The sequence below is a fragment of the Cyclospora cayetanensis genome, unplaced genomic scaffold (genome assembly GCF_002999335.1).
Source record: "Cyclospora cayetanensis isolate NF1_C8 unplaced genomic scaffold, CcayRef3 CcayRef3_contig_76, whole genome shotgun sequence".
Lineage (NCBI taxonomy): Eukaryota > Apicomplexa > Conoidasida > Eucoccidiorida > Eimeriidae > Cyclospora > Cyclospora cayetanensis.
The window spans coordinates 82122-189259 of record NW_020312748.1 but is presented as its reverse complement, the minus strand read 5'-3'; the positions used below and the strand labels follow the sequence as shown (position 1 = coordinate 189259).

At 52.1% G+C, this 107138-nt stretch overlaps 11 protein-coding genes across 11 annotated transcripts; 4 read left to right on the top strand and 7 right to left on the bottom strand.

Annotated features, from left to right (window-relative positions):
• The first annotated feature begins 4030 nt into the window (after positions 1-4030).
• LOC34623740 lies at positions 4031-6894 on the top strand. The gene is made up of 7 exons (XM_026335672.1): positions 4031-4114; positions 4298-4666; positions 4775-4849; positions 5022-5117; positions 5276-5458; positions 5630-5827; positions 6016-6894. Exons 1-7 carry the CDS (start codon positions 4031-4033, stop codon positions 6892-6894), a joined length of 1884 nt encoding a protein of 627 aa, XP_026191457.1.
• Positions 6895-7270: 376 nt separating this feature from the next.
• On the bottom strand, positions 7271-22126 carry LOC34624385. Its single transcript, XM_026335671.1, is given in 23 exon segments — positions 7271-7573; positions 7755-9284; positions 9600-9998; positions 10396-10621; positions 10734-10961; positions 11318-11647; positions 11837-12120; positions 12351-12692; positions 12695-12795; positions 12979-13507; positions 13933-14266; positions 14563-14738; positions 15030-15221; positions 15511-15678; positions 16108-16606; positions 17214-17390; positions 17719-18037; positions 18141-18412; positions 18654-18763; positions 19007-19321; positions 19684-19955; positions 20427-21351; positions 21845-22126. Coding segments are annotated over 23 exon segments (8313 nt in total).
• Positions 22127-28459: 6333 nt separating this feature from the next.
• On the bottom strand, positions 28460-30740 carry LOC34624170. The gene is made up of 4 exons (XM_026335670.1): positions 30459-30740; positions 30227-30293; positions 29772-29996; positions 28460-29451 (listed from the first exon to the last, which is right to left on the bottom strand). The coding sequence occupies exons 1-4, from the start codon at positions 30738-30740 to the stop codon at positions 28460-28462; spliced, it is 1566 nt and encodes a 521-aa protein (XP_026191455.1).
• Positions 30741-35416: 4676 nt separating this feature from the next.
• Positions 35417-39213, bottom strand: LOC34624171 (cysteine desulfurase IscS). The gene is made up of 11 exons (XM_026335667.1): positions 39058-39213; positions 38502-38652; positions 38179-38313; positions 37801-37928; positions 37457-37562; positions 37188-37267; positions 36868-36982; positions 36532-36644; positions 36111-36378; positions 35852-35982; positions 35417-35683 (listed from the first exon to the last, which is right to left on the bottom strand). Exons 1-11 carry the CDS (start codon positions 39211-39213, stop codon positions 35417-35419), a joined length of 1650 nt encoding a protein of 549 aa, XP_026191452.1.
• An 899-nt stretch (positions 39214-40112) lies between these two features.
• On the top strand, positions 40113-42616 carry LOC34621371. The gene is made up of 2 exons (XM_022734588.1): positions 40113-40520; positions 40670-42616. The coding sequence occupies exons 1-2, from the start codon at positions 40113-40115 to the stop codon at positions 42614-42616; spliced, it is 2355 nt and encodes a 784-aa protein (XP_022591096.1).
• A 26406-nt stretch (positions 42617-69022) lies between these two features.
• LOC34621374 lies at positions 69023-79808 on the bottom strand. The gene is made up of 17 exons (XM_026335666.1): positions 79649-79808; positions 79354-79538; positions 78878-79043; positions 78529-78698; positions 78081-78189; positions 77309-77436; positions 76827-76898; positions 76447-76680; positions 75340-75990; positions 73413-75201; positions 72370-73331; positions 72167-72306; positions 71755-71979; positions 71384-71505; positions 70854-70935; positions 70212-70597; positions 69023-69921 (listed from the first exon to the last, which is right to left on the bottom strand). Exons 1-17 carry the CDS (start codon positions 79806-79808, stop codon positions 69023-69025), a joined length of 6480 nt encoding a protein of 2159 aa, XP_026191451.1.
• A 1652-nt stretch (positions 79809-81460) lies between these two features.
• LOC34621375 lies at positions 81461-85697 on the bottom strand. Its single transcript, XM_026335665.1, has 7 exons — positions 84980-85697; positions 84234-84309; positions 83570-83678; positions 83015-83488; positions 82736-82801; positions 82359-82504; positions 81461-81791 (listed from the first exon to the last, which is right to left on the bottom strand). Exons 1-7 carry the CDS (start codon positions 85695-85697, stop codon positions 81461-81463), a joined length of 1920 nt encoding a protein of 639 aa, XP_026191450.1.
• Positions 85698-89395: 3698 nt separating this feature from the next.
• Positions 89396-90937, bottom strand: LOC34621376. Its single transcript, XM_022734593.2, has one exon. It carries the CDS (start codon positions 90935-90937, stop codon positions 89396-89398), a length of 1542 nt encoding a protein of 513 aa, XP_022591101.2.
• Positions 90938-91958: 1021 nt separating this feature from the next.
• Positions 91959-94719, top strand: LOC34621377. The gene is made up of 6 exons (XM_026335664.1): positions 91959-92397; positions 92650-92829; positions 93625-93731; positions 93951-94097; positions 94344-94388; positions 94510-94719. Exons 1-6 carry the CDS (start codon positions 91959-91961, stop codon positions 94717-94719), a joined length of 1128 nt encoding a protein of 375 aa, XP_026191449.1.
• A 548-nt stretch (positions 94720-95267) lies between these two features.
• LOC34621378 (putative cytochrome c1 heme lyase) lies at positions 95268-96660 on the bottom strand. Its single transcript, XM_022734594.2, has 5 exons — positions 96573-96660; positions 96319-96472; positions 96042-96128; positions 95741-95849; positions 95268-95369 (listed from the first exon to the last, which is right to left on the bottom strand). Exons 1-5 carry the CDS (start codon positions 96658-96660, stop codon positions 95268-95270), a joined length of 540 nt encoding a protein of 179 aa, XP_022591102.2.
• A 5591-nt stretch (positions 96661-102251) lies between these two features.
• LOC113146910 lies at positions 102252-103831 on the top strand. Its single transcript, XM_026335663.1, has 5 exons — positions 102252-102478; positions 102656-102756; positions 102961-103122; positions 103227-103284; positions 103411-103831. Exons 1-5 carry the CDS (start codon positions 102252-102254, stop codon positions 103829-103831), a joined length of 969 nt encoding a protein of 322 aa, XP_026191448.1.
• Positions 103832-107138: the final 3307 nt, after the last annotated feature.

The window sequence follows — 107138 nt, the reverse complement described above, 5'->3', positions numbered from 1 at the left end:
GAGTTATCTTGTTGTGTTATTCTCGCATCACATGCTATTTGTGTGCTATTTGATCTCCTTCTGATCTTGTCTTCCTACTCCTCCTCTCCCTCCCTCTCTCTCTCCCTCCTCTTCCTCCCTCCCTCTCCCTCCTCTTCCCCCCTCCCTCTCTCTCTCTCTCTCTCTCTCTCTCTCTCTCTCTCTCTCTCTCTCTCTCTCTCCATTCGTGGCTATCCCTGTTCGTCTCTCTGTTTTTACCAAGGCCACTCCTTTGTGTGAGCGTCTCGAGTCGTAAGGCTGCAAGTGCGCTGCTCACACACACACACACGCACGCCCTTCCTACAGCGTCCCCCCCCGCCTTCCCCCTCCCCTATATGCATGTGCTCCACGCTTCCGGACGACATCTTCGTTTGCCGTTTTCGATGCTTTTAGGCTCCATCTTTTGGGATGTTAAGTCGAAGGGGACCACGGAAGTCGCAGGGCGAAACATGCTAGGTTGCCTTTTCTTCCTCGCAACGCAGATCGTCTTTAGCCCCCTGGACTGCCTCTCACTCTTTGTAGATGACAGGGAGCTCTTCAATAGGTGCGTGAGGCTTATACGCCGCAAGCGGGAGTTCGAAACGGCAACACTTGCCTCCTAAAAGGGACAGTAGCGGGAAGGGCGCACAGCTGCAGCGTCGGTGGCAGTGGTGGCATCTGGACCACTGCTTTTCACCCTGCTGCTTCCACACAGAAAATCGATTAAGGGGCTTTAATTAGATTCTTCTTCCCGCGAGAGGCAAGCTTGAAATGCGACATCCCCCTGCTTGCTGCTGCGACACTGTAGGGACACTGCGAACGGAACATACACTCCATTCGCCTACTTCATGGCAAAGTCTATAGCGTCGCTGCCCTTTCAGCATCTGCCTCTTACCACCGTTCTCGTGTTGTCGTATTGGATGGTTGGTAAGAGTCAAGGGTTCCCCCCTTCTACACTACTGATGAGCCCCGTAACCTCTCTATGAAACCTCAAGGCCTTGCTATCGTGTGTAGCACCCTACAAGCGTTCGGCTGCACGCACCCGACGCTTACTGAACCAGCCAGATACTCTGTTTTCTTTGTCTGATGCTTGGCCAAGTTCCTACCCATCCACCCGCTTCCCTGATATTCGACGAGTCCTCCTTTGGCCCTCCTCAATGCGAATTCTCCACTCGCATGCACACACACACAGAGAGAGAGAGAGACTTACATACATACATACATATATAGATACATACATACATACATACATACATAAACACTATACCTGTGTTCCTCACTTTGAAGGAGCTTGGCCCTCGAGATCTCGCGAGCTAGCTCGCAGGATTCCCCTAAAATTGTTCTCCCTGTTACACAGCTAGCTACCGCCTTCTTCCACGTGCACACTTGCTGCTGCTTTTGTGCAATGCTCGTCTCAGGGATGGCGGCGGATGTGGGCCGCTTTCTGATTTTTTTGGTGATTGCGCAATTCGCTATCCACGCCTCCACTTCCTTTCTTATTTTAGCAGCTGCCATTTGTAAGACTCCCCTATCTTGGTGGTAGCCCTCAGTCGCTGTCACGCCGTATCCTGTTGGACGAAGCTCTTACTATCTTATAGGGGACTTTGCCATGACGTATTCTGAAGTCTCTGCGGTGCTAGTGCTCCTGCTGCTGGTGTGGCCTCTTATCAGCCCCCCGCCTGTCGGTTGCTCAGAGCGTTGCGCCGGTGGTTCTTGTCATCATTCTCCTCGTCTGCGGCTTTTATATCCGTGACCAAGACATGCCTGTAAGTCCGGCAAGGACCTGCGTGCGTGCTGCGCATGTGTCGACGCAATCGTGGGATGAACGGCTGAAAATTTTTGTCTCTGTTAAAGTCCTTCAAGCCTCTTTTTAGTCTTTTCTTCCCCCTGTGGTGCCTCCTAGAGGCCTTGCGTGCCCCCACCCCACATCGTAGCACCACCCCAACTTAAGTGCATCTGGCTGTATCATTGGCTTTAGGTGTGGATCCGCTGGCTGAAGTACATCTCCTTCATTCACTATCCCTACCTCTGCTTTGCGGCAAACGAGTTTATCGACAACCCCACCTGGGCAGGACTGCCTTCAGACTTCCTTGAAGTATACGGTGGCCTCAGCGACACCCGCCTGGGCTTCAATCTTGGCATTCTGGTGGCTGTTGCCCTCATTCTACGCTGTATGGCATTCTTCGCTATCAAATACTGCAACAGGAGAATCGGACTCGAATCCTGAGCTCGTCTGCTCGCAGCCAGAGGCAGGCGTATCTAAACGATTTGCAGGCGGCATCAAAATATGAGGCCCCAAAGGCGGCGCACTACCCGAGTGCGTGTTGTCTCTCTGACACTGCCTAACCGCATACTTCCTGGAACCCTAGCGGCAATCAAAGAAAGGGGGCCTAAGGCCTTTGAGCGACCTTGAAAGCGAGCACTTTCGCACACGGAGCACCTCGATATCGAGAGACAGATACCTCTCGAGCTGCTGGAGCTTTCTTTTTTTTGGCCCTCTGTGCCCCCCCATGGCCTCCGCTCCTTCCTCTTCTAAATAGCCAGTGGCTAATTGGGCGCGCTAGTTCTTTGTATACGTCTCTATGTACGGTATGAGGTCTTGTTTAATTGGTCGCATTGTAGTTTATCAAACGACGCCTAAATTTCTTTGCGTGAGCGCTGCAGCCTAGGGGAAAGAAACTTCGCCCCGTGCAGCCCACGAACCCGTAAATCGATTTGACTGCAGAGTAGGCGCGCGGCGTAGCGCCGTGCCGAGTGCTTAGACAGTACCAGTCAGCGGCTTTCCTCTTCGAGGACTTTTAGTGAGAACAAAAAAGCTCAGGAGACGGTTGGCATACGCCTGCCTAAGTATCTGCGTGTGCTTGTGCACAACAAAGGTTGCTTTCTGTCGAAGCAGAGCAACCGTGTCACAAGGTAAAGTCGGTGCGCTAGTTCGGTGTGAAGATATGGATTACAACTAGAAGATAATTAATAGTTTTTTTCGTAATGCGCGCGTTTTGCCCCCCCAGTGTCGTGGCCTTCACACTTGCGGGGGGGCTCCACATCTCTGGTTTTGAGGGTTGCTGCTGCCGCAGCAGAAGTTTCTTATTCGACTGCCAGAGAAGTGCGTGCACATCAGTTGATCGACGGGAGCCATGTGTTTGCGCCTATAGCGCTTTTACACACCAATTCAAAGACTTCTTGCATCCCGCTTCCTGGATGTTCACCCTGTGCACAGTTCGTTGGAGTGTTGTGCCTTCTTTGCCCTTTGCGGTCACCCACGTGGGTTAGAAGAGCTCAAATACAAGATGAATCTGTGGCGATGAGCGTTTTTCGGTAGTTTGCCACCCCGACGCAGCGCGCTTCGAGTTCGCCTCCGGGGTTTGTGCCGTGTGGCAGAAAGAGCCAGCAGAAAAACCTCGAGCATGTATCAATCATGTTCTGGCTCATAAAAATAACAGTCTTCGAAGGCGCAGAGGAAGAATAGCGCAAAGTTTGCAGGAGAGTGAGGCCAAAACGAAGACAGGGTGCTCTCTCTCCTGAGGCGAATGTCGGTCGGCTGTGCACTACGAGGGCCCTTGGCGTGAAGCGTCCCCCGCTTGTCTGTGTTTTTGTATTTGCATCCTTCCTTTCTGCTCTTTTCTGGCGTAGAAAAAGCCTTTTTCCTTTCTGGCGTGTCAAAGCCATCCAGAAGACCCCTTGAGCAAGGCCGCTCCCGCAAGGGCACAGCGTCCTAGCCAGCTCTGGACCATTGAACTGGCGTCGACAAAAGAGAGGCCCCCCCCCCCTTATCCGTTCTCTGACCTTTGAAGACTTCACTTGTTCCTTGTTTCTTCTCAATCCTCGAGTCTTGGGGTTGTTGGGAGCCCGCGTGTTTTCCAGATTTTGCAGCCCTTGCTGTGCGCCTTTGAACTTTTCTCAGCGCGTGGCAGCGGAATATGCCCTATTCCAAGGCGAGCCTCCAGAAATAAGTATGTACAGCCAATAAGCGACGTGGGATCGTGTAGCTTGTCCAAAGGGGAAGCCCCCGTTACAGGCCTTTTTGAAGTATGAGATGACTGCGTCTTCAGCAGAAGATGACGCTCCCCCCGTGGGGGAGAAATTCCGTGGTGGGCTCTTCCCTGCAGCCACGCAGGAAGCGCAGCCTCACAGCCTCCGCAGGAGGGGCCTCGGCAGGGTCTTTCCTCGTCGCCATGGGGCCTCGAATGGTCTCAACGGCGCAGCAGGTGGGGGGCCCTCCACCATGGATGAGGACGTTTCCGAGGAACGCAGAGAGGGAGCAGCATCGCGGGAAAACTCCCCAGGGTGGCTCCCTTCAGAGGACAGCTCTGGGGTAGAAAGCGAAACGCTTCAAACATCAGAGGACAAATGCTCTGGGCGGCAATCTCCGAAGAATAGTGCGCCTTCGGCTGCCTCCGATTCTGAATGCAACGCGAGTCGTGAGACCTCCACAGCTGACATGCTAACAGCCAAACTGAGGAGACTAGCGCTACGCACTCGCAGCTTGGTGGGGAATGCTCCGCTTGCAGAGGATCTAAAGGCTCGATGGTGCTCACCCCCTGCGTCCCCGCGAAGCCTCAGGCACGAGGGCGCAGGGGGGGCCCCCGGCCTGCAGACTCACAGGGTGCTACAACGCCTCTCGGAGTCTCTCGATGCTATTACAGAGACAGCCGCGCTAGCCGCCACTGAGGTAAGTAAGTTGCGAGGCGAGATTTTGCGTCCTTCTAAGGGCACCCAAAGATGGGATGCATCGAGATGCAAACTGGGTGTTGCGGAGAAATTCGTGTGCTGCGCACAGTGCCGCAGATGGCGATTCACAGCCACGCGACAGAAGAAACAGCTGCATTGCGCCTTGGAAGAAAACGACCGACTGGTCAGGAGGGCTTCCTTGCCTGTCAGCAGCAGTCGGCACTCCAAAAGAAAGCGCCCTCAGAGGCGTTCCTTTTGGTGCTGCAGTGGGGTCTAAGCCTCGAACTTGTTCTGCGCATGAGCTTCAATAGAGGGGGTGTGTGCTTGTCAATGTGGGTGGTTGAGGCTATGCGCAGTTGGCAGAAAGCCAAGGGTTATCAGAGGAGCTGAATGCCGCGAAACAGAAGTGTTTCAACAGTGAGGCACAGCTTCAGCAACTTGCAAAGTACAAGGTCAGCAGCAAGGATGCTTTTTCTTCCCGCGGGGGAATTCGAACGGGAGACAGTGGAGGGGGGTGACCCTGCCTCCTCACAGCTTTTCGCCTTTTTGAAACGAGAAGTGGCAGTTCAGCGTGAACGCCTCCCTTCTTGTGTGATGCGTGGTGTCGCAGAACTATCAGACAAAGTTTTTTGCATGCCAGGGGCAGGTGGCTCGCCTGCAATTCGACATGGATACTCTCCGTCGTGGGTTCGACTCCCTAGAGGCCCTCCATAAGAGTCAGGAGGCGCAATTGCAACAGAGTACAGAGACAGTCGCCGCTCTCAAGCAAAGGCTTCGTGCGACAGCAGACGAGGTGGGCTATATATTTATGGGTGCCTATTTTTAGAGCTCTTCACGGACACCTCAGAGAGAAGCAGCGCACACATCGCCGCATAGGGAAGGGTAAGAAGCCAAGAAATCAAGAGCTAAAAGACGATACCCTCGAGAAGCAGCGATACATGGTGGATGTGCGTTCGTGCCACAGCTTGCCCAGACGAAGAGGACCCTTGCGCTCGAGCGTGCTTCTCCCCGGGGAGTACGTCGGTGTCGTCGATACTCATGCGCTACCCCAGTCAGAGCGCGAGAACCTGAGGAGGCAGAAGGGCATCCCATCAAGTTCGCGCGCGATAGAAATGTGTCTCCTTGCGAGTTCTGTGCTCTGTGCGACTGCGGCTGCGCAACTGTACGCTGCAGGCGCATCCATTGGAGCCAAGTCGCTCTTCGCCGGAGCCAGGACGCCTGTTGCGGCACACAATGCTTTCTCAAGACAACCTGAGCCGTGTGAGTTCCTTTAGTTCTTCAAGCACAGCTGACTTCAGTTTTCGGGGCAGCCCGTGTGTGGCCCTCGCTTCCTGTGACGCTCTTCGTAAGGCGAACAGCGAGGCATTGCGCGCTACTAAGGGCCCTCCTACCTCTCACCATAGCTTCAACAGCATGAGGCCGTCCGCTCTAAGGCATAGCCTGAGAGCCTCGCTCTCGCAAAGGCAGCAGAGACCCCTGCCTGCCTTGCGTAGCTTCTGCTCGGGAGAGACCCCATCGGCTGCCTCGGAGTGGCACAGCATTCGCATCCTTCGCTCAGCAGCCAGCAAACCGAGTGAGACTACCCTCTCCCGTACATCTAGCCTTGTGAATCCTGAACGTGGCGGAGACCTCCCCAGAGACGAGTGTCAGCAGAGCGCACTTTCTCTCTTCGAGGAGCTGGCGGCAACTGCGGAAGTATCACCGCAGTCGCCGTCACCCTCCAAGCCTCCAGATAAAGACGCGCCGTCTAAGGAGGCCCTCTCAGCAGGGGCCCTCCAGCATGTGCTGCAGATCGTGGCGATGTCTCCCGTCTCGTTGGAAGAGCTCGAAGCTCACGGCGTTGGGCACGCAAGCCTCTTGCAAGTAACAAGACTGCGCAAGAACATGGCGCTGCAAGGAGAGAAATCCACTCCCACCAGCCCCCTCGCTGCGGCTCCTCAATGCCACTCTCCGGCAGCCGCAACAACAGCCCGTGGACGCTGGCTACCTTCTTTCTCGATTTCCTTTAGGGATACCGTAGGAGCTTTGTGGCGTTTAGTGGCTCGGGGGTTGCCGCAAAGAAGCCTTACTAGCCCTCCTGAGAGTACCTCTGTCCAGTGCCCCTCTTTTTCCCCATATCTGCTCCTTGGAGCCTCGCTGGAAAGCACGTGCTCCCTCATATTCTTTGTCGCAGTAGCCACTTCAGCCCTCTGGCTGCGCCTGCCTGACTCGAGTGTAAAGGTACTGTAATCCTCGTTTGCGATTCAAGTGTGCACGAAGCTCCCCATTCAGCCTCCTAGCGTATCTTAGGACCCCAGAGAGAAGCTTCCCACCCCCTCAAACCACCCAACCCTGCGAAAAAAATGCGTCTTCTTTCGTAGAAGCCGTGTGCTGCTCCCCAAGACACAAGCACCCTATGACCGACGGCTGCAGCGCACCCGATTAGCTTCGTGGTTCAGCGCCTCAAGCGCAGAGTCGTAGAGATGTGCAACGTTAAGAAAACAGGGGCGTATACACTTTACGACACATACTCTTCTCTCACACGCAACGCAACACAGTTCTGACCGCAAGACATGGATGGCCCTATCGATCGCCTTGCCCAAGGCACCCAAAAGTACCAACAGCACTAACTCCTGCCATGTCTCTGCTCGCCATGCTGAGCAAACAGAGCGTTGCGCGGCTGCGGGGCACTGCTGCTATCTACAGCTGCAGAAAGACCTCCTGAAGGTGGAGGAGGCGGAGGCGGAGGTGGAGTGACAGTACTAGGCCTTCTGGCCTTACTACGAGAACCCGATAGTCGACTGCTGTGCGCGTCTGCAGTAACGGTGCGCGGCCTTTTTCTTTCATCTTCACCCTCTTGAGGATCTCCTTCTCTCTTGGTATGCCAGCCACTCGAACTGCTGCTCCCCGAAGACCCCTCGACGGCCCCCTGCACGCAGGCAGAGAGACAACAAGGCAGGCAAGACCGCACATCCCCCTTCGCACAAAGAAACACCTGCCGGAGCAGCAACACGACAAACACCCTCTAGTAAAATATATATCCCTCTGCACTCAAGGCTGCCGATCGAACGATGTGTGCAAAAGCGACTCCCAACGGAGAAACGTCCTACAAGGGAGCGACTCGTCGAGGCAGGGCCAGAGGCATTGAAGGCGGGAAGGCCTCCACTGCTGCTGCTGTTGCTGCTGCTGCTTCCATGAGTCGCCGCTGATGGAGCGTGAGAATGCGCATGCGACGGCACTAAAGCGGCCTCTGCAGTGCCGGCAAGCGGCTTGCTGCTGCTGATGCCACGAGGAGCTATGATCGGAGGAGGCGCCTTGGGAGCAACGCGCGTCTTAGACACACCGCTAGTACTCCTGGAAGCTGACGACGTATGCATGCGTGGCCTGTTGGTGTCTTTGCTGCTGCTGCTGCTGCTACTGCTACTGCTGCTGCTGCTGCCACTGCTACTGCTGCTGCTGCTGCCACTGCTACTGCTGCTGCTGCTGCCACTGCTACTGCTGCTACCACTAGCATTGGTTCCACTGCCACGCGAGCTCCCGCTGCTATGGCTGCTTCGGGTTGCTGATTGTTTGCTGCTGCTGCTGCTGCTGCTAGACGAGCGTCCATCCCCGTCTCGGCTGCTGCCCCCGCTGCCGTGCTGCTGCTGCTGCCTGCTGCTGCTGCTGCTGGAGCCTTCTCGGACGCTGCCACTACTGCTAGGCATTCCACTTCGCACCCTTGAGGAGTGACTCCCGTCATTCGCATGAGCCCTTGCGCTGCTGCTGCTGCTGCCGCAAGTCACGGACGGCACTGCATTGTTCGAACTGGTAATCCCTACGCCAGCAGCAGTGCTCCTGCTGCTGCTGCTATAGCTGCTGCTGCTGCCGTCCAGTTGACGCGTAGACACGTGGTGCTCAGCAACCTTAAGGCTGCTACCACCTTCATGGCGGCCCCGTGCGACAGCACCATCAGCCTTTGTGCTGCTGCTGCTGCTGCTGCTGCTGCTGCTAGCGGCTGCTGCGGCATGGCCCCCCACAAAGCCACCCCCACGCCCTTCCCCAGTTGAGCTCTCTGATGCTCGCAGCTGCCTCGGAGAGGCACCGCTGCCGCTGAGTCTGCTGCCTGTGCTGCTGCTACTCAGCCCTCCTGGTGCTGCATCCGCCTTGCTCGGTGCAGACGTCGGTACGGTGCTGCGGACACCCTTGCTGCTGCTGCTGCTGCTGCTGCTGCTGCTGCTGCTGCTGCTGCTGCTACTGTGGGGCCTCACGTCCCCCTGAGGTGTCTGGGGAAGTAATACGGGGGTGGGGAGGCCAGCCATCCGCGCCTTCATTATGGAAACCGCCTCAGGCCCCAGAGGACTTCGCCGTACAGGCAGTGTCGTGGAAGCAGCAGATGCTGCTGCTGCAGCAGGTGCAGCAGCAGCAGCGGAGGGTGCAGCCGCAGCAGCGGAGGGTGCAGCAGCAGCAGCGGAGGGTGCTGCAGCAGCAGGACGCGCCATTGGCTTCGTACTGCTGCCACCAGTCACCCCCGTCCCCGATGCTGCTGCCGCTACTGCCGCTGCAGGCGTAGCTGCCGCTGCTGCTGCTGCTGCTGCTGTTGCTGCAGCGGAGGGCGCTGAGGCTGTAGGACGACTCCCCCCTTCCGCAGCCTCCGTCTTGGACTAAGACAAACAACACCCCCAGAGAGACAGACACACAAACAAGACGTCCCAAGACACACGACTCTCAATCGACGCAGGCAACCCCCCCCTTTCTTCGACGATCCCTTATCGAGACACCTCTGTGGGCAGTCCTCCCAAAACACCTCGCCACGCAACTCCGGAAGGCTGCATGGCTTCACCCCTTTCTCTCCACAGGTCTTTCTCCCGCTGTCTGTGGAGCGGCGCGCAGTTGCCCCCTCATCCCCCCCTGTCTACAAAACTGCCTTGTAACCGTGTAAGAACTCTCTTTTAACCAACCCCCCCCCCCCCGCCCACCCCTCCCATTTTACTCACACGCTTCGTCTGGGGCCCTCCCTCGCTAGCGACGCTCGCAAGCGCATTCTTCGCCCTTGAAGGCTTCGTGCTGAAGGGCGAAGATGCACTTGCGGCGGTTTGCTGTAGATTTGGCATCTCAGATGTCTTGCTGCCGCTGCTACTGCTGTTACTGCTGCTGGCGTGCTGCTGTTGCGGGGTTGGGGATGCATCTTTTGACGGCGTTGCTGCCCTTTGCTGCATGCCAACAGGACTCTTTGCTTTTTCATCCGCTTGCCCTCCTGCGGAAGTTGCGATTGCGGCAGCAGGCAGAGGGTCTAGCCAGCAGCCCTCCCTCTGGTGCTTAGCCAGCACCTTCATGATGCTACCCGCTGACAAAGAGACATCCTTCCAGTTCCAGGCCTGCAGCATCCCCCCACGCAGACAACAGACAGCAGCAGCAGCTCCGCCTTTTGCCCGCTTCTCGCTTCGAAAGAATGCCATCCACAATACAGACCCACGAGGCAAAGGCCATCAGGAAGAGCACTAGGCATCAACGCGTACGCCTTCCCACCCCAACCATCCCCCCGCCCTCCCTACGGTTCCAGCGAATAGCACATCAAAGCACCAACTGCCAAAAACGCATCTCTCGAATTTCAGAGCACGCCACTGACCAACAGCCAACCGAACGATCCCACCCCCCACGCATGCAGAGCCATCTCTCCTGAGGGCAAGAGCAAAATCAATACAAAGAACACCGACCCGACAGCAGGAGGAAGAAGAGAAATCAACCTGTCCCTCGAGAAAAGGACGAACGCACTTGGGCTGCAGTGAGAGCATCACTCAGACGACGCATCAATTCGACACCCCGCTTGTACGTGAGCGGGAAGCTGTCGTGACACCGCGAAAGGAAAACAACAGCCGCTTTCGCTGCCAACCAGCTTGAAGGGTCTGGCGCTGACGTCGCTGCGGAGGCATGTGGTAGGCCTGCAAGGCAAGCAGACTCGGAAAAGCAGCAGGTGCCCTCAAAAACAGAAACTCCCAGTCTGCCCCTTCCTCCGAAGACGTAAATAATCGCTCCGATTTATTCACACCGCGCACCGCGCAAGCCTCCGCTGCTTCCCAGTGCCCCAAGGCAACATCGACCAAAGCAGCCACGCACTCTGCACCAAGCCGTCAAAAATGCGAGATTCCCACTTCTTCGCGCCCTTCGTAAGGTGGCAGTGCTTCGCCTTGTTGTCGGAGAACCTGTACGTCAGTGCGAAGCAACAGTTTCCCGCCGTCTCCTTCTCAAAAGCCTGTTCGTCCTGCAGCCAGCGGCGAAGAGGGGACAGAATCTCCGCAACAAACAACCCCAACATCTGCGCCTCTCGCTCCGTGCTGCTCCTGAAGAGAGTCCACACGCGCAGAACCAATTAAAAAGCATGCAAACTATGTGTGCTCGAAGGGGTGCAAGGCAAACTTTGCGAGAGCAGGATGTGTGTGTGTGTGTGTGTGTGTGTGCATGTGTGTGTGCATGTGTCGCACTCCGAGAATTCTTTCCCCCTCCCCCCGATCCCCCTTCTCGCTAAGCCTCAAGAATTAAGTCCCTAATAGCTGCTGCCGGCTAAACGCGTCGCGCTCACACAACACCGCCTGCGCTCTGCAAAAATCCGCTGCAACAAGGGATCTCGATTCGATCGCATCTCCCTCCCCAGTTTTCCACCCCGCAATTTTCCCCTCCCTTCTATTTCAGGATGCACCTGATAATCGGAACCAGCATCCGCGTCCAGATATTCATAAAGTCAAGGAAGTTGAAGAGGGGCAGCCGCAACCCGACGAGCAGCCAGACGAAATGCGCGCAGAAAAGAGCATCCGCTTCAGAGTTCACCACGCGAGGCGCCAGCATGTACTTGATGATGGCTCGCAATGCGAATGGTCCCCTCTTTGAGCTTGCGAATTTGCCATCGCCTGTAGCTGCGGCAGCGGCTGCCGCAGCTGCAGGAGGTATCGATCCGTCTAGTGTTGTTGCCTCACAGGACGAGACACCTGCTTCATGCCCTCCATCAGTCCCCGCCATAGCCGCAGTATCGCTTTTTCCGATCAAGGGAATTTTCACCAGCTGGGATGTTTCCCGAAGCGACTGCGTCACACTATCCTCCGTTGTGCTGCTGCTGCCGCCGCTGCTGCAGCGGCCTGAAGGCAGCACCGAGGAGGCTCCGTCAGACTCGCCGCAAGCCTCTCCCTGCAAAGTAGCAGAAGGCTGCTGCTGCTGCTCCTGCTTTCCTGTCTGCTGCAGTAACAGCCACGAGCGACTCTCGTCCTGCAAAGCTGACCGCACGGCTGCCTGGCGGGCTTTGTGTTCTTCCCACTCCTGCAGGAGTGCGCGGCGCTGAAGTTTCAGCTTGCCTCGTTTCTTGCGAAGGCCGTCTTCTTCTTTTCTGCTAAAGTCAGCAGCCCCCGCAGCCACCATGGCTGCAGTAGGCTGACTCCCGCCACTGCTGCTGCTGCTGCTGCTGCCGAGATTCCGACGGTAGCGCTCGATGTCTTCGAGCGCGCGCTGCGTCTGTCCGCATCGAGCCACATGCGCAACACAACGCTTGCCTGCTGCTGCCACCCACCCCCCTCAGGAGCACAACGCTAGGCCCTGCTGCTGCAACGTGTGTGTTTGAGCGAACAAGTTACGATGCGTCTATGTGCGTCACCAACTGCCAGAAGGCAGCCCGTGCAGGCAGCCGGCCCCTATTTCCCCGCAGCAGCAGCTCACAAGACCTCTCCTCCACCGATCACACGTACCTCATGAATTGCATTTTCCAGCTTGTTGAGCGATGTCTCATATTGGATATTCGGCACAATGATGTCTTCTAGAGACAGACGCCAGAAGAGCAGCAAGAAATCCAAGGAGAGGCCGTCCAGATGCCGCGAGTCAACCCCGGACGGCTTCAGCAGCGGCACCATTTGACTTTTCCACTGATCTGCAGAAACGGAAGGCGTGACACACGCGTAGGAGGGAAATGAGAGGGGGGGAAATAGGAGGGGGAAAAGGGCTCTCTATCTCTCAATGCGTATCGAAAAATCTGCTGCAGCTGCTGCCTCGCGTTAGAGGCGCCCTCGAGGGAGGAAGCGGCAAAACACGACACACCTGTAAAAGAGGCCTCTACCACTAGCGCTGTCGATACACTGCCGCTAGACGGGCTTGAACATCCATCATCTGCAGCAACACCCGAAGCTCCGGCTGCTGCTGCTGCAGGTTTGACTGTAAGGCCAGCAGACAATCCTTTACCAACCTGAGGAGACGCATCCTCGCTGGCGAGCAAGGGTGGCTTCTGAGTAGCAGTATTTCCGCCGCTGCTGCTGCTGCTGTTAGTGTTAGTATTTCCGCCGCTGCTGCTGCTATTGTTGTTAGTGTTAGTGTTTCCGCTGCTGCTGCCGCTGCTATTGTTGTTAGTGTTAGTGTTTCCGCTGCTGCTGCCGCTGCTATTGTTGTTAGTGTTTCCGCTGCTGCTGCCGCTGCTGCTGCCGCTGCTATTGTTGTTAGTGTTTCCGCTGCCGCTGCTGCCGCTTCCTTGAGCGCCTCCAATCGTAAGAAAGTCTTCGAGCGCAGGCCTTAAGAAGCTCCACGCCATAGCCGGGCTAAGGAAGGCAAAGAGAACCTCATGAGGGGGCAGAAGCGTCTTGTACGTCTCCCGACTGAAGGAGCGACTGAGGTACTCGAGCAACTGCAGGTGATACTTCTGCAGGTCGTCTACGGCGGCAGCGAATGCCTGCATAGAGGTCCTGCACTCCGCGTCATAGAGAAGTTCAGCTCGCACTTTCGCGGGAATTAGCAGCAAAGGCAGCAGCAACCGAGGATCCCTTAAGGCATCCGACAAGGCACGCTGAGCACGGACGTCAACGGCTAAGTCTTCATCTCCTACCAGCATCACCTCCGCCTTCAGCAGAGGACCACCTGCCTGCGGAGCGATCAAACGCCACAAGAGAAGCACGTCGAGCAGCGGGCATGAGAGAGCTCAGCGGCGGCGGCGCTCCCCGCTAGTGCCTTCCCTTCGCCAAGGCAGATCCTGTTTCCAGATGTCTAGGTGCTTCGTATAAAGCTCGTTCGCTGCTCTACGTGTGCGTACGCGAAGGCCGCTTTGAGCAAAGGTGAAGATCAGTCAGCCAGTCAGGGCAGTACATGGATGAACTACGATCCGGATCGCGCCGCTAGCTACGGACTGTGCGCGTCTTGTTTGAAGTTCTACGGCACCTCATGAAAGCCCCTTTGTACTGCTTGCGTTTCGACTGTCTGGCGCTCTCAGGGAGCGAATGCCAGTGGAGCAGCGAGCACCCTAGGGGCATACGCGAGCTGCGAAAAGACGGCAACGAAGACAATTCTTACCTGCGCGTAAATCTGATCAACGGTCAGCGCTCCCGCCTCCGGCAGCCGAGGACAGCCTCCAACCAGCTCCAAGAGTCTCTCGATGTATTCCTTGTCTCGGATGTACCCTGCGAGCTCATTAGGGTAATTGCGGTTCTTGCCTGCAATGCTGACAAGCAAGCCTCCCGCGACAAGATCCTCCGGCACCTCCCCGTCCACTGCCATCGCATCTCCGTCTGAGGGGAGCTCCTCCACTCGTCTCTTCCTAAACTGCTGCACATCCTTCGTGTGCAGTTCACACCACATCCGGGTGACAGTAGAAAGCAGCAGGGGACGCAGATCGGTCTCCTTGTGGCTGCGCCGCATGCACACAAGAGCACACGCGGAAGAGGCCCCTAAACCTCCTCGACACTGCATCCTGAAGAACTGGATGGAAGGCGCATACATAGCAGCAGAAGCAGCAGCGAGAGAGAAAGACGCGTGAGAACAATCCGTGCAATCTCAAGGAGAAGCGCTTGATGCAAAAATGCCAAAAGAAGAGAGAGACAGAGAGAGACAGAGAGAGAGACAGAGACAGAGAGTTTCAACACAGCACGGACGGAAGGGGCGGTGTATCGACACCGGATACGCGAACAGGCCGAAATGCCTTACATCCTGAAGAACTGCCCTGCCATTGCAGCTCGATTTAAGAGCTTTCGGGAGACAGTAATTCCGTCTGCTTCGCCTCCACTGTCTCTCCTTTGCAACTGGCGTTGAATGAAGCGCGAAGCCAACACGTCTGCCGCCACACTGGATACCCTTCGCGTAGCCTCGGTGAGAGTCTGCACCTGCAGGCAGCAGCAAACAACAGAGGCACTTTCCCCGAGCTGAAAGAAGCTCTGCGTGCCACTGCAGCAGTAGTACACCAGGTGTCTACTATGCACTAACTGTGCTGCATGCAGCCGCCAACAGAACCAAATAGCAGCAAAGCTTGCCGCTGTCTATGCAGCACCCAACAGCAGCAAACCTTGCCGCTGTCTCTGCAGCACCCATCAGCAGCAAACCTTGCCCCTGTCTCTGCAGCACCCATCAGCAGCAAACCTTGCCCCTGTCTCTGCATTGCTCCGCGTGCGGCATACCATGTTGCCGTCGAAGAAGTCTCCTTGAGTAATAGCGGCTTCGGCGAGAGGGAGCGGCGCCGTGAGCGACAACGCCGCAATCTCCGCAAGAATGCCTCTGTCGCTGTTTTTCGCCTTTTTAGAGAAGATAGTCGAGGTCAAGCGCTTCAGCAGCTTCCGTAGCTTTATGCGGGCGATCTCATAATTCAAAGCCTGCATAGACGCATGGAGAAAAAAATAAGGAGTCCATGCTCTTTCTCGGAACGCGCATACTGGCACACACACAAAGAGAGGGAGAGAGAAAGCTAACGCACTAGATTGCCGGCAACCACGCTATCTTTGCGGATACTTTTCAAAAAAAAATTGTCTTTAGTGCCGCGTGTCTCCCGCCTCCCTCAAGGCCCTTAAAGGCCTCTCTCTCTCTAAAGCGTCTCATATGATGCGATAACGGGCTTTCACTCGCGAATATGCGTGGCAAAAACAACGGCTTTCTCCCTCTCACCAGGGGGCAGTGCTCCTCTCTCCACAGTTGCATGACTCTGTCGTACATGCGATACCGCCTGTGAGGTGGCAGCTCCTTTAGCACCGACCACAAGAGCGCATTCACCAAGGGTGCCCCGTGTAGCACCTGTGACACTGCTGGGAAGATCGCTTCCGCCATACAGGAGACCTACACACATCGAGCATCACCCCCCCCCCCAACGCGCAAGAGGAACACAACATACACACCTCATATCAGACGCACTCCCCACGCCGCCGCTGCTGCTGCTGCTGCCCCTGTTCGCGCCTCCCCTTTACGCGGCAAGGCAGCAGCACGAACTCCCACTGCTCCTCGTGAGGACGTGTCTCCCAATGTGCTTCTGAGGATTCTCAGCGAAAACCTGTGCCAGGCCTCTACAGGGGACTGCCCATTAAGAAGAAGAAAAAAACAAGCACCCTCACACAACAAAGGCGCACAGAATCCTCCCCCCTGCACCCTCCCCCTCTGCTTCTTCTTGTTCTTCTACCCCCATCATCTTCCCCTTCCCGCCTTCTCCTTCCTAGCCTCTCCCTCTTCTCCCCGCAACCCCCGCCCTCCCTCCACGAAGCAGCATCCGACCATCTCTTCGTAGCGCCAGTCCCGCGGCTCGCAGCCAGCCTTTACAGCCGCTGCAAACTCCTTGCAGATGCTCAACACGCCTAACAGCAGCCGCGGAGAGAACGCCAAGGAAGCGTGAAGCAGCCGAAGCAGCGGAACGGCCTTCAGGAAAAAATCGTCAAACGAATGGCACTGCATGAGCCCCTGAGCTCTAAACTCCTCTCGCGCTTCTGTACCAGAGGCTGCTTCTGCAGACGGCCTCAGGGAAGGCAGCAGAACGCCCAACCACAGCCGAGGGATTCTGCAAGGATTGAAAGTCGACTCGTTTTCCGCGGCTTTGCGCAAAGCCTCCAACGCGTCTCCCGAAGGCACTGGCTGGTCTATAGGGTCGTCGTTCACGCTGCCAGAAATACGACCCCCCTCCGACTGCCGCGCGGAGAGATTCTGCGTCTTCGCGGCTGCCTCCAGCATCTCCCGCAGAGAGGCCTCTGGACCCCTCAGAATGGGGTGTATCAGCCAACTGCGACGCAGCAAAGACACCCGTAACGCATACACAGTCAGCTGCAGCCAGAGAAACTGCATGCGCATATGGGGGGCTCACGATGAGAACCTAGGCGTCTCTGTACGAACCACTGCCTAGATGGATCTCATCAGTTTGAAAACACGACCACAAAGCGAGCTTTTTGCTTTTTTAAAAAGAGGCCAGTAACGCGCAGCACCCCTGCATGCGCAAGCTACAAAGGCACGGGCACCGCCTACACCCTCCACGCCGACACGAACGACCTCGCCTTCGCATGCATGCATGCTTATATATAAGGATATTTGAGAACGGAGGCGCCGGATCGAAGATTTACAAGGTTCGACACCTGCATGTGGAATGCATTGCAGCTCTGGAAGAGTGCAGCTGCTGCTCGATACACCATCATTCGAAAAATGGGGAGGAGGCGAGGGAGACACCGTAACACGCCGCATGCGGCGGCAGTCGCGAAAGGCAAGCAAGACGTGAGCTACACAAGGACCACGTAGCGACAGGGAAGTTCGCCACGAAGGGAGAAGGTGCCTCTGCCACAAGGAGTACGCTCCACATGCACGACCAACCCATACGGCGAACTACATTTCTGAAGCACCTGATGTATCGGACGAGACTCTTGTAGACGCGGGAGTTCCCCGAGACAAGAAGCCGCAGTTTGCCTGCGAAATGGAGCAGCAGCTGCTCTGCGCTTTCGAACGCGTTGAAATCCAGGAGCGATGCCAGAAGCTCGAGCTTAGGGAGCTGCAGCCGAAAGAAGCAATCCCTTGAGGCCCTGTGCAGGAAGAGGCAGCAGCAGCAGCAGCAGCAGCAGCAGCAGCAGCAGCAGCAGCAGCATGCACTACACGCAATGCAGGTGCCAAGACACGGTTCGACATCGTTCCCCTGGGAAGAAGAAGACATATGTGGTGGTCTGTATATCTGTACCCCCGGTGTGCATGGGCTAGCGGTCTCACTCATGAAAGGACGGAAAAGATGCGAGCAGAAGGCGAGCGCCCACACGCAAAGACCATTGAAACGCGGCAGCAGAGCACGCAGTGTCACGGGGAGACTGAAGGGGCCTCGAATTGTGATTTGTGACGTTATTTGCGCCGCAGCCTCACCGGTATGTCTTCTCCGCCCCTTGCAACAGATGCTCCACATGCGGTGGCAGTGCAGCAGACACTGCGGCCTCTTCAGTTGCCACATTCCCTGAGGCGGCAGTGGAATCAGCTAGGGAGGATGCAGAAGGACTCTCTCTCCCCTGCTGCTGCTCCTGCTGCTGCTGCTGCTGTTTCTGCTGATGCTGATGCCTCCAGTCCTCACGAGCTCCCCGTGCGGGAGTGCCTCCCCAGGCGAGAGGGGAGTTTCCGTAGGACCCTCCGAAATGCTGGACCCCTCCGACGTTTCCGGAGGCATACGTCCCAGCAGACGAAGCATAGCCTGCACACCCGCAGCAGCCACTCCCACCACGACGCTTCAAGACTTCCAGCAACTCGCGGTGAGGAGGTCAAGAGGGCCTCGCATCGAGAGAAGCTCCTATTACCTTGCGCGCTTGGAGGCAGCTGCTGCTGCTGCTGCGGCTGCTGCTGCGGCTGCGGAGACATCGCAGCTCCGCCTGGAAGGCCTCCATTTTGTTGGTGTGCTGTTGGTGTTGCCGCTAGAGCTGCTCCTGAACACTTGGGGGGGGACTGGAGAGTGCCCGTCTTGGCAAGCGCTAAAGCCTCGCGGAAGCGGACAGCCAGGCAATCGGCGAGCAGCGCTAGAGAGGCGTCGGTTGGCATCAAGTAGGGGTAGAGCTCCTCGAGGGAGAGAACCCTGCAACGGGCAGGCGAGACAGCACAAAAGTGCCGGCTCACAGTTCGCATGCCCCCGCGACGCGCAGGGAAAGGGAGGGACGTGCAGGAGGAGGCGGGGAGGAGGAGGCGTCGATGCCGAGAAAAAATGACAAGCCTCAACGCAGCCCTCCACAGCACTGCTATCCGTCGGAAAAGCGGAGCGGGGAAGGCACGCGCAGAGCAGAACAGAAGCAGCAAAACGACATCGTGCCCGCTCTTACCCTCGCATAATCAGGAGAGCCAAAAGGTCGTAGAATTCCTTCGAGGGCCCCATGGCGGTGCTGCACGTCACAGACGTCTTGAGAGCACCCATGGCCTCCTCCACCATCCGCTGCGACAAAGAAACACACAAGATGAAAGAGGCGCGTGAGAGGAAGAGGGCGAAAAGGGTGGACGTGGCAGGAGGCGTCTGCAGCAGATGCCTTGTCAGAGCGGCTGCATCCTCAGTTCCTCGCGAGAGGCGACATGCAAACGAGCAAACGCCCCCTCTCGCTGTGGTCGAGGGGATGATGCGGGGAGTAGGGGGGCTAGAAGCGCATGTGTGTGGCGACTGACTGCATGCATGGCTGCTTACGACTGTGGACGCATCCTGTCTCTTGCTGGGACTGCTGCCGACGCCGCTGCCCCACGGCAGCTGTGGCTGCGGCATAGCCGCTGGCTGTAGCCTGTGTTGTCTATAGGCGTCGGCGTACAGGTGAAGCGTGAACCCCACTACCTCCCTCACTTTGGAGTTCGCGTAAAGGCGCACCAGAGGCAGCAGCTGATTCGGAGCCCATAGATAGTCCTCGTAGACTCCCAGCAGCAGCGACAAAGAGCGAGAAGGACAGAGATTGCCGTTGCTTACCACCGCACGAAATGCGTGCGCCGCTACCTCGACTGGCAGCTTCTCCTGCAGATACAACAACAAGACACCCCCCGCGAACCAATCAACTTGCCTCCTCACAACGGAGACGAACAGGCATCTCTATCTTGACGAGGCTATCCCCGTGTCTCCGGCGCGTCATAGGGGAGAAGGGGGGCCCCCTTCAGCGCCTGCCTGCCTGTCTGTCCTGCAGACACCATAGACTTTACGCATTCTTTTCCCCGCTACAAACCCCCATTCTCCCTGAGCTACCGCCTCTTCCCCATGCGTCTCTAGCTCTGGGTGCCTATCTCTGCTTTTCCGCTGCTGCCCCCCTCCGTCCCCAACTGCCTCCTCCCTTCAACCCAGCCCTTTCTGAGAAGGCGATCCCGAACCTCCCCTCATCGCACCGGGTGTGCTGCAAACTCAATAAGCAGCGCATGCATCCTCGCGTAGAGGGCTATATGCTCCCTCGCCGCATTGTGCACCGTAAGTGTAAACTTCCGCTTAGTTCGCTCCTTCACCAGCAGCTCGTTCACCCTACGGGCTCCTCTCACGCCTCCTGAGGGGACGCCTGCAGGCAGCCTAGACCACTGCATCTCATCAAGTCTGGAGCTCGAGACAATTCCGCAGATGTCTTGAGACGTTGCTAGGCCCTGGAGCTCCAGCAGCCGCAGAAAGGCTGCGAGAGGAATACACCAGTGAAAGAACGGTTCGTCCGTGTGAGAGGAACAGCTCTCTTGATAAAAACAGGCAGCACTCGGGGATGGCGATACATACAGGGATTCACTTCGTAACACGACGACGACAGTCCCTCCACGAGTGCACGATTTTGTGGGTCTAGGCACGGGAGGTGTCTAGACAGTCGCGCGCACCCAACATGCGGGTAGCAGCTACGCAGCCGAAGTACGTGGAAAAACGTGCAATGGGTGGGCGGTCAAACCGGCAGGCAACAGTACGAGCAACAGTACGAGCGACAGAACAAGCAGGAGCTGCCATACACCCCTTTAGGAGAAAGTGTACTGCCACAAGGGCGGCCAAGAGACATGAAAGTGTCGCTCTGTTCGTCGCAAAACGCCAAAGTCAGCATAGCAGCTGCCGATGGCATGACAGGGATAACAGTCTCAAGACTCAGGAAGGGGAGTCCTCTCACCAGCCAGCGTGCTCCTCGCCTTCCGTGCATTCGCACTGCTTGCACTGCCCGCAATGAGATCCGCGCACTCTGTGACGCCATCCAGCAGCATCGCCAAGAATGGCTGCGGCAGCTGCTTTCCAATGCTTCTGCTGCCGATCTCGGAGGCCCCCTGGGGGCCCCCCAGTCTGGCGGTTCCCCCTCCCAGGGGGCCCAAAACATGGGCTAAGAAGGCTGCCGCCTTGACGAAATTGAGCGTGGTGTGAGAAGGCGCTCCATTGAAGCAAGAAGCAAAGGAAATGCAGCCGTCCATCAAGGCTGCATCCTTCGGGAACGCCACCGATGCTGGAGCCTTGCCAGCCTCCTCCGTGGCTCCTGAGACTGCCGCTGAGACGTCTGCAGTCAAAGTCTGAAATTGAGAATCCTCCGCCAGACGCTTCTCCGCAACCACTCGAGGCGAATTTGCTGCTCCCTCGGAGGCCAGGGTGTTGCTGCGTTCAGCTGTTGGCGCTTCTGCTGGGCACGTTTCTGTGAATCCCGTCGCGGGGGTGTCAGTTGCCTGTCGGCTGCTGCTCTCCTGGAGTGCCTTTTCGCCAGCAGCGGCAGCGGCTGCTGCTGCATGCTGCTCGTTTGCGCGCTCCGCCTTGGCTAAGTCATGGACAGCCTGCAGCAGCTGCAGCAGGTGCAGCACCGTGCGGGGTAGCACGTGCTGCTGGAGGAAGGCGACGGCCCCTTGTGGATGGAGGAGCCCCCAGGAGACACAATATACGAATTCTAGAAAGAAAGCAACGAGTTCGACCTCAGTTTCGGGAGCTTTCACAGACTGCAAGACACTAAGATCCACCAGCCGCACGCACACGCCGCACGAGCCAGTGACGCTACTGGGGTTCTGACAGACTTCCTGCAGCACGAGAGGCACCGCGGGCAGGCAGCGGCTCTTCCAGGCCTGCATGCAAACAGAATTCGCCCTTATACTGCGGCTGTACTACACTAGGGACCGCGGCACACACACATACACACATACGCCGACTGTACATACGTACATGCATATCGTAGGAGAGAAACGTGAGGCAAACCCCAGACCCCCAAAATCATTACTGCACACGCCACCTAAATCCATCACCCCTAAACAGCTTTGTGGCTACGCAGCACGCGCACCCTCGCAACAACACGCCGTCCTGCTGCTAGATTTTTATTTGCAACAAACATGATCCTCATGAGGGCAGTTTCAACAACGACTGTGCCCTCCTCATGAACTAACTCAAGGCAAACGCGGGACACCCACTCAGACGAACAAGCCTGGAAAAGCTGGAGTGTCCATACACCTGGGCAGAGACTCGGGGAAGACACGTTCATGCAGAGCTGTGGTGGTCAACAAGGCGAACTCAGATGTACAAGCTTCCTAGTGTCACTATATGTAAATGTAGCTTCCTCCGCACCTCCAAACGACGCTCTAAAAGCTCCGCAAAACGCTTCTCCGTTTCCTGAAGATCGCATTGCCTCTGCGGATCTACCAGGATACTTCGGTCTACCCCTGCATCCTGAGTGCCGCTGCTGATATTGCTGCTGCTGCCATGGCCATCGCTGATTGCCCTCACAGGTACATAACGGTGGGTTGCTGCAGCCGATATGCCTTGCAAGCTGCCCTCCGCTTGAGAGTCCTTTTGACGTGCGGTTGCTGCTGCTACTGCAGGCTGTTGCTTGGAATCCGCAGTCGTCATTGCGTCTCTCCCTTGATCTCACAGAAAAGGAGACAGGGACGAGTAAGGGGTGGCGGAAGGGGGTGAAAATGGTGTAAAAGTCAGAAACATGCTGCTGCAGTCTTTGCAGCCCCACCCACAAAGTGCGTCGAGCAGCAACCCTACGCCACTCGCAAGCAGGTTGTGCCTTTCAGTTGTGCCAAAATCTCGTCAACAAGGCTCCCTAGGCATCTCCCCAGTAGTTTTCTCGCCTTAACAAGGAGTGACGAAGGCCTTAGCCGGAAATAACGGAACTTACGGAAACCTAGCTCCAGAGGAAGCGCGAGTGCACGGAGATTGCACAGACATCAGTTCACCCTGCAGTTCTTCCAAAATGCAAACAATGTAAAACGGAATGTGCGGTGCTGCCAGATATTAAATACCAATTAAAGCCACTCTTAGCTGGGCAGGAATGCCAAAAGTCCACAGGCCTTTCTGGGGCTGCATGAACATGAGGGTTTTTGCATGTGTATGTTTCATCGATCGCGCTAGTATCCAGCTTCAATCGCTATTAAACAGTGTGTCTGTGACAAAAGAATCGACTAGAGATCCTTCTTGCACTCCAGTTATAGATTCAGCGAAGCTAACGTCCCTGGTTCACAACTTACGGAGTTGTCTCGCAAACACTCGCGGGAGAGGGACTGCACTGTTGAAGAGAACCGAAACGAATAATTCCATGCTCGTAGAGAATATAACCAGCGTTGAATGATTATGGGTCATTTCAAGTCTTCATATGAATACTAAAACTGTGTTGATTCCAACATTGCTGTGTGTTGTGGATACACTTACGCTTGCGCATGTGTCCCGCTACACGTGCTCGCACTTATTAGAGGCGCATTCCAGAATTAACCATATTGCTTAGATGGTCTTGTATTCATTTCTTTTCGGAAATAAGTCTGGCTCCACAAAACAGGCCCACGCGATGCTAGCCCCTATGCTAAGCCTCTTAGATGATGGGTGTGCATGAAAATTTCTATACTCCTCACGCAATGGATATACCTTCACCCTGACTATGCTTTTCCATTATAAACCTGAGGACCGTGTGTGTTTAGGCAAAAGGTGCAGGGAATTTTCCAAGAGGAATAGTGGCATTTCCCGAAGTTTCGTGTATGGCTTTGCTTGCGGGCCTCCGTATGGTGGCAATAAGAGCACCAACGCATAGCTAGATTCTTTAAAGGACAGCTAGTCTTATGATTTTGGTCTCACATATTCATCGAATGGAGCTCCTCCCATGATATCACAGCCAATTAGGCTCTACTTTGCTAAATCTTTATTACAGTTACTGTCATCGAGAGTGTTTTGGTGTAGCTTAGACCGACGCATCAAAAAGTATAGCATAAAACGAGTAAAAGCCATCGCGCCACCGTAAGCCTGACGGAACAGTCCCGTATTCCTTTTTTTGCTGGTCGTTAAACCCTTCATACCTTTTATGTCTCTTTACGGTAATTGCCCACTTTGCCCGTCTTATGCGTGTTGTTTTCATATATTTGCCCGCCTTGAGAAGATTAATAAAGTTTGAACTCCCCTATGGTCCTGCAACTTGCTACCGAACTTTCATTACTGCATGTGCTTGAATCGCTGCTTCCTTAACTAAACTTCTTATGCTTCAGTGTGTGGCCTGTACAGGAGGCTGATGCCGAAGCAAGGACACATATAAGCCGCCTTGCAATCCCTCCGGTACTTGCACTACCCGACTGTTAGCGTGTCCTTCTAAACGGGAGGGCGGGAGGAGGGTTTAGCAGGGTAAGGTATAGTTAGGCACGTCGTACCACACCACTCATATTTCAATGCGAATTAGTAAATAATTTACTAATTGCGTTGTCTGCTCGAATTATCGCAGAGAGATGTTAGCTCTACGCGCAAATGGGATGTTGTGTACATGTGCGCTAGTGGCCACATGCAGCCTGAAGTAAATGATCACAATGCTTAGAAGGTGCAGGTGGGGCCCACCCTAGCTGTTCGTCTCTTCTCATATCAGGAACCCTATGGGCTGTGAGAAAGGAAAGGATGAAGCTCTTTTGAAAACCTGCAATACGTTGAGCCTAGAATTACGCGCCTCCGTGCGGCACAAATCGTTACAGCTGGCAGAACCACATGGACTAGTGCAGCTGTTACCACCTCATCCGCTGGCTATGGATGCAGTGAGACGTCACGTTTTCCTACGAGAGTTGTCTAGAATCGATCACGTTACTTGGTACCTAGTAGCCTGCTTTTGTTTGGCAGCTGTGTGGGAAGAGAAAAGCCCTTTGGCAATAGAACTTTTGTGGTGCAAGGCCTTTCGCGGCGGTAGAGGCTGGCCTGCGAGCCGATGGCAACGCCGTCGCTCAACAACTCGTAGAAAGGCAAAGTCTGCCAGTCGCCAAAAACACTTATTGATGCGCTTAATGCAGACCAGAGAAGTATGATGGCTGCAAGCACCGGCAAGTGCCTGAGGCTTTCACTAACCGGTTGGAAATAAGCTTCCCCTTGTGCCTCCTCACATGTAAGGGCGAAATCGCTTCTTGCGATCTAATTTCGAATCTGGGCCCTTAAATGGTGGCTTGGTCCATGCGGACGAAGTTGCCTACCTGTAGAAACTACTACAGCTCAAGCCTTCATGCAGTCTGGATATGGCGGTTCATGGAACCACCGGCCCTACAGCAAGCCTAGAGAAAAAATTTAAAAAGCTGCTGCAGGGGACTCTGACAAAGATCTCTTGAGCAAAAAGGCCCAACTTTGGCTCGCAAAAGCCACGACGCACACGAAAAGATGCTTGATCTAACGCTTATCTTGCATTTGCCAAAGTATCGTGTCAGGTGGTGGTAGATATGGAGGGACTTGGCGATTGAGCAAATGGCCGATGAGGCTTACAAAAATGATGAAATTCTTGAGGCTACTCAGGCAATGGAGCGCACATCCTGCACGTTTGGGTGAGAAGGAAGAACAAAGAGGGGATATAGAAATCAGGGTGTCGGGTTGTGCCAGTCGGGCCGAGCCTACACTCTACGGTGAACACTAAAGGAAAGCCAGAGGGTGTCCGAGCTGCAAAGCATCCTTAGAAAAGCAGCCGCGAACGTGTCTGCCTTTGTTATGGGAAATTGGTTAGCATATGATCGATCGGCAGGCGCATGCAAACAGCAAAAGACCTGGAACAATGAGACTCTGCCCAGCAGAAGCAAAGTGTTTGGCAAGCGAAGGCGGTGCATCAGCGTAAGGGCAGGCCCTCATGTAGGCTGTAGCGCAGTGAATGTGGCCACAGAGAATAGACCCGGAGTTGGAATCCATTCAAGGACGAGCATGCGCAGATGCAAATTCACATGATTAATGAAAAATCGCGAATGCTCCCCAAACAGGAGATATCAAATCAGCCTATTGTTGGAGACGGTGCACACGTGCAATCTGCCTTCGCACATTAGCACAGTCCCTATTAGGTGAGCTGGCGGGAGGCAGATATCAAGGGCTGACAAGCCTGCAGCACTTTACATCCACTTCAGATCGGCGTCCTGTCTTCTCAACATGGTCCGTGAGTTCTTGGTTTTACGGGTGCACCATGATGTAATCATTGGTTTGTCATGTGCGCTAACAGCAGGTCAGCATGCGTTCAGCGCCATGTGCTCTGGAGGCCTGTGCCGGGAAGCAAGCAGGTCAAGGACCTCCTGGTATCCTTTAGAATGCTCATTTCATCTATGGCAAGCAGGGTGGACTCGGTGCCTCAACTGGGCAAGGCAGAGTCTCCATGTAGTCCGCTCAGCAGAGCAGGGGGAGGAGACGACCCCTACCCTGCACCCCGTCTTAGTGGCTCCGCAACGGGTTCTCTACCAAGAGTTTCGGTTGCGTGTTTAGCCAGATAACCGCAGGAATAAGCGCATATCAAGGAAAAATGAATATGAACTAGAAACTGCAGGCATCGAGGCTTGCTGTAGGGCTCATCATTTGCACATATCACGGCTTCACAAAATCCTGACTCGTCGGTTCATTCAATCCGTGCAAGTGACAACTCGCTCGAATAGCGCCGCCATTTAGGTACTCCTCCTTCCGATAGACACGCCGTGGCGTGCGTTGGACTGCTTTCGTGTAAGGGGGCACAAGGGAATGTTTATCCTCAACCGGTTGATGAAAGCCTCAGGCACTTGCCGGTGCTTGCAGCCATCATACTTCTCTGGTCTGCATTAAGCGCATCAATAACTGTTTTAGGCGGCTGGCAGACTTTGCCTTTCTACGAGTTGTTGAGCGACGGCGTTGCCATCGGCTCGCAGGCCAGCCTCTACCGCCGCGAAAGGCCTTGCACCACAAAAGTTCTATTGCCAAAGGGCTTTCCTCTCCACACAGCTGCCAAACAAAACCAGGCTACTAGGTACCAAGTAACGTGATCGGTTCTAGACAACTCTCGTAGGAAAACGTGACGTCTCACTGCATCCATAGCCAGCGGATGAGGTGGTAACAGCTGCACTAGTCCATGCGGTTCTGCAAACTGTTACGATCCATCGAAGGTGCCGCGTAGTGACACGTAACTGTAGACTCAATGAAAACCTTATAGAAAACTACTGAATGTTTTTCAAAAGAGCTCCGTCCTTCCCTTTCTCACAGCCCATAGGGTTCCCGATATGAGAAGGGAGAGAAAAGCTAGGGTGGGCCCTAACTGCACCCTGTCGGCAATCTAAGCCTTGACAGCTCGTTGCACATAGCATTTAACGCACATGCACATAACATTTGCGTCTTCGTATATAGAGCTAACACTACTCTGTAAGAAATACGAACAGACAACCAATCTGTAAATTCTTCACTGTCTCATAATTGAATAGGACTAGTGCAGTAGGAAGTGCTTGAGCGTAGCTTAGCCCGTTACTTTGGATACGTTGCCGACCTTACGGGGAAATGTTGCATCTTCAGGACGGCGGCGGAGGCCATGAACACGACGCCCCGGCTTTCACTTCGAAGCGTGAAAGCTGGGTGGAGGTTGCTTGATATGGATCTAGGTGCCTACGTGCAAAGCTGCTGGAGCACGTAAGCAAAATGCCTTAGAAGGGGCCATATGCCCTAGGCAGCAAGAATTCGCCGTTCAGTCACGGTCCGGAGAGCTTTACCGTCGGGGCCCTCCGTGGATGCGACAAAGTCTCGGTCCCTTTGGTTATAAACGCTCTTCATTGGGTTCCATGGCTTTAATTGGCTGACCAACAGGTACCAAGGGTCCCTTCGTTTGGCCTCTTCGAAATTCTGTTATTCCACTGCAAAGCACGAATGCCCGGGCACCGTTCGTTCGATATATACACCTGATATCCCCAGGAGGTAAGACTTTAGGGTTTACCGCGTTTCTAGCCGGAATGGCAGATAGCGATTCGAATTGGCCCTCACCCTCTCGTGTTAGTCCATACAGAAACATGTGCAGGACGCATAGATTGCCACCGCGGTATGCCATACGAATAGGTACTGCGGGCTTTGGTGCCGCAACGCCACTGGCTAACCAAACGTGTAAGGCAGCCCACTGCTTCCCCCAGATAAGAAACGTCACCACGTGTGCCTTTTTGACAAACGCACACTTCGAGTGCATCGTCCGACCTCCTTAGGGTAGGGTGCCCGACGGGAATGCCTACATGTAAACAACAGCAAAATGCCGTCGCTGCTGTCCCTGTCAGCGGCTAATAGGAGAAGCTTCTCGCCAGCCATGGTTTGCTATAGCGCTGAGGGGCAATGCTCACAGGCAGCCGTGCTGCTTTCAGGATATCCAACTTCAAAAGAGGCATTATGCAGCCCATTGAGGCCGGCACAAGCAGAAGGGGCCTGCAGTTCCCGTGGCCTTAAACGGCATCAAAATTGGAGAGATACACCCCCCAGGATAGAGGCAGCTGCTCCAGCGGCAGGGAGGCTTCTTTTATATACGCACGGGAGATCCACACAGAAACACAGTACATCACGTAGGATGCCCCCAGAATAATATGCAAACCTCAAAGCCGTGTGTGCTCCATTAAAGTTCTGGCTCCTACACACGGACGGGCCTGTAGCGCTCCGCGTGCGCTTGAGCACCATATTATGGACCCCACACTCCAAAGAGGAAGTCCTGTTAGCTGCCGTCCTACAAGACTCTTTGCGTTGCTGACGACAAGCTGCTGCCCGTACAGTAGTGCTGATGCTGCTGTTGCAGCAGATCGAAATAATTTAGTCTTGGACCCATTTTAGGCTCCCAATGCGGCTGCAGCAGTTTCTGCATCGACACACTACTACAGGCCTGTCTTCCTGTGGTGTAAGCTGCTGCTACCATGCAGTAAAACGGCTCGCTTTTCAAGACACTGTCCACTTCCTCAACAGTACTAAACAAAGGCATGCTGATTGCCGGAGAGCTTACTTCTTGCTAGACTCCCATGGCCTAAACCCGGCATCAGCCAGGCGCTTTGCAAGGACCGCGCAATCAAGGGCGAAGGCTATTAGCTCCCCGTTGTTCACAGGCTGGCCAGTGAGCCGTTCGACGAGCTTGGGGTGACCCGTGAGTATGTATCTAGAAGCTGTTTCTACAGCACATATGGAACGCAACAGAGAGAGTCCCCGTCGCAAGACACTTGAATCCGGCTCAACGTAGTCAGGTTCTGTCTCTTCGGGTGTAGACCATACGGCCCTCTGAAATGGTGCTTCGTGCTGCGCAGAGTCTCTTAGGAAAGAGAAGGTCACCATGAGACTCTCTAACCGCCGACTGCAATTCGCCCCTTTGGGGTATGCAAACTTATCCAAAGACTGCAGCAATTCTGCCGCCACTGCAGCCTCCGTGTCTGACTTTGCCTTCTCCCGTGCTGATGCCACTTCCTCTTCAAAAAAAGCTGGAATCGACCCCAGGCCTCCTATCTGGCGCTCCTTCCATCGGATACCATAGTTCGCCACAGCGCAGTCAAATATATCACGTTGGAATCCATTTTGAATGCGCAACGACTTAGTTTTCTTCAAGATAACGGGAAAGGACTCCCCCACATCTCCGGCCGTCTCTACAACCTCCCGCAAGTGAGGAACCGCCATCAGGCGCACATCGGAGCACATGTACCCGTCCTCCTGTTGATGCGCATATGCTCCTCCAGTCGCAGACTGACAAGCCAGAGTCTCTAGATGATCCGTAAATGCCTCTAAACAAGTCTCAATGCCAGACTGCAGTGTTGACGTAAAAAACCCGTCTACGCAAGTCTGCATGCGCTGGTCAGGGGGCAAGCTTTTCACCATCTGTGCGAATTTGGCAAAGATGCCGTGCAGAGCCTCAACTTGCAATCGTCCGTCGTCGCTCAACTCGGCTACACCATCGCTTGGGTTGAAAAATCCAGCGTGCTGCTTTCTTAAGTTTAAGTACATCACAGCTGCAACAGCGGATGGGGAGTACACACAGAAATACATGTATGTTGACACATAAACACACACACACACACACACAAAGCGAAGCATACATACAGGAGAGAAAGGCGCAGGGGTGAACAGAGAGAACCCCCCTTCCCCGACCCCCGCGTCCCCTTCTGCATGGCCGCTAAATTAAGTTCACTACATCTTCTCCGGATATTTTAGATCAACTCATCATACTAGGATTGCAGGGGTGCAAAACGCCCTTAAGTTAAATGCAAACAGTTCTTCAGCGAGTAGGCAAGCAGGCAAGGAGGGAGCTCCAAAGTGCATCGGGGCTTACAGCGCTGAGAGATCTGTCTGTTGCTAATTATTTCCTCTCCTCTTCCAGCTGTCATAAATATGAGAAGCTTCTTCGACCCAGATATGTTCTGCTGTGCAAAGAGCCTAAAGGCCTTTAGTAGCTCCGAGGCATCCCCAATGGCCCCAGACATGCCCATAGGAAACAAAAACTTTCTCGGAGAACACGCCAAGTCTGTTTCTGTTACTGCTTTCTCGTCCACTCCTTCTGAAAAGCAGAGTCAACGCACCAATCCGGATGGAGATGCTGATCCAGCAGCTAGGGCAACACAGGCTGCCAGCAGCTCGCGTGCGTCCTGTGCCCTTCTGCAAAGACACTGGGTCATCCGGAAACACTATGTGCATGCCAATAGAAAATGACAAGGTGATGATCATGAAATCTTGTGAAATTGGTTTCTCACAAGGACAGACATTGCGGTGCAGTGTTGCTGCGCCTACCGTGGAACGAACTCCAGAGATCTTCCGATGCAGAATGATCTTCTTGTGTGGAGTCATCTGTAGACGCCTGGAGGTCACGAGCGAAAACATGGAAAGTCATGTATGTTTTGCTGTTTAACGGGCTGACTCGTGCCAAGCGCCTGTGCGTGGCTCCCCCGACGTCCTACGTGAAGGCAGTTGGGCCTAGCAGTCTACCGCTGTGATAGGCTGCTCGGAGGAGGAGACAACATACCTCTCGATGATCATACGGTGCCTGTTCAAGCCGGTCGAAGAGATTAGGGGGTAGGCGTTGCCCAGGAATGAGTGAATTAGACCCTTCTTGAGAACTCTGTAGCCCGAGAAAACGTTCAACTTCCAATCGCCGAAGAGCGATGCCGCTAGCCCCGAAGTCATTGCCTCCTATGGAATGAAGTGAAAAGTCGATTTCATGCCCCAAAGAGTCGTTATCGCTGGCCAGAACAGCCAGAGAACTTACTAGCCCTATATAAGCCAAACAGGACCGTGCCCGTCGCATTGTGTCGTGGGAGGAGATACAGCCCCGGGCCTCTTTGGAAAGCTGGACTCTGCAAATGTAGAAAGAGTTATGTTTCAGATGGGGCACAGAAGAAAGCAGAGAAACGTGAAGGACTCTGCATCGATCATCCCGCCCTGCACCAGAGCGATGGGGGGCCGCGAAGGGAACAAACACTGCAGTCCGAAGAGGGGCTTGACAAGCATGCAAAGTTTCTTCAATTTGATTCTGCAGCAATGCACTTGAAAAGGGAAATCAAGAAATCAAAAGTGCTGCACCAACGTTAGATCCCTGGGTTATTCTTGCTCAATCGGGGCTGGGCCTCCTGGGCACTCCAATACTGGGGAAGCTGGAACGCTCACCGTTTATCGCGGTCTAAAATTGCCTTAGCTCCAGAAACAATATCATCTTCATCATTGGAGACAATATTAATGCCCCTACCAACGTAGCTACTGTAGTAATCCGACCGTGCCTCCTGGCCTAGACAGCGTACACCACCTTCCCTTGCCCCTGTAGCACTAATCCTGTGCATTGTGTGAAAGCCCAGCCATAAATGGGCTGTCCTGTATCTTCTGACCAATTTGGAGTCAGCCCTTAGCTGAACTGGGACTCCTGTTGTCCTTTCGGCCCCTCAGCTTTGCTCAAATTCGCTGCTATCCGGTGTATTCCGGGCAAGTCTTTGCGCTCCGTCACCACTAGCTGACTAGTTCCCTTTCCCCGCATGATAACTATGCAAATACAATTATTGTATTATGGTCTGCTAATGCACAAAAGGTTTTTCCAGGACACCGTCTGAATTGCATATCACCAATGCAACGGCCAACAGTACATTTGGTGTGTGACGAGCTCAGCGACACCTCGGTACTTTCTAATGTAATAGTCCTGTATAATACTGAAATTGGTTACGATATCAATATTCCATCTATCTGTTGGTACATAGCTCTAGCTCAATGCAAGACGACCCAATTTTGCGAGTGTATACGCTAGAGGCAATGCGCATCTAGATGCGAACGATTGGAGTGCTTAGGGGGTGCAGCTACGCCCACCCTAGCCCTGCCTCTTTCCTCATATCGGCAAGTCTTGGGGGACGAGAAAGAGAGCAGAGGGAGCTCCAATTGAGGAAGCAAACTCTCCGTTTGCTTGGTGTTGACTTCGGGGAAGCGCCTCCCAATGTCGACCATGGATGAATCGTTACAGTTTGCAGCACCTAATGATTCGGTGCAGCTATTACCGCCTCATCCACTGGCCGTAGTGATAGCAGGATGTAAGGTTGTCCTTCACCAGTCCTCTAGATTCGCAATTTAACGGGTTTCTGATTATGTTTGGCAACAGTTTAAAGAAACGTTTCTGACGATGAGAGCTTTGGTGGCAGAAGGGCTGCTAAGGTGGCAGGGGTCGACCTGCACGCCAGTCAGGACATTCGCACTACAAGCAGGTAGGCATGCTCTAGTCGTCAATAAAATGTCGGAGTAGTCGTATGAGGCTATGTTGACCAGAAAAGTATGGCAGCTGTGGGCATCTGAAAGTTTATCACCTTGTGCCCCCTCATATAAGGAGGCAAGAGTGCTTTTGGGAGTTGCCACCACTGAGTCGATCCTTGCTTCACTTCAATGGTGGCCCCACTCGTAAGGAAAAGTGGTAGTTCGTCTGCATGCATTGATGGCTATGTTCAAGCCTTTATACAAGCCGTGACTCAATAGGTTCATGCAATAGCCAACTCAACATCAAGCTTGGAGAAAACTACGAAAGCTGAGGCAAGGAAATTCATGGGTCTGCCGCTACCCTTATGCGCCTCCTTCCTACCTTGTTGCACCTCCTTCGCGTGCTAAGCACTTTTCTTCTGCTGGGCAGCGTCTCACTGTTCTAGGTCTTTGGCTTTTTCTATAAGCTTGCAGATCCGGCATGTATTTTCCGATTTCCCATAATTGGAGTAGATGCTGTGTTGGGGGCTTGTCTGGCTGCATTGCACTTCGGGTTCCGCAGCCTTTCCCTTGGGGTTCACACTAAAATGTAAACTAGGGCCGGCTGATACAGCCTGACCTGAAGTTTAAAAAGATTCTACATTGTCATTTTGTTTTTCCTCCTCATCCAAAGACGCAGGATGTGCGATCCATTGCCCATGCAACCCCATGTAGTTTAAATGTGTAAGCCTCACCGGGTAATGGTTTAACCGCAGAGTCTCTGATTGTCTTACGACCGCGTGGCACGACACCTCGCGTAAACGGAAGGTATACCACCGAATAAGCGTCTTTTCGTCTACGTGATCTTTGTGAGCCAGAATTTCTTTTTCACGCAATACCTATCTATTGATAGATTCCCCTGCTTCAGCTTTCGCAATTCCCTCAACCCTTACTTCCGAGCTGACCATTGCATTAAACCAATGAATCATGGCCTGTGTGAAGCCTTGAACTAAGCTTTCAGTGCAGGTAGACGACCTCCCGCCTCTACGTACAAGCAGCCTAGAACTCAAGCTTTTCTGCTTCCAGTCGACAAAATGCAATGAGCACTGCTTTCCCTTTATCTGGGCGAAACCTAGAAAACGAGGTACAGCTGCTAAGTGATGAGATATTAGAGTATTCGCGGAAGCTTATAGCCGTCATACTTTTCTGATCAGCGTAGCCTCATCCGTTTGTTTGGTCCATCATTAGGTTTTTGATAAACTGTATCATTCTTCCCCTTTATTTCTCTTCGTGGGCGAGTAAACACTTTTTTCTTCTCGTTTGCATTGTTTCTTAGTTTCTGCCTGCCTGGTTAGTGGGGATAGGCCGAAAACTCTTTTTTGTTGTACGCGTAGGTAGTCTCTACGCACAATTATGGATCAAGAGGGCGTTTGCCTGAAGTGTCTTTGGAAACACTTAGCAAGCTGAGCTACACTTCGGCACTTTTTACTGTACTAGCGACGTCTAGTTAAGAATTAGTAACAAACTACGTGTTCAGGTTTCCATATATTTTTCCTTGATTGAAGAATAGCTTCAGTTCAATTTAGCAAGATGCGAAATTGTGTATGTCTGATGTAGATGCCATGTGCAGCTGGCTGTGGATGCACCGAATGCTTTCTTGGTGCACCAGCGCACTCCCTAGTTGTCCACCCCCACACATACCAAAACCTGGAGAGCTGAGGGGAGGAAGAAATCTCTTTTTGTAGAGCAGACAATATCTGTCTAATAATTTTTGGTATTAACGCTGGAGTCAAGTATCTCATTACTGAGACCTTACATGAAGCGCCACATGCAGTGTACCGGGCCACTCTGCCTCTTTGTTTTTGAAGATATCCTAGGAATTGGCTGGTTGCTTCGGTTGTCTGTATGCGCGATTTCGCCCAATCGGGTAAGCTTCAAAACTGTGTGAACGGATGGTACTTGCTGTGGGGCACGTTGCAATATGCAGCTGGGTGTATGTGTGGAAAAGCGACACATGCGCCAGCTGCGCTCTGTTTGCAGGATAGAGTCTGTGGGATAAGAGCGCATGGAAGCATATCTCAGGGTCTGTAATAGATGTGTATAAAGTTTTTTCCATTGGCTTTGGACTAATGGTCTCCTTATGAGGGCCTTACAAGGAACACTACACTTGGGCAATGGGATTTGCGCTTAAAATTGACCGTATGAAACGGCTGTCCCTATATTCTGTTTGTCATGGGGCAGGGTAAAGTACACACCATAAGCCCATAATATGCTGACCCAAGCACTAAACATCTTTAGTGGGACTCCACGCTAACATCCACATTCCTTAGAAGGTGCAGTTACTTGCGTCCTAGCCTGTTTTTCCCTTTTTATCCTGAAACCATTAAGGAAAAAAGCATCTATATCTCTAAGGGAATTAATGGCATTCCTTTAGGTTCCAAGCATGCTTTAAGCCCGCTGCTCTTGGTATGGATGTTAGTAGAAGGAATCTTAAAATAAACCGTATAGCTTTAGAATAGGATATTCTAAAAGCAGGGTAAGTGAACAGCGGGGTGAGCTGTCTAACACTGACTGGATTCATGTGCCAGCCCACGCGTTCAAGTGATCATCTATTAGGGTAAAAGGAAGTAGAAGTGCAGCATTAGTGAGGTATGGAGCCTCACAACTCTTTAGAATAGCCATAATCAATCGTTGAATGCCGAGGGATTCAACATATCTAAGAGTGCCTGTTGTCGAAGTATGCGATAGCTGTACGCGCTGTCACCACGTCGCGCTGCAGAAAGAATTTTCGTTTTATATTATGCGCCCTCAGCTCTAAAGATGTTAGCATCAATATGTAGCCGTTGGTTTTAGGCCTGAGGAAACGTCTGCTACAAGACCATATATGCTGACAGCAAAAGGGAGCTGGATGCCCTGCACTTCGAATTTATCGCAAAACCTATCGCTCTCAGTGACAAAAGGAATAAAAAAAGACTCTATTGTCGGCCGCAGTTGTTTGCACACCTAGAGTACAGATGCTTGTGAATCCGTCACTCATGGCAGGGGCTCGAGTGCTACCAGGGAAGGCAGGAGAGACGGTGGGTTAGGAACGGAGACACCGGGGAGGGCTGTTTTAGTGAGGGAATGCGACGCCAAGCAGGTGAAACAGATGGAGAAGTTAGGTAAAGCCTCCTTGATCTTCAGAAATCAGTTGGTGCGCAACTATGTACTTTGCCAGTTTGTGCGCTCCTTGCACAGCATCGTGCGTGGAGGTAGGCCTTCCTGCATATGCACACCTCCCTAAAGCACCAGGCACTTGTATAGCGGGCATCTTTTGCACATCCGGAGGGTCCCATCTCTTCTGAAGCTATTGATACCCTTTGCCATACTCCTTGGAGAGTGCTCTTGAAGTGCAAGCCCCCTAAAGGAATCGTCACGCTCACCAATGCTGATACGAAGAGAGCCCATAGCCCATTCTTCACTGATCCCCATGGCAACCAAGGCGCCGGAGGCGCTCTTGCCCTGGTGACAGCTAACGCCGGCTGAGATAAGCATCCCCTCCTCCTTCTGCAGGTGCAATACACTGCATAGAAGACTAATGACTATGGACAGGCGGAGCACCGACGGCAGCGTGTGGCTTCTCTGAAGTAGCGCTACACTACGCATGAGTCGTGTCCAGCAGGAGGGAGAACGTTTAGCTTTTTCTTCCCAAAAACCTCATGAAAGCAAACCTACTGCGAGACCCTGGGATACTTCTACACCATCTGCATTCTTGATGGAAAGATGGATCGTCCCCGGGAGCCACTGCTGCTGCACAGTGAAGTCTTCCGATCCTAGCGGCCCGTTGATACTTATCCACTCGGACACTGCAATTGTAACCCGCATGCACTCCTTCGTTTCTCCTCTTCACGCTGATTCCGTTGGACAGCTGACTCATTTAATCATAGGAAAAGTCATAGGGGTAGTGCGAGGGAAGGGCTGCGGAAAGGCATACACTTTTTTCTGTTGGCTTTGGTGGCGCCTTCAAGAGCTGTCCACAGTGCTTCCACGAAGACTCTGGCAACGAAGCCTAGATGCGTAGGGTGCAGCAATTGGGGATTTGAAGACTCTCGAGGCTTCGTGCTGTCAGCATGAGCAGCAGCTAGATTGGCGGCAGTCACAACATCTTGGTGAGTGGAAGATACCCGCGGCTGTTGCCAGCTCTTGTGGATTAGTTCGCTCGCCTGGGCAAGCCCGATAATGAAGGCCACGTTTTCCGTGCCCTGCGTAAAGAATACGCAGGTTGGCAGTTATTAGCAAAAGCAGGGTGCAATACAAGAGGCCAGTGGGGATGTGCCCAGCAGAGCGCCATCGGCTTTAGGGGACCTAGAAGCTCCTACACACTGCTGCAGCTGAGGGAAACACGATCTGCTTACCCCTCTTAGGCCTCTCTCTTGACCGCCACCCAGGATGAGGGGAGGTAGCTGCAGGCTTTCACGAATATACAGCGCGCCGATGCCTTTTGGAGCATACACTTTGTGGCCCGCAACTGAAGACAAGCGGTCCGCAGAATGTCACAGCAAAGACACGTGGTCTTGCCAAAAAAGGCCACCACGTTGCACCCTCTTCGCAGTGCTCAGACGATGGAAGCGCATATTCCTGTCACAATCTTAGAGTGGCATGCGGAGAGAGAGCTGCTGACCGTCAGCGAAGGCCACGACCCTACTCAATCCACATCGAAAGGAGCAACCACGGGGAGTGGGTGTCCATACTTGTTAGGAGATCTACGCCAAGAGACTCGGGGTGTACAGGCACCTTGCCGAACGCCTGAGAGGCATCAGCGTGGATCAGTGCAAGCGGGCAGGCAGAGCGGACCAAAGCTACAACCTGCGCAGAAGAAAGGACGAACGAGCATTTAGTATACTGGCATCTCGCTAAGACCTCCTTTTGGGGTGGCCACCGCTTAGCTCCTACCGATGCGAAGCGCCTAACAGCATATTTTGCAGCTTGGCAGGCTGAACTGAAAGCGCAGGGAGACAACTACTGGCCTTTTACGACCAGCCCATAAGTGCAGGACTCCCACCGCATGTACCTCTTTCATGGGCTGCACGGCACCAATCTCTCCATTGGCAAAGGGGATACTGACAACGACAGTCTGCAGACGCAAAATACCTAGTTGAACACAGAAACGCTGGAAGAAACAGCCTCAGCCGGACTGGGAAAAACCAGGAGCGCCACACAGCTGCGGCAGAGCAGCTGAAGAAAAACAGAACCGACGACAGTGTTTAAAGCGCGGTACAGCAATACACGCGGCGGCAGAAAGTAAGCAGCGTTCCAGAAGCAGCTAAGCATGGCTTAGACACCGTGTGATCCGTACGCATGGCGTAAGCAGGTTCTTCAGCTCAGAAAGGTCAACCAGTCCGGAGGAGGATACTCGGCAAAGACAAAGCTCATAGCCATCCTCGTCCTGTAGCCGAGGAGAGTCCCCAACAAAGAAGAAGACCATACGCAGTGCGAACAATGAGAAAATTGATTTGGCTTAGTCAAGGCCAGGCTGCTGCATAGGAAAAAGGAACATGAGGTCGAGGGCGAAGGTGAACAGACGGCCAACCCAATGTCTTTGTTGGGTGTGCGGCGGCAGCTTCTGATACGACAGCTAGCATACCCGTGTAGCTTTGTCTGAGGATGGAGGGGAAATAGCTCACGCGGAGATGCTCACAGACGCGTAGCACTGCTGGATGCTCCAGTGCACAAGTTACTACACGCCCCGGCTTGGCTGCCCCCGAGATCCGTCGCAGCTTAGCCGCTGAGCGAAGTGCCCAGTTGATACTTTCTGCAATATTGGCAGCGATTCAGAGTCAATAATACAATCATTTTTAAATATCAGAATCCAGATCAACCAAGAGGTGGCTGTGGTGGAAGCAAGGCAGCAGGAGCGAGGGGTCAACATGAAACGCGGTAATACCCGCTATTGCCCAGCAAGCGCCCTCTGCATGCAGCTGATGCTGCGAACGAGTACCGCGAAGTTTTGCAGCTCTCTGGCCGCAAACGGAGATGTATGTAGGAGGTAATGCGCGGCTTACCAGTGGCACCGCTGGTAAAGACAATGCACTTAGGAGACGTCCCTAAGGCCTTCGCAACTGAACATCTGGCCTCGGTCACCTGCTTTCCAGCATCATAGCCGAGAGCATGTTTGCTTGAAGGATTACCAAATCGTTCTGCAGGAGAAACCAACACAGCGAGCCGAGTGCGGTGAGAGGTCCCATGAAAAGGAGCGCAACACGTGTGAGCGCGGCTATTGAAGCGGTCATCACAAGTGATGCAGCAGCAGAAGGATGGAGGAGGACAGTGTAGCTACGGTATCCTTAACGAGACAGGGCGCTGCGGGGGCTCTTCGTTGGATTACCCTCTAAGAAGCAACTGAGTGCGTTGAAGACCCTAGGATCCACAGGAGTTGTTGCGTTGTAATCGAGGTACAGAGTACCACCGTGCAGCCCATTTTGCGCCATATTTGGACAAGCAGGGAGTAAGAAGGGTTCCCGGGAGCGGTCTGGGATCTCATGCAGCTTCGCGCCACGAAAAATAGGTTTTTGGAAGCAATAGTGGGGTCAGCCAGCCGCGTGGGAGTGGAAAGGGGAGGTGAGAACAGTTCTAAGTCATGGCCAAGAATTCTAAATGGAATGTATCTGGGGTTTACTCATACTTGCACTGATGGAAGGCCGTGTCTGTGGCCCTCAGATGCAAAGGGGCCCCTCCTTGCGTAGCAGAGAATGACAGACCCCCTTGCCTATATGTCCAGTGCGTCAGCAGCATTCACATCCGCGTGTAAATGGGTTTACGTCCTAAATATAAAAGAATGATATAAGGTAATGCGTTGAAGAACTACACAGTCTCGGAATATACCGGTTGTGTATGCTGGAGTGGTGCTGGGAAGGTAGCGTGGGCGGCCCCGTGGCTGTAACGCCCCCAGCGTTTAGTGAACAGTTCTTCAATTTTAAAAAAGTTTCTCCATCTGTTGACCTCTCAAGAGGTTTGTGTGTCGCTAGGAGACTAGGCGGCCAATATGTGGGGCTTTTGTGGGTTATTAGTCGCCGGCATGTCACCGCGCATGTGGCCATGTTGCCATCTGTGAGCATTGACTTTGCGTCCGCTCTTCATTCATGTGAGGAAGCGATTTGTCTCTGTGAATAACCATCGTCGCCCACTAACTTCTGTTTTCAAACTTGTCGACGTGTATCGAGCCAGATCTGCTCGCCGCGGCTGCTTTCTTTCTCCTGTCCCAGCTACGCAAGAGCCACAAGTAGCAGGACGCCTTTGGGGCGTACGCGCCGGTGACCGTCAATGCCAGCACGCCACTCTGCACCTCCTTCTGCCACTTCTTTCCCTCTTTGGATTAGTTCACTTGTGTTTGAGTCATCAACAGAAGGCTGACCTGCCTTCGGAGAACCCAGCCACTACAGGCCTTCTGCTTCCAGCTAATACGAGCTGGGCTAATGGTTCGGAGGAGTGCCAGCTGCCCACGCCCCCCATTCGAGACTGCCTTCCGTTTCGTATTTTTCCAGCTCTTTTTTGCTGTGGAAGGCAATTCTTTCGGAAAATCTTGCGGCAGGCGCGTTCCTCACTGGAGCTGGGATTCGCCGCCCCCCTGTGGTAGGGTCACCGACTCATCCAGGCCGCTGCCTTGGTGGTTCTCCCGGAGAGTACTCAAGGACTAACTCTTTGCCTATTCAGACTGTATCAGAGTTAAACTCTTCTAAGCAGCCTTGGGGAGGTGGACGCTTAGCTACCGCTTGCGGCAGGAGTGCTGCTTGTTCCAGGACGCCGAGAGCGGCGGCAGGAGGACGGGCACTCAAGAGCTTCCTCTGTTTACCGTCATATCTGGACCTGTGTGTTTTATTCTTTTTTGAATTTTCGCTTATCTCCAGTAGTTACACTCACCGCGCACTGCGGTCACCGCTTGGGATCGCCAGCTACCTGCAGGCCTCTGCGGCTGCTGCACCACGACTACAGCAACTAAATGACGGAACCTGCAAGAGCTAGAGAGGGTAAAAACCCCTCCAACGAAGCCGAAGAGCCGCGTCGGGTACCTAGTTCAGGCCATCCGAAGGCAAAAGAAGAGCAGGAAAGTTCGTCTTGTGGAGGGACTACGTCAGCAGAGAGCCCACGGGAAGCGACTCTCGGAGAGTACAATCTGGGGGCATGCAGCGGGATGCCTGCCGATGGATGGGCAGAGGCTTTGAGTGTTGCTATCCCTATGGAGGTGTGCGACGTCGAGAAATCTGATGAGCAGAAAAAGGAAGCTGACACCGGTGGCCACTCCTGGTTGCCCTCGGCTGACTCTATGCTTGCACACAGCAGTTCACACCGAGCTCCTGTAAATGGGAAGCTTTGTAGGAGTACAAGCTCTACATCAGGCTGTTATCCAGTAAGTTCTACTCACGGTTGCGTCGGTTGTGTTATTTCTTACAAGTGCCAATCACTGCCATAACTCTCTTCTCCTGTTTTCCTTAGGAACACATTGAGTGAAAAAAAACGCAGGCTCCACACACTTTTCCGCTTCTGCTTGTGCTGTAGAGCGAGCCTGGACCTAAGAGCATGGCTCGTAGGGCTGCAGCAGCTGCCGTAGCTGCAAATAGCTGCCGCGGCGATGATCCCACCCCGTCACGGCTACCCCACCGGTCTGGCCTAGACCGCACAGCGAAAGGAGTAGCTGCTGGATACAAACAAGCAAGCAGCACATGCGGCATTAGCACAAAGCATGAAGGAGAGGGTGGCCGGGAACTCAGAGACACTGATCTTACTACGGAGGAGTCTGATGAAACCAGTGGTAGTGTCCATTCCTTCAAAGATGGTGATGAGACTTATGAACGGCTCAGAAAGAGCCGTGCAGAACGGCGGAAATCTACAGATCAAGATACCGATGAGGGTCCAGGTTCAAATGAGGAATCTTATGGGACACAGCTGGAAACCCCATCGAGGGGACTGGGGAAACGTTCTATAAAGCGGCCTGCTCGCTATGAAGACTGGCTTGCTGAAAATGAAGACGAGCATGCAAGTCCAGCCGTCCCGCCAGCCAGGATGCCGCACCAGAAGAGGTGCCGCGGAGGAACTTTTCCCGTTCCAAGGGTTGTCAAACGCAAGGAAGAACCTGTTGAGACTTGCCCAGCTACGTCTGAAACGCCGGTGCCACGCCCTAATGCTAGGGGAAGCGCCATAACTACACGGAAGAGGAGGCTGATGCCATGGCTTGACATGGCAGCCGTTGAAGCGGTTGCTGCAAATTGTGTTGCTAAGCCGCTTCCCGATAGCGACCGCGCGATAGCGACAGGGGTGGCTGCCGCTGCTGCTGCTGCTGCTGCAGTAGCAGCGACTACGGCGGTAACCTTCACGCCCGTCTCCGCTAGAGTCCTCTCAGGTAGAGGAGCCTCTGCCTCTGATGGAATCCAAGGTATTTTCGACAGAGCACTGAATACTCTCAGGCGCATCCCACAGAGCGAAGGGCAGCCGTCATCCGAGACAGCTCCAAGCAGTGCAGCACCTACAAGTCATGGGCAAAAACGTGCTACGTGCGAGGTGACTAGCTTTCATGAATCTCATATTGACAATACAGCGAGCTCTGCTGTGCACGCTGATTGGGATGCGCATTCATCTTGTGGAAGCCACCCTAGATGGCAACAACAACTGTACAGGCATCCGTCTCAGCCTACTACTACTACTGCAATGCGGTACCCCACCCTCGCGAGTGAGCTAGAGGAGGTAGCAGAACAAGCAGCAAGAGAAGCAGCATGCTTCCAAGCTTCTGCAGGAATCGGGAGATCCTCCCTTATAGAATCTGGTTCAGTAGAACCAGACACAGTGCGGAGGTTTTTGCTCTGGCATGGAAGGAAACCCCCTCAACCTGCTGCAAGAGCTCCTCCTCAGAGGGCTGAGCAACAGCTACAGCTGATTAAGGAGCAGCTGCTGGAACAGCATAGGCTTCTCTGCGCACGCAATGAACAGAAAGCGCAGAACCGTATACTTGCCACCTCGTCTCAGCATCGAAGTCTCGGGAGCATTATACATGGATCCGTGCCAGACACACATCATCTGCGACTTGAAGTGCAGCATGAACAGGAGCGCAGGCAACAAAAGCTCGATCTCAATGAACTGAAAGAAAATCTTGAACTGCAGCTCCTCACGTCGATTGCAGCAGAGGAGCACGCGCGTCTAGGTAGCGACAGGTTAGCGTGTGAAGGCGAAGTACAGCAACAACCGCCAACACCAACCTTTTCGGAGCGGCAGCGCGCCCAAACTCAACAGGCCATGCTTTCGGAACAGCTCCAACAACTTGCTTTACTTGGAAGCATAGATTCCCTCTTCGAGCGTCATGTCCCGGACTCCCCTCCCAACGGTAGTACTGGAAGCGAAGAGGATGGAGACTCTTTTGTATTGCCTTCTTCCTCCTCCTTGCAGCAGCATCAGAGGGGCAAAAATACACAAAGGGTGCGATCCCCGACTCTTAGTGACAAATGTGATAATTAATTGATGACGACTGGAGGCCTGGACCGTGACTGAACCGCCGTGAGGGAATGAGAGAATATCACAAAAGGGATATTCTAGTTTTGTGCTTGTGTAGAAATAGCAACGTAGTATGTTGCAGTGAAGGGGCTACACGTAGTCTTGCTTCACAGAGCATGATGGATCTCTGTGTTCCTGCTGGGGCTGGTTTTATTGGCTATGACGAAGTCGCCAGAGCATCGCAGCAGCATGGTTATTATTTGCATACCAGTACCAAAGAGAAGCTCTACTACAGCGAGTGTGACCATCTATGGATATCTCTGTACAGACATGAAAATTCACAGTGTTTTATCCAAATCTGTAGATATTTATACTGAAGAGGGTCTTTCCAAGCATATTTGTGGAATGAATTGATTAATAAGCTTCTCAAATGACCCACGTCTGAGTGTTTCTAGGGGAAAACCCGGCCCCTGGACAGATCCTTTGCCGTTGATGGTGGCGTCAAGCCTTTTCTGGACTCGTATTATATGTTACGTCCACTGCATATAGGGTAAAATGTATCATTAACGCAGATCAGAAAAACCTTTTTTAGTAAGCCAGCGGGCAGAATTATATTCGGTGTTCCGAGGATTGTGAACAATTTTGTCAAGACCCTGATGGACCATGCGCTGTGAGGTTCATGAAGGTAAATAAACAGCTTGGGGAATTCGTTCTCCTCATGGGAAGCAATATGTACACCCGTTTGTTATACCGGAGTCTTAAGCATGGAGTGCCTCAGAGGCCGCGCCCACGCAAAGGATTATCAGGCAGGGAAGCATTGACTGATTGTGCGTACTGCTTTCACTGGCTTTGCTAATGCACAGCACTCGTGTGGCAACCATGCCGAATTTCAGCGAGGCTGCTGAATGTACTGGCAGCTTAGCAGCTCCAACTACAACTCTTGAGGAACCAGTCCATCCTAAACCATCGAAACAGTGGATATCCGCAACGTTGTGACAGTTTAACAGCACACCGTGCTCTTCACACTTGAAAGTTGGATTGCCAACCGTTTCCTAGACGCTCATGAAATTCTTTGAAAGGCTTGTATGCGGTGCCTGTATGGGAAGCACAGGCCAGGGGGAGTGTGGTCCAGCAGCAGCAACAGCAAGCATTTGTAGGTGGTTGTGTTGAGTCAAACAACATTTATCGCCAACTTACATGTTCACTCCTCACGTTAATGTGAACACACCTTGCTACAAAAGTGCCGTGTTCAGTGAACATCGATGCATAAATAGATGCCATTTTCAGCAAAGTCACGAACAACCAAAAAATTGGAACAAAGATTACCCGAATGTGTGGTGATATTCTAGCATGCCTTTTATGATTGCAGCTACAAAATTGTAGTTTACGTCCAGCTCAATAGAAAAAATACAAGTACAAGCAAGGCGTGCTTGTTGTTCCAAGGTATTTGGTATAAACGAGGTAAAACACATTGTTCGCAACCCTCCTAGGAGCGCTGAGTGTGAGACATCTCTCTTCGCACGTTCGTCTCTGGCCATCATCTACTCACTAATGTCACAGTAGAAACCGGCGCACTCCCATCAGCACCGATTGGGAGACCAGCAAGCATAGTGGACGTGTCATACCACAAGCACGCACCTCGCCAAAGCCCAAGTATATCGCTTCATATTAGTTCTTCCGAGAAAAACGTTTATTCCCAGTCTCAACCCATACTCAATAAAAAATTGTCGAGTGGTTTGCAAAAGAACTCCCATCTTCCCATGTTCGCGCCTTTGATTTTTCCCCACATCACGGTACAGGGACAGCTGGTTTGCGCCTAGCTGCTTCCCCTAAGCAGTAGGAGCATTCACACCTGGTTTCACACCGCATCTAGCGCACACTGAGACAACACTGTGCCTTCTTGCATCGAGGCCCTACTACTCTGCACTAACAAAATCAAATGCACAGAGATATTAATTTATCAGTTCTCAGCTCATGCATAGTCATTTCTAGCTAGTGTAGCATGAAGTGTTCAAGTGTAGCACTGCCCGCTACTCGCAATAACTTATCTTCTCTTGCAGGCATTTAGTACACATGATCCCACAGGGTAGCGAATTGAAGTATGCACTCCTGATGACCTACATGTCACAGACCCGTGATAGACTTGTTAAAAGCACACAACATTTGTGGGGCTCTCTTACCAGCCCATCTACTGTAGTTGGCATTGTAATGTACAAAATGGGCCAGGCAACTTGAGGATAACCACATCTACAAACACTTAACCAGGCGCGAAGCGATAGTTGCTCGCTCTGTCAGCTGCTTAGTATGCGTTTTGCTGGGCTTAGTGAGGTGTTTACATTTTACGGACAGGGGACATCTTCCACTGACTAATACAGTGCAGTCACAAAGCATGTGCAGCATTGTCACACTATATCTCCACGCTACTAAATGTGAGGGCCTTAGCGGTGAGGTGCGAGCCTTCTTCTAGCATGTGGGTCGGCGTTAAACAGAGCCGCTATCGTTTCCATGGTTCGCCCAATGGTTGTTTAAATTTGGAAGCTGTAGCGAGCCACGCTACGTTCAACTACGTTTTACTAAACTAGTTGTAGTTACCTAAGCAATAGAAGGGAACTGACTGATTGGTTTGAATGTTCGTGTCGTGTATATGGGCATAGTACTCTTCCTTCGATACGAGAAGACCCAGCTTCACGTGCATCTGCGATAAGTGCTATGTGCAACTAGCTGTCAATGCCAGGATTGCCATGAGGGTGCACCTACGCACAATTCTAGGAGGCCCTCTCTGCCGATATCGAGAACGCTGAGGGACGTGGAACAAAAATTGGAATCCTTTAGGGCAACACCTAATGGTTTTCTATGTTGTTTGCATTGGATTTGGAGCTGCATGCCTTTCTGCCACACCTTAGCGGTCCCTCCCCCCTCAGCGAAAAATTTGAGGGGCTTGGGCAGGACATGAAAAGAACTCTTTCGAAAACACTCTTCAATTTTCTAGTCAGCGTGTAGAGAGTCTGGAGCTAAACATTTCCCTTCGTAAACCTTAAATGGAGCGTTTGAACTCAGCAAGAACTATGATGAACAAGAAAAAACCGGTTAGTCTAGTAATGGATAAATTTAGGGTATAACTAGTGGAGTAGAAAGTACTCAAGTGGAGTTTATCCACGAAAACATCAGCCATTGATTCTAACAGGTGATGAAAGCAAACCCAGTGAAGCAGATACGCGACAGGCACAGATGTAAGAGCGTACTATGCAAACTTCGAGCTGTCAAGAGCATCTGAGAATCAAAGTTCCGGTGCACGTGCCTATATATAATGCAGTAGAAGTGGATGATGGGTGGTAAGCTGCTTTAATGATCAGTTGCTGGAAACCACATCTTCCTTTAATAGAGGTGATGGCACTGATCCTCGCGTTCATGCGCTAATTTTCATGGTTCGCTTTTACTCCGTGTACGTTAACCGCCTTTTAGAGCATAGCTTAATGCTCCACAAACTTTCTGTATATCCAGCAGTATTGCCAGTATATCGTGCCACTGGGCACGTTGGTAGAATCTGATACCCTACTGCATACCAATTTGTTGCTTTCACAGCAGACCATCCCTTGGCATTACTCGGAGGCACTTTCCACTCTTGTTTTTACTTGTTAAGCTTGCAGATGATGCCAATTTTGGTAGAAACAATGTAAGAAAACCCGTGGAATATCTAAGTGCATCTTTCGAGACGAAGCCTGGACTTCTTGGTACGCGGCTTTGTGTGGCGCGTGGGCCAACAAGCTGGAAGAATTTCATCGTTGCACACGTATGTACAACTATCAGCCAGACAATGTTATTTTTTGTGTTTTAGCGCCAACATGGCACAATAATCTTCTATGAAAGTACTTGGCCCTCAGTAAGCTACCTAATTTGCATTTCTACACCAAAAGGATGCTCCTTAGATCTGGACGTGTCGCGCTGGCGGTTCAACCTCAAGGATCTACTGATCCCTTTGCTGAGGGAGCACAATTGCCTTAGAAGAAGATCTGTATTTCTGCCACACCAGAATTTTGTTCTTCTTTTTCCAGCGAGTCCGTTTTCAAGAAAGTCAGCTGCCTTGAACTCTCGCTGGTGCGCTGAATCACATGTTGACAGCACATCCCCATATCACACGACTTGTACGTCTACCCAACTGCCTCCATGCCTACATCCCGCACGGGCTCAAGTTCAATGTGGGCAATATGTCACATTTTCGTGCTGGCAGCTTTGCGTGGAGGAGCCTTCTGCTCCGCCGCAGCAACGATGACCAGCACCATAGCACGCTTTGATGCACAAGGGTATTCTTCAATTCTTGGTGGTTCCACACAAACCAGCCCTCAAGACTTTGAGAAGATAAGCAGAGTGATTTCAGGTCCTTCGCCCATGGGGGATTTCACGGAGTATGCTTACCTCAGGCACCCCCGCGTTTCTTCCTTATCTCACAGCGATGCTCCTCCTCACATTCCTGTTGAGGATGCCGGGGCTTCGCCCCATACCATAGTGCATATTGATGCTGATTCTTTGGCGAAGGGCCAACTTATGCCCTTGGATCTCCTGCGTGGCATTAAACGCCTTGTTGCGGGTTTGTTGTTATTCGTTGTGGCCGTTAGTATATTGGTGTGCTCTAATACGTCTCTGCACGTATGGCTGTTATGGCTGACTATGTTCTGACGAAGCAGTCGGAAACTCAAAGGGAATTAGCGTTTACGTTGGCGACGATGAGCACTGTGTTAATGCTCAGTGGATTGATACAGCTGGTCTCCTTTGCTGCTGAAGTCTACCGGGGGAATGCCCACAAGAGAAGGCTTCCTCACATAAATTGGTCCCTCCTTCTGTTAATATATATGCTGAGTCCATTCAGTTCGAGTATTGCTGAAGCTCAACCTACAGATGGCATCCGCTTGGGTCTTGGACTTGCCATTCTTTTCTTTTTCCTTGCCAGTGTCGTGGAAGTAATGGAATATAACAACAAGGCCAAGGCTTACAAAGGCGCACCAAAATGACTTAATGAGCTTTTACCTTCTCAAGAGGCCCACTGCATGGAAGCACCCACATATCTGGGTGACTGTCTACAGAAGCCGGCTGCCAGCAGCTAGGAGACAGATTTCACTGACCATGCGATACGGAGCTCCAGAAAGCTCTCTGGTCTGAAGGCCCCTACACCACGAGCAGCGAAGATTGTAGTTGAATCACCATTTAGCAGCGAATGGACCAGACCAAGTCTCGCTGGCAGCGACTCAAAGACCCAGGGCAGGCAAACTTCAGGAGAATCCATGCGTACTGCAAGGACATTTGCACTCGATTGTGATTAGAAACGTAGAACTAGTAATTATACTGAGCTACTCACTTGAAGGATAAAGATTGTGGAGCGGAACGTCCAGGGCATCGGGATTCTTACCGACAATAGCAGCATTTCAGATTTGTTGCATTCACAATTTGCGGAAGCATAAACGAAACTGCACAGCGAAAGCTGAGGAAGAAATAGTTATTTGTTTCAAGTAAGAGGGAAACGGGTGATAGCAATCCGGCTCGGGTCGCGCTTTCTAGTCTTTCCACTTTTCGCTTTGGGAGGCACTGCTCCCCGTCAGTATTCAGTACACTGCAGTGTTTGTGCGATCGTGCTGTACGCATCCTGTACTAATTATAAGCCTTGTTGCTGTAGTAGCTTGCTGTGGTCTGATGGTAGTCTGACGAGTGCGGAATACGGGACCAGCAAGGTGCAGTGCGCCTATTTTATTGCAAACGTGGCTACCGTTATCATAAAAGAACGTCTCACGTTGCAGCAGCATCCACAGAAAACCTTGTCAATGAGCTGCTGCAGCGCGAACAGCTTTTTGGTGAGTGAAGCAATCTATTCTAGTTCCCATTACATTCCCAGGGGCCTACGGGCTCCCACTGCCTATGAGTAAAAGCCTACGGCATATTGGAGCGACAAGAAGGGCGTCTTGCTCTGTGCATAGAAGGCACTTTATAAAGGTTCCTTAGTTTTCAATGGTGATATTTGCACTTTCGGAACGTCCTAGGGCGCAAGGATCTGTCGAAAATTCGGCATATGTGCATCCAGATGGTGCTATAGCATTCCATGTTCACCGTCTGGTGCTTAAAGCAAAATCGTACTGAATAGGGGGCGCCATTAATATCCGGAGTCTCAAGGTCGTACTACTTCAGACTACCGTTGGCATCAGCATGCTCTAGCTCACATAAGTTCCTAGAGGTGAAAATGTTCTGCATATTTAAACCCCTCAAACCAGACAAAAGCAACTTGCACTGCTTGTAGGTGCCCTACGGAATTGAGTGTTTCAAGGAGGGCTCAAAGCATTGATCTGATTATCAGAAGCCACGCCCTGCAGCATCGTTGGCGTTTGTAAGGGGCCGCTGCGAGCCCTGCACTCGCTTCAGTATGGAAAGTTGGGGCTTTGAGTCTGCGAGAGGCCAATTTGGAATACCCCTCGTGGTACCTGCAGTCAAGGCGTCCTACGGAGAACTAGGTCTCTGTGGCTGGTATTGTAGCTGAATTCGATAATTAAATACACTTAGGAATGAAACTCTCTGTGATGGCAGCTCGTAAAGAGGAAAACGCTGCATTATTACCGCCCGCTGATGAAAGCAGCTAGTACGTATTAAGTGTGCTCCATATCCATATCAATGTGTCTCTCCTTGTGATTTATTCCTGCAGCGCATTCCCCAAATGCTCAATAAGGTTGCGCATATCTTTACTGCTGCGCTTATGGAGTCCTGGATAAAAGGATGCAGCTCAATAGCCGACGATATGAGAAGCCTTTCATTTCGCAGGAGGGGGAAATCGTACGCAAAGTATTAGCTACAGCACAAATGCGTGAGCTTCCGTTAGCAAAATCGACACAGCAGTGCCCAAATTGGCGGCGAAAACGCCACTCAGCCTGCAATGGACACCATAACGGACTAGCTCAGAAGGCCTTTCTACATGGACTCAGATCTTGAATATCCTGTAAATATTATGCATTAGATAATGCTGGACATTTGGTTTATGAACAAATCCACGAAAGGGAGACAGCTTTTGTCACGCTCCATCTAACGTGTCCGGAAGGACGCATATACTCCAGAATGTGTTTAGTTAATACACCTTATTGGGCGTTTCCCAAGAGAGCCTCCCCTCGGACGGTAATTGTGTCCCTCTGCAGTAGATGCTACATGCAACAAGGTGTGAATACTCCGACTGTTTCGAGGGTTACCAAGATTGCTTCTTTTTTCGAGGCACTAATACTTTGCCGTCACGAAGTTATACAAACACAAAATCAATTCGTCAATTTGTTGCCCATTCCTGTTTGAGTATAATTAGGGTAGAATAGAGTGTCTTGCATACTTTAGTCCCCTGAATCTTCCTCCCGCATCTTAAGGGATGCGCCCTCATGTTCTGGATCTCTCAGTTGAGACCAGCTCAATACAAAACATCAGAGGAGATCCTGCCCTACCGCCACTCCCCAGGGGGCAGGAAGGCGAAAACAGTGCAAATGAGAACAGCAAATTGTGCACCGATTGCTAAGGAAACACAGACACGAAGACGAATACACACACTACCCAACAAAGAACAAAGGACCAAACAAGACTGCGACGGCGCGGTGGCTCGCTGTCGTCGGGGTGCTGAAATGTTTAAGGCCCCTGCTAAAGGAAAAACAAAGGCACGTGAAATGTGTACAGGACATAAAGGTAGTACTTTTAATGTTAGTACATGGACTGGGGAAGGACAATTACCACAGAATGGGAGGAATCCTGCCAATGAGGACTACCGCTGAGCAGAACATGAGCAAAAATTCTCCTGCACGCAACGAAACCTGCAACTGTTCCTCCGTCAACCACAGTCGCCGGCGCTCCTCACCCCATTTCACTAGAAACTCCCTCCCTGGTGCATCGTCCCTCAGTAGTCCTAGAATCTAGCACCTCTACGGCTCCCTGTTGATGCTCTGCCTCCACACGGGTCACTTGCCTGTGCAGTAAAATTCACGATAGTTCAAAGGGTACTCAAAGATCTATAGAAAGCCAATATTGAAGGGCTTGTGGCAGCTCCGATTACAGGAAAGTGGACAGAATACGACGATAATTGACTTTTGAGAGGATGCCAAGTGGTCCTTCCCACCTGGGCGCACACGTTTGCGTCTGGCTACCTTATGGTGCAGCTAGTTAGCCTGTCAACCCACTAGGACCGAATCTTAAAGCTCGAAATTCAAGCACCCGGCCTCCGCTCATCATGATTCTTCGCTTGTCTCTTAACTTTTGCGCCTGATTTCACACAAAGTGACCAGGCGCTCTATTAAACCCGTCGCTGCTGAGGGTAGGTGCTCACTCCGTAAGTTGCAGGCCCAGATCAGGGTGAGAGGCTCCCCGATGCAGTCGACCAAGGATGCTGGTCAACTGTGGGAAGATGAGTGTACTACTGTATTACACGTCCACTCAGCACAAGAAAGAAATTCGATCCTGTCCATTAATTTTTTCTGCTCCAAGGGTCGCAAGTACCGCGAAAGAATGCGATTGGGGCGCTCAGTCTGTCCATCCGCCTCATGTTAATTCACCGCGTTCATTTTGTGGTCACTTTGTAGTTGGGTCGTAAAGGCACACCAGTAGGCACTAGCAAATTTCGAATTCCTCTCTATATGATACTCCTGATGGTCCTGTGGAGCTGCCAGACACTAGTTAAGAATAATAAAGCGACTTCCTGAGCATTGAGAGAGCTGGAACAATGGATGAAATAGGCATAGTCACGGAGTCTATCGATAACGACCTATTGTGGTTTCCCGCAGTCCAACAATCCACTTCATGGCCGAAGGCACACCTTTTCTTCAGAACCAAAGACTTTGGAGAAAAGTAGGTTTGAGAGAATTATGGTGCTCCTGTTGCTGAAGTTTTGGCAGTGGCAGTGCATACTCCCCTGTCGCGAAATACATCCCACGCCACCTGAAGGACCGTAGGAGCTTTCCACTATAATGGAGCTCAACATTGCCCAAGAGAAAACGTTTATGTGCCGCGCACACTAGGGTTGTAAGGATCGAAGTCGGAATGTATAGGCGACCGAGTCCACGCTGTGTTTAAACCACGGCAGGCTTTTTCAAAGTCTTCTTCGCCCTTTTGCCATTCTGAATCTTGGCAATGGTTGAGGACGAAACCCTGCTAATAGGAGTTGAACGCATGCAAATTTGGTGGAACCCGTCTACCAAAGCGGACAACGTAGTTGAACAGTACAATAGTAAAGTGGCCCTTCGCTGCACAGCTGTAGGTAATGCTCTTCATATGCTTAGCTATAGTCCTACCGCAGGAGGCAGCCCAGCCATATAACACCTCTTGCGTTATCATAGCACCGACAGCTCTATGCGCGGTGCGTTAGAGACTGATGGCTAGTCTGGAGAGCCAAAAAACGCCCAAATCATTGTGCTCGCATTTTTTCATTCCTATGCACAAAGCACATAATTCATCTTTCCCGGCACTGGATTGCGCTGATCAGCCCCCGATGAGGATGGCCAACAGTGCTTTTGTGCTTTTTAGTACTGGCAGGATGTTTGGAAAAGATAGCCCCCACGGCTGAGTGACCAACAATGGCTGCTAGGAGGCTATGCCACTCATAATCGGTTAGTGCGAGTCCCAAAAATATTGTGATTAGGCCGGTTAGAGCCTTTGCTACGACGTCAGCCTCCTCTGTTCTGGTCGTTGTGGGCCTTATCTTGAGCGAACCAGTAATGGGCAAGGCTACGCGATCAAATACAGAGATAAAGTAATCGTGATAAGATGTAGGCCCTTCAAACTGTGCACCGGCATTGGGGATAAGTACCTCGAATGATCAGGTGTTTACTGAATTTGGCTAAATTCTTGCAGCGTAAATGCGGAATCGCCGATACACAATTGTTATCAAAAAAGCTCTTGCATGCCTTCAGATGCCATTGCTTGTCTCGGAACAGCCAAGTAGGGGAAGAAGAGGCTGTAGGCGCTGTTGAACATTTCGGCTGAATATACAGACGTTTTCCATTTAGGAAAGGATCAAGTTCGCCTTGATTGACCGTTCAGAATTCAGGTGGAACTACCGTTTCAGCTCAGCTGAGGTACGATAAAGTCGGAAGGGCATACACTCACTATAGAGTTTGTAACTGCGAAAGTCGAGCGCTGTTTCGTGCATCTCATTTGAGCAAATGGGGATTTCTAAGAAAGCGTCCACGAAGTACAGATTAAGGAGACTTTTGATCTGTACAATTTGTCAGGTAATTCCTAAGATGAGGCACTCGAACATCGGCTTCGCATGGCTCTTCTTCGCAGGATTAACGCGCCGGCGGCACCTTCCGTGCTTTTTTGGTACCGATATCAGGTGCCCAAGGCGCTGGTGAATTCCTACATGTTGCCCCTTTTCGAGAATTAATCCCCTTGCAGCTCACGCTCGCTTCCATGCACTGAAGGCTCGCGACATCGTCGAACAGATCTTGGAACCGCCTCAATGTGTACCCGAATATGGTGCGTCGGCTAACGAATAGATGTGTAGGCTGCTGGTTGCATCTACCAAGTCTGCATGTTCTCTTTTTTATCTGCATACTTGTGCTGTCAATATGCTGAGAACTCTATTGAAGTTGCTAATAAGCAACCAGATCCAGACCCGGAAAGGCATGATTCTTTGCAGCAGGACAAGCTGGATTTTGACCCTGTATCGCAAAATGCTATACTCAAACGCTTTTACTACTTTATCACTTTGATAAATAAATACTAAAGAATTAACCAGCCGTTCCGTATTTTGGTACATTTCATCGAAAGACTTCATAGATTGCCAGATACTGCTAACTCGATATAACAAGACGCAAAGCTGTGCGCGAGTCCCCTTCATACAAACGCCAAGTGGCTTCAAAAAATTGGAAGGTCCAAAGATTAAGACAACGCTCAGGCTAACATTTTCTCTCTCCTGATATTGGTAACTCGGGGGATTCAAGAGAAAGGAATGAGGGAACGCCACTGGAGTCATTAAATGATTTTCTTTATAAAATATCTTGGATGTAAATTCGGCTTTTCATGGCGACTTAGGGGCCACAGTTGGTAGCCCCCTAATGATCAATGTGGCTACATTTAGCTCACCTTAAGGCGGTGTATGCAGTCAATGGTGAGGCTTGCCTTTCCCGATTGTTGAGCTTTTATCAAGTTATTGCGTGACTCATCATTCTGGTTCTCATTGACGTAAATATTGAAGACAGCCTTTTTGACATGGAGGTAGACAGCGAAACAAAAATGTCTGTTAACAATGGCCTGCTTCCTAGCAAAAGTTTGAATAGACCTTTTTTATAGGTGGTAGAAAGGCGTGATTTGTGAGGGAATAATAAGTGCATGATTGATTCGGTGAGAGTATGCTGCACATAGAATTAGGCGTGCCGTAAGGACGGGCAATTGCTCAAAGGTTTCTTCAGCCGTGGGGTTGTACCTCAGTGGGCAGTCCCAAATATGAAGAAGAACGAGTGCTCCTTGCGGCATGTTTACTGGAAACAAAGGCAGTTTAATTGGGAGTCTTTTCATACAGGGCAAGTCTATTGCCTGCAGGGATTGCCAGGAATCGCGCTTTTTTACCAGCCCTGACTCACAGGAATATCCAAGCCTCAGCTCAACAGCAGGCCTTTGGAGAATTAAGTATGCTGAAGTAGAGATTCTATCGATTGGTTGATGAATCGACGATATGAAGCTTGGTTTGCCAAGTCCACAACGTAGATGAATTGCTTCTTTAGCAGTGACTTATATCGGACCTACCCAATATGTTATCAGTGGGGGTCGTAGGGTGGGCAGCGACTCAGCAAGACACGAGCCGACCGGATGGGCTTCGAAAGACGATTGGTTGCTCAAGGTTTCAGGAGCGAGTAGAAACAAATCTTGCATTTTTAGCTGAAACAAAAGAGGCACTATCGGGATATAGAATCTTGGATGTCGGGGCTCCGGCAACTGGCCCGCACCTACAGTCTACGATAAACGAGAAAAAAAGCCAAAGAGAAACCCATGGTGCTAAGCGGCCCCAACAGATCCTCGATAAAGCACATGCGTTCATTCGAGATTAAGTCGCAAAATTAGGAACTGCCACCGTACGCAAGAATCTAAAGAGCTAGGAAAACAAGACTGGGGATGGCGGAAACATCATACTTGAGGAGCACACGGGGGCCCACCACGCGGGCTGCAGCACAATGACGGGGGCCATGAAGAATAAAAGTGCAGTTGGTGACTCATCAAGGTCACCTTAACGCGAATACAAGTTTATTTTGGTGGTTTAAAGTTGCTAGTTTTACATGACATCACACTCTGGCGATGGCCACCAATTTACTATCGAACTGTGCAGCTGCTTTCATCCGTGAGGATTAAATTTTGCTACTGAAATCACGTGCGTTCTACGCCTTCAAACATGCCCTCGCCCTCTACTATTGCCCAAAGTTAGAATGAAAAAGGGTGCAACAATTAGACGTTGATAAACACATGTTGTGGTTCAAAAAATAGCGTTTAATCCGCCGCCTATGCCATCCGAATGGTATCCGCACTGCCATTTTGTGCGAAGCACATGATCATGCTGTCTCAGGCTAGTGGACTTGTGCTATAGTGGAAATTCCCCCGCGGCCCTTCGGGTGGCTTTGGATGCGTCCGGCGGCAGAGGGGTATGCCCTGCCATGCCCAGATTTTCAGCAGCTGAAGCAGCACAATTTTCTTAAACTTACTCGTCTGCAATGCCCTTCGGGACCTAAAAGAATTTAGATGTCTCTGACTATGGACTGTATTGTTGGGCTGTGAGAGGTCACGGGTCAGCTGAGCATCTCAGTGCCGACGGATCTGTGAATGTGCCATTTCATCCCTTGACCCATCTATCTCAATGCTCGGGAAGCAGTTTGATTATTATCAACTAATGTCTGGAAGCTTCACGAATTGCCCAGGAGTACTATTACGGAGACGCATAAGATATTCCTAACCGCTGTGGTATACTTTCGGGAGACTAAACGCACAAAAAGCCACTAGACAGGATTGAGTTTCTTCTTCGTGCTGAGTGAATTTATAATACAGTAGTACACTCGTCTTCCCATAGTTGCCTGCAATCTCACGCTCATGCTGTTCTTCTCGTTCCTGTCTGCGTATAAAATGGTGGCAAGGCGGTCACTTTTCCGCTGTCTTGCCTGCAGTTGGTATCAACGGACAAGTAAGGGGCACGAGCGAATGTTTTTGGAATACTGGTGGAAGAAGTAGGCGGCTCAGCTTCTAGTACACTACAGATACTACCCTAAAGATAAGCAAACAATTAAGCATCTGATTGATAGATTCTCATGCATTGTCTACTGTATAGTACTATTGTCTTGGTACCAGAAGACACATTGCTGTGCGCGTTAGACGCTATGTGCAACTAACTGCGAGTTTTCGAAGTGCTAAGAGGAGGAGCAACGCGCAGTGTGTGTTCCTCTTCCATCATGTCAAAGCTCTAAAAGACAAGGAGAAAGGAATTGGAGAGCTGCTTTGTTAAACTCCCAGTTACTTTCATTAAGTATGCTTTGAGCATGTATGCAGCGTTGTATCCAATTCAGCCCTCACGGTAAATGATGCGTGCCACATCAAACACACTAGCCGAAATACTCACTTTCGTCCTCTTACAAGGCTAAAGACTGCCAGTGAATGTAAAATGGTCCCTGTCTGTCCCAAACTGATGGTTTCTGTCGCTGCAAACTACGTGCCTTGGAGACGAACAAATATGCATAGTTTTGGTTTTTAGCATAAATGAGTATCATGGGAGTCGGCTCACAAATGTTTCGCCAAAAGTCTAACGAGATAAAGTCTACACCAAACGTGGAAGTCCAGCGTAAAATGCGCTTTTGTTTCCTGCTACTCCGAGAAGGTCAATTCTGCATCGACACTAAACAGTGTCTGCTACATTTATCATGTCCAAAAGTCGCCGGGACGCGTGAAATGGCGTAATAGCACTCTAATAAAGCAGTTTCACGCAGTTCAAATAATATAACTGTGCCAACTGCTTACTTAATGCGGCTAGCACAGAAGGGGCAGCAGAACAGACCACACCAGGCACTGCCGAGGCGGCTTCGTTGCGGCGTTTCGCTGTCCTTAGCCTCAGCTGGCCTCTGTAACAGCCGAAATTCAGCTTGTCTGATGCATATCATTGCTGAAAAAATAGCATTTGCGCTACTTGAACAAGAGTTCAAAAAATAATATCTCATTGGTGTTACTCCTGTCTCGACAGCATTCGATCAAGCAAGACACACGGACTACTACACATAGCAATACATGTCCATTTCGGCGTGGCTAACAGAGTTTATTCTCTCTGCTACAACGGTTTTAATTGGCTTTCACCTTCATTACTCCTTTGGTTTTCCAGGAGGCGGCCAATATTGTGAAAATCCACACAGCTGCTAGTTAATGCACATCCGTTAATAGAGGCACTTCATGCATCGGCCAGAGTCCAGTTTCACGCCTCTTTCAAAGCCTCTGTAATGCTGGCATACAGGCTTTCATAAGATCACCCTGAGGTGACTACTGAGTGATTAGGAGCAGCTATGCTGGACAAGATTTTCCACGAAGCATCTATATACTACAACGGCAGGTCTGAAGTTTGAAGGAGAGAAAATGGCCGCAGCATCATCATCTCTTCTGCTCGAGAACTCAGATATCCAGTGTTCAGTCATTGCTTATCCTTTATTTCCGGATGGCGCTACAATTTCCACTTCTTCTTCCAACCCGATCTGTCCTTGCGATATCGCTTCACAAGAAATTGCAGACTATCACAATATCCAGTACCAAGTTTCCAGCAACATCAAGGCCACCGACGCACTTGTGCCGGCGGTAGAAGTCAAAGCTACTTGCCTACATCAATGCTTGCCTGATGTTCAACAGGCAACAATTGCGCGGCTAGGCCAGCTGATCCCCCTCGGAATGTGGAACAGCATACTGGAGGAATACCAAGCCCCACGGCTATTGTATAGTAAACTACGCGACATGGCATCCAATCGTCAAATTAAAGGAGTTCGTTTGGAGTTCAGAAAGAAGGAGTGGATCGCCGCTTGGACCGATGCCGCTGGGCGCGAGCGCCGACGCTACTTCTCCATTCGCCAGAATGGAGAGGCGGAAGCGTTCTATATGGCTGTTAAGACACGGGCAGACGCTCTTAGCGAAGGTGCGCGGGTTCGTTGGGGAACAATGTGCAGGAAGCTTCCCAAATTGAGCCAGCGGAAGTTCGTGGGCAAGTGCCTCCATTAAATTCCCCCAACCTACAAGTCCTCATGGTCGAAATTCAATGTATATTGAAGACACACCACCACTGTAGCGCAAAATCATTTGAATCTGACAGGCTGTTTGCATAGTTGTTAAATTCGTTTGTTACACATTGGCGCCCATGGGGTTCAAATGGAAAACGAGCCGGTGAAACTTGCTTCCACACCCCCATGGTGTGACTCCGTTCTAAAAGGCTCCTACTTTAAAACATGAACGGACATCACCCATGATGATGAGTCTTTTGGATAATGCCTAATTGTCTAAGTTGTTGATATACCCCTCATAAATCACACGTATCAACTGCAATGTCAAGGCAGAGTATGTAGGTAGTAGGAATTTGGGTCTACATATATCTAAATGCATCTGAAAATATGAACTAGAGGATAGATGTATGGTGTACTAAAGCTTAATATGACAGGCTCGTGAATAGGAAAAGCTGCACACGTACATCACAGCACAGACCTCGACACCTTATTCAAGTTTGCCTGGGAGAGCCTGGAATAACGAGCCACAAGGTGAGCCTGGGCAATGCACCCCTCAGCTCTACGAAAAAGCACAAATCCACTTCTGTGAAAAGGCAAGAATGGGGGCTCCTTGCAAGCAAATACTTACGAAGGAACAAGCACAACTCGATCCCCCAGGTTGAAGCCGGCTATAAGAATACCTTGCTCTGAAATGTCACTCAAATTCAAAAAGTTGCTTACATTTTAATACTTATTGGATAAGCGGGTAGATCCTCTGATACTCACATAAGTATTCGAGAAATGCCCTGCAAAAACTAGCTTAAGGTGCAAGGAATCCCTCTGCCACGCAAAATTGTGGAATATTCCATTGCAATTATGGGCGCTCATCTCCCGCCCGCTACATTAAAGAGCCGTGTCGCCAATACACAGCTGAATTTCTCGCATGATTGAGAAGGGCTTGTGCCTAGTGTTGTGTTTTAGCGGCTCTGTTGGAGGAGCATTAGAGTGAGCTGAGTCTTCGGCTGCCGCTGGTTGAACTTAGCAATGGTTATTACAGCTCCATTTAAGGCCTTACACCCATTACTTGGTGCAGCTGCGTCGCGCATATTTTGGCTGGATTAGTTGTCGCCACACTGCATACGAAGTCTTGTTGAGGTTTTCGTTGTGATGAACATAGTGTGTAAAGCACCACTTCTCTGGGTGCCCCATGTGACCCCGGTCTTTTCACCCATGGATTCCCATATATGCTGTGCTGCCGTACGAGTCTTTGTTTTTTCTTGAGAAGAAGTCCTGATACCCACATTGATGAAACCCGCAATCCAATACAGTTACTGGAGGGCTGTGGCGGCCCCCTGCTGCGCCAACTATGTTCAGCCCGATCGGTTGCGCTGGACTTATTTTTTATTGAAAATGTTGGCTCTTGTGAAAGGCGATTGCTTGCATTCCTTTTTTATGCTGAGGATTCGGATCGCAGTGGCCCTTCATATCGCGCTACATCCAATTTTGGCTGCTAAGACTTGGTTGTTACAAGCTGACTCCCTAACAGACTACGGTGCTGGTGCAGTGGTTGTAGCATTGCTGAGCAGAATCTTAGACCTCAATTTACTTTAAAACAAACTTACGAAAAACCAAGCCTACATCAAGTGTGAAGACAAATAGAGACCATGAGTAGTCAATCCACGGAGGGGATCATGCACATGTAAAGGATAAACATTAGACGCTTGCGACGCTGGATATTTAGGTAAGGCTCAAATGCACATTTGTTGATTAAGCAGTGAATAACTGTCTAGAGTAGAGTTAGTTGTCAAAAACTGTGTTTGAAAAAGGAACATGAGGTATTTCCTCTGTGATGAATGTGTTCACGTTGACACGTTCTGACTCAGCAGGCTCTTGAGGAGCGACGGGAGTGGACACAAATTTTTCAAATGTTAACGCAGAAGGGAAAATGATCTCTATGGGACTGGCCTCCTCCGGAGGCTCTCTCCCATTGCCGACCCATACATCACCGGACAGGCTGAGGCACAGTTCGACGCGTTTTAAAGAACTGACCAAATAGGAACTCGTATTGCTGTGGTCAAGCAACCTTCCGGGAGATTCTAAAAGAATAATTAGCGCAGCAGAAGAGGATTTTTGGTGCTCTGTGAGCTTCTCAACCCTGAAGGGGGCTTCAGATTAAGAAAACCTGGCTCCAGGTCGTCAGGATACTGCACTTCAATTAGTAATTTCTGGAGTATTGCATAGCACTAAACCAATAGGCAAAGCTTAACATATTCAAAATCAAAGCAACAGGGATGTTTTCTGAAGGTGCCTGCGGGCAGCATACAAAGTGAACGTCGATTGTGTCTGAGTTCTTTGCGGCGCTCAGACAAGGAATGTTACAAACGCACACAGGTCATCATAACAAAGCATTGGATTCATAGTGTTGATGACAGTTATCGTGCAGGTAAGATGATGCTTTCATAGAGAGGAACACATTTTAATGGAAGCCTGTAGCTACTTACCAGGACCATAAAGGAGGTTGTGAAGCAGGTTGGGTCTTGCCATCCTTGTCCTGGCTGTGCAATGTGTTAACGTTCTAACGAGAAGCCGTGGCTACGATGCAAGTACTCTGTTGGGAAATGGCAATCATTGCGCATGCATAGACTTGCTGCCGGTGTGGGGATCTAAACAGGGAGACTCCACGCTACTCGATACCCAATCACACATAGTTCTGTTCAAGAGTAGCTAGAGAACCTGCGCAACTAGTACTTTAGCTTTTACTTCTTGAAAAGTAGTAGAGTGCGAATGAGCTACCCTTTGCGGAAGTGCTATTTCCTCTTGCATATCGAAGCATATCTACGGTAGACCGATCGTTTTGAAGTCGTCCCTGGACAGCGTTGTTATTGTACGTTGTAATTGCAAGTCAGCTACTTTTTAAAAAGGCTTCTTTAAAAATTTCGAATGGAGGTAGCTGTTGCTGGGTAAAGCAAAGCCAGGAGTAGGCGAGTGTTCTCTACCAAATGCGCTTTGCAAGGTTTTACGCTGTCCGGCTTGCCTTCTGCGGGGACCAGATCACCAAAACCTGTATTCATGGCCATGCTGTACTATTTAAATTCTTTTTTAAATTCCTAAAGGACGCTCGGGAACCTTCTGCAAGCGGTGTCGGTACCTAGACTCATCAGGCAGTTGCTTGGGCTGCAGACGTGTTTGCCAAATTTTGTCGTTCGGTTCACTCATGTAAGCCACATACCCTTGGTTAAACTTTTCTTGTATTGCTGATATGTAGTAATTTTATTTTAAGCGTATTGGAGACAGCGGAGACTGTTTAAGTCGGCAGCAATGTCAAGCCTCAGGAAGGCTGCGAATTTTGCGTGACCAGCGGTATCAGCTCTGAAAGTGAATATGCCTGATTAAATTGCATGGACCAAACACTGTAGTGATGGTACTAGAAGTGTGTTGACATACTGCCTACTTCCATGCGAAATCATTCCCTTTTGTTACCCGCAGCACATGCTACTCATCAACATCTCCTGTTGCAAGCAGTACTGGCAAGAAATAGAGGCGAACACATTCACTGGAGGCACAGGGCTTCTTCAGTAAAACATTGGCTAGACAATCTGTCGATGAGATGATTCTATGGTCCAGATGCCAACCTTTCACCGACACGTTACCCTGGAGAGGCATCGTCCTGCATTGAGCTACCATGTGTAGCTGTCTCAGCGAGCTCTGTTGAGCATAGTTCCACTGCAAAAATAGATCTAGCGGTGATGATCATCTTTAGGTGATCCTACTTTGTACACAACATTGTGAGGCATCAAGGGACATCGAGCACAAATTTCGCCCTGGAAGATCTTAAAACTGTGGCTCCACTGTCATGGCCTAGCTCACCATAAACGCTTCTTATATCCACAGAAATAGTGCAGCGCCACTACGCCTCAATCAATTGCCGTAGTCGCTTTTGTACAAAGAGCTCGTATTTGTTTCCTTAGTCCCTTTAGAAATGCTGAGTTATCGTAGATGGACTAGGAGCTAAACCACTCATACCAGGCGCCATTACTGTATTGGTTTGGTGGCTTCAGGAAACAAGAAAAATGTGAATGGCGTTTGTGCCAGCGCGCAGTCCAGTATTTATTGCGCAATGAGTTTGAGTATCTGTAGCTGGCAAAACCGTGCAAGACAGGAGAAGATATTTCTGTCTGGAGCCAGAGCATGTAGTTCAAACATGACAAGCCAGTACTTCAACGTACTTAATAAAAGCAACACAATGATGTTGGCTGAGTATCTTGGCTAAACAACACAAGGGCAATATCCGTATCAGTACTAGCACCAGCATCGCTTGTAAATTGCGTATTCCGGCATGAAACATCTATGATATTTTGAGACGAATAAATATTAAACGATGACACCTTTCTCATTTTACTCATTAAGAGATATCACAATTAAGTGGCGCTTTTGGTTCTTTGTTGCCATGACACCTCGATGTGGCAGCTTCGAAAGGATTCAGGAATCGTGTCCAGACACGCAGTTGTTAGTTTTTTGATGGTGATTTGATTTGATAAAAAAATTAATTCTGCGGCTAGCTCGCCCTATCTTGGACATGTTCACATAAAAAGCTTCAAGGAAGATTCATGCGTCTTCGAGTCATTCTTGGCTTACCCAAAGATTTGTGGAAGCGCTGCCGATTGGGCACGGATTGCCGATTGCTGCAACATATGACTGAGGGCAACCGACACCGCTAATAGTATATGCAACGTATTCCAGCTCATCGAAGATCAATATGACAATACCGCTATGGTGTTGCATCGACAATGGCAATCATGCCCAACGGAAATAGAGTACGACACCACGCTCTTGGTCTTTAGCAAGTCAGGGGAATAGCCCCTGGCAGTTCAAGAAACTGTGCTAGCCCTTCCATACCCTCAAAAGCAGCCTATCAATTTTTACTGCCAACTTTGCCCTTGTCCGTACATCAGGAGTGAGCGCTTTGGTGCTAATCAGCTACTGGATTAGACAGTATGATGGATTGCCTCGGTTTACTTTCCTCTTGGCATTTTGGCCTGGGCTTTGGTCCACAGAAAGTGAGCGATTTAGAAAAGAAACAAGTACATATTCAAGCCCATACGCTTATGCAGATAGCACAAAATCAATATTTTAAAACACTGAAGAACAATGTGCTTTACCACTGTTGCTGAAGTGGCTGCACTAGATGAATCTGAGAGAGGCTAGTAGCAAGGAAGCTTGCTTATTCTGCTGCTAGATGAAATAGCATGCCGAAACATTTAGATCGCACATGATGCTCTTAGAATTCAACATATTTTTGTAGTTTCATTTTCCCACCCTCATCTCAAGTGGCCTCAGTCTACTGTGACTTCCTTTCTTAGAAACCTTTAGACCCTTTGCCCAAACCGGTTTAGAATTGCCTCCGAAGGAAAAGTTATACTAAACAGTAAGCTGTAACCGTGTAAGTGCAGGACGGGCTTAGAGCTCATTACCGATTTTTTGACGTGCATCACAACACGAAGGTCAACAAGGTTGGGGGCAGCTTAGGCTCTCTGAAGTTGTCAAACGCCTGTCCGATGTGCTAACCAAGCAGCCCCTCAATCGGATTTATTGCGAGCTTAATGATATCCTAGCAAATCCTAAAGCGTGCTGCATTTATAGAAGCAATATTACACCGTATGCTTGCCTAAAGTGCAAATTCACCGAAGTTGAAATCATTGATCGTACAAGCACAGGCAGCAGCGCATGTAATAATGTAGACTAGTATGGTTAACAGAAAACTTGTTCGTTCCCGCTGCCGCAGCTGGAAAATTTTTCTGCTTTGATCTTAATGCTTGCTGCGATGTAGCGCTGCCAATAAAGCTGTTAGTTTGACTATTAAGCGCTTACTGGAGAAAACAGCTTCATTGAATCATGTGGGCTTTTCTGGTAGATTGTTCCATAAGCATAAAGAGTGTGTAGGAGCGTACTATATCTGGATGCTTCGCACAGCATCTTGTGCCCATCGTCCATAGTGTTTGAACCTTGCGAGTCTTGCAGGCCTTTCTACTCCACCTTTCCCAGCAATCTATTACTGTCGTAGCTTTGCATTCGACAGTCTGACACTCAGTAAGCCAGAGACGAAAGGGGCGATTTCTGAGTACTTTATGAGCAGCTGGAACGGTTCAGGACTAACGTAATTTCACAGAGCACTATCCTAGCACCCTATCCTAGGACGCCTGAATTCACTGGACATGCCTTTTGAGCTGCAGCAGCTTTAAAAATAATCTAGCTGCAGAGTGTACAAACTGTACTTATTAAAATGTTTGGTAGATCGTAACTCGGAAAAGGGGTCTCCCTGCCTTCCTAATCCGCGGACATCTGACATGGCTCTTGACTGATACGGTAATAATTGGAGCAAATGCCACATCCAAAAGTACTCCAAAGTCTTGAACTAATCCGCAAAACGTCTTTGTAGAGCCCGAGCCCACGGAAGTACCTGGGAGCCTGTTCAAAAGGCCATGGGAGTTCGAATAATGTGCTGCTACGTCAACCGTCAAAGGCCAACTTCGTTGGTGTCGTGGTCCTGGAGGAAGTACGCAGATTAGGCCTGTAGCAAGGAACAATAAATGAGCAATTTGAAAGTTCAATCTAGGCTGGAGTACTCTTACTTGGGGTTGAGAGTACCAGAACAGTTGCAATTGACGGCGCAAAATAATCTAGGTAGTGGTTAGATGTGTTATTAGAAAATTCGAAGGGCATAATTGTTGATGTACAAGCGCTTATGCACGGCCTGTTTCGAAACGTATTACGTGTATTCGTACAGTAAGAAAAGTATACGTGCTTCAAAAAAACCCGCACTGGTGTTAACGCATTCCCACTAAGCTTTTGCGTTTGCGTTCCAAAAAGGATTTGATGATTCTACACCAGGATGGCCTCAGGTGTACCTTCGTATCCTTCCTTCAATGGAGCCACGAAGAGCGTCCTTTGAGCAGCAGCATGATGCTGCCATTACAAGTGGTACAGAATCAGTAGTGTACCGCGGAAGCCTACTTGCGACTGCAAGCTCCTTCTCGATGCCACGCCTGCGCTTAATATGTGCATCAGATTATGTACCAGGTAAAAGCAAAGAATTATGTCGGAAGATCAACTATCAGTAATTAGTATGTACCCTTATTCACTGTAACAGAGTTTCCATTAGCAACAAATTTGCAGCTCGAAGCGGCGTGGCGGGATCAGCATCTGCTCAAAATGAACTGCCGGAGAATTTTTCGAGACTTGATTTACACGTCACTGACTCTGCCTCTTTCTTTTGAATGCTTGACTTCAAGGCCTTGGATCGGCAATAAACAAGAACGAGTAACACCATTCTGGTTATTCTAAACTTTGTCGTTTCAAAGTCGTTTCCGCCTCATTGGTAGCTCTTCCAGGTGTAAAGTGCTAGTTCTTAGTGCTAGGGTGACGGTGACAATGTTTGGCATTGTCTCTTCAAGATTCCGATGAATGCCGCGCTACGATCCATGATTGCATGCCCACAGGAAAGGGAAAATCCACTGAGAGTGGCCAGAACACACGCGAGAGGCCATACTGCAGCTACTGCAGATGCATTTACGTCTAGAGGCTTCTGATAATACAAGCCAATTATGCTGAGTATTTGGTAGTGTTGTGCCTTAGGCACTATGTGAACTGCAGCTGTTAATCGAGTATCCCACTTACCGGATTCCACTAAATATCAATTTCCAAACCGCGCGAGCTGTATGCGAAAATCCCTCGCCTTTTTATTCAAGCACTCTCGAAGCCACTCGATAAAGTAGTCAGTTTACAATGCCTACTTCTAACTTCACAGGGGCTGAACATTTATGAAACCACTTCATCTCCTCGCTTGAAGGAACTTCTGAGGTCCAGGTAGAGTTTCTTTGCTCTTGTGTTCTTGCATGTAGATTGATATTTGTTTTGCAAGCCCATATACAGCAATCCATAAAAAATCAGCCAATGGTATTAGAGGTATCTGAAATAGAAAGCACCAATAAGGCCATCCACGAATACATTACAATGTGTGCTTAACAATGCTTGGTGTTGCGGTACGCGTGACTGGATAATTGTGCAAGAAATAGTTGACCACATGAAAGGTCTGCTCAAAAACCATATGCAAGGTTGTTTCCTTCATTACTTCTACTCTACCAAGCAGTTGAAATGGGAAATTGTTGTGGTTCTTAGATCCAGGTAGGCCAAAAGCGTCTCCAGGTAACTGCTGGAATGCTCCTTGTGCGACCACCCGTAGATTTTGGAACGCATGCAAATTACAAAGTAGTTTTGCCAAAAAAGCTTAGGATACGTACCATAGAACATTTAACTTGAAATAGCGGCAGTATTTAAATGTGTACGCCCAATAGCTACTTTTGCTCCCGTTGTTCAGCACTGGCACTCTGAACCTGCTTTTCGCTACCGATAGAAATTGTAGCTACAGCTACAATATCTACCGTGTCGGAGACACAATTTGCATAGCTACCATCAACTCCATTCCAGAGGGGGTACATCGTCGCCCCTCTGCAACAAGCATGGGATGTGACAGTTAACACAAAGCAAAGTTGTGGCCGGCAAGCATTGGCATTCGGCATGAGACATTTTCCCTCGAAAGGTGGAGTTGTGCCTGCTAGTTGTGTCCCCTTACGCCACAACAAGGAAGACGCCAGCTCCCAAACTCACCCTGTCGTAAACTTTGAATGAGGCAATCAATTTTTTTGCACTCAATAAAGGAACGGCCTAAGCCGAGCTGCGAACGGGGCCTAGGATATAGAGAAAATGTTCATCAACGTACTTTCGTGGATCTGAGCTTTTAAAGGGCTCGATGGACAATGTAGGCTTGCCTTCAGAGACAATTTGGAACCGGGAAGAATGAGAACTACCAGCAGTTCAATTGAAGGCACATTTGGAAGCTTCCACTAATTCAATATATCTGGCACCACCCACTGTATTCTGTTATACTAAATTGCGACCTCTCGAGATTTCTTTTCTGGCATTCTCATCTCTCCATAGAAAACCGTGCACCACGATCTTTGGTGTCAAAGCGTGACTTCGTTGCCACAACAGCCATTTTCTCCCAACATTCTGGCGAATAAGAAAATATTTTCGGCGTTAACTTACTACAAAATTAGTGCACCCAGCACTGCATTCTTCTTTCACAGTTCTGCCCTAACCCCTATAACCTGGTGAGTAACCAATATTTGGTGAACTGCACTGTAGAGCATCTCTGCGCGTGCACGGCTCAACGATGTCCTGCTAGACCTGCTGTGGGGTAAGCCGATGTGACCGCCCGATGGCTGAGACTTTGACTTCAGAGCTGCCTTTAGCTTGAGCGTGAGTAACAGGGCCAGGCACGGTTGCGATCACAGAGATAAGATTGATATGTAGTCTGAAAGATGGAAAACGGGGCCTTGCATTTTCGACGATGCCTGGACAAAAAGCATGTCTAAGCTGTAATATTACGAGGAATAAGGTTAGAACTTGATATATTGCTGGACACACTCATGGATTGATCAAAAGTTCTTTGGAAGGTCAGGAGGCACCGGATCCTTTTGACTCCTGTGTCTTTCAAAATTTTCAACAAATGGAGATATATCCTACTACGGCATGCGAAAGCTGTTTACCCTAGAAATAATAATGCAAGAGCCTTTCAGATGGAATAGCAAGAATCTTGAGTACCATGTCATTTATTTTAGAAAGCTCTGGCAAGTCTACTTAGTTCTTCGTACCAGACGCATTTCGAATACACGCCGCATTTGAAAATATTTCTACCCACACCTACGCGAAGAAGTCACCATAAAATCACGACCCTCGAAGCTTTGGGCTTTAGTGAAGTAGTGTATCATTTAACTGAAGGAACTTGTTTTGCCATGAGTTATTAGCACACCCAGCTGTGCTCAACCGAAAATTCGTCTCGAGAACTCTCCTCTGTCTAGTTCATGTGAGAAGAAGTGAAGCCTGCATAAAAATTTATATGATGCGCAACAGCCTATATCTAGGTTTGCGCAAAGTAAAGGCCTTACCTTAATAATACATGAGCAACAGGCAACTCAACGTGAAACGGAACCAACAGTAGCGAGGAGTTGAATAGGCCACGCATCGAGAGGCACAGTCCCACCGACCGAACAACGTTAAGCTCTGTTTTCCCCCCGACGCAATAGTCCATTAAGGTGTAAGCACGATAGTATCATTTAATTAGTACAGTTAAGTTCCATGGAAACGATGGATCTGCCAGAGCATTTTGATGGGGCACACCTGACGACGAAGTGAGGGTCGTCCCGTCAAGGATACAATACTATAGCGACGAAAAGGCTTTGAAACTACACAATATCAGCATTTCGCGAGCTTTAGAGGGGATTTAGCACTGATCGAAAACGAATAAGGATGCCATGACTGCGCTGCCTTTTGAAACATTGAGGCTTCCATCTGTGGAGCAAAGACAGTGGTCACATTCACCAGTATTACTAAAAGGAACTAAATTAAGTCTCTAAGTTTCAGATAAATATTATCCAGTGCATCCAATAGCATTTATCCTCATGGCTAATTTAGCTGTAAAAATTCGTCTAGCATGACGACCACCGGAATCACTTCTTTCAACTCAGCGGTCCTCGCTCTCTTCCTATCCTCCGCACTGGGGTTTTGGGATTGCATGGTGCAAAATACTGCGTCCATTTAGTGATATTCTTCTGCAATGCACTCAACCCGCTTCATGTGGCTATCTTACCTCGCCTCCCAGAGTGAAAATTCGACGAACTGCACTATTCTTTTTTTGTCGCCGACCGCCTACAAAGCAGGGCATTGGGCATCGTGGAACAACTGGCCTCGCACGCTATCCCGCCATACCATAGAGGCAGCACAACGCTAGCGTGTCTTCTTGTGCCTATTAGTTACTACCTAGACAGGACCGAGGTCCGGTAGCCGAGGATAATCTTTTTGAGGATCAATCTTAGTACATCGGGATATTATTTACATGTCCAAGTACTCCTACAGCACATTATACATTATAATTCCGTATAAAACGATCGTAAATGGTAATCTAAACTATGTTTAATCCTTGCCAACTACGGACGGTTTGCATACAGTAGTGGCCTAGATTCCACAAGCAATGGAAAGGCCCTAGCTCCCATAAATTTCTAAATGTGAAATTGCCAGATGTATTAACGGCATCACCCAAAGACAGCAAGAACAGGGACTTCCTTTTGCGCTGGAAACGTCATTTACGGAGTCACTAACACACTGGGTACGTGCTTATTTAACAGCACGCCCAGTCACGCCCGCTTTTGGCGCTCGTGGGGAGCTTTCGTTGAAGAAAGGGACGCAGCCACTCGTATTGATCGGGGAGACTGAACCAGATCTCTTGTTCAGCCACATTGCTGCCATTACCTGCACTTGCCAAGGCACTTTCATGGTCGGTGTCGTTGTGTCCTAGAGGGTCTATAAGGCGTCTCTGTACTTGGCACAGCGCTGCGTAGCGATCCAGGCAGTTAGTCTCCACAAGCAGTAGGCCCCAAGCACGCTGCATCAACGGCAGTACTAATTCCAGAGTGAGTGATATGTCTTCTTTGTGTACCTCTAGCAGCAGCTCATCGTGAATTTGCAGCACAACCTGAGCCCTGAGAGGTCTCCTGAGAGCTTGATAATGCGGCGGCAGATTTGGTATTCCCCCTACGCTTCCTCGCAGGGTAGATGCCCGCAACATGTCTTCATGGTCAAATGCTCGTTGTTGCTGCCGCTTAAGCAACTCGTCTACCCTTCCCGTGACATACTTCATAATGTCTGCTGCAAGACCTTGGATGGGGGTATTCATGGCCTGTCTCCTACAGCGGTTTTTCGTGCTGCTTCCAGTGCTCGTGGCGATACCCACTTGCTGAGGTAAAGGCTTTTTCGCAGCACCGATACGCTGAAGGAGTTGACCTAGCTCCGCATGCTGCTTCAGCTGTAACGATACAACGTCTGTGCCGTCTAATCGCCTGCTTCGTCCAATGAGGGTTTCGATGGTCCCTGTGGCCTCGGCAAATTGTGTATGCGTATGCATGAGTGCTCTCACGCCTTTGTACTCATTGAAAAAGCAATTAATTAGGTGGCGAGCATCTTTCAGAGGCGCTCGAAGCTGACGAGAGAGACCCCCTTCCGTCTGGCCATAAAGGATACCTGGGCACGCAACAGAGAGTGAGAGCGCACTCATCGACGCGAAAAATGTATTGTGCAGGGAAAATATGTGCGCATTTTTTATTACATTCATGAAAAAAGATAGCCAATTGTGATACAGGAGGTGTCCGGCACCCGGAGCAGCGCTTGTGAGCGTCAAACGAGACAGGCCCTCTTTGTAAACGCTCATGGAGCGTGGATTCACAGGAGATAATATGCTTCCTGCATAACCCGGAGAACTGTAAGGAGCACGCCTTAAATTCCTTCTATAAAGACTTAAAATACGCCCTTACCGTAGGTGACGGTTTTGGCAGCACTGCGACGTTCTTTTGTAACATCCTCCGGAGGGCAGCCAAACAAGCGAGAAGCCGTCAACTGGAAGCTGTCATATCGACGCCCTGTCTCGCCCGATGAAATCCCGCCACTTAGGTCGTTAAGCAGCTGAGGGTCGTTGGAAAGATAAGCAAGGATGTGTAACTCCATCTGAGAGTAGTCTATGGAGAGAAACCGCCATGGAGAGGATGGGGGCACTCGTACGGCATCCGCTGCAGGCATTGGGCTCCCATCCTCTCGAGATGCTCCGAGAAGCATGGCCGTCAAGGAACTGGTGAGGGCATCTCCACGCACTGTGGCCTCATCTGCCTTGCAGGGATTGACAGCAGATGGAACGAAAGCTCGCCTGCGTGCGCATCAAACCATGCGAGAGTGCATTAGCACACCTCAGTGTATACCCATGCGCCTTTAACCGGACAAACGAAAGAATTCAACTTGCGCCAAAAGATTATGTGTGCTGCATGCTACACGTTAGCACTACACCATCAGGAAAGCCACAAGGAAACTATGGGCAGCAACCTATATAACAGATGCTTTTGAACGGCCGATGCAAGCTTCTCTTGCAAAGAAGCTGCTTGATTGTGGCCAGCTCATGCACACACCTGATCCACCGCCATTCTTCTTGGTGATTCGGGATATTCTGAAGGTTAGGATTTCTGCACGCGAGGCGTCCAGTAGCGGCTCCTGAGTGCACACAATAGAGTGCAGCCCCTGCGCTCGCCCTTACGTGTGCGTGTGCCAGACGCACCGAAATAATGAAGCATGCGTTACAATGAAAAAAATAATGTTGGAAACCATAAAGTTATCCGCTTTGACTTCCCGTCCCTTAGGCGAAACGGAGGAATGCATACGGGTGCACGGGCACGCACACCGGATGCAGCAATTTTCGAAAAAATTGTACGGCAGAAGATTGTTAACTCGATCAAGACGATTTGTTCGGGAATGCATCTCATCATCATCCTCATGCGATCATCTCCAGCAGATAAAACTAGGCTATATCATGACCGACTGGACTGGTAACCATGCATGGCTGGTCAATACACCGAGAGGCAGAGATGCATGCAATGACGGACACCGCTATACTACTCGCAGAGCCGAACAGCAGCATGAGAAGCACGTGGCGTGAACATACCTGTTTGCAGCAGCGAAAAGTGAATGCGGTGCGTAAGGGGAAAAATGTAGGAAGGAAGAGACGCGAAGTAGGTACTGACAAACTTGTGGCTAGCTCGATATTTCAGGAGAGCCGAGAGGAGTCTGCGCGCAAGCACAGCCGCGGATTTTGGGCAGCACAACAGTGTGCAGCAGCCTTGGAGCGCTTCAAGATCCATAATCCCCTTCTCTCTAGGGCATACATGCACACGAGGCCAAGACTGCGCGGAGTTTTGTCTGGAGCTCCCAGAAAAACGAAATCAAGGCCAGTTAAAAAGCCACCACGGCTAAGAGCAAAAGACCAGAAGTAACACGAACAGCGGTAGTAGAACCACGGTTATTTGAGCGACGTACGCCGCCACTTGCGCAGAACGCGCGTCCAGTTTCTTGGAGAGTGCCTCGCGGAGCAAGGCCTGCAGAGCCTCGGCTCCAGTGGAGCGGCCTCCTGTGTTGCAGGGGTTGCTTTTAGTGCCTCCCTGGCTGCTTGGAGTCTTCTCCGTGAGACTAGAAACCGATCCAGCGCGCGTTGAAGGAGGCGGTGACAGTTGCAAGACGTCGAACAGGATTTCCGCAAGCTGGCTGAGGGAGGAGCAACGGACTCGCACATACACGCAGAGGCCAGCGAACTTGCTCGCCAGTATTTCACGCACGCTGGACGAGTCGAGAGGGCTCCAGCCAAGCTTGAGTGGGGAATTTCGCACTCAGACGGAGGCGAGGCGAAACCGCGAAAGGCATGCGCCATCGAAAGGGCCTAGAAAAAGAGTACCTGGGAGAGTTTATATTGACATTTGTACGACCAGTCAGCTGGTGGATTAGCCTCCAAATGTGCTGCTCCAGAATCCGCTGCTCTTGCAAGGCCTCGCCAAAGTCGCCAGGGGGCGTTTGCGGGGTTGTCGCAGGTTCCCCCTCACTCGGCGGAGGAGTAAATGCACGACTCTGCGGTAGATCTGCTGGAAGTGCATCAAGAACGCTTCCAGCAGCTCCATCCGCAGCGTCCGGCGTTTCTGGCGCATGCAGAGCAACTCCCCGATTCGCCCTCCATCCATCCGTCAAAATTGGCGTTGACAAAGACAGTCCCCGTCTCTCCACAGCCACCAGCGTGGGAATGAGCGGCCTCTCAACCTGCGCCCATACTCCCCAAGTGAGGCTCAGGCCGACAGTCTCTGGATTTGCGGGAGCCCCTTCTTCCGCAGCCTGCTGCTGTTGCTGCAGCAGCAGCTGCTGCTGCTTCTCCAACAAGACCAGTGTTGCCGCTCCTCGAGACTCGCAAAAGCCAATGACGTCTTCTGCGTTCAGGTGCTCTGGGCTTCTGGGGGGATAGCATCTTCGAAACTGCGCAGGAAGGCGAACAGCGAGTCCTCTGGATCGACTGCGCAGCCCAGCAGAGGTGTGCTGCTGCTGCTCAACGGTTTCGTTCGTTCGCCGAGTGCCGTCTTGCGTGGTGCCTGATGCGAATGAAAAAGGCTCTGGACTGGGAGCGACAACCGGCTGGAAGCTCAGCCGCAGGCGCGCTGTCGCTGCTGCTGCTCCTCCTCCTTCTCCTGCGGCGCTGTCGGGTAGGCGCGTTGAGCCGCAGTCCTTCGGGCCTGTATCGCGTTGTGCCTTCTTCTGAGGCATCTTGGCGTAAATCCCCCATCCAAACCTGCCAAAGAGGCCTTGCTGCAGCTGCTGCTGCTCAGGCGGCAGCAACGCATTCCTTGCCAACGGAAAACAGTGCCACGGTGGAAGCACACTACTGCGCTGCGAACGGCGCGTGCTGCCCTTCAGTGCCCGAGCAGGAGCCTCAGGATCCTCCCGCGACTTCTGCTGGCGATAACCGCGATGCCCTTTCGAAGCGAGATCGGCAATGCTTCTCGCCGCTGTTGTCATGGTTTCGACGATAGTGGAAGCGTATGGCGAGGCCAGAAGGGGCAGGAGCAGCGAGCTCTCGTCTTTGGGGAGGTTTGCATCGCCGCGCGATTGTACTTGTGGTGCTCCTCCTCTTGGAGCAGCTGAAGTCGTGGAATTTTCACCCGCGTGTGGAGGGACCCCTGCAGCTGCTGTATGCCCGTCGCAGCAAGCGGAGAGATCGGGGGTGTCTAGCTGCACTGGTTCCGCTGGTCTTTCTCCCGCAGTCGCAGGCGCGTCTAGTTGCTGTCGCTTTCGCTGCTGCAGGAGCTCATACAGCACGGCATGCTGCAGCAAGTCGGAGTTTCTGCTATTGGCGCCGTGCAGCAGCCACGACAAAACAGACGTGCAGTGCAGCTGGCGGTTCGCGGGGGGCACAAGGCCTATGTTGAGCAGCAAGTGTAGCAGTTGTTTTGCATTGTGTGCTGCCCAAAGAATTCGAGGGCTGTGAGCGTTCGGAGTCGTCGCACTGAGACTCCGAGGCGGAGCCGTCTCGGCGTCATCCGTCTTGAGCCGATCGGAGGAACCGGAGTTGGCGGGAGGCAGGCCGCTCATCCTCAAGCAGTCACGCAGCATCTGGAAGGCTGCAGAATCTCTGAGCAGCAGCGAAACGGGAAAGTGAAAGTGCAGGATATCCAGCACGGCCTGCTGTGGCTGCTGCAGCGGTGTCTGCTGCAGCGGTGGCTGCTGCAGCGGTGTCTGCTGCGGCAGTTCGTCAGCGAGAAGCCGTGACAGTCCGGGGGGGAGGTGGATGCTGAAAGAAAGGTGAAGGGGGCACAATGCGCTGGCAGGCGCATGGGTTCCTAGAGGGCTCGATGCCAGCCAGGCTACGGAGATGGGAAGCAACGGAGCACCTGTGTCAGGTCTGTTGCGTGCCTTGCTGCCTCCCTCGAGGCATGTGTGGCTTATTTTCACGACGTCGGGGGTGCTTTGAGTCGCTGCGCTTTTCGCCACTATGGAGAGAGACATCTCCAGAGGGTCCATGGGAACAGGCTCGGGGATCTGGCGTAGCAAGCCTCCGAGAGTAACCCCCGCGGCTGCCTCGAATGGGGAGTCGCAGCAGCGCCTGCCTTCGAACTGTTGCAGGACGGCAAGATACCGTAAACACAAAACGATAGTGCTGTGAAAAGCCTGAGCTTGCTGCAGGGGTGAAGGGGATGCCATTGAGCCTTGACATTCAATGGGGGGCAGCAAGGGTAAAACTCCTGTTTCTTCCCGGGAGAACACGACTTGAGAGCTCGCTGCCCGTGTTTTCGTGGCTGTATCTCCGTTGCAAGAGCCAGTAACTTCCGCATCAGAACCAAGAAGAAACTCAGCAGATGCAGCAGCAGCATCAGTAGCAGCAGTAGCATCAGCAGCAGCAGATGCAGCATCAGCAGATGCAGCATCAGCAGAGCGCCGAGTGGATTTTCGAGATGCACGAATGGTTGCTGCCTTAAGGGTGGCCGCTGCTGCTGCCGCTCCCGCATCTGCTGCTGCTGCGACATGGACTGCTGCCTGCATTTGCTGTCGCATGTGCTGCTGCACCGCTTCCATGTGGGGTCGTTCTTGCAGGCAAAATAAGCGGACTTGCATGTTGCAGTCTGCTTCCCCGTCAGAATCAGCACGTCGCGCTGCCGCAGATCCAGAAGCGGAGTCTCCAGGAGCTGCCGGCTTGTTGCTCCCTTGCCCATCGCCGTTCCTCAGGAGCTCTCCCTCATGGTCGAAGGCGAATGGCAGCGGATCTTGAAGCCTCGCGCTATCGAGCGCATGCGAACCGTCGCTGCTTCCGGGCAGCAAAGAGGCGAAAGGAGCCTGCAGGGACGGACTGGCTGCTGCAGCCGTTGAGGCTTTCTCAGCAGCGGAGTAAACACAGCCGGCGACTCCGATCACGGAGTTGGACGGCGCTGCTGCTCGATGAAACAGAAGGCGACGCTGCGAGAAGGCATGACGGTTCAGGAGCAGGGAAAAAGATTTCTCATCGGCTCTAGATAGGCTCAGAGGCAGCACCTTCCGGTGAGGCACCTGCGCACCATACACCCCAGGCAGCAGCAGCCAAGGCGTCGTCAGCACTGGCCAAAAGGACAGAAGAGAGGCTGCAAAAGATCCTCGGGGAGGACTGGCTTCGCTCTGCCTCCACGCAGCGTTTTGTGCTGCACCTTCTGCGGCTGCTCTGCCGGAAGGAGCTCCTGGAAGCGCTGGAGTGGAACCTGTTCCTACTGCGAACGACGCAGCATCCGCGCGAGAGGCGTCCGTGCGAAACGGCAGAAGAGACTGCGGAGCCGCCGACAAGTGTACCCCACAGAGCACAACCCCGGGAGCCTCCGGTGCATGCGCCTGCGACACAGCAGTCTCTGAATTTCCATAGTTGCCGATCCATGCTGCAGGAACGCCTTCCGCCTCCCCTGTTGTGGCAGCCGCTGCTGCTGCTGTATCGACTCCTCCTTCGTCGCTCAGTCCTTCCGCCGCTGTGTCTCCTGTTGCATCACCGCCTTGCCAGTCTGCTGCATGGGTGCCCTCGGCAGGTGCCGGGGATGTCTTTGCTGCTGCCGATGCAGACACGACTGCTAGCGACGCTGCTGCTTCCGATGAAACAGCTGCTCCAGAGAATCCTGCGTAGGGCTGGCTTTTAGCTGCTGCCTCGGGGGAGGGGATTTCTCCATGTGCTCCGCTGGCTGCAGAGCCTCCCGCGGAAAAAGCTGCAGCGTTCCCAGCCTGTATCCACTGCAGCAATCAGCAAAAGCAATTGGGGGAACGGTGAGCTACGCCACAGCTATGCATGGCAGCGCCAAGAAACACTGGACTGGTGGAAAGGGTTGTTTTGTTTTTGAGAGGCCCCTTGGGTAAGGAGAGAATAGATGTTTCCGTGTGCAAAGTCGGCTCGCAGGCGTCCCTTTCCCTCCCCCCCCTTTGGCAGACGGATTGCACTGCTCCTCTTTCCGTAAGCCACACATATACACGTACATACATACACATATACACATACATATATACTTATGCACATACATACACATACATACTTATACACATACATACACATACATACATACATACATACATACATACTTACATATACACATACATACACATACATACTTATACACATACATATATACTTATACACATACATACATACATACATACACGTACACCATACACCCCACCATACACCCCGCTTACCAGATCTGCCTGCTTGGACAGGTTGTACGCGGCAAACATCTGCTTAAGATCACCAGGGTCCACAGGCGTGAGCTCGAAGGAAGTGAGGCTACGGCTCCTGGCGGGTATAACTCCGCAATCCAAGGCGACAAGACGGCGGTTTGTGCACCACTGCGGGAGAAATTCCTTCAGGGCAGCCATCTGACTGGGTCTTAAAGAGGCCTTTTTGAGCTTCTCAGGAGACGCATGGAGAGCCTGAGCGAGGGAGGGCATGACACGGCGAGAGAGAAGAAGCGATAAAAGGAGGGACAGGAAACACATGCACCGCCACGATGTAAACATGCCAACTGAAGCAGCCACGGCACGCCACTTGAGGGCAGCTTGTAACCTACGCAGATTACCATGCGTGGCTGGAGCTCATAACTCGCACTTTGAGCATCTAAATGCATGCACGCAGCTCCGTGTACACGCATCTTTCAAGTACGCACACACACTAAATATTCAAACGTGTCAAGTGGGGCAACCCCACCACCACTCGTTAGTGTGTCTCGACACTGCACATCATGCACGCCTTCTCAGACTTTAAAATCCAGTGTGGCGCCCCTTTCTCTTTCTGCTATGCCTCATCTTCTTGCCCTGCTGTCACGCAAGGGGCCTCTTTAGCTAAAGTGCATGCGCGCTTCTGCAACTCTCTGCATAAACCTTCATGGAACGTTTATACGCCTATAGAGCACCACACTCCTGGGGTCCAGCACCATCAAAATCCCTCACTCACAGGCGATCAGCCTGTTCCCCTGTTACGTTGAATCTACGCCATCCCTGTGTGTGCGTGTGTGCACTGTCACTCGGCGCGCCAAGGCAGCCAAAAAACAGAGTGGCTAACCTCAAGACTCTCAACTGCCCGAAGAACCTTCTTAGCCGCAGCGACGCCGATTCCACGACAGCCGACAATTCCATCAGCACGATCTCCAACAAGCGAAAAAAAGTCAAGAAGCTGATGGGGATCCACGCCTGGCAAGGCAAGACACGCAGCTGCACCAAGAACAGTGAACAGCGACTCGCATCCTTCACCAAGAGACACAGAAAAGAGGAGCGCTGCGCAACGTAGGGATGATATTCAAAGAAAAGCAGCATTGCGTCAGAGGTATGTAGAAGTGGATATCCACCTGTCTGCATGCATATATATATATACATGGATGCGAATGGGTATGCACATGCGAAGACCCCTAGAATTGGCATGCACACATAAATTTGGGCGCAACTACGCGTCAGCCAGCAGGGTTCTCCTCAGCTGAATAATGCTGAAAAAATGGAGGAGAACTTTCACGGGCTTCGTAGGCACTGGGGCATGCGCAGCTACGCGGATATAGCTCCTGCCCGCGCAGCTGCCGTTTGTAAGGCTCCACAAAACACCTCAAAAGTTGCACGGCGCAGTTTGAGCAACACACACTCCTCCCCCTACCTCCACCACGGCGAAGCACAAAAACTCCGCCCAAGTGCGGCCTGTCTTGGCCTTGCTCATGCAAGCCGTCATCCCTCGCAAGGCGCTGCCTTGTATTATACCTTCCCACGCTGCGCCTCATTTCACAAAGAAGCTCGGGAGTCTGTCCTCCCTCCCTCCTCTGTAGGAGTGCGTGAGTCACAAGGCCCCTTACCGTATTCCTCTTCAACAAATTGGCGGTCCAGGAGGCGGCACTGGCGATGGAGAGCCAGCAGACTCACACGGGGGGTGCCCCCCTTCGACTGGTAATTGTACCTTAGCAACTGCCGCAAAAAGCATAGAGCGACTCGGGATACACATGCATAAGAAGCTGCCGACCATCAACTAGAAGACAGTCGCAAGAGCCGCGCGGAGGCAGCCGCGTCTACTTCAAAGCGCATCACAGAGTGCAGCAGCAGCAACACACCAGTGGCGGCAGTACGGGGTCTTCAGGAAACAGACGCGAACGGAAACGGCAGGAGCAGACACAGCAGCAGTAAACCTCGATTCGATGCAGCAGCAGCAGCAGCTACAGGGAGAGTAACAGAAGAGACACAGCAGGCACCGTATGGAGGGCCAAGAGCGCAGCAGACAAGAGTCACCATGGCATCAGACAGACTCGCCTGCAAGAGATCCTTATCTACAGTTGCCACAACAACTTCATCGAACACCGGAGACTCTCTCCTTTCCTGCTGCTGCTGCTGAGGCTCAGAAACTTCCGTGCAGAGACGATCGACGAGTGTGGCAATGACATCGTCTCCCTCTACGCCTTCGACTTCCAGAGGCAACAGCCCTAAGCAAAAAGCGCACGCTGGCAGGGGCCCCAAAATACACAGAGAGCTGCGCAGATCAGCAGCGGCCGAGGCGCTAGCAGCAGCGGAGGAAGCAGCTATGCAGACATGCAGGCAGTCACAACAAATGGCGTGCTGTACGCAGAGGGGTTGTATGCCCCGCAGAGGTACGCCTACGTACCCATTGCAGCGCAAAGATGCTTGGCCTTCTGGATCTGCTCCGTTAATTCGAGAGGCGGGTGTGTTCTGTGACTCTTGTAAGAATGGCTAATAGCCAGTCGAGAAGAGCGGCCTGTAGGATGGTCAAACACTACTGCGAGGTGAGACGGAGACAGCAAACGGCGTATCTGCAGCCATTGCACACACACACACACCAAACGCCTGGTGAAAACACAGGCTGTGTGTGTGTGTGTGTGTGTGTGTGTGTGTGTGTGTGTGTGTGTGTGTGTGTCGTGCATCCCTATATCATATGGCCTAAAGATAATATTCCAAGGGGGGAGAGGAAGGGGGGAGGTGTGTGGGGAGGCCACATGGGGGCCCTTGACGCTTGGGGCCCCTTCGTGGGGGCCCTTGACGCTTGGAACCCCTTCGTGGGGGCCCCCAAGGGCTGCATGCCTGCATAATAATACCCCCCCTGAGGTTTTGAGGCTCGATTACCTGAACAAGAGACCTAAAGAATCCCATGACTGCACCAACATTGTCGCCGTCTCTGTTCTTAAGACTTGGCATTGCATGATAACAACGAAACATGACGCAGCTGCCGTCCACGACCACAAAGCGACGGAGGGGCCCCTGGGAGTCCAGGGGCCCCCCTCCTCCCCCCCTTACCCCAGAGGGCAGCGCTGTGTCGCATGGTGCAGACGGAGCCGATGGCTCTCCGCATGCCGCAGGCAGTGCTTGTTCGCACGCAGGAGCGCTCCTTCTCCTGTCGTGCAAGCGGAACGGTCCTGGCCTTGAGGAGGGGGCCCCCCCCCCGGAGCTTTCTGCCTCGGGGTTAGTCGTACTTTCCCCTGAACAGCTCGCTGTTGCTCCAAAACTCCTGCGGCTGCTGCTGGTATGCGTCGGGAAAAGGTACCCGGAGGTGTGCTTTGGGGAGCTCGTACAGGGGCCATCCAAGCGCCACGGGGAAAACAAAGGGGGCCCCTCATCCGAAGGGCCCCTGTCGACAAAACGGGGTACAGCCAGCCCTCCTCGAGGCCCTCGTTGGGCCCTTAGAGGGGCCGCACGAGGAGTGCACGAGACGAGGCGTCGACTGAACGCGCTGCCTGCAAACGCATGCAAGCCTTGTGGAATACGCAAAAGAAGGAAAGCCGCCGCCGCTGCAGCTGCGGCTGCAGGAGGCCCTGCCGTTCTCAAGGAAGGACGGAGATCTCGCATGCATGTGCGTCTAGGGGAGTCTCCTCGCCTCATCTCCTGTATACTCCCCTGCGGAAGCGGCTGCACGGCAGAGGGAAGGGGGTATCCCCGACAGATGGCGCTGGCGAAAGGGGCATGCAACACCAACAGCAGCACCAGCAGAAGGCCCCTGCCCATCTGTCTCATACGGGAGCCCTCATGTGAGCCATTCACAGAGAGAGCACCCGTCGAGAGCAATGGTGGTGTGCTGCAAGCCGGCCAAAGACGCTGCCCTCTCTCTCTCTCCTGCTCAGCACATACTCATGAATTCATGAAGCTACAAACACCAAGCGGCATGCTCTTGGAGGCACCACGAAAAATTGAGAAACCGTATCTCCTGATATGCTTCGAGTCCTAGTCAGCTGATTAGGGCCCCCCGTGGGGTTGTGTACGGTTGGCTCCTCGAGGGGCCCCCTCTGAGAGCGTGTGTGGTGGGTTAGTCTGGAGCGAACGCATCAGCGCAGGGGAAGAAACTTGAGGAGCTTTTCTGCTAGGAATATACTAGGAATATACTGCGCTTTATTTAACCTCAATTGTCTTTTGTAACATTGGACGCCTGTTATGCTGTTACTTTAGATTCAGAGTCTCAGTGACCTTCCGAGGGGAGGGCCTCCCGATGCCGACTGGCATGTGGCGCTGCTCGCACACATTGTACGGTCCTCATCTTTCTGGAAATATGTCCGTGTGTGTGTATCTTGGTGTTTATGTGCCATAAATCATTGCTTTTCTCTCTCTTTCTCCAATTGATCCTAGGCTTCTGCATTCATAGCTAGATTCCCTTCGTACCACCTGCCTTCTGTTCAGCTTGACTGAGGCACCCGCCTTGTAGAACGCAACTGAGGCAGGAGACAGTTGCTTCGACTGCACGCAGGAGTGCCTATATACTTTTTAAACGAGAAACGAAATGGGCTTTGGCGGTGATTCTGTGTATCCCAAGCTAGATCCACGTGCGCGTGTTCCCCAAGACACCTGGCGCACTTCGTGCATATCTTTCCCTGTTCAGTAGTCACAAAGGGAATCGCAGGGCCAACAAATCCGCTGTTTGTGTCCCTTGAATATCTGCGTTTTCTCTCACGTACACCGGATTGCTTGTCCGCATGAAATTCTCCATGAGTAGTGCGGCGGACAAGGAGCAAGGGAGCGGCTTAAAAGCAATAGTTCATGACTCTCTGTATATTTCTGAATTGCTTTAGGGGCTAATTGTTTTCCACAGAGTGCATAGGAGAAGGACGATAGGCAATGTCTAGGAGGCTTTTAGAAGGACCAAGAAGTTAGCAGCCTCTGATTCGGGTGTCTGGGCTCTTCAAGCCCCCTGACCGTTCAGATTTTTCTTCCAAACAATATGTGCATAAGCTGCTGAATCAATGCGTTATGTCCCTAAATTAATAAATATGCACCATCGACCCTCGGCACCGCGACGGTTCAAAGCAGATACGATTTGAATAAGAGTGAGTGGCAAGTCCGAAGGAAACCCCAAACGAAAACTTTCAGGCATTTTGGTGTTGCTTGATTTGCTGCGCACTTGCACGTGGCCGCGTTCGCCATTAGCGTCCGACAGCGGGCCATGTACGTAGGAAACATTTGATGTTTGCTTCCATGCTGTAAAGGCGATGAGGTCTCCAGGCCTATTTTTCGTACCACGCCCCCCACTGCCTACCCGCCTCTGATCTTTTGCTGTATATTTGTATAAAGGCCAGTATCTTTGGTGTTTTTATTTGGTAGCAATTAAGCTCTCGGACCGTGCGCACATGTCCGGAAGGGCTCAGATCTTCTGATCAAGGGTACTTCTCAGAGCAGCCCCAGTACCGCACGAAAAGGAAGCATAAATCTTTGGACGACATCAGAGATTGCTCAATACAGCGATCCGTACGAAAAAAGGTAGACGGCCGCCGGAACAAGAGGGACCGCCAACTTAGGCAATAAGCAAAAGGAGCTGCAAGACGGGTGTTGCAACATTTGGTTCCTATTCCTTGGCGCGTCACAGGAGAGACTCTCCGGTGCCGCAGAGCACTCACATGCACCGTAGAAAAGAAGAAGGGACTGAAGGACTAAAGCCTTGCGCAGGGTCACACCCCTAGCACTGGCCTCAAACAAATACCGCTTGCTGTCCCTTACCATTCGGCCGAGTAAGTTGCCTTTCAGAAAGGAGGTTTGCGCGCCTATACATATATGTATATATACTAGCTAGTGTTTGTTACCTGGATGGTGCTAGCCAAAGAGAAAGCACAGCCTGCACGCGCTACCGCATTACCAGGTGATCACATTACTTGTCTGCAGCATGCCTCGCAGTATTCGACTCTCTTCTCTCTTCTCCTACACAGGGCTGGCTGTGTGCAGGCTCCTCTTGGTAGCAGGGAGTTCTCGCAGGCACGAGGTCAACAACGAGGGAGAGGTGATCTGAGGCTGGCCACAGCTGTGAATAACATCCACAGAGAAACAATCCACAATTTCAGAGTCGGCATTTGCCCCCTTCCCTTCCCTCCCTCCCTCCCTCCGTTACTTTGAGCAGCGGGGGCAATCTTAGCACCAACAGCAGTTCGAGCAGAAATGGCACTTCCAGCCACAGCAGACTCAACAGCACCTCCACCAGCGACTAAAAGTCGAATGTTAGCGACTAAAAGTCGAACCAATGATGATTCCTTACCAGATTTGGACACGAGCCGACGCATCCCTGGCTTAGCAAACTGGGAAGCTGATACACTTGAGCGACCTACACATGGGCAGCACGCCGAACCAGAAAAATGAGGGACTGTGAAGATGAAGCAGGAGAGGCGGCGCGCATCGAAAGAATACAAACAATACACAAGATAAAACAGAGCACACCAGTTGCAGCGTAATTCAATACACAGGCCACCCCTTCCCTTCGGCTCAACGCTTCACGGACAGGCATTTCTAGCTGTGCAGACGAAGTTGGGTGGCTTACTTTCAGATTGCCAGGGCTAAAGAAGATATAATCTATGCAGCCTTTCTGCCAGCCATGATATGCAGTATATGCGGGCTCCTCTAGAAATTCTTCCATAGGAATGCTGCTGCTGCTGCTCTTGCTGCTGCTGCTCTTGCTGCTGCTGCCCTTGCTGCTGCTGCTCTTGCTGCTGCTGCTCTTGCTGCTGCTCCTCCGGGGGTTGGTTGCAGGTGTCACGGACGGTGCGGCCTCTTTTTCTAGATTCTGGCTGTCCTCAAAAAGGCTTGGAGCGTCCCCTGAGCCTTTCTGTGATTGCCATCTCGACTGTGGGGTTGTTGGGGGAATCGCGTATGCACTCTTCAGAGCGAAGGGCAGAGACACCAGGAAAGACTCCTCTTGTTTCGGTACTCCCAGTGCGCAAGAGGCGAGAGGCAGGCCTTGTCCCCCCTGCCTGTTCGAGGAGGGCTGCTGGTGCTGCTGCTGATTTTGCCCTTGCTGACTTGAGGCGGGTTTGTCTATTCGTGTTTCTGTTTTGTCTGAGTCAACGGCTGCTGCTGCTGCGGCAACCCTTGATGCCGCAGCTCCTCCTGTCTCTGACCCTCTAAACAGCATCCTGACAGACTTTTCCCAGCTCGAAGCAACCCCCTTAGGAACTTGCGTAAGGAGGCGCGAGGCCTCTGGGGCACTGTGGAGAAACATTAAACAACATATTACGAGACGCAAGCGACTCAACATTTGTAGAAGCAACCAAAGGCACACCCCATGAAACACCAAAATGGCCTTACACACACAAATACACGTAGAAAAGCACACACAAATGCACACACAAATACACGTAGAAAAGCACACACAAATGCACACACAAATACACACACAAATACACATACAAATACACGTAGAAAAGCACACATAAAAGCACACACAAATGCACACGCAAATACACGTAGAAAAGCACACACAAGTACACACACACACACAAATACACATACAAAGGCACATACAAATACACATACAAAGGCACATACAAATACACATAGAAAAGCACACACAAATACACACACAAATACACATACAAATACACACACAAAAGCACACACACTTACAAACGGGGGCATGGCGGGCGAGAAAGTAGAATATAGGCGGTGATGTGCAAATAGCAAGGTTGAAACGTCGAAACTTAAATGCAGAAAGAAGCATGGGCAGCAAAAAACGCCTGCAGGTTATGAAGGTTTCTGCTCACTTCATTGCAGAGGCCCCTGCAAAGCAGTGCCCCATGGACCTGATGGGATACATCTTAGAAGACATCAGAAACTGGCCTGTAAGCGAGCGAAGAAAATCACAGCGTGCAGGGGTTGAGAAGAGGTAATCTTTGAGCCGCGCGGAAAGCCCGTCACATGATAGGCATGCATTCGCACAGTACGAATAGATGGGAAGCGCAGGACGAAATAGCCGGTGAAATACAGAGAAGGGCATGCGTGAGAGGTGAACAAGAGAAGTGCAGACACAGCCCGGCAATTATGTATGGGCGGATGGGCGCAGTACCCCCAAAGGCCTTGAAGGCTGTAAAACATGCAAGCAAGCGCTTCTTGTCGAACACAAGAGACACAGTGCAGAAAGTGTCTCCGCCAGAGAATAGCCGAACGCGCATCTCAGCAGCGCTGCTTGAGGGCACAACTTTGCCAAAGGTCAGTGGAGAGGGAGCACATGATGAGGCGTGAAAATGACGCGTGGCGGGCAGATACGACCAGTGAAGAGAAGCGCAAGAATAGGCAGGGAACAAGAGACAAATGTGGAAGCGCAGTTTCAAATCTTTGAGAAGCACAAAAAAAAAGGGTCCCCCTGCGGCGAGCAGCACGCGTTACACCCGCCTTTTGTGGTATTGGAGACTAAGAATTCGACAGTCCAAGGTGGCTGTTCTGCTGGGAAAACGTAGGGCAAGCTGCTGTGAGCAATCAATGCAAGGGGCAGGAAGCGCGTGGCCCCTACCTGAGAGTTTTTCCCTGGAAAGACGGCTGAAATCCATGGTGCCTCGAGTCACAAGATGGTAAAACGGACTCTGAGGGGTGAAGTTGAAGTCTCCGCATGCAACAACATGTACGAGTCTCTCTGCAGCCTCTAGTGTTCGTTCGTTAAGGCCCTCAACCTCTGCTCTGTAGCGCTCGCCCTTCTCTGATGCCCATGCAACTAGCGCATTCCTGAGGGAGTTTGCCTCGGCTCCAGGGCACCTTAACGTCTTAGGATGAGGCCAGGGGTGAGTAGTTCCCCCTACAGTGCCAGGATCTCCCTGTGCAGACAAGCGTCCAAGGGCATGTGGAACAGCCTTGGAGTACGTCCTCCTGACTGTTGACGCTGAGGCGGAGGCTGCACCGTCCCTCAAGACGGAGAAAGAGCCTTCCGTGTTTGTGAGGGCTTCGTATGCAGTCAGAATCCCCCGCAGCCGCATGTCGTGGAGACATCTGAAAAAATACAGCAGCTGCGATAGCTTTACATCGCCTCGCGCGGGAGAGAAGATGAGATGCGTGTTGGCTGCCACTAAGAAACGGGGACCCGCTGCTGCCACCTCATGCCGCTGCTGCTGCTGCTGCGAGGGTTTGACTGCCCTCTGATCTTCCTCTTGCCGCATTTGTAGGTGCTGCTCCTGCCCATGCTGCTGCCTGGGCAGTTCTCTCAAGAGCACGACGAGGGCCACTTGGTCCTTATCCATGATGCTGCAGCGGAGCACCAGCACAGCGGAGAGCGCGTGGGCAGCAGGGGGGGTTAGCAGCGCCCGTAAGGGCATGCCGGGAGGAGGGAGTCGCACTCAGCAAAAAGGAAAGGGTCAAAGTGGTGAAAGAAAGGGGAGAGAGCACTGAGAAACGTAGGAGTCATGCCCTTAGACACCACCATCCACACCCCGCGGCGGAACGGAAGAGAGACCTACGAAGAGAGACTACGAGGGAGGGAGCTCAAGACACGCACGTCAACGACGGCAAACAAGGACAAAAAAGGAGCAGCTGAGGGGCAGGAGACAAGCAATACAATAAAATGCTTAGGAGCAACGGGGGTGCCGAGAACAGCTCCTGAAACTGCACCTAGCGCTGACCTGCCATCCCTGAAGTTGAATTCGCACGCAGCGTGAGTCACGAGACGAAAAACGTCTTCGCGCCAGAAGACAGCCGTTCCATCACTTCGCGTCTTCGATGTCAGACGCTTGTAAACCGAACGATAACCGTAAGGACCTAACTGCTGCAGCAGCCACATCCCAGCAGAAAAGCAGCAAGTGCAACACCTAGAGCCATGCAAAGGGCATACTACGGCTGCAGCGGCCGCTGAGCCTGCAGGCAGCACAATGCGGTAAACGCACACTGCGCGACACCTCTCACGACATCTACGCCTCGAGGGGCACACAGACAGAGACAGACTTGGTTGAAAGAAGCCACACGACACTCCTCGACCTCCTGGAGACAAATAAGGGCTGGCAGGTGAAGCAGGAGCTCGTTGAGAACCGCAAATCCCCTCCTTGACCAGGCTAGCAGCTGCGCATCCTGGGGGGCAAAAACAGCAGGCACCACCATCCAAAAGTCACAAAGGTAGCATGAGAGGGGCTTTCCCCGAATAAAACAGGCACACGCTTCCTGCAGCCTTCCTCGTGAGGCTCGTGTCTCCACATGCAGTCTCGCGTGTAGATCAGACGATGAATCGCACTAAGAAGAGACCGCTCATATGCTAGTCCGCCGAGGATTCGTCCCCCCAGAGGTAGACTAGACACGCGCGCGCGAGAGAGAAAGAGAGAGACTAGGGGCAATAATCGAGGCTGCTATAAGAGAGGCGGAACAGATGCATAATGGCAAGAGGTGAGCCAGAACCTGAACCACGAACGGCAGCAACAGCAGCAGGGAGGGGGCAATCACGCAGAGGCACCTCGCCTTGCACGTCTGGGGCTAGACTCACTTGTTTGACGTATTTCTCGTCGACAAGGCTCTCTGCGAGGATGTTGAAGGACATAATGCGCCAGTTTCCACTAGCGGGGGGGGTTCCAGGAGGCAGTCCTACCTCCTCCGCATACGATGGGGAGGGAGACAGCCGAGGGTTTGTCGGAGACAGCTCACAGGGGTTTTTTCCGCCTACTGGCAGCCACTGCCGTCCGAAGCCTTTGATAAAACTCTCTACGGGCTTTCTGTATGCGGCACGAGTCATTTTTTGCTTGTCTTGCTGCTGCTGCTGCTGGTGCCAACTGTGCAGCAGCTCCTGCTGCCGCAGCTCGTCACGCTGCTTCGCTGCCTCCATCGGATAGCCGCTCCTTCTTGTTGCACTCACTGCTGCTGCAGCGGCCTCTTCTTCCTGACACCCCGTCGGTAGGCGGGGCGCTCCTGCTCCTGCGGCACCCCCAAAAGGCCACCTCTAGACGGCTTCTGGAGGGTTGCAACTACAGTCGTGCAAACACAAGGAGCCTGCGTACAGGCGGTGCATTAAGAAAGGGAGTAAAGGCGCCGACTCACCTCCAGTGGCAGTCTCAGGAGCTGGTGCTGCCTTTCCGGCCGGCCCCTGCTGCCACTGCCAGAGCCACTGAGCCTGCTGAGAGTGCCACATCCACAGTGCCCTCCGCGAATTCCCCGGCAGGCGCCCACCGTTGCGCTCTCCCTGTGCAAATGCATTCCTCGGAGGAGCGTCACAAACACACTCAGCGTGGCATCTGTGCTGTCGCAGGCTATGCCACTGCTGCTGCTCTTCTGAGAGGCCCTGCGGGAGTGTGGCGCTGGGGAGGTTCCACGGAGGGGTGGAGAGCGATTGCCGCAGCCCCAGTGTAAAGACAGAGGACGGCATTTCCTGCGAAGATCCCCTGTACCGCAATGCTGCAACGTGGTTGCTGTGCTGTCTGCGGGGATGCCGCACAGGGGCCCCTTGGCAGCAGCCTGAAGGCCGGGGTGACACCCGACCAGCAGACCTCAGACCCCTGGGTGCAGTATGATTCCTTGGCATATAAGTCACGATCTCGATAGCAACAGGCGGCCTTGTCTTTGCGACCACCAGAGTACTACACTCCAAGCTTCGTAGCATGGCTTTTGGGGGCCCCCGTCAGTTTCTTAGGGCCCCCAACTGCCGGGTTACCGGGGCACTAGGGGCCTCCTTACGCGCGCATTGGTGCAGACAACGAGGCCTTTGCACGGGGTAGAAGCCGTTGGACAGAGTCAAGTGGGGAAAAGGACAGGGGCGAGCAGGAGCACCGACAACCCGCACAGAAGCGCAGCAAACACGGCAGCACATCTACCCGGATCCAAAGAGCCATTCGGCTTCCCTCCCTACACAGACACTCACTAAAAATATATATAAAAAGAGAGAGAATCCACGGGCTACAATCCAAGAATCAATTTAGCTGCGCTTCGGGGCCTCAGGTGTTCCTTGAAAACACTGACTGCCGCCAGGCGACCTTCCAAACCGCAAGCAGCCTCAAGTACAAGTTGTGCGGGATATTCATCCAATAACTCGACACAGCGAAACCAATTTATTCCAGAAATACATTTTCATGAACTCTAGCGCCGCCATGCGACGCTAATGCGAGCGCTCCTCACCTGCGCCCTCTGCTGCAGGGGGCCCTGAAAGCCCCCGTAAGTCCTACCATGGCCGCTGCACTGCACCTAATCAGACCTTGTCTATCAAGTTTTCAGCCACTGCACAAGCCTAGAAGCGCAGCGAGACGTGTTCGAGTGCTCCTGCCTGTGCACGATCGCTCTGCGTTCGCTCCTGGTGTACTTGAAAGGCACGATGAGCAAGCGACAACATGCCGTGAGCAAGCGAAACACGGACAACCCTATCGGTAACCGTCACTACACTGAAGCAATCTTCGACCACGTCGATGTAACTAGTTGGCGGCTGAACCGTGCTGGCGGGTGGCCTCTAGGATGTCTCCTGCTCTTAGGAATGAGCTCATTCCAGACTCGTACGGTCCTTCTATGGGGTTTCTGCACATGTCTACAATGAGCAGAGTTTGGGCCCTGCTGCGCTAAAAAAGACTCGGAGGTTATGAATCGCTCGGTTAGCCTACTCTCGCTGTCAGGTAGCACAGCACAAAAGCAGGAGCGTATTCAAGAAAGGAAGTAGCCCTGCACCACTAACTGTACGCACTCAGTGAAAGCTTGCACTCTGGAGGAAGCTTCGCAAGAGCGACAACCCTAGAACTGGTTAGGTCACTGCGTGTCTCGCTGCTACCTCCTCCTCCCTTCGGAAGCACTCTCCCGATGCCCCCAGCTTTTCTGTGCATAAAATACGTCCATAAATGCCTTACTTTCTACCTGCTCCCATGACCTCTCGAAAGTTGCCTTTAAGCAGTGCGTAGAGGCAGCCTCGGGGTGTGTTTTGCACGCCTGCCAACCCTTGCAAGCGCGGGTCTGTTGCAGATGCCGCTGCTGCTTGGAAGCCCCCCTCTCATCTAACCGAGGCTTTCCACACAGAACAGTTAAGGCCGGCAGTAGCCACTACCTCATGTTTCGGATTGCACGCTACCCACAAAGGGGCCCCCCAGTGGGGCCCCAGGGCAACCCTGTGCTTATGCGTTATATCGCAACAGCATTCCATGGCCCTTGCATCTGCGGACGAAGCCCCCGAATATTCCATAAAAGGTGAACATCCTCTCCTTTGCCTGCCTCCGCAAGTAGAGCAGCGCCTTGCATGCTCCTCCCCCTCTGCGGATCCCTTCTGGTAACCCTGGGATGCTGCTGCACCCTTTAGGGCTTGCGTAAGGTCGTACCCGTACACCCAGCCATCTCTGTTGCCGTACAGCAGCACGTCTGAGTGAATGTCTACCGCATGAATGAATCCTTCAGTGGACACGCTGCTGCCAGGGGAGAGCTCGTCTCTTTGGCTAAGGTCTCCCATGAACGCCTCTATGAGGAAAGCTCCCGCCTTGTCGAGCTCTCGCCCCCAAAAGGAGGAGTTTTCCGTGGAGGATCCCTTTGGAGGTACCCATACAGCTGCGAGTTCCCCGGTGAAGGCACTGAGTGCGAGTAAACGGCCCTTGTCAGTGCCTATGAGCAGCCAGGCGCCATCAGGCGAGAAGGAGAGAGAAGTCGGTGTCTCTTGCTGTTGCTTGGGCTTTTGCTGCATGAGATACTGCGAGATTTTGAATCTAAGGAAGGGTTCGGTGAGGCGGTTAAGATCCCATAAAGAGACCAGCCCCTCTCCCTCGTAGAGAGCCCCCACGTTCCCTTCGCCTTCGATGGTTGCGAGAGGCCTCCGCGTGTTCGCCTGCCTCTTCCAGAGATACATCTCCTTCTCGGTGCAGAAATACTTGATCCATCCGTCATCCGTGCAGCAAAAAAACGTGCTTTTCTTGGGGTGTACAGACACCCCGGTCCCTGGGATTACCCGAGCAGACACCGGAAGGACCTTCACATATCGGTTCTCTCTCAAATCCCACAGCCGCAGATTGTACGTATGGCCTCCCCCTCGATTAATGAAGGGGAGTGGGGGCCCCTGTGGGCCCCCGCCGCCCACCTCTGCATGCTGCAGCCGTCCCCCCGCATCCGCTGGTCTGCCTGCCGTTGGGGGCCCCCCTCCGGACGGCTGCTTGCTCTGCTTCGCCGGGTGCGGGGGCCCCTGCAGCTTGGAGGGACACAGGCAGAGGTGGTTGCTGCTGGGCAAGATGTAGACGCTCTCAATGCCGTGTCTGTGCGCGTGCAAAGACCTTATAGACACACCCCGTCTGAGGTCGTGTATGTGCAGTGAACAGTCCCAGCTAGCTACAAACAACAAGGAGCCATCTGAGGAGAAGCACAATCCGTTGGTCCGCATATTCGAGTCGCGTAGAGTGTAAGCATGGCTGTATCGCACACCTGCGCTGTCAGTAGCACTACTACACTCCAACGAGGCTCCCACAGACCGCGGCGTGTGGAGTGGAAGCTCCAAGGAGACTCCTGGTGAGCCTCCTCCGCTGCATGCGGAAGGGCGTACATCCCAGCGGCGAGTCATGGCGGAGAAAACGAGCAGAGAGGGCGCATGTGGCGAAAGCTGGGGTGAAAAAGGCCTGTTTTCCTCGGCAGAAGAGAGATGGAGAGGCAGGCGAGATATTCTAGGGAAAGGCGGCACCAACGGATGGGGAGGCGGAGCGCTCAAGGGTCGGCTGGAAGGGGCTACCCAAGAAGAAGAGGGCCGTCGGAAGCTGCAGCAACACCCCCGTAGAATAAGAAAGGGTCCCGGAGAAGACAGAGAAAAAGAATGGTTGCAGGTATATCGCACCGTGTCAAAGCGGAGTAGGGGCCGTTAGCACACGGCGCACCCTGGATACTCTCTGCGCATTCGAGGGTCTCTCGGAGCTACAGGAGACAGTGAGGTTGTTCCTCACGTGGATAATGCAGCAATACAGGGGCTGAGCAGCGCAAAAACAGCCGAAGAATGCACAGCAGGACAGATCGTGGACCATAAGGAATGAACCGAGGGGCTAAGCAAGGAGGAGCCGGAGGTTGTGCACCCCCGGCAGCAGCATGAAGAGACAGCTTTCGAAATAGCTCATTCCTCCGTCTCATGGAATTGCAGTGAAGTGTAGAGCTGCACTTGTCAACGTTGGGGCATGGGTACTGGCGAGAGGGGGGCCCCGGGGCCCCCCTCTCGCTGGTGCCCAAGGATCCCCTGCTTGCTTCTAACACCCACCCACCCACAGACCCCCTGCAGCGATTTTAGGGGTACACACGTTAGGACATGCCACTGAAGCCTCCAAACAGGAACAAATACCCCAGCGCCTGTAATATTTGCCGCATTTTTTGCCTGAATGCATGCGCAAGATCCCTGCGGTGTACTACAAGCGCCTCCAAGGAAGGGTTTACGTAGCTATTTCCTGCTTAGTTTCTGAAATTTCCCTGCTCTCCCTTTGGTTGGTGCTTCTTCTTGTAAGATTCCTGATTGCCCTGCCCCTTTGCGTGGTGTCCAGACACTCCAGGACATACGTCTTCCCCTCCGGCGTATAGCCTCCCCGAGGCGGTTTGTCCTCATTATCATGGAAGAAAGCGAATGGGGTGACCCCCGGTTTGCCTCAGACGATGAATTCGCGTCTCCATCGGATCTAGTGGACGCCCACCCTCGCACGCAGCCAGGAGGAGATGCCCTGTCCTCCTTTTCCTGTTGCTGCACTTCCTGCGAACCCCGACAAATCGCGCAAGAGTCTCAGACTCTAGGGGGCCCTCCAGAGGGCCCCCTTAACCAGCCCAGCGCTCTACGGACGTCTCGGACCACTTCGACGAGCTCTCCACTTCCAGCCTTGCACACGAGCAGCAGCAGCACCAGCAAGGAAACAGAGGGTCTTCCAGTTTCCATTTTGATGCTACAGTATCCCCTCTTCTTTTGCGACGTGGATTTACCCTTTACCCTAGAGCTCAAACGCAGCTGGAGGGAAATCGGGGGGCTAGCCTCGTGGACGCTTAGCTCCGCTAAAGAAGGTGGGCCGCTTCCTGTCTAGAGAGAATCCTCTCACTCTCTCTGTATCTATCTATCTATCTATCTATCTATCTATCTGTCTCTCTGGCAGCTCTTAGGAAATCGGGTAAGGCCCTTAGGGCGTCTCAAGCCACATGTCGTGTGAAGCCTCTCGCTAAGCTGCCTCGCCCCTGGGGTATCATCCGTGCAAGCGATCATTTGGCATACGAGTCTATGGTATTTGCCAACAGGAGTGTGCGATGTGTTCGTCCTAGGAAACGGCGTCCAGGCACTTCGAGACAACAGCAGCATCAGCTTTTGGCAGTCAGAGGGGCAAGCACCGCACACTGTAACCCTGCAATTCAACAGGGAGATGCCTGTCACGCGAGTGGATCTGCTTGTCAACTTCCACTTGGATGAAAGTTACACTCCCAAACGCATACAGATCAAGATGGGTACGACGGCATCCCCAACATATTAAGGCACATTGCATGCATGCATGCATGACACACGACACATCCCCTTTTTTTCTCTACTATTTCTCCACCAGAGGCTCCCGCCTCCCGGCACACACTACACACTACGCAGCAACAGACAGCCCTCCCCTCCCTTCTGCTTTCTCCTATGTCTCCCTTCTCCCTTCTACTTTCTCCTATATCCCCCTTCTACTTTCTCCTAAATCCCTATTCTACTTTCTCCTATATCCCCCTTCTCCCTTCTACTTTCTCCTAAATGCCCCTTCTACTTTCTCCTATATCCCCCTTCTACTTTCTCCTAAATCCCCCTTCTACTTTCTCCTATATCCCCCTTCTACTTTCTCCTAAATCCCTATTCTACTTTCTCCTATATCTCCCTTCTACTTTCTCCTATGTCTCCCTTCTCCCTTCTACTTTCTCCTACGTCCCCCTTCTCCCTTCTACTTTCTCCTATATCCCCCTTCTCCCTTCTGCTTTCTCCTACGTTCCCCTCATGTGGCCGTCTCTCCGCGTGATTGGCACTTTATGTTGGAGGAGCAAGGCCCGTGCATGCCCGGAAGGAAGCACGACTACCCTCTTTCTGCGACACGCTTCCAAGATATGAAAAGGGGGCGGCTTTCTTGCTCTCAGAATACGAGGAGCTTCCATTCCCTCACTCATGCCTACCCCCAACGCACAACTCAAGCGCTTACCGCTAGCGACCAGGTGTGAGGACGTGCCCCAACACCTCCAGAGGCGTTGCAGAGACAGCCTGCATGCGTTCTGTGTTCAAAGGCTCCTCCCCCGCGACCTTATCCGTCGTCAGAGACGTGGAATTCGTCGTGACTGATGACCAAAACTGCTGGTGGGGCATCGAGTTGACAGCGGCCCACGCCATCAAGGTACTTCTGAAGGAAGTCGAGCTAGCGAAGCCGAGCAAGCCTCGACACCGCAAGGAAAAAGTTCTCTCCTCTCGAAGCATCCACTCTCCTTCTTCTTTCCCACTATGCTACGGCTTCTGTAAGATGTACTGTGCCTTGCTCCCTCCGCGCATGCTGCTGCACCCTATGTGGCACCCCCAAAAGCCCCTCCCACGACTATCGCTGCCTTCCACGTCGCAGCTCGTCAACGGCCTCGAGAACCACTCACAGGAAGCCCTCGACTTGGTGCTGCACGGTGTAGAAACAAGCGAATACCTCCGCGCAGCCTGCCTGCAGATTGCGGTGCTTACAACCCACCAGCAAGGTCGCGATACTCACATTAGACAGGTTCGCGAGGCTTTCGATTGAGAGGGCACTAGAAAATCTCGTGTCCAGTAAGGAGGCAAGAGTGTAGGGCCCAAGGAGGAGTCGCGTTCCACGACTTTCTAGGAAATAGATAGCCTTGGAGAGTCCATCTGGCGATCAGCGTGGGGTGGCTGCGGCTGTCTCGCGGCAACAAGAGACAGTTGTCTACTCCTTGCACACGTGGACTCAGCGCAAGGCCCCTCTCTGTCTCTGCGCGTTGCTCTGCAGGTTCGCATATACGGTCCCATCGAAGGCTATGAGGACCCCTCCACTGCGAATCTCTCTCGTCAAGGGAGCAGTCTCTCGATGCATTGTGAGCCGCATCCTCTCTTCCTCCGTGTGCTACCGTTCCCCGAGCGCTTCGCCTCTCTTCTGCTGTCCTCCCCCTCATCAGATCAGCGAGCATGCGCAAACAGCGGCTGATCGGGTGCGTTCTGGACTGCTTTCCTATGCAGACGAAGGGGCCTACGGACTGGATCTTGCGGGGGAAGGAACAGATACTCCTCACCTCAATCCCAGAGAAACCGATATGCCTGCTCTCAGCAGAGCATGGAGCCAAGACTTCCTCGCGGCTCTGGCCGGCACCCAGCCAGCTCCTCCTTAAGCAGCAGCAGCAGCAACGGCAACAAATGCAACAACACAAACAACAGCAGCGGCCAGCACTGCTGCTGCTGCACGCACACTGCCATTTTTTGTTTTCAAACTTTAGAAAAAGGATTTCCGTCCAATTTGACAAGCCCTTTTTTGGGGGGGGGGGGGAAGGGGGATCGCTGCAACAGCAGCGTGCGCAGCAGCAGTTCCGCAGCGCCTTCTGAGGCGTTGCACTGCGTTGTGTGGGAGGAAAGTGTTCTTGCACAGGGTAACGAATAAGTTGGAGTATTGGGACACACTTGAAAACAACATGCAGTTCCGACTCTGATTTTAGTCTCCCCTGCCTGGAGCATAACCCGCAGCAATAAAAGCAGGAATGCACGTTAGGGCAGACACCTCCTTAGAAGAGGACTCCTGCCGTTCGCACTTAGGTACCAGCAGCAGCTTCAGTCTGCTGATGCAGCTGATATAACAGCGAGTGCCGAGTAGGCCAAAAAGCTTCAGAGAGCACCATTCGTACAAAGCAATAAAACCTGCGGATCATGCGGCAGCGGAGGGCACCTAAGGCCGTTCGCCTCTCCAAAGGGCTTGCACAGTATGCGTCAGCATATCCCTAAAGTTCTCCAGGGAGTCAAAGGGTGCCGGCCTGGCGTGTATGTACACCTGAGAACCCGCATGTGTGCCCAGCAGACCATCCCTCATGAACAGGCAGCTGATAAACGAAGATAAAAAAACGCTCCACCATTCTGCATTCTTCTTTTCCTGCCGCTGGAGGGGCCAGCGTAAGGGTTGCTGCGGCTTCCGTCTACACTGCTGGGGGTCAGGTGCAAAAACGTGTGCTCGCTCCCTGCCCCCTTGATGCCCTCGTCCCCCCCGTCCGCAAGCCCTAATCCATAAGCCGTGAGCCTCACTCCCTCCATCGCCTCTGCTGCAACTAAAACTCCCCACCCTAAGCACCCCGACGCTTGACTTATGAAGACTCCCCCTTCCCCCTCGCCCGCTTCTTCCACACCGTGAGTGGGAGTGCAGCCTACTTCTGCGATGTTTTCCGCCTTCGGGTCGTCGTAATAGTCTATGATGTAGCGGACCTGCTGGCCACACCTGTCTAAATACCAGTCGTGTCGGTCGAACAGCTGGCCCCACCTGCAAGCAAGTCGCAGCGACGCATAGAGACACTTCGAGATGCAGTTACACAGCAGCGCGCTGCAGCACAAGAGTACAACGCCGGTCCAGATACAGACCTCGCACGCTCACGTGGCGCTGGGCAGAACGCACAAGGTCCCCACGACCTGTTCACCCTTCCCATGTGAACGTTTTCCCGTGTTTCCAGTTTACCAGCCAAGGCGGTTCATGACTCTCGCCGTGACTGTCAAATCATCGGAGCGGCCGCAGAAGCGCGTCAGAGTCACTTGGGCGCATTCGCTGGAATAGAGCACGCATGCACAACGAGTGGAAATGCAGGAGCCAATCCTAAAGGCTGCGGAGTTTCCCGCGGTCAGTCTATAGCGAAGAAAGGGCACTACACTACTGAGAGCACTGCTCAATGCGTCGTGGTGTGCCGCACGCGAGACACATTGGGGAAGCCCGTGATTTAGGGTTGTAGGGGGATTACGGATGATTCTGCTCCAAGGTCGTGATTCTCTGCCATGTCTCCTCGTTCACGAAATTGTGGACGTGCACCACTGCAGGCATCGTCTCCTTTTCGGCCTCTTTTCCTCTGCGCTGTAAGGCCCTAAAAAACTGTGCGCTTGAGGGATACACCCAAGCTGCACGAGCACAAGCACGAAAAATGCAAGCAACGGCAACACGCTTGCAGCAGAGGCCACTGCGAGGAAGCAAAAAACACGATACAAGGGCCCTACGCACTTTTGCCTTCTCCAGTTTTGGGGATCGAGGAGCGCTCGCGTTTGGTGCTTAGTCCTAGATGGGCAGTATTGGGGATGTTTGGCATCATGTTGCTGGGGTTCAAGACCTCCTCTTCCTCCCCCTCCCCATGGGAGGCCAAGGGAGTCTCTCTGCCGCGAGGTGGGGGCCCCTCGACGATCCTTGATGCCCCTTCGTCCCCACAGAACCGACTGAACCAGGCGCAGCTGCCTCCGTCTTTAAGGGAGCCGAAGGGGCACTCCCAGGGAGATCCTTGAGGCCTCACTGAGAGCCTGCCCTCAGGAACTGCTGCGGTATCTTGGATTGCTTGCGGGGTCTTAGACCCCGTGATGGAGGGAAGAAGCAGCACCATTTGGGTGGCGTGACGGGCTGTAAATGGAGGGCTAGAGAAAACGGAGGAGCCGCTTGTACACGGCCATTACATCCGTTCAGTGTAGGGAAGGCCAAAGGGAGAGGACTGATGCAGCCAGAGGGAGAGGACTGATGCAGCCAGAGGGAGAGGACTGATGCAGCCAGAGGGAAAGGACTGATGCAGCCAGAGGGAGAGGACTGATGCAGCCAGAGGGAGAGGACTGATGCAGCCAGAGGGAGAGGACTGATGCAGCCAGAGGGAGAGGACTGATGCAGCCAGAGGGAGAGGAGAGGAAGAACGCGAAAGCGAAGGGGCAGCCCGACTAGACAGATGACGGCAGGAGGACTGAGGTAAGCGAAGCGGAGCAGCACTTACGGGATTCCGCTGATTCTTGCATCAAAAACTCCATATGGGAAGGGATTTGGAGTGCCCTGAAGAGAGAGAGGCCCTTCGCACTGGATCTCAGGAAGGCGCTACGATCTGGTCGGACTTCCAATGAAAACAACCAAAGGCCCCATGAGGGTAAGGGGCACTCATCGAGCCAGTCAGTGTCTTATTCAGACAAATTTTTCTATTCGTGGAGCTATGTACAGCAGGAATGACCCGCCAACAAGAAGGCAACCCAGGGGGCCACTAGGGGGCTGACTGCCGTTTCACCGCTGTATCGGCCGCTGTTGGTTGGTGTTTAAAAAGTGCCAACTAGAGAGGCAGCATGCACACAAAAAGCCCCTATTGAGCCTAAGATCGGCGAAAGCCGCAAGGTAAAGGCAAAAAAGAGGTGCCGCAGGCATCGTCTAACTAACAAGGAGAGCTGCAGCAGGCTTGCCGGTAGGCGCAGTATGCTTCGTGGACACTGCGGGAAGGTCTTCTCTATGTATAGAGAAACGATGAGCAGACTTTAGATACCTTGGGGTAAAGCTTGAGTTCATGTGTTTATTCAAAGGTAAAGCGCGTTTTAGGCCCTAGATCAGCAAAAGCCACGCAGCTGCTACGGATCCAGTGGGAGAGAGAGGGCCCCCCGTTAAAGGTGTCCTCTGCCGAGAGCATGTGTGTGGCGGGGGCGGCTTCTGTGTACGTTTGCCACATCTCGTGCATTGGTAATGCGTCGTTACAATTATTCTAAGGCTGCTGGGTGTTGTTTCGACGTACTTCGAGACGAAGGCCCTTGGCTCAAGAGACGGCTTGTAGGTACGGGGAGACAACCGGCTTTGCAGCGACGCAGAAGAGCGCTTTGATCACACCTCCTTTCCTGCTAGCTTTCTGTGCCTTATCGCCTTTCATTTTTGTGGCCGGCTCGAGGCTTGGCCCTCCAGTACTTGGGTTAATACCCCATGTCTCCGCGAGGTCACCTGCCGGGGGCACCCTCGTCTGCTGTATTGGTTGAGTCGCCTTTACTCCTAGCTGCGTGCCCTACCTACCGAGGCACCAACTACAAGGTGCCTCTTCTTCTACAGTCAATCACTTCGGAGTGGCGATGACAGACCTAGAAGGCCCCACAAAGCCCGACCTAGCCTACCCCCTCCGGGAGGAGACAGGCCTGCGGTGGCGTAGCCGTGAGAGTAGTCAAGAGGAAGATGGATCCTTCTCAGAAAAAAATTCTGCAAAGGGGAAAAAGCCCAGGCGCTCGCTCTTGGGGGCCCTGCTGCAAAGGAACAAGTGCTCAATAACCATCCTCTGCATCTGTGTCCTTATTCTGATCCATGGCATTCTTACAGCTGTCAATAGACCCCCTCCAGGTAAGGCCCCTCCGTACAGGTCTCAAGCACCTTGATGAGCTTTCGAAGCGGCCTCCCTTTGAAAGAAAGCCTTAGGCAGTGTCGAAAAAGCAGCTCCTCTAAGCACTAAGACGCTCGCTGGCTCCCTTACTCCAGCATTGGGGCATAGTGCAACAAGCGGCATAGCGGCCGCCGAACAGAGCAGGGGGCCCTAAAGATTCGGGGAGAGTCGCACTGGCAGAAAATCACTTGGAAGAAAGCTGAGTGGAGGAAAAGGCAAATAGGTTCCACCTTGAAGGAGAATAGGCAAACGAGCTTGGGTTGCGCAGCAGCCTCCAGTGCGCTTCCTGCCCCAAAGCTTCACGCGCTGCTTGCATTTTCTGTTGTGAAGGATATATCTGACGGCCGGCTTTCTACTTTCCGCCTTGCGTGCACTCAGGGATGGTGCGTTTAGAGACGCTTGAGAGCTTGGCGAAGGCCTCTATGGCGGGATCCTTTCCAGGCATGGTTGCAAAAAAAAGCAGCTCCTTGTATTTATTTGGCGGAGTGCCTATTTCTGACAGCACTGACTGGCTGGACCCGGAGCACTTAGGACTTCAATCGGTGCACAGAGCCCGCGACGGACTCGGAGGTGCGGAGTCTCGCCACCTCAATTGTGCCTCGCGCACGACACCTGAAGCTTGCATTGGAGAGGAGTAGCAAAAGCACCTGGGTAGACACGGGCTGGTGCTAGAATTGCATGCTGCGATGCGGGGGAGACATGGGCAAGGGGCACAGGAGGGAGGCCGGAGCGGCGAGGTCTCTGAGAGCCAGCAACAAGAGCTCGAATGCCTTGGAGTCGACCGTTGCACATTTGCTGCGCGTAGGTTTGGCTTTCGATCCGTCACTGTGGGACCCGAAGCTGATTGACTCAGACGGCTTGCCGAGGCAGCCGCTGAGCACGAGCGCTTGGTGGATACCCTTTGTGATTCCCCCCGGTGAGCAGTGTATTAGCACCTTGGATTTTGTTTTTGTGCCATTCGATTTTCTGTGGCCTCTCCTTCACCTTCAGCGCTAGTGAGGAGTGGCGGGGCGCACTTCGTGAGCGTGGACACATACTGTGAAACTCTGCAGGCAGCGGGCCGGTGCATGTCGTCAACAGCTGCCCCTATCTCCTCTCCGTTCGCTCCAAACCGAAAGGCCGTACAGATTTGGTTGGAGACACCGCCGGGCTTACTGTGAGGCTGAATCTCCCTAGCTCAGCCCTATTTTGCCACCGAGCTCTTGTTCCTCAATTCATGCTTCTGCCATATCACGCTCGTTCACCTTTACGCGAGCTCTTAGAAATGCAGGAGTCAGAGTGCGGCTCTCTTAGGTGAGGGGACCCATGCTCGTTGGCGAGCACACAAGTACTGGGGCGTCCTTCGGCTTCCAACAGAGTGCAGGACCTGTGGGCTTTGGTTTCTTTATTGGCATTCGCCTCCGAGATTCAGGTATGGCCTTTTGTTTGTGTCTCTCTTGGTGCTGGTTACTGCCGGTGCTGCACGCGTTTCTTTGGGCCCTACGGCTTTCCATACATCCTCCCCTCCTCTCCCCTTAGCCTGCATTTCATCCACCATGCAGGCGTGTTCAAGCGTCCAGGAGAGCCGCAGCCTTACTAGTGCATCAGAAAGCTTTTTTCCGTGAAGGGTGGTGTCCTGTGCTCAGGAGATGAGGTGAAGAGACACTACATCGCGAATCCTTCACCCCTTAGTTTTGAAAAAGTCTGGGAGATCCAAAGATTCCACGAAGACGACAATGAAATGGTCGATCCCACGCGGGTTGTTGTCCAGGTGAGCTCCGGCTGATGAAAATTTTGGGCTGGCAGCCTTTATTTATGTGTCAGCAATATGCAGGCACAAATACAGAAGGGCAACGGTCTATGGCATACTCTCGGAGACTCTCAAACGATGCATGTCTGGGAGCAGGCAGTCCCCTTTGGTCTGCTTAAAGCCTTCCTGATGCATGCTCTGCTTTAAAACGAAAGCAGGAGAGGGCTTATCTGCTGCTACGCTGTACAGACTATGAGAGCCTTCATTGTGCGGGGCTCTCCATACATAACGCTGGATATCCCTGCGGGACAGAAGTTGATCCTTGAGACTCTGTCTGCCGATACAAATGCAGGTGCAGGCCGAGAGACCTAAGACGCCAAACGTCCCCTAATGCCTGAAAGGAGGCGCACAACACAAACGTACATCTCAATGGGTTGCGGCGTAAACTCCGTTATTCGTCTGTGCAGCCAAGCGAAACGCCGTGGAACGCCTCACCAATTTTAGTGGTCATCCGACAGAAGGGACTCACACTTGCACTTCCCTTTTGGTATGATGCCTGGCCGGCTGACCTCAGGCAGGGCTCGATTACTAATTGATGGCGCATGCCGCTTCTCGCAAGCCCCAGGGCTTCTTTTTAAATATCCTCTGGAGGACAGGCTTCGGAGGGGAAATGCCAGACGAGACTTAAGACACGCAATGTCTCCTGGAGACCTCCTTGTTTCGATGCATGTGACTGGCTGACACAAATGTTCCTTTTGGATTTCTGCAGGAAAAGCCCATGGAGACCGACGCATTTGAAGTAGATCTAAGTGACGGGACACAATGGATTGCAGTGACAGACCGCAGAGTATGGCATCTGTATTCTTGCGCCGTGGAGCGTCAGTCAAACTTAACGCTGGAGCCTCCTCCATAAGTGGGGCTCGATTACAACGGTGCTTCTGCATGCGATGGGTGCTAGCTAAATAAGATGGCGCACATAATAATCTTGTGTACTGTGTGCCCAACAGATCCGGTTAACCTGCGAGGCTGCACCGACACACCATCGCCTGTTGACTGTCCAGGTACTGAAGGAGCCACTAATTATCCGTGTGGCCTTGTCTTCCCTCTGCAACCACGATATTCTCAAAGAAAAGCGGCGCTCCCCCACAGCCTACCCCACACACTTTTATGGAGCTGCTGAGCTCTGCCCTCCAGACAACGCACAAGATCTATCACGAACACGCTGGTAGGCATACGCGCACCCCAATCGCATCTATACACGACAATACAAGGTCGTATAAAGTCTTCTATAGCTCTATACAGAGAGCCATCTAGTGGCTTTGCATCCTGTTCCATCAGTTCCATAAATATCATACTCGGCTGTTGTACACAAACCCTGTTTCCGAGAACCATGCGCTTACGGAGACTGTTATAAGGCCAGAATTCACGGCATCACGTAACATCGGTCACGCTTTCCGCTTTCTTGTACGCCCTAGGAAATTTATGACTCTCTTTAACATCATGCCCAGGCGACATCTGGATGACGCAGTCAGATTTCTCAACCGAAAGGCAAGCCTGAGTTGTAGTCAGATAGGGACAAGCTGTATGGGAACAGCACACAGTTGTATCTCTTTGCGACATTACTCCTAAAGCAATCATGAGCGAAAACCTCATGATTTGGGGTGAATTTTCTCAGGGCCCAGGGAAGGCAATGTTCGAGAAGGTATTTACTCGCTTCGCTCTGCGAGTACGGCGCCCATACACCGAAGTGGTTGGAAGGCTGTCTGAGCATCAGTGGCAGCATATCGACGCACTGCCCTAGCACATGTCTCCTCCTACAGCTGGCAAATACCACCGTGAATGTTTCAAGGCTCTGATTACTGGGCGTTTTGCTATCTTTCCTCAGGACCAACTGGAGCTGATAAGCAAGAATCCGATTTACGGAGGATTTGAACTTGTGACCATGCCCTGGAAGGCTGATCTAATTGCGTCGGCCATTCGAGACCTCACTAATCCTATTGACGCGATCGTCATTCCAAATGACTTTGTGCGGTACGCCCTCCATCACCTTTGCAAAACTCGATAGAAACTGCGTGAATCGTGGCTATGCATAGAAATACAGACCCCTCTGCATCCTACCGGTAGTACACACCTGGACGGATGGTAGCAGCATGTAATGGATAGATCCTGCGTAAAGCGAGAGTGCTGAATTGTATTGCTTGTGTCCAGAGGGTCTGACCTGGGCGTATCGGGAGATCTGTATTATTGGTTGACTGTCGACTTTCTTTCTGTGAGAGGCAAGGCTTTAATCCTCACTGGCGGCATTTCGGGTATGCTCAGTCCTCATATCTTCGATAACCGCATTGCAGACACTACTTTAGCTCATGCTGTGTGGCTATCTTACTGGCTTGGCCTTGCCAATCATCCTATCCTGCTGCCGGCGTATTACACTTTTCAAAGGGTGGATGCCCTTAGAAACAACCGTAGGGCCCCTTCCACGACCCTCTCGCCTGGAATTTGATTGCGATCTTTAGGTGAAGGGAGAATAAAGGCTCTGCTTAACTCTGTTTTTTCAATCACTGCGGAACATTCGTCGACTAGCACGGAGGACGATGCTGTTGTCTCCAAAATGCATCAAATCTACGACACCACTCCTTACGAGAAAGATCAAGGGGTCCCGCCTATATTCCGCCCTGGTATGCAGTAGCCCTCGGCCCTTTAAAGTCTTTTAAACCATTTTGTTTCCCACATCTGCTTACTTGTATTTCCTTTTGCTGCTGAAACATTGTGGCTTTCTTAGAAAACATGCCAAAGGAACTCAACTGGCCAATGGCTATTCACGAGGATCTCCAAGACGGGTAGGTGTGCTGGCTCTTCCCTTTGGCTCGTCCGTCCCTACTGCACCTGCCAGAAAGAAGGTATGGGAGTGCACTCTATCACATTGCCCGGTGGGAGCCTTCACCTCCCAGTTGAAGACACAGAAGGCGTTTGAAACTGCGGTGTGCTCTACCAGGCACACATACCCTACCCGTAGTAGGAACTCCATTGAGTTTATGGTACCGCAGCACCACGGCTGGCCTTTCACCCCATACTGCGTTCGGCGTGAGACTTTACACAAACCCCCGCAGTTCTCCCTGCAGAGTATGCATGCAGAACTTGGATTGGTGTGCCCTTGGTACTCGCGGCAGCAACACACGTGGTTGGCTTCCTAACAAGTCAAAGTGCATAACCCTCGTTTGTCCTGGAATGACGCAGTATCCGATCCTGGAAGCTGTGAGAAGCTTGCAAACGCGTTTTATTACTGGGGTAATGGTGGTAGGCCGGCACCTTGTCCCCCGGAAAGCCTCCAAACCACTACTGAACGAACAGGCCCCACGTCGGCTCAACTTTCGCACAAGCGCTTAATGCATTCCTCGTTCAAGGAATCAATTTCCGCAGCAGCAAGAACTGCATGCAACATCATCAGCTGCCTTGAACCATTGTCATCAGCCTTACTGATTTGGGAAGTGTTTGTCCACTAGTGTGGTGCAGTGTGTATACTCGTGCTGGTTGCCCAGGAATCGCATGGCTCGGAATGAAGTGGGATACCGACGCCCTTCCCCTCGACGAAGGCTGGGCGATGCTGCTAGCACGATCTCTGCGGCATGGCACTTGTTCAGAGCCTAATCGAGACGGTAGCTCCTATTCCTAGCTGATTTAGGGTGGCCCCTTTCTCTGCCACTAGAGTGACGTCATAGCATCTGCACGCATTCCGCCAGCACACGCCTGATACGTTCTGCTCATTTTAATCCCCACTATGTCCGCTGCAGGCAAAACGTGTTCTCCCCTCAAGAAGGTTCTGCTGGTTGAGCCCGCAGCCTTTACGGAGCAGGTGATTTGTTGCAGGCTTCTTGAGCCATAATTTATTTGAAGCACACTTAAGCCCTCCTTCCTAGAAGCTCAGATATCCTCGTTTGTTACTAGCTCTCGCAGTGCTTCCATTGGACGAAAGCTAAGCGCAGAGCTTGACATTGAAGCTTTACGAATTTTGCGAAGGGCTGTTACCTCGCATGCTGCGTAGCATTGTTTCTTAGAGGCTCACTTGCGTGGCTTGAGGCCGGCACAGGCCGCCCTCCACATTGTGAGAGGGTATCGCTGCCGTGTTAGCAGAACCAGTCTGCGACTATGCATTTTCTGTTTTGCTGTTTGCTCCAAAGGCCGATTTCATTCGAACTGCGGCTGATCTGCTTCTGGACAAAGAGGGCGCTCTTGATGAGGCGCGCCTCCGTACATTTCTCCGGTACATGGCGCCCTTCCAAGTGCACTTCGCTTTCTAACAGGGGTGTTAGCTGTGCCACTGCACTATATATGTATGGTTTTCCAAACATGTGTGTTCATGCCTTGCAACTTTTGGTGGCACTGGGTGTGTCTGTACTGCAGAGGCACAAAGAACGTAGACACGGGCAACTTGGGAAATGAAATTACCGAACTGGTTGATGAGGATACAGAGCTGCTAAGGGACTTCCTGTTGCGCCATGCCCTGTTTTATCCGAAGCAGGGAGAGCTTGAATTTTGGCCACAAAAGTCGGAAGGCGCAAAGACCGCATGTAGGGATCCAGTGTATCTGCTTAAGGGCAAAAGCGAATGATAGTACTACACTACAAGTGCTGTACATGTCGGTTGTGTTCTTGCAGCTGAGAGGCGCTCTTCGAGGCATTTGCCTTTGTGTGCCCTTATGCGTGTATGTGTGCGTATTAAATGTACGTGTGTCTTGAGTTTGCTCCTGCTGCATGCCCGTGGGCTCAGTGATGGATTACAAGTTCTTTGCAACACCCCTGGCCACGTATTGGCAGCACACTTTGTTCCCCCCAAAAGAGCGAGTCGAGGTTCTTGGGCCCAATGGGGAAGTTAAGAGAGTAGACGACCGGCCTCTCTGGGACCCTCACAGACTGATGGTTTACTATCACGAGCTACATCAGTACGTTCGACACATGACGCAGCCATCCTAATACCTTCGGCAGAAATACTGCCTCTGTGCCCCCAGAAAGATTAGAACCCGCGAAGACTGGTTAGTGTTTATATTGAACAAGTATCTCCTCTAGTTTGGGCCTAATTGTTTTGCCAACTGGTACAGGAAAATGGAACAAGTGATATACGATGCTCGCGTACCTCCCCTGTAAGCATTGTGGTGCGCACTTAGTGCCCGTCCATGTGTCGCCTTAGTCATCCTCGGGGCTTGAGCATTGCCTCTTACTCGGTGGTTTTGCATTTCAATAAATCCACTCACTGTATTGTTTACGGCTTGTCGTGAATGTGCACGCATGCGGCTCTGAGCAGCTCCAATTCAAACGACGTCAATCAGTATACATGCATCATGACGAGCCACGTAGGTTTCCCCCTGTCTACTCCATCACTTCTCGTTTGCTTGACCCCATGCATTGTTTTCTCTCGTCGCCTACATGTTAAGACACCTTGTAGACCCTAGCGCGTCCAGAGAACCTCTTTGCGAGGCCTTGCATCAATCAGCTTGCTGTGACTCCACCACCGTGTGTCTTCATGGGACAGCATGATCTTTGTTGAAAACGTAAATGGCAGCCTAGCTGTTTCCTGGCACCCATAGGTACCGTGTTCACGTCAGCTGGGGTCTTTTGTACATTCGTTGATCAGGGGAGGACTTGTGGGCGGAGCTTCGGTGCTGATCCTCCCATGAGTCCTTCTACAATTGTTTCCCAGAAGTTTGGGACCTGGATGTATCCATTTAAACATGTGAGTCTGTGCATGCACTGGTCTACGATAAGCCTTTACCGCTCCAAGCATCGCAATCAGAGTTTATGCCTCTTTTAGGTGACTACGAGACCCCTGTTGCACTGTAAAAGAGGATAAAAGTAGATTAGGAAGCCTCCTGCGTCCTCTGATGAGGAGACGCACACAGCGGCAATCTGGAACATTGTTCTCAGGGCAACCGAGCCGCGCTACTCATCAACCTCCCTCAAGCTGGACTAACCTCGTTTCCCATTAAGGACCCCGTGGGTAGAGAAGTAGACATACTGAGACATCTACACCCGAGCTGGCATAATGTCTTGCGGTGAGTCACAAACTTTTGAAACACGCCCTGCCCATCTATCAACCTCTGAGCTCCCTGACACGTTGAATGCGCTCTCGCTAGTCAAATTGCTTGCGAACCGATACCTACAAACGGGGCAATATTCACGCAGTGCAAAGGCTTGGCAGATACTGGGGCTGCGTGGTACACAGGTGGTCGCTAAAGCAAGATTTCACTGGATACACAAAGTTGTCGTCTGAAAACTTGGAAAAAGAGGCAGATGACATGCAGAAATGGGTTCGAGTACGATAATCTCACCCAGATGTCTAGGTTTCAGGGAGAGCATTTGACTATGTAGACAGCTTCAATACACCACAAGAGCTTCTTTGGAAAACTCTCTTGCCCATCACTCTCTCGTGTGGCGCAGCTGATGCACCGCTATGCTAGCCTCGCTGTCGTGGCTAACTCCGCAGGAATGCATGCTGAGAAACTGCAGGTAACAATAGGAGTCAAATGCCTGCATGCCTTGCATCTCTATCCATAAATTTGCTCACAATTTCCCTCTTGCCAAACGGCTCCTCTTGTGTTTCTGGGGTTCGAATTTTAACTTCCACTCTAACATGGCTTACCATGACCTCGATGAGCGCCCGTGAGAAAAGACTATAGCCCAATTTTGTTTGCTGTGGGCTG

Excerpts from the sequence above, each read along its gene's own strand:
- LOC113146910 (XM_026335663.1), top strand. The coding sequence starts at position 102,252 with ATGTCTCCTCCTACAGCTGGCAAATACCACCGTGAATGTTTCAAGGCT. Across the intron at positions 102,479-102,655 it reads ATTCCAAATGACTTTGTGCG|AGGGTCTGACCTGGGCGTAT; the intron begins GTACGCCCTCCA and ends GCTTGTGTCCAG. Across the intron at positions 103,123-103,226 it reads CCCGCCTATATTCCGCCCTG|AAAACATGCCAAAGGAACTC; the intron begins GTATGCAGTAGC and ends TGGCTTTCTTAG.
- LOC34621377 (XM_026335664.1), top strand. The coding sequence starts at position 91,959 with ATGGAAGAAAGCGAATGGGGTGACCCCCGGTTTGCCTCAGACGATGAA. Across the intron at positions 92,830-93,624 it reads ACGCATACAGATCAAGATGG|GCTCCTCCCCCGCGACCTTA; the intron begins GTACGACGGCAT and ends CTGTGTTCAAAG. Across the intron at positions 93,732-93,950 it reads CAGCGGCCCACGCCATCAAG|CTCGTCAACGGCCTCGAGAA; the intron begins GTACTTCTGAAG and ends TCCACGTCGCAG.
- LOC34621376 (XM_022734593.2), bottom strand. The coding sequence starts at position 90,937 with ATGACTCGCCGCTGGGATGTACGCCCTTCCGCATGCAGCGGAGGAGGC.
- LOC34621378 (XM_022734594.2), bottom strand. The coding sequence starts at position 96,660 with ATGATGCCAAACATCCCCAATACTGCCCATCTAGGACTAAGCACCAAA. Across the intron at positions 95,850-96,041 it reads GTCATGAACCGCCTTGGCTG|GTGGGGCCAGCTGTTCGACC; the intron begins GTAAACTGGAAA and ends ACTTGCTTGCAG. Across the intron at positions 95,370-95,740 it reads AGGCGGAAAACATCGCAGAA|GTGTACATACACGCCAGGCC; the intron begins GTAGGCTGCACT and ends GCGGGTTCTCAG.
- LOC34621374 (XM_026335666.1), bottom strand. The coding sequence starts at position 79,808 with ATGGCCCCTGTACGAGCTCCCCAAAGCACACCTCCGGGTACCTTTTCC. Across the intron at positions 79,044-79,353 it reads TCTTTAGGTCTCTTGTTCAG|ATACGCCGTTTGCTGTCTCC; the intron begins GTAATCGAGCCT and ends CAATGGCTGCAG. Across the intron at positions 78,699-78,877 it reads GCATCTTTGCGCTGCAATGG|GGCTGTTGCCTCTGGAAGTC; the intron begins GTACGTAGGCGT and ends CTTTTTGCTTAG.
- LOC34624171 (XM_026335667.1), bottom strand. The coding sequence starts at position 39,213 with ATGGCCACATGCGCGGTGACATGCCGGCGACTAATAACCCACAAAAGC. Across the intron at positions 37,268-37,456 it reads ATGCGTACGGATCACACGGT|GTATTTTGCGTCTGCAGACT; the intron begins GTCTAAGCCATG and ends GTGTTCAACTAG. Across the intron at positions 35,983-36,110 it reads CAAAGCCAACAGAAAAAAGT|TGTCCGAGTGGATAAGTATC; the intron begins GTATGCCTTTCC and ends TTACAATTGCAG.
- LOC34621375 (XM_026335665.1), bottom strand. The coding sequence starts at position 85,697 with ATGGATAAGGACCAAGTGGCCCTCGTCGTGCTCTTGAGAGAACTGCCC. Across the intron at positions 82,802-83,014 it reads TTAGCCCTGGCAATCTGAAA|GTCGCTCAAGTGTATCAGCT; the intron begins GTAAGCCACCCA and ends GCCCATGTGTAG. Across the intron at positions 82,505-82,735 it reads TCGGCTCGTGTCCAAATCTG|CTGTGGCCAGCCTCAGATCA; the intron begins GTAAGGAATCAT and ends TGTTATTCACAG.
- LOC34621371 (XM_022734588.1), top strand. The coding sequence starts at position 40,113 with ATGACGGAACCTGCAAGAGCTAGAGAGGGTAAAAACCCCTCCAACGAA. Across the intron at positions 40,521-40,669 it reads CTACATCAGGCTGTTATCCA|AGCGAGCCTGGACCTAAGAG; the intron begins GTAAGTTCTACT and ends CTTGTGCTGTAG.
- LOC34624170 (XM_026335670.1), bottom strand. The coding sequence starts at position 30,740 with ATGCGACGGGCACGGTCCTGTTTGGCTTATATAGGGCTAGTAAGTTCT. Across the intron at positions 30,294-30,458 it reads CACCGTATGATCATCGAGAG|GCGTCTACAGATGACTCCAC; the intron begins GTATGTTGTCTC and ends CGTGACCTCCAG. Across the intron at positions 29,452-29,771 it reads CAGACAGATCTCTCAGCGCT|CTGTGATGTACTTAAACTTA; the intron begins GTAAGCCCCGAT and ends CCGCTGTTGCAG.
- LOC34623740 (XM_026335672.1), top strand. The coding sequence starts at position 4,031 with ATGACTGCGTCTTCAGCAGAAGATGACGCTCCCCCCGTGGGGGAGAAA. Across the intron at positions 4,667-4,774 it reads CCGCGCTAGCCGCCACTGAG|TGCCGCAGATGGCGATTCAC; the intron begins GTAAGTAAGTTG and ends TGCTGCGCACAG. Across the intron at positions 5,118-5,275 it reads AGCAACTTGCAAAGTACAAG|AACTATCAGACAAAGTTTTT; the intron begins GTCAGCAGCAAG and ends GTGGTGTCGCAG.